The following is a 116,701-nucleotide window of genomic DNA, read 5'->3' as shown; positions in this document are numbered from 1 at the left end:
GTTGGAGGCGAACCGGGTGGGACGCGCCAACACTCGTTTTGGTTCTCAGAGAGGGTCTCATCTGCGCTAAAGAAGAAAAACAAGAACTTTTGGAGACTGACCCGAGGTTCACCTGGTTAGAAATGCATGTTCTGCTGAAAACAGGCCGGGATTTGTCGGTTTGCTCGCAGATTCTATCCATCCCTCCGTCGATAGCCACGCTAAATTCTCTGCCGTTTTCCTGCCCAAGCTCTCCAGCTCCCGGAATCCTCCAGTGATGCAAAAGCCGAGGAGGAAACACACCTCCTTTAGGAAGGAGACGCGTCTTTGGGAAGCTGACGAGGCACACCTATCAAGCTAGAAATAAAAATCTAAATCTACGGCCTCTGTTGCTGTATAGTCTGTTCTTCAGTTTTGATTGATACTGATAAGCCCAAACCAAAACACTTGTCACATTCACGCGTTGGAAATAAATTCCATCTGCCTCATGAACGGCAGCCTGTAGCAAACTGAACCAAAGGAGGAAAATCCCAACAGAAAAGTTGCTGACCGCTCTTAACCGATGGCCAGGGCAATCGGGGACAGAAGCGTCAAATGAAACAAACGGATGTGCTGGAACTAAGTCGTTCTGTTACTGCTTGAAGCCCCACGAAGCAAAAGACAAATTGATGCTGCAGCCATAAAGGAGCAGCCCAGTTGGGGTCGAAAATAAATGAGACAAATGGAATCGTAGCCTAGGCGTAGGCACAAGGTCCAAGTTTTCACTGCAATCCAGATATCAGAGTCCATCTGGGAATAGCTCTCCAGAACAGCTAGCCTAGCACTCACACTAGACTGTGCTGCAGAGAGGAATAAATCTTCAGGCATGACAAACCTTGGAGGATGGGAGTGCTTAAATAGTTTTAAAAGCATATTCTAGCTTTATCTCTCCTTTGATATCCTTTCATTAACAAGATCATTTTGAAATTTCAGTTCTCATTAGAGGAGAATACAAAAATTACATGTATATCAAAAGAGGGTTTAATGATAAAAAAAAATTAAGGTTGACAATTGCTTTCCAGGATAGTTCCACATATGTCCAGTTGTGAACTGACAACCTTAAAGTTGTTACAAACTCCAAAGTTTGTTTTTATTTTTGTTTGGGGGAGTTGTTTTTGTTTATTTTGCTTGCCTAAGACCTCTTATCCATGGGCAGGTTTTCCTGGCCAGACCAGCTCCTCCACCACTAGATGGACACTTCTCTTCCCAGCAAGCATGTGGGAATCCCAGTTAGCAGGTCCAGCATGCTGAGAGCTTTGCCAGTCTCTCCCCTGTGGGGCAAGGGCAGTATGTTCACCAGGAGTTCAGCAGGAAGCCAGAACTGGATGTATTCCGGTTTCCCAGTCTATCATCAAGAAACCTCTGCCCATTTCAGTCATCACCTTTGGGATCAACTGTTTTTCTCTTTGCAGTATCACTTCAAAAACCATATAGATAGAGTCTAAAATCTACAAATCTGGTAGCCTGTGAATACATGCAATGTCTTGGGAATAATTCCCCTATTACCATGTTGGAGCGCTGCGTTAAGAAAGCCTCAAAGTCCTGAATCACAGACCCTTCATTAAACTGTGAACTGTTCAAGTGGTTTGTGCCTTTCTTCTAATAGTTTGAAGAACTTTACAAATATCATCATCACACAATACTCAGAACAACCTCATAATAATTAGGAAGTGCTACTTTTGTTTTTAAATATGTAAATGCAAACACAGGTGAGCACATCTAATGTCAGTTAATAGAGCTAAACTGGGCGAGGCAGGGAGCGGGGAGATCCTCAATTTTCTCTTCTGTGCATTTTCGCTCTTCCCAAAGCCACAATAAAATGACACCTGAATGTGATTAAGGCCAACAATTTTAATGGAGAAACACAGAGCCTAATGTTCATTGCTCTTTTTACATTGATTAATGCAGCTACATAAAGATCCCTTAAAGTATTAGCAAAAAAATATATACTCAAGCATATTTCTCTAACTCCGAAGTTTTCATAAGTCTACGAGGTACAAAGTCCTTGAACATTACTTCAACCTGCTTGAATCATTAATAACATTCACCTTTGCACATATTATCTCTTATGGGTTTGGAAAGAATAATAATTTTTTAAACCCACGAATTCCTGGTACAAACGGTAGTAAAGTATGACCATCTTCTCCATAGTTAAACATGTTAACCTTTGCTCTAGAAGTAGAATTACTCTGTAATTATGAATTTGTTTATGATCAATTTTCTGTGTAACCCAATTCAGCAAACATTTAAATGAGCATATTTTCAACACATATCGAGGCAGTAAATTGTATGGGGTACAGGCTTTGGATCTGAACTGCTGGGTTCACGTACTATTTTCTGCTGTGTGGTCATAGCAACTTACTTCACCTCTCTGTGCCTGTTCTTGTAAACTGGAGTAACAAAACCTACATCCCAGGTGTGTTATAAGAATTAAATGAGTGAATGCATAGGAAGAGCTTAGAGTAGTGCCTGGTTCCAGCACTGTTACCTTATCAACGTTAAATGTTGCTACTGCCGTGCCCGGCGTGTGGTAGGTGATATGGCGATGAGCTAATAATAGATGTGGTCTCTGCCCTTACAGGCTTACACTCAAGCAGGAGAGACAGATGTGAAATAGCCCCTTTGCAGCTAGGATTCTGTTCTTGAAATAAATTCAATCTGTGAGTTACACTCAAGTGATACTGAAAGCGAGCAGTGACACAGGGCCGGCTTTCTGCCCCTCCATCTGTTTTCTGCCAAGGCAGCAGGGAGCCTGGAAGCTTTCTGCAGCAGCACTCCGGCGCCCTTCCACCAGTTCCCTGGGATCCAGAGGCAGTATGTTTTTGCAGGGTCAGCAGAAGTATCGGCTCCTGCTTCAGTGCGGGCCCCTGGGTCAGAGGCAGGAGGTGCAGCGTCAGAGGTGGCGGCTGCCCTGTGGGGAAGCTCAGTCCTGCCCTGGGAGTCATTCCTGGAGAGCTGAGTCTGGAGTCTGCTCCTCTGTAACCTCCTCCACTAGATTGTATAAGCATCTGATTCCCCTGGTTGTGCTGCTTCCTGCCTGTGCTATTAGAGTGCTGCAGCGAGCAAGGCATCGGGGAAGCCCAGAGTGGACCCGGAAGGAGGTCAGTGGTGTTAGAAATCTGCTGATAGGTCCTCTAAAGAAAGTACTGGAGACGATTCATCTGATGGAATAATGGGGGCTCTGGGGGAAAATGTCCATGAACACAGTCATTGCACCCGAAGCACCCTGACAGACACGGATGGTGGAGGGTGGCAACCTACGGAAACAGGCACGAGGTCAGGAAACATCACAGGGATGCGATGCTGACGGAAGTGCAGGTATGCAGAGGGTGCTTACTGGAGATTCGTCAGACTTCGGTAAGAAATCAAGATTCCAAGAGAAGGCAAATGGACGCTTCACCACATAAAATCAAGGCTGGAAGAAGACTCAGGAAAAAGACTTACTGAGCTGCTTTTTCAGAAGGAGGATTTTCTTTGGAATTAAAGGGCTCTGAGAAATTTAATTTATCCTAGCCTCACTGGCTCAGAAGGTTTTCCTTCCCTGCAGATGTGATAAAAAAGACACTGGAACCCTTGAAAACACTCACACATGGCCCATTTTTTTCCAGATGCTCTTCATTGCTTCCTAGCTCCCTTTAAATGACTGAAACCCAGCGCTGGAGCTGACTGGCAATAGGAGCAAGCGACACGGACATCTGGGCCCCGGCTTCAGAACTGCAACACTGATCCCTTCTCTGGCCGGGTTCCCCTCCCGGGGTTGCACTGCACTGCATCCCACGGCCAGGGACCAGGGCCAGCGTGCAGGCTGACCCGCCCAGCTGCTCCGTGCCCTTTGCCCTCGCCCGGGGACAGTGATGCTCAGACAAGTAAGCTGAGCCCATAGCAACCAGTATATAATCATTCCTATTTTTAATCTGGCCAAAGATCAATAGAATCATGAATTTTGAAGAACTGTAAAGCGAAAGAATGTGAATTAAGTCACAGTGCAGATGTAAGCCATGGATTTTAATGTGAACAAATGGTCTTTGAAGTGTCTACAGTTAGATATAAAGTACAGCCCAGATTATGTGTGGTTGAATCACTCATCAATCTTACCTGGATGGTTCAGCATCAGAAGAAATACTTTAAGCTGAAATTAGAGTGCGTCAACCAGGTAAATGAAGAAGCCGACCAGGTTCCTCATCGGGGTGGAGAATCCATGCCCTGTGTAATGGAGGGCGTGGCCCCTCGGCCCTAAGGGTAGAGTGACTTCTTGAGGTCATGTACGCCTGGATTGCTAGAGTTTTACAATTTTTCCATAAAAGCTAGAATTCAAGATTTTAAAGGGAATCCTGGTTTTTGAAATGTTGACAAATAGTTCAAATTCTTTAAAACATTCTGGACCAGCAGAAGATAAAATGGCGGCTAACAGGAAATGGGGGGGTAGTTGTTCAACGGGTCTGAACTTAGCTACACGAAGTGAGGAAGTTCTAGAGGTCTGCTGTGTGACACAGTGCCTGTGGATGACGACGTGGTGCCGTGCACGTGAAGATTAAGAGGGCAGATCTCATCTAAAGTGTTCTTAACACACACACACACACACACACACACACACACACACACACACACACAGAGGAAAGGGACACACAGGGAAACTTCTGGAGGTGATGGGTATGTTTATTGCCTTGATTGTGGTAAGTAGGTGTATGCCTATGTGCAAACTCATCAAATTGTATCCATTAAGTCTGTGCAGTTATGTGTGTGTATCATCCACAAAAACTCTGACCAAGCCACCATCTTTGGTCCAGAACTGGGCCTTTGGACTCCGAGGCATCTGGGAGCAGAAGCGCAGTTACCAGGGGAACAAAGCAGGAACTGTGCTACTAGGCTGCCGATGTCATAATCGCGGCAAGGATCACACCGCCTTAACCTTGAATGACAAAGCCCTTGGTCAGAGAAAACCAGATGTTTTGAGCTGCCTCAGGTTTCTTAGCATAGATTGGTAGAAAGAGGCCTGGACGTGACATCCAGAAACCTGGCCTTGGTCTCAGCTCCGACACCCACGAATCCCAGACAGATGTGCGGAACCCATGGAATTTCCCGGGGCCTCCACAGCACTTCCCACACACGAAGGAGTCAGATAGGATATGTGCATCTTTCAGATTCCTTACTTCCCTGCGTATTTTATCAGAAATCCCAGAGATTGGTGAGCATCAGGAGAGAAATTTCCATTCCTCGTTAACTCCTGTACTTCTACAGAAGAATTGTCTAAATTTCCCATGTTCACTAACTACACGGGCAGAATTTTCAAGACAGAGTGATAAAATATCAAGATTAAAAATGGTGGGGGGAGGGCATAGCTCAGTGGTAGAGTGCATGCCTATCGTGCACAATGTCCTGGGTTCAATTCCCAACACTTCCATTTAAAAAAAATATTTAAAAAACCTAATTACCCCCCCAAAATAAAAAAAGGGGGCCATTGGAGTGCCAACCTCCACCAAAGGAAATTCTAATGTCACGCTGTTCCACAGTCACGATGGGAGTTAGTGCTCTGACTGCTCTTGGGGAAGGGCAGCGCTAATGTTTCTAACGTTCAAGCAGGTGGCGTCTGGACCCGCACTGTAGTCACACCTCATCTTGTAATAAGAAATCACAAGCTGATAAACAGCTGGCTGTGTGCAGTGCTTTCGGAACACACGATCACTTTAATTCTGTGATGATGGTTTCCAGTTTTTCCTTAAGGGCGCCATGGAATTCACCCACCTTTTCTTCTCTTTTATAAAACTGAAAGGTTGGGATGCAAATGACCTTGCAATCTCTCACCAGCTCCTCGCACTCGCCGGCGTCCACTTCCAGGAACACCACGTCCTCATGCTTTGCAGACAGGGAATGGAAAAAGGGCTTGATGGCCCTGCAAGACCCACACCACGCGGCAGAGAAGTCCACGGCCACCAGCCTCTCCCCGGCTTCCTTCAGCGCCAACTCAAAGTCCTCCCTGCTCAAGATCACTTGTACCAGGTCCGCCTCCAGGAGCTCCACGCTTTCTTCCGCTGGCTTCAGGATGTCTCTCACTACGGGCCGGACGGTTCCTCCTAAGGACCTGGGGTTGTCCTGCTCCTTGGGCTGCGTGGCTTCCTCTGAGGACGTGAGGGTGTCATCCTCCTTGGCCTGGGTGGTTTCTGCTGAAAACTTTGGGATGTTGCCCTGCTTGGGCGAGATGGTTTTGGCTGAGAGCTTTGGGGTGCTGCCCTGCTTGGGCAGAATGAATTTTGCTGGGAAATTGGGGCTATTGCCCTGCCTGGGCGAGATGGTTTTTTCGGAGGAATTGTGGGTGTCAGCCTGCTTGGGCAGGATGGTTTTGAGTGGGAAGTTGAGAGTGTTACTCTGCTTTGGTGAAATGGTTTTGGCTGGGGAATTGGGGGTGTCAGCCTGCTTGGATGGGATGATTTTGGCTGTGAGTTTGGGGGTGTCCGCCTGCTTCGGTGGGATGATTTGGGCTGTGAAACTGGGGGTGTCTGCCTGCTTGGGTGGGATGATTTGGGCTGTGAATTTGGGGGTGTCTGCCTGCTTGGGTGGGATGATTTGGGCTGTGAATTTGGGGGTGTCCGCCTGCTTGGGTGGGATGATTTGGGCTGTGAATTTGGGGGTGTCCGCCTGCTTGGGTGGGATGATTTGGGCTGAGAAATTGGGGGTGTCAGCCTGCTTGGATGGGATGATTTTGGATGGGAAATTAGGGGTGTCAGCCTGCTTGGGTGTGATGATTTTGGATGGGAAATTGGGGGTGTCAATCTGCTTGGGTGGGATGATTTGGGCTGAGAAATTGGGGGTGTCCATCTGCTTGGGTGGGATGATTTGGGCTGAGAAATTGGGGGTGTCAGCCTGCTTGGGTGGGATGATTTGGGCTGAGAAACTGGGGGTGTCAGCCTGCTTGGGTGGGATGATTTGGGCTGAGAAATTGGGGGTGTCAGCCTGCTTGGATGGGATGATTTTGGATGGGAAATTGGGGGTGTCAATCTGCTTGGGTGGGATGATTTGGGCTGAGAAATTGGGGGTGTCAGCCTGCTTGGATGGGATGATTTTGGATGGGAAATTGAGGGTGTTAATCTGCTTGGGTGGGATGATTTGGGCTGAGAAATTGAGGGTGTCAGCCTGCTTGGGTAGGATGATTTGGGCTGAGAAATTGGGGGTGTCAGTCTGCTTGGGTGGGATGATCTTGGCTGGGGAATTGAGAATCTCACCCTCTTCTGGTGAGATGGTTTTTTCTGGGGATTTGGGGGTATCAGCCTGCTTGGATAGGATGATTTTGGATGGGAAATTGGGGGTGTTAATCTGCTTGGGTGGGATGATTTGGGCTGAGAAATTGGGGGTGTCCATCTGCTTGGGTGGGATGATTTGGGCTGAGAAATTGGGGCTGTCAGCCTGCTTGGGTGGGATGGTTTGGACTGGAGAATTGGTGGGGGCAGCCTGGTTAAGGGGGGTGGTTTCTTCTGAGAACTTTGAAGTGTCGCCCTGCTTGGGCAAAATGAATTTTGCTGGGAAATTGGGGCTACTGTCCCGCTTGGGTGAGATGGTTCTTTCCGAAGAACTGAGGATGTCAGCCTGCTTGGGCAGGATGGTTTTGGATGGGGGGCTGGGGATGTCAGCCTCTTCTGGTAGGACGTTTTTTTCTGGGGAATTGAGAATGTCACCTTCTTTTGGTGGGATGTTTTTTTCTGGGGGATTGGGGCTGTCAGCCTGTTCAGGCGAGATGTTTTTTGCTGAGGAGGTAAGTATGTCACTCTGTGTGGGCAGGGTGGCTTGGGTTGGGGAACTGGGGGTGTCACCGGCTTGCTCAGGCGGGAGCGTGTCCATGGCCCATGGGGCTTCAGACCCCTCTGCAGGTATGTGTTGAATGTTGCCAACTTCATGGACAAAGGCCGCCGGGGTGTGTGCTGGGACCAGGAGAGTCACATGGCTGGACAGAACCTGTAATAATGGGCTTCCTGAAGAAAAAAGTCAAAAAAAAAAAAAAAAGGCAAAGAAGAAACAAACAAAAAAATTCTGATCATATACTCCAAGGAAGACAGGTGTCCTTCTTAGAGCTGGAGAACCTTGTCTTGTAACAATGTATTAGTTTGAATGATCACATTCAACAGAAGGCCAAGCAGCATGTGACTCCATGGAAGTGTTTCGTAGGGTTTTGCTTAACTACAGCTTTTCTGCTTATTTTAACTCTGCAGCCAACTCCCTGAGCGCACCGGTCCGCAAAGTGCCCTCCTCCCACCCCAGCCTCACCGTCATCCGTCTCTGCTGGTCTGTGCAGCTCTGTTCCCAGCTCTCCCGGGGCTCCAGCTGTGTCACTCTCCATTTCCGGCTCCTTGTCTGTTCCTACTCCTGTTTCACAGACACCTCATAGTGCAGGCAAGGCCGTCCCCTCCAAGCTTTCCCAGCCGAACATCATACGGTAACGACCTGTGTCCAGGTGGAGCTCACAGCGGCCTTCCCTGTCCACGCTCACAGGGCACTGCCTGGGAGTCTCATGACAGCCTGGGTTCGGGCTGCACTGCGGGCCAGGCCCTGCCCAGTGCCTAAAATGCATTCACAGGCATCATTCCCACAACACAACAAACCCCTGAGGTAAGCCCCATTGTGATCCCCGCCCCACAAGTGAGGAACAGCCTTAGGGAAGGCATGTAACCCTCAGGGTCACAAAGCTCGCACGTGGGCGGGCTCCAAGCCCACCCTCAGAACCCCCAGCTCTGCGGTGCTGCGCTGCCACACAACCCCGACCGGGCAGGTACCTGAGGCCACCTTTCCCTCCCTCCCTCTGGGACTCCCAGGCTCCAGCTTACTCTTTCCAACCACCAGAACCATCTACTAAGTGCCTCCTCTTACCCGTGTGACCCCCCCCCGCAAAGTCCTGTCCACTCATCAGAGTCCTGTTTGGACATTTGAAAGGGAGGTTACGACACAGAGGAATTCCCTGAGAAGAAAAAGACGTGAAAACATCTCCCATGTAGACGGGGAGCCCAGAGAACAGGTACCTGTGTGCTGGCCTCCCCTCTCCAGGCTGAACCTCGGCATGGACGCAGGCTGGACGCGCTCAGGGACAGGCTGGACGCAGAGGAGGTTTGCCTCTGCTCCATCTAGAAGACCAGGAAGCACCCGCATCCACGGGGACTCCGCATCCATGTGGCGGCAGGGGCCTCCGGCACAGGGTGTGGCCAGGTTCTTGGGCCAGGGCTGGGGAAGTGCTCACACCCTGGAGCAGGGCTGTGAGTCTTCTGAGACCAGAGAGCTACAGAAGCTCAGCAAGAACAAAGAAGCCCAGGGTAGGGGGGCTGCGACCGCAGGCTTGGACCTGACGGGTACAGGCTGGGCCAGAGGGGGGCAGCACAGGCCCCGGCCCTAGGCGGGATTCGCCGGCCTCAGCCAGTGCCCAGTTCAGGGACCGGACCAGCCCAGCCCGTTCCCCGGGGGAACAGCAAGAGGCAGAGGGCCCACACACAGCGAGTCCACACGGCCTGTGCACCCAGACACCATCGAGAAAGGGCACGAACCGGGAGGTCGATTGCCCCCGGAAAGAAACCGTGTTCTCTCATCATACCCGAGGCAGGACAACCACCCAGCAGCTGGGAACCAGGGTCTGGTCTCTGGAGAGATGTCAGGCCAGACCTCCACATGGAAGTCGAACACCCAGAGGCAAGAGTTGAAAACATGGGACTTCATGGGGACTGGGAACTGGATGGGATCACAAGGAAGGGGGTGTCCGTGAGTGGGGCCATGATTTGCAGGAAGCACCTGCATCTAAGTGGCTCAGACGTCTGTGGCACAGGAGAAGAGCCGGAAGGACCGTGGGGCTCGGACCCAGAGCCAGAGGAGGGTCGGGGGGGGGGGAGGGTGACACCGCAGGTGCCCTGGGGGACGTGGGGAGAGTGAGGAAGAGGTCAGTCAGGGCAGGACTGAATCAAGGTTCTCCTTTACGATGTGACTTGGTGTGAAGGAGACACCGTAGTTTGGTGGGGACAAGGATGTGGGCTGGAGTCTGTCAGAACCAGAGACGATTTATGCACACGTGTAAGGTGACAGGAGGGGAAAACGGTCTGGGGGAATTTTAAGATCGAAGCAAAATCATAAAAATAAAAAAGGTAGGGATGTGCTTTAGAAGTGAGTTGGGACCCTTTTCCAAAGAAGCAGAAAAGGAGAGGATAGGTACAAATCCAGAGAAGAGTCGAGGCCGAGGACTGCAGAGGACGCTGGCCCCCTGGGCCCTGCAGGCCCCCCTGGGGACCAGTTTCAGGGCTGGGTTCTCAGCAGGATGGCAGCGCTGCAGGCCCTGTGACGTCAAACTTGTCAGACCCTGATCCGGAAGTCATTTCAAAAAGGCAGTTAGGAACTCAGTCAGGGCCGAGCAACAGTGTCAACATTGAGGTCAGGGATGCAGAAAAGTTAAACGAAGCTGCCTGAGCGGTGAGGGGAGGAGGGTCACCCCGCCAGCAGTTTGGGATCAGACAAGAGTGAGTGCAATCTTGTTAATGGAGCAATTCAGCTCTTCCGGCCAGAGCTGCTGAAACCCTAGCTCCCCGGCCAACACTTCCTCCTGAGATGCAAGAATTGAGATGCAAGAATCATAGCCTGGCTTCAATATGGGGCAGGGGGTGGGGGGTCTGCTTCCCATGTGCAGTTAAGCCCTCTGCACTCCTCCGGCACAAATGAGAACAATCGTGCATCCTTCTCAGATGTGCTTTGTGGATAAAATGCGATGCCATTTGAAAGTACTTGGCTCTTGGGAAGTATTCAGTGAACATGGATTTCCTTTCCCCTACTCCCCTTTTTTTTACAGTCCTGATAATGAGAGTAAAGAAAGGAGAAAACAGAAAGTGGTCGAAGGTACAAACTTCCAGTTGTCAGAGAAATGTGTCCTGCGGAGGGAACACACACCCTGGTGACTATAATCAATAATACCATGTTGCATATTTGAAAGTTGCTAAGAGAGCAGCTCTTAAAAGTTCTTGTTGCAAGAAAGAAAATTTGTAAACTGTGTGAGGTGACGGATGTTAACTAGATTTGTGGTGATCATTTTGCAATGTATACAAATAATGAATGATTATGTTGGATATTTGAATCTAATATGTGTCAATTATACTGCAATTTTAAAAGTTAAAAAAATTGTTAAATTAAAAAAGAATGGAGGAGGTCATAGATCAGTGGTACAGTGTGTGCTTGGCATGCATGAGGTCCTGGGTTCAATCCCCAGCACCACCATTATAAATAAATAAATAAATAAACAAACAAACAAACAAACAAACCCAATCACCTCCCTCCAACTGAAAAAAGCAAAAAATAAATGTAATGATAAAATAAGTAATTTAAATTTTTTAAAGAAAAATTTAAAAGAAAGGAGAAAATAATAGAAGCTAGTATTTGACTTCTGCCTCTCTTTACTAGACCATGGTCTTAGGCAATAGTTAACCTGTTATGCCTCAGTTTCCTCATTTGCAGAATGGAGATAATCACAGTGTCTACCTGATAACAGGGGCTGCGGAAACAGGAGGAGGTGAAACGATGCAGAGCGCCCGGGACAGCACGTGGCACACGGCAAGTCGCCGCTTTGTGTTAACTCTCGGTCACGAGCACTTGCTCTGAGCCAGGACCAGCAGTGCTTTCTGCAGACTGAAACCGCACAGCCCCACTCAGACCCAGGACGCCACGTGAGCCCTCCAGGACCTCAGTGCTTCCTTCCCACCCTCCCTCGCCCACAGGGGGAAACAAGGAGGAGCCATCCTGAGAGCAAGCTTAAACCTCAAATGAGAGAGCCCACTGAGCAGACCAGGGAAGCCAGGGCTGACGGAATTCACCTTTCCCACTAGACAGAACAGGGCTCGAGGGAGAAAGTCAGTTGTTACATAAAAAAGAAAGGGACACACTCTTGTACCTCTGAGTTTTGTGGCCAGGAACCCTTCTTTCTGATACTGCAACATTTAATGGTTACGGTATTGTTGTACGGACAGTTTTAAGTATTTAACTAATTTCCTTCCACAGGACATTTGTATTATTCCAACTTTTCCTTGTTGTAAATGATACTGGGACAAACCTTGCTATGGGCCCATCACTAATTAAACCTGTGCTGGCCAGACCCCACGTCATGCAGTCCCTCGAGCAGGACGTGCCATGAGCCGTGTGAGCGCATCAGTCACAGCTTCAGACGATGGAGCTCAGCTGATATCCTGGCTCAGCCTCTCAGGGATCCCTGAGCCAGAACCACCAGCTAAGCAGACTCCAAACTCCAGTCCACGGAAACCGTGAGGTAACAGTGTTTATTCTAAGCCACTAAGTTTTGGATGAAATGTGTTATGCAGTAGGTCATGTGTATATGTGTTATATATGATAAATACATGTATATGTGTGCACATCTAAGCCACAGATGACATACATACACACATGCACATATACTGAATTCCCAGAAATAGCAGCATGGGATGAGGGGGTCACAGACTATGATCTTTCCCAAAGTCTGAGATTCACATTTGCCAAACCACTTTCTAGAGAGACCATACCCATTTATGCTCTGACCGGCACGTCTGAGTGTCCATTTCCGGCATGCCTGACAACACTTGGTTTTGTGTGTCTGGTTTTTAATAAACAGGGACTGGAGGGGAGAAACAATTTCACACACACAGGAAGCCAGTGGAAGTGCTCGCTGTGGCAGTGTCTGGAAACAAGGGAAGACATTTTTGGAGAGGATGCTCACGAAATGAGGGGAGGTCTCCCTCCCCTTCTAGCCAGCCGGCCTTGCTCGGGGACAGTCCCTGGAAACAGGAGACATGTAGGGACCGTTTAGAGCAGCCAGAGGCAATGCGCTGGGGCCAAGCTGGCTCCTTGTCTTTGTTCTCCAGGGTGCCCACGTCAACCAGCGCTGTGCTGTAAAAACTTGCAAGCTGCCTCAGCCCCGGGTCCTGTTCCACTCGCGCCCAAGAGGGGAGAAAGAAGGACAGAGGGTCGGAGAGGAGGAATCTCCATGTACGGCGACACTGAGGGGGCTGGGCTGCACAGAATTTGCTGGCTAAATCCAATCTAAAAACATTCCCCCAAACTGCCATAAATGATGAACCACTTCTTAGAGAAGCGAAGGAAAGGCCAGTTTTCTTACAAAAATCAGAACCCTGGGTTCTGGTGATGGTGAGCTGTGTTCTTTTTTCTTTCTTGATTGATCATATTGAAAGCAGCTTCCTCACACATGCCTTGGGGAGTGACTCGAGGGCTGAGAACATTAGGCACCGCTTTCCTCTCCCTTCACATCCCTCCCCATGTTCATTTGTGCATCGGGGAAGCTCCGCGCAGACAGCAGAAGGTCCCCACGTGTGTGTGCAGGAGTGTGTGGGCCAGTGGGCAGGAGGCTTAGCAGAGACGATGCAGGGATGGTGGGTAAGCCTCAGTCAGTTCACTGGGTACGTTAAGTCAGCTCCCACACTTAGGAAACTCTTCCAGCACATTTAAGAAGTCAGCCTAATCCTTCATTCATTCATTCTTTTTTTTTTCTTTATAATCACTTACAATGTGTCAATTTCTGGTGCTGCAGCAAAATGTTTCCCCTCGTTGTTTTTGTCTCCATATCCTGTCTCTTTGAAAGAAATTAATACAGCAAAATACAGAGACTAATAAAACATACTTGAAATTACCAAAGGCTATCATTCTGCCACACTGGCCTCAGATTTTCGTATCATGAAATAAATCAAAATGACTGACAGCTAAACGCCCTTTGTTCTCCACCCTGATCCTGTTTACTTCCCTGCCTCCCCAGACATAAGCCCTGTCCTGAAGTTTATGTTTTTCCTTCTGATCCTTCTCTTATTTTTATGTGCACACATTCGTGAACAACGTATTATTTTGTGAGTTTACACGCTTCTGTACTTCTCCAGCTTGCTTTGTTCACTCAGCCAGGGCCACGGCTCTGTTGCTCAGGCTGCGCACTGCATAACTCCTGAGGACTTCATTCCCACAGGCCACTGTGAGAGTGGTTCTCCTGGGAGTGAGCAGGATGGTAGGCCTGCTCCCCACATTTTGTCTGAAGATACACTTTAATGCATGGTAGACCTTGCGTCCATTGTAATTACCCTACAGATTTCATTGTGCGGCTGTGCCCCATTTTATTAACCAACACCCTTAGGGGAAGACTACATTTTACTGTTGCAAACAGTGCCGCAGAACATCCTGACATGTGTCATCATCTGCACAGGTGTACAAGTGTCTCTGGGGAATCACCCTTCTCTATTCTGAGGTGACTGCAATGCTAAAAAACTACTCCATCAAACCTGGTAAGAAAAAGGCAAACTCGGCAAAACTGAAAATATTTATTAGTATGAATCAGTGTGTGTTAAACCAAAAATAACAGATACAACTGGGCAACATGGAGGGCAATGCTTGACTACAGAATACAAGGGGCAAAGGTGCCAACAGTCTGTAGCCGCGTCTTCCATATGCGAGAACTGGGTCCAGCCCAGACAGAAGCCCTTTGTAAAAACACCAGAGAACAGAGCGCTGACGCTGGCTTCGACAACGATGGTTAACCCGGAACCTAAGAGGCCTGAAGACGGCCCAGAGCCCTCTCGCTCGTGACCCCGCTCCCCATTCAAGTTGCAATGAGCAGTGCAGAGCAGTGAGGCGCAGGGCCCCTAAGAGGAATGGGTTCCAGCCCTCACAGGCCACACTCCTTAACCTCAGAGGACAAGCCACCCCAGCCTCCCCTGGTCCTCCATGGGCCCAGCCCTGTGGTTGCCTGAAGGCTAGTTTTAGGTCCTCGGCCTTCTGTGGTCTGCAAGGTCACATCATCTTCAGCACCCCAATGTACCACTTTCCACCATAAAATGGCAGGTCGATTAGGCACACTTGTGACATGCTGGCACGACGCCACTGCCACCCTAGGGGTTTCCGCTGGAAATTATCCCTCTGCGGGCCTGTGCCTGTGTTACGTGTGACACACAGCCACAGCCAAACTCAGCCAGCGAAAGGGATCACCTGTCGGTGTAACAAATACGAAAGCACGTGTACACACACATGCCGCACAGGAGGGAGGAAAACAGGGGAGAGCACGTTTGGGGAAATCAGGGCAAGGGTGCTGCGTCCGGGAGGCTGCTCGACATCTTGGAGCAGCAGTCATTTCCCGGCCCTTACGTTAGAGGATGTGGTTGCAGCTCAGCGATTAGAACAGCCAGTAAGGATGTGAAGGCAAAGGGAGGAAGAGCAGAGCGCCTGGTCGTGGACGTGGCTCGAGCATCTGTCTCCACGTTCACGTGGACACTGGCGCACCCACGAGCCGTGGACTCTTTCCATCAATTGCTCCAAGGAGTGATTATATACATACATTGCCGTCTGAGGGCTTGACAAGTTAAGGCCATACTGAAAGGCAAAAGTGTGGTTTCCACCCTCATGTACTTCTGAAATAAAACCCTGGGCTCGAGGGTGGGTAGCTCTCTACGGGAGGTTAAAACCAGCTGTTTCATGCAAGATGCAAGCACTGAAGCCCCAGCCCAGAGCTGCAGACTCTGCTGGGAAGCGTACCTCCTTGGCTTGGCAACCTGAGCAGCCATCCAGAGACAAGCCCAGGTCCTCGGGGACAGCTGGATGAGGAAAGGTTCCAAAATAAGCCTGTGTGTCACCTGGAAAGAGGTCACTGGCATTTACAACCCAATTTTTTTTTTTTTTTTTTTTTTTTTGGAAAGAGGTAAGCTAGTCGCTTGGCCGGCAAGCGGAATCACGTTAGCCTGTAACGTTGACAAGTGGAGCAAACCCTAAAAATCTCTGCAAGGCTCTGCCAAGACATCCCAGTGCCATTTGCTAACAGTTTTTGAGGTACCTGTCTGGGATACCTGAGAGGCACTCTTGAACCAAAAAATAAGTGTTTCCAGCCTTCGCAGCCTAAGACTGTCAAACTACTCTTGCAAACTGGGGAAGTAGTAAGAACATGAAATTGACAACACACCCTCGAGTTTAAAAAAAAAAAAAAAACACACCTAAATCTGTGATTTCTACCTGTTTTCTTGATTGCGGTCCACAGAAAGAGTGTGAACTTGGCCCCCGTCTCTCAAGGACTCTTGCTTTTTCTGCTGGCAGACTTGGTGTCCCCACCCGTCCAGAATACGGTGGGCACAGCTCACACCAGTTACTGAGCGTCTGGGTCTGTAATCAGCTCATGATCTCTGATTTTTACATCATAGGATTTCAATTAACGTCTGCTGAGCTTTGAAGGTACCAGCTGGCCCTGTCCCCGCGCTGCTGACCAACCACCTCTGAGGCCGTGTTTTTACTGTGTCTCAGCCCCACGAAAGGCGCCAACCCGAATGTCCTCTGAGAATCACTTCCCAGTATGAACCCTCATGGGAAGCCAACTGCTTCTTGACCCCAGGTTTTTTTATGAAAGTTAGAATGGAAATAGGATTGGAATTTCCAACAGGAATAGCTTTCCTCCTTTCCAGGCCTTCTTTTCTTCCACTGGATTCAGGCATCTTTAACTAACAGAGAGACGAGGAATCTGAATTAAAAGGTGTCATGGAAGCCTGTTCTCAGCTAACTGGCCTTCCAGGAATGGACCTCGGGTTGGCCTTAATACCCACCTCCTCATACTGGGCGTCTTCTAAAAGGCTTTCTCTGAGTTTGCAGTTTTGGGGGTCTAGAATCTTAAGGAGCTGGTACCTCCTCTGGCTGGCTTTCCTGTAATCTATTCAAGAAGTTTGCCCTATGGTTTAGATTCAAACCTCCTCCAGCTGGTTTGTGCCCCTAGACATGACACCAGGCGCACTCTCAGTGAAACAATACACCCTCCACGTGTGCAGGAAGGCATCGCTGTGGAGCTGAGGCGTACCAGGAGGTCTCTGGAACCACATGTATGTCCTACGTCTGTCACTGCTTACCCGTACCCATGTCAATGACTTCCAAACGAGGCCTCCAAACCCCAGAATCACATGAGATAGTTTACAGTCAGATTGGTTTCTTTGCTTTTAAGACCAAAACTTAGAAAAATGTTCATCAAATCAAAGTCCGAGATGTAGACAATGGTTTCTAGTACCTCCTTCTCCACTTTCTTAACAGCTCGAGCCTACAGCTTGAGTGATGGTCCAATCACACTCCACTGAAAGGTGAGCCACCTTAGATTAACCTTTCAGTGAAGGCTGTGTACACAACTAAGGCAACGGCACTGAAAAAGTTCCTGAAATTTGGTTAGAAAACACGGGAAATCAGAGTGGACCACCACTTTGGAATCACACATGTAGTAAGCCAGGAAGACTTTTGCACAAATTTAGGAGTGTTTCAAGGTTTTTAACAAAAAACTCAACTATACTTAATACCTAATATCCGTCTCCTCTGAGTGCATTTCATGCACTAAAAGCCCTTTTGTGGCGATGTTCTGGGTTTTCCCAGTTTTTGGAAATCCTTCTCCAGGGCCACTCCCTGCCCCGCTCCCTGCAGGTCTTCCAGGATGCCCAGCTGGCGAGCTCGCGGCTCTCTGAGTGAGGTGCCGGCCCCCGAGAGCGGGACGCCCTCCAGCAGAGCGCGGGCAGGTGGGCTCTGGCTTCCTCAAGCACAGCGGAGCCCGGCCCAGGTCAGCAGCACCGCCGGCCGGCCTGCGATGGTGGCTTCCCAATTTTGATTGTTCCATTGTTTCCATTTTCATGGGGGTCCAAGGGTGGGATCTGGCGACCTGCAACGGAAGGAGGCCAAGGCTGAGTACCTTTTCCCAGCCGAACCCTCATGCAGACTATGGCTGGGCTGCTCACAAGGTAGCAGGGCCACGGGGGGAGGTCTTACCCTGCCTTCCCTCGGCTGTATCAGGTCAAACTCGTGTTTAGAAAGTTCAGGAAAGGCAGAAGCAGCTTTCTGACAACACAGAACTCCCTGGATTCGGAACCCCTGCTCCTGAGCAAACAGCTACCTTCTCTGCACTGACATCAGCCCACCGGCCGCTCCCAGTCTCCCCACGGGCCCATCCACCAGAACAAGCTGCTTCCGGGCTGGGCCCAGGGCTCCAGCTGCAACAGTGAGGGCTCCTCTCTGCGCTTCTCAAAACAGAACTGGCGTGGGAGTCGTGCTCTTCCCAGTACCACCATTCATTAACACTTAGCTCCCATCCCAAGTCCTTGGAGCGTGACCGGAAAGCCCTCAGAGACATTCTTCGCAGGGAACAGTCGGCCACAAGTAATCTTATGTTAATTTTAAAGATTATCCTAGAGCCTCTGCTAATGCACTCAAGCTAAAAGTAAGCAGGAGGTGGAGGGGTGGGGAGATAGCAGCCCCGGAGTACGTGCTTTGTGTTTGTTGGTTGGGTTTTGTTTTCCTTTGTGACAATAAAGATATTCTAAACCTGCGCTGATGGTGCCCATAAAAAACACTCAACTGTACATTTTAAATTGGTGAAATGTAGAGTATGTGAGTTTTATCTCACATAAAGCTGTTTTTTAAAAGGCAGTGGAATCTGGAAATAACAAATATTTGTTTAAAAGCTCACAGTTTTAGGAGATTTTTTCAGAGGCACATCTTCAATGGGTCCTGTGAGGCTGGTGGAATGGCTGTTAATGATCACTGTTTTATGACTAACCCAAGAACGTAGGTCACACACAGAAGGTCATGTCATTACCAGGTGGCATCTCGATTTTCCGAGGGGTCCCAAAGTCTGTGTCCTCCCCTCAGCCACGCCAGCGCTCTATCCCCCATGAAAAAGGCATGAAAAATGAGCTTGAAACAGGGATTTTAAAACATCAGCTAACTAGGATATCACATTACCAGGTAAGCAGTAATTAGAAATGGAGGGGAAGTTAGTTCCAAAGACAAAGCCCTTCCCGCAAGTGGGTGCTGCACAAGGTCCAGAGAGAGTCACACAGCCCTGGGAGAGGTGCGTTCTCGCAAGGGCGGACATCATCAGCTTCCAAGGGATTAATGCATCTTGTAGTTTGGGTGGTACGGCCATTCCTCAAAGCTCACCAAACAGATGAGGTCACTGACAAGCACCCCAATTCCTCACCCACTTACAGAGCAGACAGGAAGGTTGTAGTGATGGCCATGGCCATGCTCTGCCATCTGTACCCCTGACAAAGCTTCGCAGGCCATTCTCAAAACAGCTCTGTCCTCATCCAGAAGCAAGTGAGCACGTACTTTCCTTCTGGACACGCTGTGCTTGTCTTCTTAGTCATCACCGAAGGAAGCAAGCAGCGTGCTCCTGCTCCCCCAGCCCCACGTGGTGAGCAGGGCGGAGGGCCCCGCGACCACCGGCGCCCTGGCTTCCTGAGCTCAGAGCTTCCCAGCCCCGCGTCCCAGACTCCTCCAGAGAAAGGTGTGTGTGTTGGAGGGCTGGTCGTCCTCAGTTACAGCATTCCTTAAACTGTTTAAATGAACAACATTTCCGGGCGTGAGGATATAGCTCAGTGGTGGAGTGTGTGCCTAGCATGCACGAGGTCCTGGGTTCCATCCCCAGTGCCTCCACTAAAATACATAAACCTAACTCCACCCCCGCAAAAAAAATCCACGTGCCTCTTGAGGGTGTTAGGAGCTGCAATAGGGACTTTTGGGTCATAAATATTTTTGGACAAAATGATAATTGTGATCGGTGCACACTGTTGCCCTAGTTAACAGGCAAGTACTGTTCACTGATCAGCATTTTTGATGATATGAAAATCCATGTCCTGTACTAACAGCAACTTCATGGTGTTCTTAAAATGTCAGCCCTAAAGTGAGCAAAAGAGCGTTAGACCTCCAGCCTTCCTGTACACGACTTCGTCTGCAATGCCTCGTGCCATACATTTTCATAAGTTTTTTCCTACGAAAAGTACTGCAAATAGTTAAGAAGCTCATCCATAAGACATTCATTAAAGTCACAAAAAATGGTCCCCTCTTATTTGCTTTAAACTGCGAGCAACATTTTTGAATCAGTGACCTGACTTCTGAGAGATGCCAGAGTCTATTCATCTTCAAAATATCCCAGATCTCACTTAACAGGACCAAATACTTCTCCAAGACGGAATTACTGCAGTTTCCTTAGACTTGGACCTTCTTATCGGGCAGAAAGAGTTTAGAGATCTGAGAATGAGCGTCCCAGCTGAGTGAATCTGGACACGTTCTCTGATGTCTCTGTGACTGCCTTTCCCCACCTAGAAAAAAGACACGGGAAGTCGTGTGGGGACGACACACCACGGCCGCGTGCGGTTGCTGTCATGGCAGGACCTGACAACAGTGGACGGGTCCTCAGCCGTCCCAGGCTCCAGCCGCAGCTCGGGTGAGGTCTGAGCAGGGAGACACCCCGTGTTCCCGGCTCACCGCAGTGGAAACCTGGGGTTTGGTGACCAGGATAGGGGCCAACCTGTTCTTTAACAGAACACTCGACCTGGGAGGGGTCCACACAGTCCAACTTCAAACAGCAAGGAGAAAGGAAGTGCTTCCAATGAGGCAAGCACCTCAAAAGGAGGAGGAAGCCAGCAGCGCTGTGAAAGCACACCAAGACCTGACATCTTGTGATCTGAGTTATCTGGAGCCTGCTGAAAGGTTACACGCGCTTACACAATGGAGCAGTTCTGGAAAATGACCGTGGCGTTTGGTACCAAGGTGATCACCTTGGAACACTGCTGACTCAGTGTTAAGTACACGGGCACAGACTAGGACAAAACTATATACACAAACATCGGGAAAGGCTCTCAGCATGACTGTGTGTTCCTGCTCTTACAAAATGTCCTCTGAGTACACATTCTCCAAACAAGTCATCCTGATGTATAAATCTCAGGGCAGGGTGTTTATTTTAATAAGGTTTGGATTGTGTAAGACTCTGCTTGGAAAAACTTAAGACTTTTTTTTTTGAGTTCCGTTTTCCTGAAAGTTGACACCCTAGAGAAAAAGCAGGTTCTATAAATGATTCCTCAAGAACACAAGATGGGCGAGACCCAATTCCAAGCAATAAACTACATCGTCACGGCTCTGGCCTGGGGCTGCAAAGCTCTTACACACGACAGAAATAAAACAGTGGGCTCACTCCAGCTGCCCCTCCCCGTGTGGTGGGCCGGCCACTTCCTGCGCAGGCCTGGGGCCCCCCGCCTCTCATTCCAGTCCCAGGGTTCATGAGCTCCATTTTGTTTCGCTGGGTGTTAGAGGCGTTGGTGTTGCCCTGTCACTTCCATTTCTTGATCCTGGTTTTCTAAATCATGCAGCTTAGTGCACTGACAAACTTTACTAGGACTTGGCAGCGGTCACGGTTGGCGATGAGCTCCAAGCCTCTTCTTTTATTTAGAAGGGAGGGGGTCTCTAGGGAACAGTGCCGTGGCTGACAGTCACGGAATGTCCCCCTGGGGAAACACACGCAGGACACCTGAGGGCATCCTCTGAACCGTCCTTTTGCTGCCGTAAAGAAGACAAGACGACCCGGAACATTAAAGAGTCTAGACCTAGGACCAGAGCCCCTTAGGGTCAGGGAGTGAGTCGAGCCAGGGCCGGGCACAAGTCCAGGTCGGGGTGACGAGAGGCTTAATTTGGGGGCAGTGGGGGAAGCAGAAAACAAAGATGAAAAGAGAAGTGGAGCAGGTGCCAACTGGTGGGAAGTGGGTGGGTGAGGAGGGGCGCAGAGACCGGAAGTCAAAGCCTAGGAGCTGAAGGAAGGGTGACGCCCAGCAGAGGAGGGTAGGGAGTGGCCACCCCGCCAAGAGTCCAAAGTGCCAAACGTCTTCAACATGGAGGGGCTGGAGTTCCTCTGAGATCATTAGGCCTCCCTACCATTCAAAGGCATCATTTCCTTACAGTTTATTTTTTAATTAATAGACTATTATTTGGGGGGGGAGCAGTTTTAGGTTTATAGAGAAAATTGAGCATAAAGTACAGAGAGTTCGCACACACGCCTCCCCCTCCTCCTCAGCTTCCTCTATTCCAACATCTTGCATGAGTCGGGAACAGTTATCAAAATTAGCCACCGCTAATCAGCAAGCGAGTGGCGTCCATGGTGCACAGCAGGGCTCTCCGTGCTGCACATGCTGTGGGTGCTGATAAGCGTGCACTGACCACCATCACAGCGTCACAGAGAATAGTTCACAGCCCTAAAAATCTGCTGCTCCACCCCGTCGCCCCCCCAGCCCCCCGCAACCGCTGATCTTCGCACTGTCTCCGTGGTTTTGCCTTTTCCAGAATGCCACACAGCTGGAATCATACAGCAGGCAGCCTTTCCACTTGGTAAATATGCATTTAAGGGTCTCTCGTGCATTTCCATGGCCTGTTAGCTCATTTCTCCTTATGGATGGATAATATTCTATTGCATGGATCTACACTTTTACTTTTCATTTTACCACTTAAAACTTACGAGACGTGCACAAAAAAAAAAAAAAACACAAGCCACACAGAACAAATCTAACAAGCTAGACTTCATCAAAGTGAAAAACTCCTGCTCCTCCAAAGACACTGTGAAGAAAATGAAAAGACACAGGGAAGTATATTCAATTTCTTGTAATAACATATAATGGAAGAGAATCTGAAGAAAGAAAATATACCTGTGTGCATATGTATAACTGAATCGCTTTGCTGTACACCTGAAACTAACATTGTAAATCAGCTACATTTCAATTAAAAACTTTTTTCAAATGTATGAAAAGACAAGCCACAGCCTGGGCAAAAATATTTAAAAAACAAACATCTGATAAAGAGCATGTATCCAAAATCTATAAATCATCTTTAGGACCCAACCATAAGCAAACAACTCAATACAAAATGGGCAAAGCTGGAACAGAGGCTTCACGGAAGCAGACACAAGCAAGGACTGCGAGTGGGCGCAGGAAAAGGCACTCCGTGTTACTGTAACTAGGAAGGCGGGCTTAAGACCACAGGGCGAGGGGGAGGGTGCAGCTCAGTGGTAGCGCACGTGCTTAGCATGCACGAGGCCCCAGATTCAATCCCCCATACCTCCACTAAAAAAAAAATTAAAATAGATAAACCTAATTACCTCCCCCTACCAAAAAAACCCAAAAAACAAAATACACAGGAGAGACCACCATACTCCCGTTTGAACGACTGAAATCTATCAGCTGGTCGTTCCCGTGCTGGTGAGGATGCGGGGCTACCGGAGCTTCATCCACTGGTGCTGAGGACGCAAGGTGCTAAGGCCACCTCAGGGAGCGGTTCGACTGCCCCTTGGACAGCGAACCACTGCCTCCTAGGTAAGCCAGCCACGCGCCCCTGGGTATTCACCCACAAAGACTTGTGCATGGGTGCTCACGGCAGCCTTGCCCATAATTGCCGAAACCTGATAACAACCCAAAGGTTTCTGGGAACGGAGTCACAGATTTTTACGCGGTGGGACACCACTCAGTAATTAAATGGAACTCAGGAACATCCACATTGTGTTAAAACTCTGTAGGACAATGACAAAACTGCTTGAATGAAGAAACTGCATGGAGGGAAAAGGAAGAAAGATGGAGAGGGAACTGACTCCTTATGAGGCGAAAAGACACGCCAGCTAATTCTATCCCTGTGTGGGGCTTATCTGTATCCAGATCCAAACAAACTGTAAAACGCAAACACAGAAACCATGTTTGACAATAATGAGCTATCTGAAAATCTGACACTAGATATTTGATGATGTTAATATGTAATAGCATTGTGATTATTAATGTGATCATGTATTGTCATTATGCTAAAGAAGATTACAGACTGAAAATATTTACAGACGATATGGTATCTGGGGTTCTCTTCAAAATAATACAGGTGGAAAGTAGTGGCTGGGGGCGGGGGGGAATGTGGGCCAGAGATGGAACCAGGTGGCCATGAGGACAGTCTGCCCTCCATCTCCCCAGGTTCTGTATCTGAGGATTCAATGCACTGCAGACTGAGAACAGTCAGGGAAAAAACATTCCAGAAAGTTCCAAAGAGCAAAACTAGAATTTGCCACACTGGTAACTATCTGAATAGCATTTAGAACTATAGCATTTACGTAGTCTTAGGTATCACATGTAAACTGGAGATGATGTGAAGATGATGTGAAGTATATGGGAGGACGTGTGTGGCTATATGCAAGTATTACAGCCTTTTATACACGGAACTTGAGCATCCTGGGATGTTGGTACCCGTGGGGTCCCGGAAGCAGTCCTCCAAGGACGCTGAGGGACAACTGCACATGATGGTTCACTACGTTATTCAGTTTACTGGTGTATATGTTTAAATATCGCCATAATAAAGTCTTCTTTTTTTAAGTTCCCTGCAATCTCATCACTGCTAACATTTTAATGTGTGTGCCTCCTTCCAGTCTTTACCCAGAAAAATATGTCTGCTGTTACATACTATGTGCTTCACATTTTATAAAATCAGGATATTACACAACTGCTCTGCAACGTTTGTTTCACACTCCACAATTTAACGTCAGCAAAGAAGGATTTACATCCTCATTTTTAATCACTGGTTTATACTGGTGTACTATGACTTCTTAAGAATTATTTCCCCAGGTTTGGATGGGGAAGTCGTTTCCTGTTTTTCACCATCATGAATAATGCTACCATAAACTGCCAGTGAGGAGTGACACAGACCAGCGGCTAAGAGCGTGGGCTCGGCGGCCCCGCTGCCGGCCTTATTTAATCCTGGTCTCTCGCTCAGCGGTGACCCAGAGCAGCGTGCAAAACTCTCCAGGCCTCAACCTCCTCTGACATAAAACAGGGCCGACAACGGGGCCCATTTCGTGAGATGAAGCTTGCAGTAACGAGTTAACATAACCCAAGCAACTGCAACAATGGCCCAGAGTGAGAACTCACTGTAAGGTAAACATAAGATGACCACACTTTGCACACTTGATCAGTTTCTGCCTTAGACTCCCTGGGACAAAAGACAGGAGAGTTTGGGGCTTCTGATACCCAACGCGCCCATATCTGAAACTGCGTGATTTCGCTGGGGCCAGCTCTCCTACACGCACTTGCTAAAGTGAGTTCTAGGGGGATAAGGACGTGACCGGCTTTACCTCCGTCTTTTCCTTGGGCCTTGGTGGCTCAACTGACCCTCGTTTGACAGCTTGCTGTACTGTGCTATAAAATGTGCAAACGTTTTGTTTCGTTTTCAAACTTTTTTAACCTGTTCCAAACCAAAAATGACTACCGAGGAAACTCCAAAACTCCAGTGGACTTAAAATAGCCAACACTCTTCGCAACGACGGATGGCAACAGACAGACATGATTGCCGCCCACAAGGCTTAACTTCCTGTCTTTCACATTAACACTCTATTCTAATTTCTCCAAACACATATGCCTGTACCTCTAATTACATTCCCTTTTAAAAAACAAACACTTCTCACCTTGTTCTCAGACCCACAGCACACAAACAAAACCCCTAGCTAGTGCAGTGTCTCCAGATGTGGCTTTCAGGACCCCGCTCCTTCTGCACGGTCGGCGCGCACGGGAGCGGAGCAGAAGCGCAGCCCAGATCCAGACATTTTTCCTGGTGAGCCTGCAGCCCCACCTCTTTTTGCCCTCAGGGAGAGACTTGTTTTTTAAAGGGGCAGGGAGTTTGAGGACTGCAGCCAGAGCACCCCGAAGAGGCAGCACCTACGTCCTTCACGGGGTAGCTTCAGCCTGGAAACAGACAGGATTCTGCTAAACAATCCTGTTAGGAAAGACACGGACTCATGTTCCAAAATCACAGTCGTCTCATTTCTGGCTTCTGAACACTCTGGAAAGGCGACGAGAAAATGTGTCTCTTGGTCCGAGCCGACATGAATTCCTTTTGCTCAAGCACAGCTCTTCAAAGCTGTGCTTTTCGTCCCCGTCCCTGTGCTTGGCTGTCGGTGGCCTCTTCTCTCCCAGCGCGTGGTCTCAGCAGCCCTGCCCCGCGGGGGCGCGGAGCTCAGCGACAGCTCGTCCTGCTCTGAGCTCAGGGAGGAGCAGGCGTAACTCAAGCTGGGGAGGGGACGGAAAAGCAAACGAGGGGGCCTGCTGCGACGTAGCCAGAAGTGCTCGGTCCTGCAAGCAGGCACCCACAGCCCGCTCTGAAGACGTCCACCTGAAGGAACAGGAGGCCCACGGAGGCACTGGGGCGGGTAGGGGGAGGCTGACTGCCAGCTGGGTCTGCAGCCTTAGGCTTGTTTTCTTCTTTGAGGTCCTTCTGTCATTTTTTTTACTGAAAGAATGACTTTGCATAAACCTCAGGCAATCCCCTAGCTTGTGCAGAAATGCCAAGCTGAATCTCAGGTACGCGGAGCCGCACGAGGGCTGGGAAGAGGGCCCGGGAAACTGTCAGGAGCCGGACGTGGGACAGGAGCGAAGGTCGCACTATCAGGAGCTGCCCTGCTTCACGAAGTCAAACCGGTAACGGAAACGAGACGTTTACTAAAACTAGCCCGAGGGACCAGAAAAGCTGAGCGTCCCCAGAAAGGACCGAGTTTGGCCTAAGGACACGTGAGGTGAATGGCATGAGCTCAGGCCAAACCCAGTGAGCTGTCACCCAGACACACAGCAGAGCCTGGCGCCCACGTTGCAACCACGGGAAGGAGCCGGAGTCTGGGGGTGTGCGGTCTCCAGCATTCAGGCCCACGAGCCTGGAGAACACTATCCTGTTGAGAGTGTGAAATACTAGCAGGAAAATGCATTCTTCTGAAGGAGGAAGGGGGAGGGTGGCAAGGACCCCAGCAGACAAGCGGGGCCAGGGCTGCAGACACTTGGCTGCCTCCTGCACCTCTCTGGGTCTGGTGAGGAGCCCAGGGCAGAGTGCCCCATCTCCAGCTGACACTCCTTCCAGCCGAGACTCAGGCGAAATACTCCCTGCTGAGGGTTCTCAGTGTCTGAAGTAATAAACCAAGCCAGCTCAAAGGAAACTGAATCTGTTGTGGGAAGCCATAGCCCCTCTGGCCTGGAAAGCATTGCCGACAATGACTTCAGGCCAGAGGGAGATCCAGCCACCCATTTCCCTCTGAATTCCCTTGTGGAATCGTACGCAGACAAGATACTTGACACAACTGCCAACTGTTCTGGGGTTTGACTTTTCCTGAGATGGGGAGCCCAGGACTTTGAGTCCCGGCACCTCACTAAGCATGTGCTCTGTGGGCATCTAAAGACACGGTGTCCCAAGACGGCTGCTGGCAGGTTGCTCTCTGAGGGGACCCAGGACACAGCGCCATTACCAGAGAGGCTGTGAAGGTGCACTATGGCCGTCGGCTGGGAAACAGCCCAAGATAAGGGTTCTTCGTGGGACCAACATAAAGAAAAGGAAGCAAACAGGACCCAGGACTGGAGACGAGGAGGGAAGCCTGCACCTCCTGTTAATAACCGACCAGAAACGAGGAAAACCTTTGCACGCCGACTCTCCATGCAGTTCCCAGTTTCAGGGCATGTGGGACACAGACACTACCGCTTGCTGACGTCACCAGGTGGAAGAAATTACTCAAAGCTTCTCTTGTTTTGTTTGCCTAGAGTCATTCGGTTTAAGGGGTGACTGGTTTTCCACACCTTATCACTCTATTTTATGTCTCCTCCCCTCTACATACTAACGTAAAATGCTACAGGGAACATCATTCTTTGATTAAAATAAAATTTTTTTTTCCAGTGGGGTTACTTCCTCTTGATTCACAGAACACAGACCCAGCACGTTAAAGCACAGGATGGCGGGGACAGAGCTGCGAGGCATCCAGCAAGTTCACACTGGAAAAGCTCTCCTCTCCCCTGACTCCCCGAGGCGAGAACACGCAAGCTGGGCGGAAAGCACAGATCGGGTACTCACTGATCCCCTGGAAGAGCTCCTCGACATTGATCGCGTTTTTGGCGCTTGTTTCAACCACGACGGCTCCGATGGACTCTGCGTACTCCCTCGCGTCTTTCAGGGGAACCTCCCTGGAAAACAGGTCAGACCCAGACAGAGATGAGTGCTTGTCTGGAAAGAATAAATAACCCAACAGGCCGAAGAAGAGGCTCATGTAGAATCAGGTCCCTCGTGTTCCTGCAGAACAACGACTCGGCTGCTCAGCCACGTATTAATAGCCTCGGGTGGCTGAGCCTTTATAAAGTTTAAAACCTGGTCTCTGGCCCCACGGAGACAAGACATGCACGCATGGAACACAGCCCACGGTCCTGCTGAAGGAAGGAATTCCAGAACAGCAGGAAGAGGCATCCTGAGTGAGCAAGGAGGGACCCAGCCCCACTTCTGGTGTTAGGGCTGACTGCAAAATTTTTCCCCATGATAATGACAATGCTTTTTAAAAATCACGCGTGTGTGTGCACACACGTGCAAATGTGCTTCTGTGAGACTCTCACAAATCAGAGGAAACACGTGACCTATCTGGAAGTTAGGAAATGACACGCTTACGGCTGCAGCGGCTTATCTGGACTTTCACCTCCAGTAGGCTTTTAGGACACGAACTCTATTCAGATGAATAATCTAAACAGACATTTACCGATCTACTTTTAATCTGAAGATACTGTGGTGGATCCAAAGATTAAAAAAAGACACAGTGCCTATCCTCTGGCAGCTCGTTCATTTATTTAACAACTGTTCAGACAGCGCTGCAGTCTGCCAGCCCTTCTCGTAGCTACAGAGAAACCCCTAGTCCTTGCCTTCTGGAACCTGCCCTTGAGAGCGAAGACACGCACGTCCACGGTCACGAGAAGCCACAGCACTGTAGCATGTACGTTACGTGGACAACAAAGTGCTTCAGGAGCTGAGGGGCAGAGAGTGATGCTCTACCAACGGAACCCAGGTGGGCGCCATGGAGGTCACTGAAGTGTGGCCTCGAGAAGCAGCAAAAATGGGATGAGGGCCTGTGATGCAAAGGCCTGACAAAGGCCCCCATCCTCCCATCTCCCCACCCCAGGTACTGCTGAAAGTCCACTCCACACCCAGCACTGCCCAGGTCCACTCCGCACCCAGCATAGCCTAAGTCCACTCCTCACCCAGCACTACCTTGGGTGGATTGACAACAGAGGACTGACAATGAAGGATGTGGTATCTCAGTGGGGGACTAGGAGGGCACCTCGTGGCCATGGAGGGACAGTGACAGGCTCAGCTCCACATTCTAGGGGAAAATGGTGCACAAAGGGGCCTAAAGAGGAGAGTGAGGAGAAGGGTTGGGGGGTCCTCCGGTGCTGCGGGTGAGAGAGGAGGGCAGATGGGGGGAAACCAGCACTGGGAGGCAGAGAAGACCCCCACCCCAGGCCCTTCCTTCACCCCCCAACATGCCTCATCAGTGGTTTCAACCAGTTATAAAGTTACTGGGAAAATTCTACCTGACTTTTAAATTCTTTCCAGCCCCCAAACACAAGAGAGGAGGAATTTTCAGGCACTGGGGGGAAGGGACCCCCCCACCGCACTGGAGATATGGGCCCAGCACCTCCACCAGAGAAGCAGCCTCCTGAGTGCAGTCCGTACAGAATCTGCATGCGTGTTGTCTTTCTCACCAGAGACACACTGGGAAGAAATCACCCCAGAATTTACCCTCCTTCTTGTTTCTAACAGACCAGCCCCAGGCCTCTCGGTTATTTAAAAAAGTCTTCAGTTTTTTTGTGGGATGAATTGTACACTGAAATATTCCAGGAAAGGGCTCTTCTGGGCTCAGTCTGGCACGTTACCTTATCTCTTTATTTCTTCCCTGAAGTCTTTATCAAACCCCAAATCAAAGGGTGGGGCTTCCCTCTGCCCAAAGGTGGGGCAGATAAGAAGGCCATGTCTGCTAATCTCTGAGAGAGGAGGGCACACTTGTCAACCAAGGAAGCTGCAGAGACCCCAAGGCTGGGAGGGTGGAGTCCCGGGAGGGGGCAGGGGAGCAGCACGCAACCCACCCCTGGGCCTCGTCCTATGTGCCCTTCCATTGGCCAGCTCCTGTATCCTTTGCAGGGAAACCAGTCGTAAGTCTAGTGTGTTCTTGAGTTCTGTGAGTCTGCTCCAGTGAGTTACTGACCCTGGTGGGGGTGGGCCATGGGACCATCCCCCCGAGATCTGCAGTCTGTTGGGCAGGAGTGTGGGTAACCTGGGGACACCCCAGACCTGAGCTGGCGTCTGGAGTCGGGGCAGTCTTGTGGGACTGAGTTCTCCACTTGGAGGGGTCTGCGCTCACTCTGGATAGTGACAGTCAGAAACAGGAACTGCAGGACACCCAGCTGGTGTCAGAAAATTGTTGGAACAAACGGTACAGCTACGATCTGAAAGGAGGCCCCCAGAAAGGGGGGCATGGGCTTCCTTGGAGCATCCGGCAGACATGTGACCATCGGGTGACCTTGGGAACCCCTCCAGCTGCGTCTCAGAAGAGGCCATGCACAGCCACCGTCGCTGACTGGCCTTCTGTCATCGTGACCACAGGACACCCTGGCATCAGTGACTTCTGTCCATTTCTTCCCATAAATATTTACCAAGTGTCTGCCCTGGGCTGGGCACTGTGTGAGGCCTTAACACAGGTAAACTGAAACGAGTTCACCCAAGCTGAGGTACAAACACACAGCCAGTCAATTTTGATGGGAAAGACTATTTTCAGACTTTGTAGATCAAGCTCCCGACAGAAAGTCAGGACTCCCAGAAATCTCCCTGGAGACCACGGGAGAAGACACTGACTTCAAGGGGCCACAGCAGGAGACCGGGGCAGCACCAGGCTGCAGAGCCGGGCGGCGGGGAGCAGCACGCGCCAGGACCGGGACGGGTGGCGACCTCCAGCAGGGTTACCTCCAGCAGGTTACCTCCGCGGGGTGTGGCGCCAGCCGCAGAGGCTCGTTGCTACGTGAACAGCCGTGGGCTTTGAAAATACAACCGCTCTGTTTATACTGACTGCCCCTCTGCTCTTCCTGTAAACCTGCTGCTTCCCAGGCCAGGAACCACAGAGGCATCGTAGAAGGCCCCCCTTCTCCTCTCAGTGCTAAGTGATGAAGTCCGCTCACTCTCCCTGGTCAGGCCCTTGTCACCTGTCGCACAGACTTCTGCAACGGCCACTACCTGGCCCTCCAGGCTCCAACCATCACCCGTGTGCTCACTGTGGGGATCTTTCAAAACTGCAAATCCATCAGGTGTCCCGTGAACAGACTTCACTGATGTCGGGCCACAGCCTCAGATGGGCTGAAGCCCAGCGCCTTGGCAGGACCAGACTCCCTGGCCGCTTCCTCTGGCCCCGGGCCCCAAGACACAGCTGTTCCCAGTGGGCAGCCGTCCTGGGGACTCGCTGTGCTTGTGTCTGCTTCTGGGCCCTGCACCTGCTCCTGTCCGGCCCTCCCCGGCACTTGGCAGGGGTCCACATGTGGCCTCCGGGAGAGCGGGGTCCAGCACCGCTCCTCCCAGAGCGGGCCCCCGCCCGCCCCCGCAGCCTGCGTGCACCCTCTTTGTGCCCTCATCCCAGGGGATGCCTGTCCCCCTGATGTGCAGTGGATCTCTGACCCTCAGGGGGGGCTGTGTGTCAGGGGGCCGGCACCTGGGGGTGATCGCTAAGTACCTGCTGAACGACTGAGTGACAAGATTCCCGTCAGGGTGCAGGACGACTCAGGCAGGGGGCTGTGCGGACTTCAGAGGAAGTGCAACGGGAAAAGTCCCGGGGATGAGGGTGGAGACTCACCCAGCCTTCCACAAGGGCCAAGAGGGGGGCTGAGGGCTGAAAACACACAGAAGGGGGGCGTCTCCTCCCAGACCCAGACTCTGATGGGAATCAGATGTTGCATTTCAGCCTGTCTTGTCTCGGACACAGGCGGAAGCCTGGGCTGGCCCAGCGCCGCAGCGCTGGGAGGTGCTCCACGGGGAGGGCAGGAAACAACATTCTTGCGGTTCCAGCTAGTCCCCAGGCTGCGCTGCCCAGCAAGGGTCCTTGTTTTGTTGTTGGTGTAACCAGGCAACAGGGCAGCTGGGCTATTTAATTCCTGGTGATCCTCCTCCGAGGTCAGCAAGGGGAGAGGGGGTCAGCACCCCAAGAAGGAGCTCCTGCCCCCCCCCCGCCCCGAGGAGGGCAGAATAATGCTCCGTCCCCAGGGGTTCACGGGCAAGTGCCTCGTGTGTGGTGGAGCTAGAGGACTTGCCCTGGGCTGCCTGTGCAGAGGAGCCCGAGTTCAGAACTTTTCACAGGTGGCCTCGTGGGTACCTAAGGTGAGGAAGGCAGCTCAAGCGTGCTGCTCACAGAAGTAAAATTACGTCCTCCTTCAGGAAACGACCCCTTCAGGTCGCCCTCCCTCGGGTCTTAGCTCCCGTCTCTTCCAGATCAGGTGAACGCTTCAACGTTTTAAATGGAGCATAACTTTATATCATAAGGTGCTCAAAACTATAGCCGGCACGTAGAAAGTGATGTATCACCAGTGTTTACTTAATAAATCTTTACAAAGACGGCACTGTTTTCTAACAGAATGCCAGAAAGACTGAGGAAACCAAGCAAATGGAGGAAACAAGTAAGTGGGAGGCTTGAAAGACCCTGAGTTTATCTGGCTCAAGCCCCCCGTCTCGCGGCGCAGGGGGCTGCCAGTGCAGTCATCACCACTCCACAGAAGGAGGAGGGAACACGGGCTATGTCAGCCAACTCATAAACACATTCACTTCCATAAATCACTCCAGGAGTAAGATTACATCTCAGTGTAAAGTCCTTTCTCCATGAGAAAAGTCTGACATTAATTCTGAGTAACTTTTATTCAGAGATGGAGCACAGTTTTTCACCGGCTATGGGAATTTCTTGTTCTGCGACATTCTTGTGCGTGTTCTCTGCACATTTTGGTTTGGACTGTTTAGATTTTCTCCTTATTTACTTGTAAGTGCTCTTTGCATATAAAGGAACCTAGCCCTTCAGAATATATTTTCCACATGTTTTTCAGCTTATCATTTGTATTCAGATGTTGTTTGTGGCATTTCTGCCACACAGTAGTTTCTATGTAGGCAGACTTACTGGTGATTTTCTTCTATGGCTTCTGGGGTTTGTATCATGATTGAACAGTTTGTTCCAATTCCAAAATTATTTTTAAAATTCAACTGTGTTCTCCAATTTTTATGGCTTTATTACTTTACACTTAAATCCTCGATCCATTTTGAATTTTCTCTTATTTTTCCTGACCAGCTAATTATCCCCAAACGATAAACTATCCCTTTTTTGCACTTTTTAAAATGTCACCTTTATCACATACTAAACATTGCTACGTATTTCACTCTGCTTCTTGACGCTGCAGTATGTTCACTGATTTTCTGTCTAGGTCTGTGACAACACTGTGTTGATTTATTACTGAATCATTAAAATGTTTTTCAGCATCTGCTGGGGTTAGTCCCTCCAATACTACTTCTGCCTGTTTGTTTTTCTAGGTGAGTTTTAGGATCATTTTGTAAAACCTCTTTTAAAATGTGATTTTAAATGATTCCAATTAACCTGCCTGGCGTCTCAGTGAATTTGTGACTTAATTTAGAGCCAACTGACATCTTTACAATTCTGCTCAGTTTCCCTATCCAAGGAGTAGGTAGGCACCTGTTCTCACTTGTTAGAGTCTTCTTTTCTGTCTTACCTTAGAGCTGCCACGTTTATCGACACAGGCCTCTGCTCGTTTCTTGCTGAATTCATTTCTAGGAATTACAATATTTCAAATTTTAACAATGACATGCACACATCAAAAAAGCCTATTCCTCAGATTTATACTGCTATTATAAAGAGAGTTCTACCTTCCACCTGATTTTCTAATTGATTATTATTTGTATACAGGTGAAGAATAGCTTTTTAGTAGATAGTCGTGCTCACACTTAAAGGAACGCACATGAAAATGAGGGTCATGTGACTCATGCATCAGATTCATGCCTCTGCAGTGTTAGCGTGCACAGAGAGAGGCAGGCTGAAACACTGCTGGCAGGACCACCATGTGATTCCAAAGAGTTTGTGGTTAACTGCAGAACCACTACATCTTCTAAGGAGTTTTCTAGTATCTTAGAGCAGGTGCACAAAAGTCCTCACTTTCCCAGAAAATTAAACATATAAGTTAAAAAGCAAATCTCTCAGTTTCTAGAAACAGAGGAAATGAGAACAAACATCCAAGAGTTCTCATTCCTCTCTGTCACCCAGCAGTCATCACTCAGCCTTCCGTGGATGCCCCCAGAGGGCCCCTCAAATCTTTTGGGGAATCAGTCTCAGGTGTGTTCTACAGACCACCCAGCCCGTGATTATTTGGGGCTTGTCAGAAATGAGGACCCCTGTCCCCAGACCTACTGAACCAGGTCTTGTCTACTGGGCAAGTGCCAGACATAGGCATTTTAGCCACTTCCCGACAGCTTCTTACGTTTCCTATAGCTTGAGAATAACTCCTCTAGAAGGTAGGCTGTAAAACACTGACTTTGATATTTCTGCAGCCTGTCCAATTCATCATCTGACACTGCAAAGTCCAGAGTGTGGAGATCTGTATCGAGATGCCTACACCTAGGATATAATAAGATACATTTATCAGGCACCATGTTACAAGGGGTAAAATAAAGGGACAGTGGCCGCACGAGCTCTCCCCCAAAGACACGTTCTGGTGCTCCTGGTGTGTTCTGGCGTGCATATTACATTTCTAAAATACCACACCGGCCATAACCAAGCGTTTTACATTCTGCCAGACTCCAGGGATACAACAGTTACCATGTCATTAAAAAATGCCTGCCCTGTTTTTTCACTCTCTCCCCGACCTTCCAAGGTCAAAGCCTGAACAACCAACCCAGAGGGCCATGAGCGCACAGCAAGGCAGCCGTGAGCAGGAGACGGCGGTTGAATGTCTGCTGGAATTATTCCCACATGTTTAAGGCATCCTAGCCGAAAGCCATGGAAATCGTTCACCATGTTTCACCAAAGCCCAGCGGACGACGGTTGCAGGCTGTCTGCAGAGGCTGCCACGCGCCGCCAGTGCTCTCGGTCTCCCCCACTCCCTCCAGCAGCCGCTGAAGTGGCTACTCGGGGATGCTGTGCCCCCATCACCTCCCGTCACCTCTCAACATCCAAGATATTTGGGTAACACCCGGAGGAGGCAATCATTTTAGCAACAATTAAAGCAGCAAAATCTCTGTTCAAAACGCCAGTTCTTTTCGACACTCCCTACCTGTGAGGTGGAACTAAAACTTAAATGAACTTTACAAAAAGAAGAATTACTACCTTCGCCATAAGTACCTCATTGGACGATCACACTTTACAACGACCCAAGCACTCACAGTTAAAGCAGCTGACGTGTGTCCCCTGGGAAGGATTTCTGTCCCAGGGGGCCATGCCTGCTGTCCATAAAGGCTGTTCACCTGCGGCCACATTCCTGGTGTCAGGTTCCTGCCGCAGACTCAGGGATTGCTTCTCATGGAAAAGGTCAGAATTTGAATCGAATGAGGGCTGAGCAGAAAACACGGGTTCCCAAGGAGGGGCTGGCCATTCATTCCCTCTTAACACCTCTTCTCCAGACAGAAATTTTGGCTAGTGCCTTGAGGTCAGAGAGAACCACTGGAAAAAACTGTTAGCGCAAATTCTCTGAGCAGAATCAAATCAGCTGCCTGGTGGTTCAGAAATGATTTTCCCTCATGGATCCTGCTTGCACTTCTTACGAGACGAACTTAAATGTCAGCTCTGGGACGGACTCCCCGGGTCTGAAGCTGGGCCCACGCCTCTGAGCCACAGGACTCGGGCCAGCTCCCCAGCTCCGTGCCTCCGCGTCCTTACAGTAAGATGGGAGAATGCGTGTAACTCTTACAGGGCTGGGATGAACACAGACTACGCAGTGTGTAGTAAGCACTCAATTCAGGTGGACCAGGATGAGGATGACGATGGTTAACTGGTTTTCAGTTCACTGCCTAAGTGAATAGTAAATAAAGATAAACAAATACTGTGCCCCTGGCATAGCTGAAATGCTTCACAGAAGTTACATTTTGAGCTCTGAAAGCTCTGGGCAATGCGGAAAGTGAAAGGGAAAAGAGTATTGTATCTTCTAAGAAAATCCCCAGGAACAAAAGCTTACCCCTCTGCCTAATCACACATCAGTGGTTGACTTTTTCGAACATCCCTCCCTGACCCCCTAAAGAAATTTAGCGTGAGCCCTGCGGTTCTGGATTCGAGTCAGAGGCATCAACACAAGCGTGTGTTTCTCTTAACGCAGATGCAGATGGATACCTACAGAAATAATTACAGATAAGTGTACAAACTCAAGTTAGCTAGCATGCATACATATGCTTCCTAGCTCTGCTCACTAAGACGGCCTAGACTCAAGGACACCCTAGCAGCAATGAGCACACCCAGCCCAGATCTTGGTTTCTAAATATCCTTCGTCAATGAAAGGAATGAGGGCTGCTTGGAGAAATCGCTGAGTCATGGGCTGTACCTAAAACATACAAGACAAGCCTGGAACACCTTATTTTGGCAAAAAGTAGGGAAGTGCCCCAAAACAAAAACAATGGGCCTATGTTAAAGGGACACAGGAGACAACAAAAAGGGCTCCTGTGGCCAAAGTTGGAGCAATTTGAGCAAAAATTAAATGATATAATATTGCATTATAACTTAAAGTACAAAATAAATATCCATGAGTCCACACTGATAAAAATAAATGACTGAATAAATCAATGGGGGGGGGGACAAATTTCAGCTGCAGAAGATTAATTATTACAAATAATTGATGCAGGTGCTCCTCCCCGGAAGCAGTGGCGCTGAGTGAGGGCTGTGCACAGGGACGAAGTGCACAGGAAGGAGGCGGGGGGCTGCACAGCGGAGAAACCTGACGGCCACTCCCTCGGCCGGGGGTCAAGGTCAGCACCATCAGGGATGACGAGTCACACTGATAACGTGAACCCTGTGATGTTTAATTAATAATCAGGCGGTGAAAGTAGCACGTCCCCACTGTGGTCTCTCTCTCCAAACCACATACCCTGCGTCTAATCGTTAGGAATGGATCCCACAAACCCCAGCTGAGACGAAGTCTCCAAACTGTCTGACTAGGACTGAACACTGTCAAGGTCACGGAGAACAAAGGAGTCTGAGGAACTGTCACAGCCCAAAGGGTCCTGACAAGATATGAGAGGGGAAGGCACAGCTCAGTGGGAAAGCACGTGCTCAGCATGCACAAGGTCCGGGGTCCAATCCCCAGTCCCTCCTCTAAAAATAAGTAAATAACCCTAATTACCTCCGCACAAAATTAAAAAAAAAAAAAAAAGCTATGACGACTGAATGCACTACGCTGTTCTGGATGGGGTCCCAGAACAAAGAGGGACGTTGAGGGGAAAAGTAACAAGACTGCGTAAAGCGTGGGCTGCAGTTAATAATAAAGTATCAATGTTGCTTGTTAGTTGTGATAAATGTGCCACAGTCGTTAACGTGAGATGTTAGCAACAGGGAAAACCGGATGTGGGGCATGTGGGAATTCTACACCATCTTTGCAACTTTACTGTAAATAGCAAACTATTCTAAAATAAAGTTTATTTAAATATTTTCAAAATTGGCCATAAAAATAAACATTCCTCAACACGCACACCTTCCCCACATGTAGACTTGGGCCCCACACTCTCCTAATCTCCACTGGACCACAGCACACACATCCACCCCATGCACTCTCCCGAAACCTTCTCTGGGCCCAACCGATATTGGCTAGAGGGATCCCAGATCGAAAGTCCAAAACCGTCTATCCAGACGACAAAGCTGTGGTGGTGCAGTCCATGCAGCACAGGCCTGAGGCGGGCAAGGCGGCCGGGGGGCAGAGCAGAGCGCCCTGGAAACGGCCGTGCGTGCCGGGCACCCGCGCGGGGACCGCACCTCATCGGGGGGAGAGAGCGGGCCTCACCACCACCACCGCCGACTCCGCTGGACGCCTCCCCAGGAGAAACGAAGCAGCGGATACACAAACCAATGCCGTGTGACTTGCAGTCAGACAGAAAACAGAACCGTAACGGTTTTAAAAGGTAGTCAACATAAGGGAACATCTTTATGCTCTTGGAAAGATTTCTTAAATAAGACTCACCCTTCCTCCCTCCACCCTCCCCCCAAAAAAGCATAGAGGAGAAAATGGATAAATCCTCTTACATAGGAACTACGGGCTTCTGATGGTGCAAAGGCAATGTAAAGAGAGTGGAAAGACAGGCATAAATTTGAAGAAGCTATTTCGACACATACCATCAAATATATATGCATTTACACATATGCAAATTCTGTGAGTAATTATATACATATGTGTACACATTGAATAAACAAGATTAAGGCAAATAACCCAATAGAAAAAGTGGCAAAGACCTGAACAGGCTCTTCATACAAGGGGAAACTTAAATGGCCAATAAGCACATAGAAACACCCAGCGTCGCTGGTAACCGGGGACATGCAAACTGAAATTCTCATCAGGTCCCCGCAGCCTGAGTCTCAGGGCACCCGGCCGTGGCGAGGGCGGGGAGCAGCAGGCAGTCTCCACGCCACCGTGCCCACGGCGGAAAGCCCCGGCATCACCGAGTAAACCCGAGCAGGCACCCACCGCGAGACTCGGCAGTGAGACTCAGACACGCGCACCGAGAGGAACGCTTGCACCTGGCGCTACGCGGCATGCAAGAATGCTGGGGAGCAGTGTTCACGACAAGAAGCCGGAAACAACTCCAACACCATCGGCTGCAGGATGGACAGCTAAGCCGTGTGGTCCTCGTCAGCGCACCTGTGTCAGGATGAGTCCCCCAACCTTCATGTGACACCCGCGGGGTTAGTCCATTTATGCAAAGTCCCCAAACCTGCAAGCCAAGATCTACGCTTTAGAAGTGCAAACACGGGCGGCGAAGAAAGAGAAAGAAAGAAGAAAGAAAGAAAGAAAGAAAGAAAGAAAGAAAGAAAGAAAGAAAGAAAGAAAGAAAGAAAGAAAGAAAGAAAGAAAGAAAGAAAGAGAAGGAAGGAAGGAAGGAAGGAAGGAAGGAAGGAAGGAAGGAAGGAAGGAAGGAAGGAAGGAAGGAAGGAAGGAAGAGGTGATTATCATGGAAGTCAGGCAGCAGCTGCTTCTGGATGGAGAGATGGGACTGGGGAGGGAGGTCACTCGTAGGTACACAGCTGTTCATTTTATTCTTTAAAATTCATATTGTTCTTGAAAACACACAAGTGTTTCAGGTGTACTTTAAAGACTGCTTTCCATTCTTTATAAATTTATATGTACACTACTCTTGGCTCCCCCAAGTCAGAGTCAATAGCTCCCCCAAGTCAGAGTCAATAGCTCTAAGGATATATTTTCTTCTCTTTTCTTGTATTTCCCATAGTAATCTGCACCACACAAAAGAACCACCAAACCTCATTGGCTGATGGAATAACTGGGAGGATAAATTATCCTACTCCTACCCCAGCCTGGGTTCACTCCTACCCCCAGCTGCTCCCCTCCTGGAGTACAACCTCTAATCCGGGAAAAAATTCTTGACTCACAGGCAGCCTCCCGACCACTCTCTCTCCATGTTTCTCTTAGAGATACGAGAAGTGTTGGTCTGAGGTCGCAGAGTCAGGGTTCCGTTCCTGATTATCTCCGGGGCTGTATGTAAGGAGGTGGGCGGAACCCTGGGCAAAGAGGATCCGGGATAGAGGAGCCATCCCCGGGCCATCACCCCCGCCGCTCCCACCCCCAGTCGCCACCACCACTTGGGGTGGGTAACTTCCCACTGCTACCATTTGCAAAATAAAATAAATTAGGGCCAAGGAGCCTTCTCCTATCAGCACCTCTGCACAATCACTCCTTCAGCCTCTCCAACTCACTCGCAGCCCTAAACATGCCAGTGATGGGTGGGATTCCAAGGAAGGGCCAACAGGAGACCCCTGAGCTTGAAGAGCAGGTCAAATTAGAATCACTGTGGGGTGGGACAGCGCAGTGGTAGAGCGCCTGCTTAGCATGTGCGAGGTCCTGGGTTCAATCCCCAATACTTCCATTGAAAAAAAAAACGAAAATAAATTTTAAAAATAAAAACAAAAAGAATCCTTTCGGGGCAGGCCAATGTCTAAGTGGTCAAGAAAGGCAGGAAGGGCTCCTCATCTGGAGAGGTCAAAGGAGGTTTGTGCAGAGTCGAGGTTGCACAGCCAGGAAGAGCAGACGAGGCAAAGCAGACGGAACGGAGCCTGCTCCAAGGGAGGGTGTGGTGCGAGGAGTTTCTCCAGTAAATCACTTATTACGGTGGCTGCAGACCACGGCGTGCTTGCAGGGCTGATGGGGAACGCCAAGGGGGTAATTCTGGTTGAATGGTTGGGGTAGGACAGGATATCCTCTTCTTCCTCTAATCTGGACACCTGCTGGACCCTTCCCCGATCACCGAATAAAGCAGATGGTCCCGAAGATACCTGCCGCCTCTCTCATGAAGGCACCACGGCCAGGTGATCCTAACCCCTGGCGCAAGCCAAAGCAACCAAGCATAGGCTGGGCCTGAGGGGCCCCACCATCTGGGGGCGGCTGGCCACGGGGCGCTGGTCCAGGGGCAGTCTGATGTTACTAGATGGAGGCAAATCAGCCCATCACATCTTTCCTCTGGACAACCACCAACGTGAAACGCGATAGAAGGAGCAGAGGACTGGAGCTGCCTTGGAAGGGACGAGACTGGGTCCGCGGTGCTCCTTCCGGGCCCGGAGTGACAACTGGCCACTGTTTCCATTCTCCGTGAGGTCCGAGGGGCGGCAGGGAGGCCCAGGCAGGTGCGGCCTGCAGTCAGATGCCCAGCCGGGTCCCGGGGCCTCCTCCTTCCCTCCCACCACTCCTATCACCTAAAGCCATGCTTTCCCGAGGCCTCGGGCCACTTATGTCTGAAAGAATCGCTTACCAAGGAGGGGGGAGGGAGGGATAAACCGCAGACACAAAGCACTACATACAAAGCAGAGAAACAACAAGGACTACTGCACAGCACAGGGAACTGTATCCGATGTCTTGTAAGAACCTATAATGAGAGAGAATCTGAAAATACATGTACGTACGTATGTTTATGTATAACTGAATAACTCTGCTGTACACCTAAAACTAACACTGTAAATCAACTACACTTCAATAAAAAAAAATTAATTAAAAAATGCATCTGTCCCCAGCCTGCTCTTGCTAATCGAATGAGAATCTGGGGAACTGGGTCCTGGAATCTGAACTCTGACACGTGCCCCACGCGTCTTATGTTCAAACTCCCGAAGCGAGGTGACCTATTTTTTTTTCTTTTCCAGGTTTCTTTGCCCTAATTTTTCCAGCAGGCCCAGGACAAGGCCATGCAGTCTCCTGTAGGCTCCCCAGACTTTCTGAGAAGGTTTCTTTTCTGTCTAGACCCCAGGACAAGTGTGCCGTCCAGAGTCGCCTGGAATTATCCCAAGGCCTCTGGTGACTTGTGCAGAAGCTCAGCATGCGTGTCCACCCCTCCTACACCGTCCGGCTCTCTGCTCCGCCTGTCCCTGCTCCTCCTGCCCCGCGGGGCCCGCACAGTCAGCTCAGCCCAGGTTCTCTGACCTTCTTCAACCCTGTGTGTCCCTAAAATGTCCCCCACGAGCAGATGGCAGGGAGAAGGGGGCGGCCCGTCCCACAGGCCCCATCAGGAGCCACACACGCTCCTCTGGGAGCTGTTACCAGCGCTTCTCTCTGAGGCCACCCTCTCTGGGGAGGGAGACATGGGGGGAGGGCAGAAGAGGAGGGAAGTGATGCCCCCGGAGCACCTGCTGTGCGCCAGCTGGGACAGTCTTCTCACGGACAGTGTCGCCAATTCTGCTTTGCTTCCTGTCTTCTGACTCAGAGACTACACATCACTCCAATTTCACAATAATCTGAGCACCAGGAGGTTCTGTCTAGCATTATTCAAGGCACTCAGGGAAACCTCGTATAGAGATCAGGAGTATAAACACAAATTCCAACTGGAAACCGAGTTCTCTGGACCAGACGCCCCGGAACGCCTTTCCCCCTGGGGTTTGGCCAGACTGCTCTACTTTCTGGGACATGTGTGGATATGAACCCCACTGACCCCATGATCGGCACCCCCACCCCGAGAGGCACTCCTGCACACAAACGCCTCCAGTGGGCTCAGTCAAGTTTGGGGAGTGAGTCGCGTTTAAATTCCAGCGCACGCTCAGAATACGCCAGGCATAGCTCCACTCAAGGATTTACAAGCTTACACAACGTAGTCTGTTAGGTGAGCCTGGTTCCACCTACACACGCGCGCACGCGCCAAATCTACAGATTCCTCTTCAATCCCCAGTGAAAAATAACGCAGTCTTCTGGCAATTACAGAAGAGCACAGAGTTTTAGCTGAGAGTAAAAGAAGGCCAGGTTCTAAATAAGGTCCAGGGTGCAGAGGCTTGGCTAGCACCCCAGAAAAATCGGACCAGCAGGCAGAATCTGGAGCAGCGGGACTGGCTGCCCAAGAACAGGATTCCACCGCCAGGGGCGGGCGTCAGCAGCAGGTGCCGGAGAGACCCGCAGCCCCGTCGTTTACCAAACTATTTTTGTCTAGCGGGAGACAGTGCACCCTCTGGGAAAGGCCAACCCGTCAGGCTTCCCCTGCCCCGCCCTCCTGAGTAGGGTTTTAATATAGCCACCCTGATTTTCTCCTGTACAGTGAGTGTGTGTGTTGGGGTGAGGGCAGTTAAATTCATCATTTGGCCACATATGTTTACAAAACTTCAGTTAATCACATATAATATATATAATATTCATGTCTATCCACACACACCACTGTCCTAATAATATTTCCTTATTATTCTGATCTAAATCCAACTTCTGTTAATTGAAATTTTTCCAGCATCTTTCCCTGGAGGTTCGTCCAGGCTGCTAGTTTAAGTGTCTGGTTCCTTTTCACTGCTGAGTAGTATTCCATGGTGTGGCTGCACACACGGTGCTTACTGAAGGACATCTGGGCTGATTCAGCTTTGAAGCTGTTACAAATAAGCCTTCTATGAATATTCATGTGCAAGTTTTTTGACGTATCAACAAAACTGACAAACTATCCGCTAGACCAAATGAGAAAAGAGAGCAGACTAAAATTCTAAAATCAGTTCTAAAAGCATAGACATCACTACTAACCTTACAAAAATGGAAACAGTGATGGGAGATTGCCATGAAATAAGAAAACAAATTTGATAGCTTAGATAAGTGGACAACTTCCTAAAAACACACAGACTAGTCAAACTAACTCAAGAAATACTAGAAAACTTGAGCATGCCTATAGCAAGTGAAGAAATTGGATTCATAATTAATAATCTTTCCAGAGAAAAGCCTAGGTCCACTGGCTTCACTGGTGATTTCATCAAATACCTGAAGAAGAATGAGCACCAATCCTTCATAAACTCTTCTAGAAAACAGAGAAGGAGGGAACACTTCTAAGCCCATTCTACAAGGTCTACTGCCCTGATACCAACGCCCAACAGACAAGACCAAAAACAAACTACAGACCAACACCCCTCATGCCTATAGACCTAAACCCCCAACAAAGTGCCAGCAAAGCCAATCCAGAAACGCATGAAGGGCTTGTTCACCCCAGATATGTGGGATTCATTCCAAGGACGCACGGTAGTCCAATAATTGGTTAATAAATTAACAGAATAAAGGAAAAAAGAAAAACACACGACTGTCTCAAAAGATACAGAAACAGCATGTAACAAAGCCCAACATTCATGATGAGAAAAAAAACAGCCTCAACAAACTAGGAATAGAAAGGTACGCCCTCAAGCTGATGAAGATCCACACAAAACCTACAGCTAACATCATACTTAACAGACGACTAACTCCTTTGCCCCTAAGATCAGGAAGAAGACAAGAATGTCCACTTTTCGTCACTGTTATTCAGCATTGTATTAGAGTGTCTACACAGGGTAATGAGACAAAAAAAAAAAAAAAAGAAATAAAAGGCACCCAGACTGGAAAGGAGGAAGTAAAACTGTCTCTATTCACAGACACCATAACCCTGCATCACTAGCGAGGAATGTGCCATTAATGAAATTAACAACCCCCCCCATTCATAATAGCAGCCAAAACATAAAATACTTAGGAATAAATATAACAAAAGAAACGCACAACTTATACACTGAAAACCACAGAACATTGCTAAAAGAAATTACAGAAAACCTAAATAAAATGGAAAGACATCTCCTATTCACAGATTGGAAGAATATATTAAGATGGTAATACCCCTAAATTGTTCTTGAGATTCAACACACTGAATCTCTAGATTCAATTTAATTCCTATTCAAATTCCAGCTGCCCTTTTTGCAGAAGTTGAGGAGTGGATCCTCAAATTCTTATGGAAATGCAATTCGTTTTTTTCTGGGTCCTCCAGAATAGTCAAACAATCTTGAAAAAGAAGGATAAAATTGGAGGACTTACCATTCCTAATTTCAAACTTCCTAAAAAACGACAGCAATTTAAATAATATTGTAATGCATAAGAGGAGACGTATACATCAACTGAATGGAATCAAGGCCCCTAAATAAGACTTTACATTTATGGTCAACAAATTTTTGACAAAAATGCCAAGAAAATTCAATGGGAAAAAAATTATCTATTCAACCAATGGTCCTGGGACAATTAAATATCCACATGGAAAAAGATTAATGTGGACCCCTAACTCACGCCACTCAGTACTTACAATGGAGGACAGATCTCAACCCAGGCACTAACACCATAAAACACTTGGAAGAAAACATAAGGGTTAACCTTTGTGGTCTTCAATTAGACAATCACTTGAGCACAAGACACAAAAAGGAAAAATATCATAAATTGGATGTTAAGCTTTTGCACTTTGAGAGGCAAAATAAAGATTAAAAAGAGACAAGTCACAGAATGAGAGAAAACATTTACAAATCATATGTGTTCAGAATATATAAAGAACCCTCACAACTCAGTAACAAAAAGACAATTAACCCAACTAAAAATTGGAGGAAAAGTCTGAAGAGACGTTTCTCCAAAGAAGATATACAAATGTCAATAAACATATGAAAAGATGTTTAACACCATTAGTCGTACAAAAATATAAACCCAAACCACAGTGAAACAACTTCCCAACCATTGGGATGGCTGTAACCAAAACACAGGTAATCACAAGTGCTGGTGAGAACGTGGAGAAACTGGAACCTCATATGTTGCTGGTAGGGATGTAAAAATGGTGTAGCCACTTTGGAAAAGTTTGGCAGTGCCTCAAATTGTTAAACACATTGCTATCAAATGACTCCAAAATTCTACTCCTCATATAGACCTGAAAGAAATGAAAACATATATCCATACAAAATTTGTACATGATTATTCTAAGAGGCACTTTTTATAATAGCCAGAAAGTGGAGACGACTTGAATGTCAGCTGTCAGTGAAAAAATAAAAGTGGTATATCCATACAAAGGAATATTACCCAGCCATGAAAAACGAATGAAGTATTGGTACATGCTACATACAACATGGATGGATCTTGAAAACATTACACTAAGTGAAAGAAGCCAGTCACTGAAGACCACATATTGTATGATTCCATTTACATAAAACGTCCAGAAAAGGCAAATTTATAAAGACAGAAAGGTAGACTAGCAGTTGCCAGAGGCTGGAAGGAGGCAGACATCGGGAATGACTGTAAGTGGGTGTGATGTTTCTTTGCAGAGTGGAAATGTTCTAAAATTAGATGTGATGATGACTACACAACTCTATAAATAGATTAAAATTCACTCAACTGTATACTTTAAAAAGATGGATTTTATGATTTGTAAACAATTGCAGTAAAATACAGTAAATGTTTAAAAAGTTTTAATTTACTAGCATCAAACCGGCCTTCCTTGTTGACTTAGTCAGAGGTTTGAAGGAGACCCAAAGGGAATTAATTCCTTGATTCAGTAACAGGAAGTAACTAAGATAATTTTGCTTATTCGACCCTTCAAACCACAATGATAGAGGCTGGAGAAGCAAAATTCAGACCTCAATGAGGCCAAGCCAGAGGGCAGATGGTTATCACCCAGGGAATGTGGACTCATGCGACAGGGGCCCCATGAAGTCACACTGGATGTTGGAGCTGGAAGTGGTTTCGGACTGTCTCCTGGTTGGGGTGGAGCAGCTGTGAGTGACTCTGCAGTTGGAAGTGAGATGGAAGGGTTATGTGAGTGGGACATGTTGAAAGCTGTGTATGGAGAAACTCAAGGAGAACGCTATATCAGGGCACAAACAGTGACCTCCACCCTGAGAAATAGCGTGACTTTAGGTGCCGGTTGCACTTTTCTAGGAACTGGCCCGCTTCAAAACCACCTGCTCTCCCATTCTCATGGTTATGGTGGGAAAAATCATCTGGACCACTCACATCCCCTCCTTTGGCCACAAATGCTTTGTCATGATGCAGGGCAATCCACCCACAGCAATTTAAAAACAAGAGAGCGCCAGGCTTTCTAGAGACCGAAGACGGAACATACCAAATACCAGAGCTAATAAAGCACCCGTTTTTCACCATGTGGACACCAGTACCTTCCAATAAATTCCCATTTTTCCTGAAATTAATTTCAATTGAGTTTCAGTTCCATATAACCAAGAGTCCTAACTAATTCCATTAACACTTAAACTGTTTTCTGCTTAAATTCTCACCCATCAGTTCTCCCAGAACACACAAGGCTTCATTCCACTTAAAGTCACACCTTCTCCGCAGTTCGATGGTGTGGGGTGACAGCAATGACTCTCTCGGCAGAGGCCGTCTCCACACCCTGCCTCTTTCCCACGACACGTTACAGGGATTCGGCGGGGAATTCAAGACGCACAGGCTGTCTCAGGAGCACAGTAAAGCAGGCAGACTTCTGAACTAAGTCTGGGCGTTTAAAGATTTGTCCAGCCCCCAGAGAAACGAACAGTTTAGCGGTGTTTATAGCTGTTACTATAAACCAGCTTGATGCAACATGATACAAAGCCTCTGAAACCCCAAAGAAGTGGAGCCGTTTGTCAAAGGCCATGTGAAGAGCTTTGCAAGCTCTATTTTGATTGTTCACTGAACTCCGATGTCATCATCTTTGGATCAGCAAGCACGATGTCACTGTCTTTAGGAAAGTCAACCACTCAAATGGCTGGGAATCAAATTAACCAGGGGATGGAGACAACGCAAATTCAGTTTCCTTTTCTATTTAGTAAAAATAGTTAGCTTATCAGGCTAGATAAAACTCCTGTCAAAGGCCTAGTCTATGCGGACCAGGTCCCTACAAACCTCTCTTCAAGTACAGGAAGTTCAACATCCCGTGTCTCCCGCTGTTCACACACACACACAAAGGTGTTCACATGTGCTGCATCGTATTCAGATCTTAGAACAAAACAGTGAGATTGCATAGACTTGACTACATCCTTAAGTTAAAGTCTAGAACTCAGACAAACGGGGAAAATGTCAAGAATTCAAAGTCTCCTGACCACGTGAACATGCTGCCTACCAAAATGGCCATGGGAGTGATGATGACAAGAGTCACGGAAAAGGTAGCACTAAAAATAACAAACCACTCAGCCCAAAGACCTCTAGCGTCAGGGATGACTGTGCTGGGTGGAGATCTGACTTAAATATCCATTCCTACCTCGGCGCTCCATCAAAGCTGCCTTTCCCTAGAATTGTCCCTTAATTCTACTCGGGTTGAACCAACACCACCTCGACCCCCACAAGTGAATGACACCAATTAAATGATGACGCCGACAACAGACGTAACCACACAGACATTCGAGGGTGGAGGGCACTTACCACATAGCAAGTTTTTTCGATGATTCTTACCTGATGTCTGAGAGGTCACACTTGTTTCCAGCAATAGCCATGACGATGTTTTCCGGACCATGCTCTTTTAATTCTTTCACCCATTTCTTCAAGGTATGAAATGAATCCTAAATCAAAAGTGTAAATCAATCTTAGAAAAGACTCATTCACAGAGTATTTCAACCATGTAGAAACACACACCCAGCATAAATGAACGACGAAAAACATTTTCAGGAGGCACATGAAGATTAATGTACTAGCCTTCTCGCAGGGCAAAATTTAGTGTTAGTGAAGGTATCCATACATCGGCTGTAAAAGGTTCCTTTTCTAACACTGAAACTTGAGGTTAAGATAATCATATGCATAATTTTCTTCTATAAATAGCATTACTTGTAACTTACAGCCTTGGTTCGGCATGAACAAGGGTGCAGTCGTAGGACTCAAACAACGTTCACACTTAATCAGAAAAGAAAAAGAAAATAAACACATGCGCACGCGCATGCACACACACACATTTTAGAGTCCTGTTTTCCTCTCTGTCCGTCACGCATAACCGACCTCCAGGAAACAGTCCAGGGAGCCACTCCATGGAGGTGAGCGGTCGGGAGCTCCCGATGGGCTCAGCGATGAGTCACTGAAGCAGCAGCCCTGAACGCTGAGTCAGCACTCCCGGGGGCCGGGGCGGGAGCAGGGTGGGGAAGATGCCAGCAGACCACTGACGTTATTGGTTGGTTGACGGACATCCTGGAGCCTCAATGTGAAAACTAAAAATACACCCATCTCATGCGCACGCAAACCCACCACGCTGACATGGACGTTATCCTGGGCGTTTTAAGTTGTATGATTGAAACACCAAGAGAAAATAAGGATCTTTAATTCTAAAACATGCAAAACCTAAAAAAAATTTTCCTCTTCCTAAAACACTGACATTCTGGAGAATGGGATTAGCAGGCACGACCTTGCCTCTGCAAACAGACAATTTAGAAAATGTTCATCGTTTATTTCACTGAGCAGGTAGATCTGAACTGCCTGGCCACCAGACACTAAAACTCAGTATCCAGTGATCATCATCTCCCACCACCATTTTATGGACTCTCATTCCAGGCAAGACTCAGGCAGTGAGGTCTCTGCTGTGGTCGTTTTAGACAGAGAGTCACCAAAAACGTCACCTAAATTCTAGAGGGGACATTCTTACCTGCTTGGTGATGTCGTACACGATGACGGCGGCAGCGGACCCGCGGTAGTACATGGGAGCCAGCGAGTGGAACTGTAGAGGAAGGAACAGCGAGTGGTTTCAGGCCACAGTGAGCACATGTTACGCAGCCTCACAGCAAACAGAGAGCCAGAATCCTGCATCATTCCTGTAGGGTCCCGGGTCCCCCCAGAAGCTCCCCAGGATTCACATCAGATCATTTTCCCTCCCCGACTGCACAGACGCCTGTGGTTTACAGACCATGAATTCATGCCGGGGCAAAGCCGAAAACAAGTGTTTTTTTAAAATGTTGCTGTCCTCTGAATTTTCTTTTCTCTACCGCTCATCACTTATCTAAAATGATGGCCCCGGGGCACCGTCATTAGTGTGGTATGGTGGCAAGATGAAGATGTTTGCCAGGCGGAGGAAGAGAGGAGGCTGGCCCAGATCACAAGACCCCAGCCGAGCCTCCAGGGAGGAACGCGCAGGAAGGGCAGCTCCACTCGCCCTGGGGTCTGGACGGTGGCCAACCTGCAAACACCTCGTTCCAAAGGTGAACAGAGCAAGTGTCACTTATCCCCGAGCAGGATAGAGACTTATCCTGAGGATACACACAGGTTTTAGGTGTATTCTGAAGACTGTATCTGAGTATCTTTGAACATATTTTAAGACTAGATCACAGAGGGGCTGTGAAAGATATTAAGAAAGAGATAACTCAGCTCAATAGGAAAATGAACAAATGCTCTCTAGAGAGAGATAAATCACAGGAGAAGAGTTATAAATTGCCAATAAATATCTTAAAACATGTTCAACCGTAATAAGAGAAATGAATACAGAAGCAATGATGGGGTAGGTATTAATTTATTAAATATTAAAAAGATTTATCACATCCAGTGTTGGTGTGGGTTTGGGGAGAGAGACACTCTCACACGCTCCACAGGGATGCATTTTAAGAGCTACTTATGGGAAGATGCTCAACATCGTTAATCAGCAGGGAAAAGCAAATCAAAACCACGAGATACCACCTCACACCTGTGGGAATGGCCAGCATCAAAAAGTCTGCGAATAGTAAATGCTGGAGGGGGTGTGGAGAAAAGGGAGCCCTGTGCACTGCTGCTGGGAATGTGAACTGGTGCATCCACCATAAAAAACAGTACGGAGGGTCCTCAAGAAAGTAAAAATAGAGCTGCCATACTATCCAGCAACTCCCCTCTTCTGGATGTTTACCTGAAAAATACTAACTTGAAAAGATATATTCACTCTCATGTACACTCTCATGTACAGCACTGTTTACAATACCCAAGACAAGGAAACAGCCTAAGTGTTCATCAACAGATAAATGGATCAGTAAGATACTACACACACACACACACATATATACACAGAGGAATACTATTCAGCCATTAAAAAGAATGAAATCTCGCCATTTGTGACATCTTGGGTGGAACTTGAGGGCATCATGCTAAGCGAAATAAGTCAGACAGAGAAAGACAAATATCATAAGGTCTCATTTATATATGGACTCTAAAAGCAAAAACTGAACTCACAGATACAGAGAACAGAGTGGAGGCTGCCAGAGGCAGGGGTGGGAGTGGGGGAAATGAACGCAGGGGGTCAAAGTTATAAAAATAAGTAAGTCCTGGGGATGGAGCATGCAGCCGAGGCACCACAGTTAACAATAACGTTATGTATGTTTGAAAGTGGCTAAGAGGGTAGATGGACAGCTTGCTGACTGTGGTCAATAATACGTGAGCCTGGAAATCTGCCAAGAGAATAGATTTCACATGTTCTCATCATTTAAAAAAAGGTCAGAGAAAATACGCTAATTAGCTTGACTAATAGCTAATTAGCATATTAGAGAAAATTTGCTCGTTAATGGTCATTTTGCTGTGTCTACATACATGAAACCATGCTGCACACTTGAAACATACATAATCTTTATTTTAGAAAAGAGGCCTTCTTTCAAAGCTGCTGTCGGTTAATATATTAAAAGTTGGAATGTGCACATCGTTTGACCTGGAGATTCCACCTCTGTGACCCGCCCCCCCCCACCTCACACAAGGGCTCTCACCCCTGCCTGGTAAGTAAGAGGAGACATTCAAAGCAACCTAAAGGCTCAGCACAGAGAATTCATTAACGGTGTATGTTCATAGTGGAATATTTACAAGCATTAGGATGACGATGAGGATTTTTATTTACAGGAAGAGATCCTTGACATACTGTTAAGTGAAAAAAAAGTCTCAGAGCAGCGTACGCAGCACACAGACCTGCAGTAAAACGCGTGTGGGTGTGCCCGTGCGCGCAGGCACGACATGGTGCTTCTCTAGACATTGCCAGCGGGATTTCTTGTGATGTGTACGTTTTCCTTACAAGGGTCTGCTGTGTACAGATTTGTACAGTGATTTTTAAACTGAAAAAAAAGCAGCTGTGTTTACTGGGGAGTGGGCTGGGGGAACTGTGGGGAAAGAAGGATGGGTTCTGAAGCTTCTCTCTGGCAAACAACAAAGCCATCATTTGCGCTGACCTCCTGTGCAGTACACTTCGCTGAATAAGCCCTGGCCAGACTGGGGTCCCGTCTGAACCTCGGAAGCACATCGGTCCCCGAGGTTTCCCTCTTCCTGCAGAAGGCTAGCGCGGCCTCACCAGAGGGTGCGAGGTCCCCAGCCCCACAGCCCTCGAGCAAGTCTCCACCCCAATGAGAAAATGCCCTGGTGCCTGGGGGTTTTCGGAAAAGGGACCAGACTGGATGGGGCTCAGGATGGACCCCGGAGTTCTCAGCTGGAGAGCCTGGCCCCTCCCTCACCAGGACTCACTGAGGACAGGGCCGTTCACAATTGCTCACGGCCCAGCTCTGTGTGTCTGCTGTCCTCGTAAGCATCAATAAATCCATTCTCAGTCCTTCCTTTGGCAACCCACTCCAGAGGCAGAACACAAAATCAGAACCCCTGCCATAAAGGAGGAAAAAGCCGCGTATTTTTTAAACATCCCTGCTTTGCTAATCGAAGAGAATGCATATCAAGTGTCCTTTCAGCCCAGTTATATAAAACGCTCATTTTTCCCACACCGCTTCCATGTAAGAACGACCCACTTGCACACTCGAGGTAGGAGAGCTGGTACAAAATCTGTCTCTCAAAAATAAAGACACTTGTGGACTCGAGCACAAAGAGAAGTGAGCTGTGCACATTTTCTCAGACACAGTCCATTTCAAGCTATAAAACCAAGAACTGGATCTGAAACGGTCCCTGGGGTGCAGGCTCATGAATTACTGACTAGATCGTTGCATACGACGCATTGCTTGTTCCTTCCTTCCTCCAAATGGAATCATTTTGAAATAAATCTGTTGGTGAAACCACTTAAATGACTTCATTACAGAGGACGGGGGGGTTTAATGAGTTAAAAGTTCATGTCTCAGGTCCAAAACCCAGCAATGCATTGACCAAAGGGTAATATTGGTGGAGGACAAAAAGATAAATCACCTCTAGCTACAATGTGAGACTTTTCTTCTAACAAAATATAAAACAAAAGCACCGCCGCCAGCCTCAGCACTCAGCATGACATCACTGCACTCCCATGGGGTCGGAATGAAGACCGAGGAGACCCTCTCATAAAAGACTCTTCTAGACGCAAAGTTCACCATCACCCAAGGTTGACAGAACTATCTCGTTTAATCTCACCTTGAAAGGTTATTGGAAAATGAGCACAGTAGACGCCAGTTCAAAATCCCTTCTTCCCTAAGTACCCAACAAAATGTCTAGAAAACCAGATTAAAGTGTTCAGATAGCTCTCCAGTGACATTTGTTTAGAAGAAGCATAAGAATTGTGAAAAGCCAATCTGTCCCCTCAAAAGAAATGGCTGTTTCTGTCCGGGTGTGTGTGTGGCTGCTGGTGTTTAATTGCTGGATGTCTGCAGGACGAGGGCCAGGGCAAGGCCTTCTCTGAGTTTCTAAGACCCTCAGCTGTCACAGATGGAAACTGCTTCCAGCAACCGGCAGGATGAGGGGGCCTGACCCTTCTGGGAAACATCTGGACAATGTATTTAGAGAGTCTTGAAACGTTCATGCACTTTGCCTCAACAATTCCACTTCTAGGGGGAATGATCAGAGGTGTGGCCTCGAGGAAAGCAGAATTCATTCTAGATTCATCAGTAACCCTGACAAACTGGAACCAACCTCCCTGTCTAACCATCGGGGACTGGAAACGTGACTTTGGCTTAGCTGTCACATGGAATCCTGAGCAGTGATTAAACTCGTTTCTGAACAGGATGAAACGGCATGTGAGGCCAGATGGCTGGGTATTTCCCAAGGTCTTCTGCAGAACCCTGTGCCCTTGAAGTGTTTTTCAGAAAAAAGGTTTCTTGGCTAATTAAGTTTGAGAAATGCTACATATTTTAACAATCCCCTGGAGGTTTACAGAGTAATTTTTAAAGGCTCCGAAATTTTCCAGAGTAAAGAAAACTATTGGTTTTGGTTTTACTCAGAATTCTTCATTTATTTTTTAACCTTTTTTCTCGTAATATTTATTAACATCTAGGGACCTAGATGGGGCACTGAGAACCCATCTTAGGGGTACAGCGTGAAGACTTCTAGACTCAAGACAGTCTGTTGCCCTGTGACTGGCTCTTTACTGGTTTTCGTGTTTTGTAAAGTGCAGGCAGCCATGGGGGGGGGTTGGTGGTGACAGCTAAGGTTTTCCCAGCTCTGCGACGACACTCATGGCTGAGGTAAGTCGGCTCTGGATGGAACCTCTTGCTTCTTCCGAGTGCCTTCCTGCATCACAAACCTCCCATCCTACACACACACACCCAACTCAGCACACAGTGAAGGGTGTTATTCCAGTAAACCGTCTAATCCTCTAGGCCACCCAGTCGGCTTCAGGCAAAATTCCTTAAACTTAGGTTTTTGGCATCATAAATTCCACAGCAGCAAAATTCTGCATGTCAAGAATGAGCAGTGGTGGAAAATACATGAAGTTTCCAAACAAGGACAGGCCTCAGCTGGGCTCTGCCTCCCCCAGGAGACAGCCCAGCAGAGGGCTCTGGCGTGGGGGCCTGGAACTTCAGGGGTTGGATGTGACTTTCAGAGACACCGTTCCTGGGGAGACGCTCCGAGGCAGCCTGGGGGCCAGCGCCGGCCTGCTTCCGGGCCAGCGCCCTGTCAGAAATTCTCGTAACACCAGGGCCCGGACAGTCCAAGGCAGGAGCCAAAACACCTCCAAGGCCCAGAAGGATTCAAACAAAGAGGGAAGCCTGAGGAAAATTCCTGACATTCCCACATTCTCAGCTGGCGAAGCTGAGTGGAAAAACCATCCCTGCCTGCTCTTTGGGCGTCATTCAGAAGAACGTTTCTAAGTTTTACACAGACTTCTCTCTCCACAGAAAAGCAGAGACCTACTTAATAAGCCTACTCAGATGTCCTAAAACCTAGCAGTGTGTAAAGCTGCACAGAGCCCCTGTTAACAAGGGTTACTTCTCAATGCCGTGACGGGCAGCCCACCACGTGTTTGCACTATTTCCTCATTATGAAACCACCTTTAACAGGATACATTACTTTTGCAATGAGAGGGGATTTTTCCCCCTCTGCTTGCTTTCTTTTTCACTGTGCTGACATCCAAGGGCTTCCTCAGCGTTCAGGGTCCAAAGGGTTAAAGCAGAAGCCCCACGAGGAAGCCCCTGAATCCCTGATGAGGTGCGTGCACACCTTCTACAGCAGAAAATGACAGGGCCAAACCCAAACGTCTTTCCACAAAAAGACGGTGTCAGCGTGTGGGGTGTGGGTCGGTGCCTTTACGTATACATATATCATTTGGGGTTTACTGACTTGGTTATTTTTTAAGACAGAGGTACTGGGGATGGAACCCAGGACCTGTGCGCGCGAGGCATGCACTCTGTCACTGAGCTACACCCTCCCCCATCAGTGTCTTTGGAAAGACAAGGTAACCACCTGGCGTAGTCTGATCTCTAGGATAACGGAGAAGACAGAAGTCAACGTTTGGAGATGCTACAGAAATTCATGTTTTTCCCATCTGTGAAAAACCCAACCACAGTGGACCTCAGCTCTCAGTCCTGCTTGCTAGCACCAGTGGGGGGTGGGGTTCCTGAAAGTCCAGACTGATGTGTGCCCCGCCTGCCCCTAAGTCAGGGCCTTTTGTCACCTGGAGCTCCTGTTTCCTGCTCCCAGAGGAGACGCCAGGAAGGAGCCACGTCTCTCCACGCTTTCCTCCCGTCTCGACATCCTTGGCCCTCTGTTCACCAACGTCCCATCATCCGGGACGGTGCCCGAGCTCCCAGATGCTCTGCCACCCCCGCCTGGGTACCCACAAAGCCTGCCCTCGCTGCAGCCACGCGGACGCCCTACCTGTGACCGCACCAACCACAGAAAACACACCCCACCCACCAGGCGCCCAGGTCTCTGCACCGTCTCCAGGGCCAGCCGCCTGCAGACCTGGCCCAGGGACCCTGCCTCGGCCCCCCTCCCTCCTGAGCCCAGGTCATCCTCCCTTGACTGGCAGTCCGGAAGCTTCCATCAGCGCATCTAGATGTTGGAGTGGCCTCCACGCTGGCCCCACAGCAGCCAGGAGGACCCGAGGTTTAACGGCTGGATTAGGCTATTTATTTACATTACCGTCCAGTCTCATTTTAACTTTTTCTTGTGGAAATTTTCACACGTGCACACAAGGAGGGAGCATCGTGTAATGCACCCGAGTGCTCGCCCCCGAGCCTCAACGTCCCTCAGACACCAGCCCTGCATCCTGACCCCTCCTCACCGCCCGCCCCGTCCACCCTCTGCAGCAGACACCTGACGTCACACTATGTTAACTGCAAAGCAGAGCGACTTTTCCTTCAAATATAAGTCAGACTGTGTCACTTTCCTGTTCAAAATCTGTCTAACCTACCCATCCCGTGTGCTGTGGGGTCTTCATGCACCACTCTGAGCGAAAGGTGACTCCTGGGGCTTCTTCTAAAAGATCCAGGTGGTCCCCTCCATCGACTGCAGTTTATCTCATTTTAATAGCACACATCCCGTCCGCAAGCCTCTGAGCTGTCCCCCAGCAACAAGTCTGCATCCAGTTGTCCTTGCTGAGAGCATCCTTGGGGTGGGGGTGATGGGGGGGCACTTCCCTTATTAGGACCTCAAGTTGCACTGTGAAAGCACTGTTCTCCGAGACAGGAGGGAAGTGTATTTACTCTACCTCCTCCCGCTGAAGGGAGAACCCTCCCCGGAAACACTTCCCTAGCGGCTTTGTGAGGAGGTGCCCGGGGTGACCCCCAGCAGCTCGGGGGAGCCGACGCAGGGTACGCGCTGCGAGCTGGGTGCTGGGAGCTGGGAGCTAGGTAACCTCCGCCCCCCGGGGCTGCAGGGCGAGTGGAAGACAGAACAAAGAGCAGCTCATTCGGAGCCTGTAAGAGGCCCCTTTCTTCAAGGACTCCCGAAGGTCAAAATGCGCTCTGACTTCAGCTGCAGCCTATGAATAGGGAATGACTTTCCTGACCACAGACTCCAGGCTCCGGAGAGAGACGGGAGGAGAGAAGTTCCTTTTGACGTCTGTAAGGAGCCTGAACTTGCCCTCAGATAGCGGCCCTCTTCATGTCTCTCTTCCTTCTCAATGACCCGTTCAGACCCAGACCCGAGGCCCCGGCTTTCTCAGCCACATCCCCGAGCCTGCCCTCCGGTCACCCAAGCTTCGCAAGGACGGCAGACGGGCAGGCACCGGCAGAATGCAGGCCAAGGAGGTCAGCAGGCAGGACGGCCCACCAGCCTGGCACCCAGGGTTCCTGACCGCGTCCCTGAAACCCTCAGTTCCTGGGCGCGTCGGTGACTTTTCCTTCTCAGGCACCCAGGGCTCAAGGAAAACTTCTGACAGCAGGAACAAGTTAAGATTACACACAGCTGTATGGTGCAAATGGAGATATTTATTATATTATTTTCTGGAGTATGTGAAATCTCTCACTATTGGGAAAAAAGTCTGCGCACTCACTACCAAAGTGACTGTAATTGTTTTGAATCAGTGGGTTTCAGAATATGATCACCTCTAGCAGTATGGCTTAAGTAAACGTCTGGCCTTGGGTTAGAGAATATTGCTGAAATAAAACTCAATCAGCTGCAAATAATACTATTTTGAAGATAGATTCCTTCTCTTAACAAAACAATGCAGTCAAATATTACACATTTCAAGTCTAATAATGGTCTGGAACATCGCAACTGACAATTTCACAAACGTAACCTTGCCTGTGGTTCTGTATGAATTTACTACAAGGACCACACTTCAACACTGAGAAGATTTAATACTTTATTCAACATTTTTAATTTAGGTACAACTCTGAGGTCAAGGCTGCGTTTCCAAATCACAAGGAATCTCCAAAGAGATGAAAGCCAGTGTGACACTTGCCTATCACTTACAAAGGTTTAGGAGTAGGCAACCCCAAATTCATCTCCAGGTTCATCCTTACCAAAATCCTAGCTGGGCTTTTTGATAAGCATGTATAAAGTGATTCCAAAATTCATGGAAATGCAGGGGACTGAAAATAGTCAAGAACTATCTTGAAAAAGAAAAACAAAGTTGAAGGACTCACGTTTCCCTATTTCAGAGCTTATGACAGAGCTCCAGGAATCACAGCACCATGGTATTGGTGTGAGGATAAAACTTTATTTAGATCAAAGGAACAGGACAGAGAGTCTGGAATTAAACTCTCACATGTGTGGCCAACTGACGTTTAACATAGGTGCCAAGACAAAGAATAGTCTTTTCCACCGTGTCAGGACAACTGATTTTGTATGATACTGACATACGAAGAATGAGGTTGAATTCCTCTCTTACCAAGATGCACAAAGAGTAACAACAAACGGATCCCAGATCTAAACGTAGGAACTGAAACGACAAAACTCTTAGAAGAACGTACAGGGGTAAATCTGTGGGAACTTGAGTTGGGCAAAGACAAGTGTTGGTCACGATGTGGAGAAGCTGGAACCCCACACATTGCTGGTAGGGATGTAAAATAGTGCAACCCCTTTGAAAATGGCTTGGCAGGTCCTCAAAGTACTAAACTTAGAGTCACCATATGACCCACCTATTTCATTCCTAGATACTTACTCGAGATTTTTTTTAAAAAAAGCATCTGCACAAAACTCTGCACGTGAATGTTCACAGCATCATTATTCATAAGAGCCAAGAAGTGGAAACCACCCAAACGTCCATCGGCTGGTCAGTGGATAAACACCATGTAGTAATCCATACAACGGAATAAAAATCACCCGCTGAAACCTGCTACAAGGTGGTGAACCCTGAAAACACTGTGCTAAGTAAAGGGAGCCGATCACAAGAGCCACAGATTGCGTGGCTCCATTTAATTGCAATGTCCGCATTAGGAAAATCTAGAGACTGAAATTAGCCTAGCATTGGGGGATTTAGAGGGAGGCTGTTTTTCGGTCTCTGTGAGCACTCTTCAGTTTTATCTTCAAAAAGCACAGAACAATGAGCTTGATTTCAGAAGCCAATCTTCCCAACTTCAGATGTGTTTGCAGGGGAACGGAGAGTTTTTATACTAATAATGGAACCATCAGTTCGCCTTTGTGGGATTTGCGACTGTGGTTCATTTGAAACCAAAATCCTATAAATACGACTCAGGCAGTCCAATAGGAAAGACAGACAGCTATAACACGGGCTTTAACCAAACGAAACTAAAGAATACGATGATGTCAGTATTTTTTCACATTAGATTCTGAAAATAAGGCTTCTCGGAAGGATCAGACCAAGAGAATGAAGCCTGAAAGTTTTCCAAGATACTGACATTTCTAGTGGAGTTATTCTATGGACTGTGACTGTGTTTACCGCAGGCGCAGAATGATCTGGAAGCACACATCTAGGACGGGCAGGTTGCAGCTCACACTGTGATATTTAATAGCAGTGAGGATGTTCTGGTCCCCAGTTTAAGGAGAAAAACAAAGAAGGAAATCAAAGAAACTCAGTGGGAAGGAATGACATGTTGACACCTTGGGAACGAAGTCTCATCTTCCCTTATAAATCCTGACAGAGGGAGACGGGAGAACGGAGCTGGGCAGGTAAGTCCTTTCTCTCCTGGGGGCCGTCTCTGAGCTGCGGGCTGTGTACATCCTTCCAGAGGCCCTGGTGACCCCGACACGAAGCAGAAACCAGCACGACAACCCATCAAAGAGGGCAGGATGGAAATCCCAAAAGCCCATCCCGTGCCCCAACACGGACATCTTCCCTCCCCACACCCCTCTGGGGGAGGGGTGGCAAACTAAATGCGCAAATCCTGAAAATGGTCAGCTTTTAACAAATTGCATTCAACAAGCAACTAGAAACCTTCTTAAACCATTTTTTTAAGAGTCACCCTCTGATGTGACAATGAATATATGTATGTTCATGTATAACTGAAAAGTTGTGCTCTACACTGGAATTTGACACAACATTATAAAATGACTATAACTCAACAAAAAAAAGTGGGAAAAAAAGAGTCACCCTCTGGACTGTGTTGAAAGGATCACAGGATGCCGGTCACATTCGGCTGAACTAAAAGCAGAATTAAGGCAAGCTGTCAAAGAACGGATGCTCTCCCACACAGAGATGGAGGAGGACCAGGATCCTCTGACATGTTCAGTGCTCAGAGGAGAGAAGATGAATTTCTCCCACACATATAACATGGGATTAGCACAGGGCGGTAAGCAGGGCAGTGACCGCAGGGCTGGGCATGCCAGGCAGAACTTGGTCCGATGGTTCCACAAACGAACTAATATGGAGGAAGTAACACTGAGCTGAGCACCCTGCCTCCTTGAGGACACAGAAGTTGGCATCTTTATGTTGTCAAATCATAAACCCAAAGCGGTCTTGTTCGTTGATCATGGTGAAAACAAAGGAGAACAGCAGCCGATTTCCGCAGGGATGAGGCGGGGAGGATGGGGGCGCGGACTCCAGCAACTGACGGGACGGAACGCATGGCAGCCCGCACCGGCAGCAGCAGGGGGTTTATTTTTAGCTCAAACCCTGGGCAACGTCATTATAAGCACGATTAAGCCCAGCAACAAGCTGCCAGACGACTGAGAAATTGCCGTCACTGGAGAGACTCGGGACCGCAGGGAGGGAGGGCAGACAAGGTCACCCCAGGAGTAACACCCCGGGCCTCTGAGGGTCAGCGGGACTGGACAACCGCGTGCACACTGCTCGCTCCGTCCCCACAAACCTGGATGCGCCTGAAATGACCACCCCAAAGCCAGCCCCTCCTCCCTGACACACAAAGGGGATCACTGCTACCGCGTCGTGACTTGTATGGTGACATTCATGCATTTCAAATTAGACACAGCAGTGCAGTTGCAGGGACCTATGACCTCTAAGGGTCACATTTTAGAAAAGCAATTAGAATAATTAGAAATACCGCCATATGCTATTTTGCTCTGAGATGCTAAGTGGTCCAAACTCCAAACTCCAACAGTCACTTCAGAGCCAGATTTTATCCAAAGTAGTCGATCCCTGGACTATTACATTAGAATAGGAGTGTAAACGTCAAACGCTCTGTTTAGACCACACAGAAATCTCCCCTTCAGAACCCTACTAGCAAGTGAAAACAGCAGGTTATGAAGAATCATGATCCCACTGATGTGAAATTACCAACTCACATCGTGAGCTCTCTGAAGAATGGCCACCTAATCCTAGGAGTGGAAATACGTGGGCAGTGGGATTTCGGACAATTTTCCTTTCAACTGCATGGTTTTGGGGTGATTTTTCTATCATCACAAAGCTATAAAGCACAGGAACCAGAGAGCTGGATTTAAATTTCAGTTTTATACCATCTTAGCTGTGTGATCTTGGGAAAGTTACTTAACCTCTCTGTGCCTGAGTGACCTCACCTGTAAACGGGGATAAGACAGTACTTCCAAGTGCTGTGAGCTGGCTAAACGTGTTAGGGCACAGAAGGCGCTCAGACCAGTGCTGGGGCAGGGCAAGCCACCTCCGTGTGAAACTGACCTTACTGCGCTCAGCAAAACCAGCTGAAAAAGCAACCCTTTCAGGGCCAAAAAGTAAAAAGCGGAGCAAGAAAACCTCATTGTTTAGGTTTAAATAACAATCCCCCCAAACACCAAGACAAAGAACCTAGCAGACTGACAGCAGAGAAACACCGGTGCACAGAGAAGAGGTCCCGGGCAGGCAGGTCCCCTCGGATCTGGGCCCAGTTGCGGGAGTCAGCGTGCACAGGAGGGGAAGAGGTGGCAGCCCCACGCGTGCAAATCTTTGCTCCCGATTTAGCAGCAAAACAGAAGACATTCTAACGGGGTCAGCATTTGTGGGCCAGAAGGATCGTCCTGATTAAAGAGAAAGAAATCTTGAAGACACCTTAATTGACAGACGCTGGGATATTCACTTTGAGGGGATTTACAGAAAGCGAAAATCACATTTACACACTCACTTTGTTAGGAGGTGACAATGAAAACGATGCAGGACCCTGAACCCTGGAGTCTCTCTGAGAGGGAGGTGATCAACAGAATCAATAAGTGAATTAGGAGGTACATTAGAAGTTGGTAAGAGTTACGGAGAAAAATGCAGTGGGTGAAGCTGGGGGGTGGGGGGGGCAGAGAAGGTGGCACCTGAGCTGGGATCAGACAAGCGGAAGTTCAGCCTACGTCTCTCCACGACGATCAGCTCTGATGAGCACTGTGATCTGGCTGAAAGCACTCAGCTGAGAGGAGGTGACGGTTACCCATGTTCTGCCTGTATCCTGGTCACCCCTCAGCTCGGACAATACACACTCTGGTTATTACACAAATCCCCTGCTGCACACAGTCTGTTGGTGTTCGTTATTCCACTTTCTAAAATCTAAAGACAGGGGCTCTTTGCATCACCTTCTCCATAAATATTTCCAGCAAATAAGAAGAATGAGGAGTAAGAGAGCACTCATCAGCTGTTTCCTGGGAACCCGACGCCCACTCCCCCATTTCCTAGGAAGAGAGCCCAGACTTCCGTCGAGGAGCAAAGCCTGCCAGACGCCCAGTGGTTCGGGGGAGCTGAGAGCAGCCGCCGCCCAAGGGGGAAGCCTGGCCCCACGAGCAGGAGGGCCAGCCCCCTCCCCCAAACTCAGTACAGCGCCAAGGAGTGAGCACAGGACCCAGACCAGGTGGATGAGGGTCCTCGGGGCCGGGCGCGGGGCGCGGGTCTGAGCAGAGGTGCCCTGCTTCCTGGGGTTGCCAAGGTGGCAGAATGATGGCCTGGAGCTGCTGCTGAGGCTATCCTGGCCACCCCGGGGCAGGAACGCCAGTGGGTGGGCCTAAAAATGAAGTCAGTTTAAAGGTAAGCAAGCAAAGGAAATGGAATAGACACAGTGGCTGGGGACAGCCCTTGGGGAGGGCTGGGCTCAGCCCCGCCCTGAGACAGGCACCCCGAGCTAACCCAACCCTGTACACCGACCCTACTTCAATTTTAAAAAATTTACTAAAATAAAAAAAGACAGGCACCCCCTTATTTTTCTCATAGCCGAAGAAAAGAACATTTCCTTTTTCTGCTTCAGTCATTTCAAGCTGGGTTTCCACCATCTGCAACCAATAGTCTTGCCAAATACAGAGACTGTCGGTATTTGGTGAGGTTTTTTCCCGCTAGAAAAGCCAGTACTTTCTCGGGAAAGCCAACAACAGCATGTCCTTACCCGTTCCTGGCCAGCCGTGTCCCAGATCAGGAACTTGTGAAGTTCATTTCCACAAGGCACAGTTTTGGTCATAAAAGATGCCCTGAAAGAGAGAATCTCCGCGTTACCAATTATCCCTAGAACCTTCACTAAGACTCCAGCTTCAAACAGGCGAAGGTGGCGTCTCCGCAGGACCCAGAAGCTGCCCCCTCAGGGCTGCTGAGAGGAAAGGAGACACCCCTCACCCAAGAGAAAACACTGCATTTTCAGTGAGTCCAACTGGAGGTCTCAGGGGGAAAAGGCAAAGTCTGCCTTCAAAAGCTCTGTTTCTAAAACATTTATCTTCAGTTGTTCTAAGACATTATGCCTGAAATCAAAAAAGAAAATAAAACCTTAGATTTGGGGGGCTGGGGGGAGGGTACAGCTCAGTGGTAGAGTGCACGCTTAGCATGCATGAGGTCCTGGGTTCCATCCCCAGGGCCTTCTCTTAAAAAAAACCTAATTATCTCCTCCCCCCCACCAAAATAAAATAAATAATACAATAGTAAGTAACTAAAACATTTTTAAAAACAAAGAAAAAATAAAAATAAAAAACCAAACAAACTTAGATTTTAAAAACATACCACCACCACAGTTAAGAGGGCAAAGGGCTGCTGGTGCCCGGGTGAGTCCCCGTGTGGGCCTTGCAGCCCATGAACAGAGGCTCACGCCCGCTGCTCTGAACCCAGCAGCGGGAGCGCCGCATCTAAGCCCCGTCCGCCCTCCATCAGCGCAGGGACACAGATCAGTAGCTTCACAGTATTTGTTTTCTCTGCGAAAAAGGAAGGATTTGAAATTCTCAGTAGAAAACGGAACATTTGATGCTTTCTCTCTTGCATAGTTCTTCTTAATAAGCCTTTTCTTTGTGCTCATGAAAGATGAAAAAAAATCTAATACAACGGAAGTTTAATACCCTCGACTATTTTTCCCCCATGAGACAAAGCTTCCCATTCACTAAAATACAGCAAGCGTGGGGGGGGGTGCAGCTCAGGGGTAGAGCACATGCTTGGCATGCACAAGGTCCTGGGTTCCACCCCCAGCACCTCCATCAGAATAAGTAAACAAACAAACAACCCTAATTACCTCCTCCCCACCACAAAAAAAAAGAAAAAAATAGCAATCATCGCTGGCTGTGGGATAAGCAGACAGAGCGAGCCTCCTGAGGTGACGGGGTCAGAACACGGGTCACCCACACAGCATTCCGGCCACGACCATCTAATCTGATTTTGAGCACAAGGAAGCAATCGGGCAAATCTGGAATGGGGCACATTCTGCAAGGCAACGGGCATGAATGCCTGAAATAAATCAACGTCATGAAAAGCAAACGAAACAGAAGGCAGGCGGATTGTTCTAGGATCTCGATTAAGAGAGAGGAAAGACATAAAACAATCTTGGACCTTGGCTGGACCTGGGATTAAGAGGGAAAGAGCTTTAAAAGACATTCTAAGGACAACTGGAGAAACTTAAATTTAGACGCTACGTCAGATATTATCACTGAGTCCTATCAGCTGTGTCGGTACGATGATGGTGCCCTCAGTACCTTCCTCTTACGACATGCATGAACTACAGTCTTTAGGGACAAAGTGTCAGGACGTCTTCCCCTCTTTCATGGTTCTCGCCGCCCTCCAAGTTCAGCACAGAGTCCAGCCCTGCGCTCACGCTGCACACAGCCCAGGACTATTCCCTCAATTTCTGCTACTTTCCCCCAGACTAAGAGGTAAAGCACAGAGTCCCAAGGAGACAGCAAGCCCCGCGGCTCCCCCACCATCCCCGCAACACACACACACACCAGGGTCACCAGTTAGAGCTCTACCTGCCAACGTGCCAGTGCACAAACGGAAACTCTAAGCATTTTTCTAAGCAACATGACCCAATAGTCTCAAAACCACACCTGGCCCATGACACTTCATTTCTTTAAGAGTGCTTAAACCACACATCACAGACTACAGTAAAAGAGCAAATACATTCCAAAAATGAAAACGTCTTTATTACTTTTCTCATTATAAAAGCAATATATGTACTTCACAAAAAAAAAGAAAGAAGGAAATTAAAATCAACTGTAACTCCAGCACTGCGCTGCCATCACTGCCAGTGCGCTGGTACACGTCCTTCCGAATGATTATTATGCAACTTTTATCCCCCAGATTGATGACACTGCACATGAACTTTGCTCCTCCTGCACTTCAGAGAGAGATGACGGGTAATGTTTGCACTTCTCCTCATGACTTTCTTCATTTTCAATTTTTTATGATGAGTATATAAAAGTTACAGTCAGAAAAATACTTTGATCATGTTTTTGGAGATTACATGATATAAGAAAATATTCAAAGTAGGGATGAAGAAGGAAACAGGATAAAAAACAGGACTCCTGATAAATTCTGTGCTTCTTAGGGTTTTTTAGAGTGGACTTGAACTTGTATAACCAGAAAAATTAGACTTTAATCTTGGACTCTGTCAAGGAAATGCACAGATAGCACTTAAAATACTCCGTTCATGGCATGTTTTGAGAAATCTGTATTCATGGCAAAGAGTCAGGAAAACCTACCAAGACGGTGAAGGGGTCCTGCGGCACGTCAGGCAGAGCACGAAGCTGTTTCTGTTTTTGAAAGTTATGTGTTTGTTTGCTTGCTTTATACACAGAAAACACTTAAAATACATGAAACATGCACTTTGGACTCTAAATACTGGCAAAAGAAACTGAAGAAACGGGACTGGAGAGCTAATAATCCTCTGACCTCACTTTTTATTTTATATATTTATGTATGGTCTGAACTTTTCACAATGAGCATTATAATTTAAAGAAAAAATACATAATTTTTAAACCCAATAGACTGTTTTTTAGAGTAGGTTTACAGAAAAACTGAGCCAAAACTATAGGCAGTTTCCATATAATACATTATTTTTAAGAATCCCCAAACCACCACGATGCATTTCCACACCATGAAGTAGGGCTTACTTCCCCTCCCTTGCATTTGGGCTGGCATCTTGACTTGTTTTGACAAGAGACTGGGACCAAAATGACAAACCTGTTCTAGGCATAATGATGCTAATACCTATGAGCAACGAACACTCTTATGTACTTACCATAATTTATGGCAGAAGCACGCATTACGTTTTGATTTTTTTTTAATCATTACAAAAGGAATACAGAGTTGTTACTAAAACTTTTTTTGAAGTTCAAAAAGTAGACAAAGTTTCCCTTCCAACTTCCAGAATGACATTTCTGAGTCGATCACTCTTATGGGTTCTTATCAAGAATCACAAAGTGGCAAATTAAGGAGGGAAAAGTCCATTACAGAGAAGAGTGAAAAGAATTTCCTCTGTGAATTTGTCCCCAACCTACAGAAGTGCCTGTGCTGGGAGGTGATGCACATCTTGCAGGCAGAGGCCCATCTTCTTCCCAGACAGTATTTTCAAGGATGTTTGTTTAGCCAATAATATAGCGAAGAGAAGGTCTTCTGAGCAAAGCACAGGCACACTTACTGCCCGTTGTAAAAGATTTGTATGTGGGGTGCCATAGGACCCTCCTCACATCACCTTCAGGAAACTGGGGCTCAGGAACCAGCGCAAAGTGATAGTCGTCTGGCTACTGTGATTCCCCCTGCCTCAGACCCAGGACTCAAGTTATCTTCTGCAAGCATCTGTAGACTTGTTAGGCTGCAGACCCCGCTCAATTCTTGAGCATATTTCTGTGAAAATGTTTCAAGTCATTATTTTAGCTACAAACGTATTGGATTTTCTCACATCCACAGCTTCAACCACTGGCCTATCCAGCTGAGCAGCCACCAATGCCTCCCCGTGAATTTTCTCCACTTACTGCTGATGGACACCATCGCCCTGTCCTCATCAATCCTACCCGGTTCCCCACATTTATACACACATTGCTTCCCTGCTGAGGAAACCCAAACCTTGCTCTCTGCAGACAGCATGCTGTCTTCAGGGAGAGAAATCAGTGAGGCCAGGTTCTAGGACAGCAAAAACTCAAGCACCTGCAAAACAACACAGCAAAAGCCCATCTGGAGAAGGTATCTGTAGGAAAGGGGGAAATGGAACAGGAAAGTGCTCCTGCGGTCCAAGGTCAGGGTCTGGGGTCTGGAGTCTGGAGTGAGCAACCCTCCCCTCCCCTCCCACGCATTAGAATGGAGATGCTGACGTTCGATTAATGCAGGAAGGGAAAATCAATCCGCCCACAGGCTGCATACACAGCTCTGCCGTGAGCGGAGGCGCTTCCAGGTTTCCTGGTGGGCGTCTTAAAGCACAGCCTTCAGGGATTTGTCCCAAGGCTCGTCTTCCGTCTGGAAATAAAGCCGGCATGATGCGCAGAATGATGCCATGGAGATGCAGGAAGCAACCTTGCGCTGAGGCAGGGGGATGGTTGGTGGTGGCGGCGGTGGGGGGCGGGGGGTGACAGGGACATTCTGCCTAGAAGTTCCTGAATTTCTGCCAGTCTTTGCAGCTGGGATGAGAACTGCTTGCAGGCTCAGGCACAACCTGGCCTCTCCGAGTGCTCTGAAAGGAAGAACCCGCGAGGACTTACCCAATGGTCGGGCTGATGTTGTGGTCAAAGTGATCCTGGACAAACCGACACACGATGCTTGACTTCCCGACGCCGGTGTCCTGGAAGAGGAGGACACAGCCGTGAGGACCAGGGGAGCCACTTCTAGCAAGTACAAACCGAACCCAGGACGGGAGAGCTCATTTCCGATGGGGGGAAGGGGGTACGTTCTTTTATTTCGTATCAGCGTTTTCGACAATGTAATCATGCTGCTTTCACAGAAAACGCAGTATGGTAAAAATCAGTTTTAGAAACATGTCCCATCTGTATACAATAATTAAGCTGGAAATGGCATGTTCCCACTACATATATTTCCAGAAACTTGGAAAATTTTTGGAGGGGTCTACGAAGCAGGGTTACACACTGCACTGTTTTGGTAGAAACAGAACTGACTGTTCAAAACCTCAGCACTCTGAACACATGTAATCCATTTTTCTAGGTATCACGCTGTTAAGACCAATGAATTCTAATTATTGCATTTCTAACATTTTCCCTCTGGAATCTGATGGCTGCGGAATAAACTCCAGTTTCTCTCAGTTACATAAAGGTCTCAGCGCCTTCTCTGTTAAGTAACTATTTAAAGCTGCCGAGGATGGGCGTCCAGTTACATGCTGGACACAGGGCACCTGCGTTTTTTCCTCCACTCCCTTCAAGACCCCTGTCAAATGGTTCAAGGAATAAAAAACACAAGCTCCCAAGGTCAAAGAGTTAGGAGCAGAGACAGCAGCAGACGAGTGATGACAAGGGGAAGCAGGGGCCGGGGGTGGGAGGCGGGGGTGGGGTTGTCTAGAGGGAAGCTGGAGCCCAGGCCCTGCAGGGAGGAGCACTAGAGGAGCACTGAGCTCAGGCCCGACTCCCAGGGCGCCCGAGAGCTGGAGGGCAGCCCCGGAACCAGAATCCTATCCTGGGTCCCAGGCACATGACCAGAGGGATGTTCCGGGAGGACACAGGAGGCTGAGGCTCTAAGAAATCTGTTTCAAACAGGGCTGGCTCGGGACTCCAGACAGAGCTCAGGAGCCCGTTGGTACTCCCACCGCAACCTCTGCCCTGCGCGAAAGAGGGAAGGACGCCCCTATAGGGATGAGGGAAAGCAACCCTGCAGGATACGCGAAGGTCCCCAACCACAGCCGCGTCTGCACCACCGACGAGCCCCCAGTGCAAACAGAGCTTTAAGGATGCATTTTTAAATTTTTAACAAATTATTATTATTTTTAGAGGAGGGACTGGGGATTGAACCCGGGACCTCATGCACGATAGGCACCTGCCCTACTACTGAGCTATATACCCTCCCTACTTCCCAGGGATGCATTTTAATCTTTTAAAAAGACATGCTTAGCTAAGAAGTAACCATTTACACACACAGAAAAAGAGCAGGATGCGGCTTTGAACGATTATTCAGAAAGCAAGGCTGACCCCTCAGAAATTAAAAACACAATAGTGGAAACGGACACGTCAAAAGGAGGAGGGACAAGGTGAAGTCGCAGCCGCTGCCCTTCTGAGAGCCACGGCAAGGCAAGGAGGTGCAGGGCTCAGGGAAGTCCTCGTCGTCTCCACCGAGGGACCACTGAGCCCTGGGATCGATACGTGAAAGGGAAATGAGACACATTCTGCCCAAGAAGGAAAGAGCAGCGACACGCGTGCTTCTCTTGCGGTAACGGTGTAGCTTTAAAAGCCTAAAGAGCAAGGAAAAAAAGCTGAAACTCAGACAAAGGTGACGCTGAAATACGAAGTGAGATTTGAAACACTACTGACAACCCAAGTTACGTGCGCCCGTCGCTCCCAGGTTGAGGGGACAGTTCCAGCAAATCCGGGGCAGGAGGCCACTGGCTTGTGACACTCATCAGAACAGCACTGTGCAAGGCTCACATCCCGGGGCCAGCAGCACACCCTGGGCCCGAGCCACCATTGTTCCTCTGCAGCATGCAGAGCTCAGGACCTGAACCCTCCTTTCCAGGTGCTGTTCCCCTGTGGCCTCCCTTGGGGTCCGTTCGGTTCACACCCAGGCCCCCCTCTTCCCAGCTGAGACAACCGCCCTCTGACAGCCTCCCCACCAGGGCGCTCGCGTCCAGGGTTCCAGCCAGACCGTGTGTCCTCGCAGTCAGGACTCGGCTGCAGGGCACACGTTCAGGAGTCTGTCCATTTGCTGTACCCAAGGGCTCTGCTCCAAACTTGGCTCCAATTCCTCAAAAGAGCCCAAGGGTCCTGCAAGGCCGCCCCTTAAAATACCCTTGAGGATGAAAAACTCAAAAGCCATCTTGAAAATGATTCATTTCTGCTCACTGCCTTCCACAGGTATCTCAGGCTAGAACATGCCTTTTCTGAGGCGTTAGGTGGCAAGCCTGCTCGAACTTAGATTTAACAGTTAATTCTTCTGCCAAATATGCTTGGTGTCTCTTTTCTTTTTACAATTTAACTCCCAACATCTTTCTTTTCTGCATTGGACAGGAAGGAAATAACAGAACAAAAAAAACAGGCAAAGTTTCCCTTTTGTTTGTCTCCACAAAGACAATGTTCTTACAAAGCACGACCTAAATCATGCCCTGCGGCCAGTGGCTTCGTGCTGAGCGGGGCCGCCTCCTCCCAGGCTGCTGTTCCCCCGCCAGCCGCGGGGGGAAGGCCCTGCTCACGGCCGCACAGGAGAGCAAGCAGGATGCCGGGCACTCTCGTGAATCACTCAGCACGGGGACTTCCTCTTCGCGCAGGACCTCGTTCAGACCGTGACACACACCCACACACAGCAGTCATGACCATCCCACAGGAAAACACAAAGGTTTGATGCAGGAAATCCTGGGTGGAAACAGGAGTCAGTGGAGGAGGAGAAAGGATGGGTGGACCGGGCTGCTGGCTGCTCTCCGGGGCCCCTTTCCTCCCGGTGGACCTGACACCGTGGAAGGAAGCTCCTTCCCTTTCCTCAGATGGTGAGACCGTCGCAGCCCCTCCTGTCCAGTCTCCTGGTCCTGCAAAAGGAGGAAGCTGCGAGGCTTCCTTGAGGTCACACAGCTGGCTGGAGCGTCAGACCATGAAATACTGTCCCTTTCTACTGTTGTTCAATTTAGTTGCTGCTCATTATCCCAGAGGGGGCAGACCTGGTGGGCTCTGAAGCTCAGCAGCCTCTCAGCCCAGCCCCCGGTGCTCTGGCCCCAGAGTGGGGGTGGCTTCTCCTTCCTGCTGGTGGCCACAGCATGTCCTAGGAGTTCCAGGGGACTCCAGGCCCTCGGGGCCCAGCCCTCCCCACCCAAGCTAGGAAAGGAGTCCTCAAGGTCACCATGTCTCCTCCAGCCTCATTCCTCAGAAAAGTTGAAGAAGAAGAAGGAGGAGGAGGAAGACACTTCCCAAATGGGGACGGATGGGTTCCATCACCCCCCCACTTCCGTTATTCTTACAGCAGCCCCCAACCCCCACCCCACCACTGCTCAGCTTTTCCAGAGAGCAGTTTGTCCCCATGTACAAACTCTGCGCAGCTAAGCAGAAATTTCAGTTTATCTAGAGCGTCTTGGAAGGTGTGACCTTAACTGTTTAAAAAGTTTTTTAAAACCAGTGTTTTACTTAAATCGCACTTCCTGCCAAAGGAACCAACCGTTCTTTTGCCACCTTCCTTCCCTCACAAGCAAAGCACACACGTGGGCTGGTGATTGGGCAAGACGGATTACTGGACAAACGGCAGAGACACGGCCCCCTCTTCCTAGCGGGGGGCCCACTGGTTCCACGGAATCTGTGCCCTGCATAGGCTGCAGGCACCAACGCTGGATTTTATTGTCGTATTCTGTAACGCTTTTACAAAACACTCAGTATTCACTGTGCTTCAGTTGCAGACCTAGCAAATAAGGATAAAGAATGGTCATCTTTGCAGCAGGCAGCTTCTCAAGTGGCTCCCGGCGATCCCTGCCTCCTGTGCACGGCCTGGACCCAACGATTTGCTCCTCAAAAACAGAAAAAAGGCGGCAAAAGCGATGGCCGTCACGCCCGAAGTTAGGTTAGAAAATGCTGAGACGTGTCCTCCCACCTGTAGGCTCTGCTGAAGGAGCCGCCATGGGTGGGGGACCATGCGGTGAGGACCAAGGGGCTCCGGCCAGGAGCCACAAAGGCCTCCGAGCACGTCTGGGCAGAATCCCAGCAACGGCCTCCTGCCAGCAGCCACAAGGGAGCCTGGAAGCAGACCCTGCCCCAGACCCACTGTGCAGCGACACCTGATTCTAGAGGCCCCCTAAGCTGCGCCCAGATTCCTGACACACAAAACCCAGAGATACTCCATGTAGGCTGCTTTTAACCATTAAATTTTTTAAACTGAGATATAACTGACATACAACATCCTCAGTTGCAGGTGTACAGCATAATGATTCTAAGTCATTAAATGTGGGGGCAACTTGTTACACAGCCATGGATAACCAATACAGAGGTAGTGGGCAACGTTTATTAAGTACTGGCTCTGAATCAATTTTATTTAATCCATGCAGCAACCCTGGTGAGGTAGGGTTAGCCCCATTTTGCAGAGGAGGAAGTTAAAGTTGAGGGCGTGGCAGGAGCGTGAGAGGTTGGCCCCTGATGGAGGATGAGGGCAAAGCCATAAAGGGCTACTGCCATTTGCAGCCGAATGGATGGACCTGGAGATCATCATACTAAGTGAAGTCAGCCAGACAGAGAAGGACAGATACCATATGCGACCACTTATGTGTGGGATCTAAAATATGACACAAATGAACTTACTTACACAACAGAAACAGACTCACAGACATAGAAACAAACTTACGGTTACCAGGGAGGCGAGAGAGGGGAGGGACAAGTTAGGAGTTTGGGATTAGCAGACACAAATCGCTATATACAAAATACAGAAACAACAAGGACCTGTGGTAGCACAGGGAACTACATTCAACACCTTGTAACAGCCTACAGTGAAAAAGTATATGAAAAAGAATACATATATATGTAACTGAATCACAATGCTGTATATCAGAAATGAATACAACACTGTAAATCAACTAAACCTCAATTAAAAAAAAAGGTTGTACAGGACTTACAAGGCTCTGCTCTGAGAGCAGCAATTCTTAATACTCCTCCCGGGGCCGCGGGAAAGGAAAGATCCTACCTGACTTTAAATGACAAAACCAAGTCAGAAAGATGTCAGCATCGAGGACAGACCTGAAGTCAGCAGGCGAAGCGACTGCGGGTGCAGGAACTCATCTCAGGCGTGAAGCTCGGGGGAGACGCCACAGCTTCCACAAGCAGAAAGGAGAGGACTGGGGAGTTCAGAACGGGCTTTTTTTTCCCCTTAATTTTTCCTTTCTTTAGAATACTTTTTTATTTTTATACAATTTGTTTGAAGTATACTCAAACACTCAGTTACAATACCACAGGGAACTATATTCAATATCTTGTAGTAACTGATAATGAAAAAGAGTATGAAAACAAATATATGTATGTGTATGACTGGAACACGATGCTGCACACCAGAAACTGACCCATGGTGTAGAATGTGCTCTTAAGATCTCCATTACAGACACTGCAGAGCTCCCCAGCTCCCTGTGCCCTTGTATTAAGCACTTTCTCCTCTCGCTGGAAACATCCTCCCTCGTTTGGTGTCATTTTCCCACACAGGGGGTCTCAGGGACTCCAGCGCCAGGGGTCCTCCTACCGCACCTCCTACCCCCACACACTCGGAGTGCCTGGCGCCTGTGACCCGCGGATGAGCCCCGGCCAGGATGCTCGGCTGCAAGATGCCGGGAGAAAGGAAGTGTGGAGGACACAGCCCAGGCTTGTTTCCCCGTCTCTCAGCTTCAGATAATCCTATGAACCCACCTCTGAAGACCATTCTAAAGAACCGCTCATTAAGATCCCGAATCTCTGTGGAGGAGATGTGTAGAAGCAAAGCCTCAGATGAAAGACCCGTCCCCCAGTTTTCTGCCCTAACACCCCTGGAATGTCTGTCCGGGACCACCGTGCTGATGCTCCCCTTTCTCACCAAGCCCCGAGCCCTCCGGTCCTGAAGACAACACAGTCCTAGTGACAGACACATCAGAGCCACGCATCCGAAGATCACTCACGGTGCCTTCCCCTCCTTGGTGCCTGACGGCACAGCCACGTCATAAACCCGCCATTCAAGGGAAAGGCAGGGTGTGGACTCACCGAGCTCTGGACTCGGATGGGGGACACTGCCCTCTGATCTCTCTTCTTACCAGCTTTTGGAGTCTGGACTTCGTCCAGAGGGCAACAGGAACGAAGGAGATCCCCCGGGTATGGAACTTGAAAGGACAGCAGGGAAACTGAAACAGGAAACGGGCACTTCGGAGGCTGCTGTCTCATCGGCTGCATTTCTACTGAGCACCTACAATGTGCCAGGCGTTTTCACAGATGGTGGCGGCCAGAGACTCCTGGGTCAGAGCTGAGACTCTGCATCGAGAGCTTGGTTGGTGATTGTGCTCAGCTCTGCCCGGTGGACAAAAGGAACTGTCTGTACATCCTGACTCCGACAAGCATGAAAGTCGGTGTCCTCAGCCCACTCGCTCAGATGAATGAACGCTCAATGCTTTGCTGACCCTCAGCCGAGATCCTGTGTGATGCAGACAGCTGACTGCTGTGATCCTCAGTCAAGACACTAGGTTATATGGATGTGCCTGCACCCCTGTCAACTGTAAACCCGAGCAAATAATCACACCCCTTCACGTCATTTACAAGCCGGGGATACCAGGCTGCTCACAACTTCCCCACCTTCCTGACTCTGTGACTGTCCCCAGTAGGTCAGGAGCTTCTGACCCAAGACCCGCCAGGACCGTCCTGGTGTATGACAGTCAGCGGTACCCAGCCCTAGACTTGATTCCCACACTGGTGTCAGGAAAGGGGCTTGCAGGACAGGGGGAAGGGTGTCGGCGGGAAAGGCTGGGCCCAACGGGCGTGAGAGCAACCGTCCCCGAAACAATCATGCTGGTGTGACTTTCTCACAGTTTAGTTCCCACGGCCAGCCAGCACTTCTGCAAGTGTTTCAGACACTTTACAAAACCCAAATAAAAGTCAGCAGTGAGTTTCCAACTCGAGGGAAATTACTGCTGCCCTCCCTTTGGAAGTAAATGCTAAAGCATCACACGTCGTTTAAGAGACCTGAGCAGGACACACAGGCTGCCAGCATCACAGCTGTCAGAAGCCCCCATGCCGCAGCCCTGAGCAGAGCTCAGCAGAAGCCCTGCTGGCTCCCATCACCCAACCTTGGGGTCAAAGGTGAGGCACACTCATTCCTTCATCGTCCAAAGGAGAGAAAATAGATGTGGCTTCTGGAATGAGGCGAAGACAGACTCATGTGGACGCATTCCCCAGGGACGGCGTGAAGGGGGCATTGACGACTATCAGCAGAAGCACCAGGGAAATACGCTCTGACCCCCGGGACAGTGTCCTCAACTGCCCCCCAGCCAGAGGCCAGCGGAAGGACACCGAGGAAGCAAGCAAGCGCCAGCAGGTCCGCTCTCCAACGCTGGCTGGATGCTGGGCCGACCTCACGTCATTAATGCCAAGGCGCAGCTCTGGTCTGAAAAGCACCTGCCTCCCCTCCAGCATGGAAAGTTCTGAAACCTCACCCTAGAGGAGGCAGCGCCTGCCGACAGGGGTGAGGGCAAGGGCACGGAAGTGAACTTGGACTAAAACGTAACTGCAGGTGCCCAGTTGAGTCGAAATGGCTACAAAAGCAGTGACCCGGGGAGAAGCGAAGAGCAGGGAGGACCTCAGGGCCAACAGGGCTTCTGGGCGTCCAAGCTCTGAATCTCGATGGTCAGCGAGCTAGTAGCACCACCATTCGTGTACTCGCAGGACGGTGACGGTGGGGGCTGACGCCTCGTTGAGTCAGACTCCACGTTAACTTGTGTCATCTTATTTAACCTTCCACACAGGCCTCTGAAAGACGAGCTATGAGTACCCCTCACAGCAGGAAAATGGCCCCAGGGGGCCAGCAGGTGACCCTGGTCTGTGCCTCAGATGCTCCAGCTCTTGACCTCATCCTGTACCTACCCCCTCCCAACAAGCACCAGCTGGGCTCCCCATCCTGCGACGAGCCCGGGGATGCACACGGGTACCACGCACCTCCCTTCCACTCACTAACACTTCCTTGTGCCCGAGACACCACCAGCGCTGTGTTCAGGACTGGAGATTCAATGAGATGCATCCTCTCCTGTAATCACACAGACACACACAGGAACAAGATACAGGGCCAGGCCTCAAGGTCCCAACGGCCCGGGGAGCTGGGGTTTCCTCCTCGTGACCCCGAGGCGCAGTGGTGCCCAGGGGCAGCAGGCCCCCATCCTGGGGTGCAACGGCTCAGGCCCCCCGCGGGATTCCCCTGGCATCACAATCCCCTGATGGTGATGTGCTAGGAAGAACACGGCCTTCATCAGAAGTCCGTGAGGAACGAAAGCAACGGCCTTTCTTTACCTCAACCCGGGGTCTAAAGGCTCTACGGCTCACAGGACACGCTCACGGTCATTACTGCCTCCGGTCTTCACGGTGACCCTGGGGGGCTGCTGTTCCCATTGTAAAGACGGAGAGCTTGAGGCCCAGTACAATTCCCAGTACAGCTCGCAGAAAGGGGGTCAGGACAACTCCAGGCCTCCATCTCCCGATACGTTCTCTCCCCAACACTGAACGATTCTCAGTCCTACGAAGTCGACAGAACCTCACAGAACCTCAGCATGCGGGACCAGAAGGACCCTCAAAAGCAAAATGGTGGAGGGGGTCAAAAGGTACAAATTCCAGTTAGAAGATAAAGAAGTCCTGGGGACGGAATGTACAGCATGTGACCACAGTTAACAAGACTCATTGTACATTTACCAGTTTTAAGAGAGCAGACCTTAAAAGATCCTGTCACAAGAAAAAAATCTGTAACTGTGTGCAGTGACGGACGTTAACTAGACTTACCGTGGTGCTCATGTCATGACATATACAAATACAAAATCATTATGCTGTGCTCCTGAAACTATACAATGTCATACGTCAAGTATATCTCAAAAAAGAAAAAGATCGAAGCAAAGAAAAGAACTTGGTAAGGGTTTCATAGTCATAAAAATGCTTGTATTATGTAAATGTATGCTGCATTAACCTAATAATTTACAATTTTTAAAAAGCTTGAACAAAATGTAAGATTTATTTCACTTTAGTACAGATAATTTAACTTAACTAGAATACACACAAAATAAAAATAGAATTCTTTCCAAAAAAAAAAAAAAGCTAGGGAGGAAAAAAATTCAGAGTTAAGAAATCTAAAAGTGAAATAACAGGCAGTTGTTTCCTATAAATGAACAACTTTGGTTAATTTTTATACCAGAACTTAATTTTATGCAAACAGATGCAGATAGGTTGATAAAAAGTACACCGTCCTGGCCACCCTCCTCTCCACGCTGACTCCGCGGTATCAGTACCCGTTTGAACTTCGTGTACAAACACCGTGAAATTCTGTCTGTGGGTATTTCAAGATCTGTGGGTGTACATCCCTTTAAGAAGTTTATTTTAGGATCAGGAAAGAAAATGCGTAGTGTATGCTTCTCAAGACAGGAAGTGTCCCTTACATGAATCACTGAACATTCCGGAGCTGTGGGTAGACATCCTATACGGATGTGGACACTCCGTGAAGCACGAGCCTCCCGCACGTGCCTGACGGCAGAAGAGTGTGTGTGCCCTCTGGTCGGAGCGTATGTATCGACAATCGCACAGGTGCCACACGGTACTGAGATATCCTACGTGTCAGACATAATCAGAAACAGGAAGTTTAGAAGAGTGATCTGTCAGTCAAGATCTGCTCAACCCTGTGCCACCAAGTACAGAAACCCCTGGATGCGGAGCTGCCCTGGCCCCCACGCCCCGGACTCCATGCGCCTGCTCAGACAAGGAGCCCCACACTGTCAGACAGGCTTAGAGTCACTCCACTCGGAGGTGGGGAAACAGAGACGAAGCCCCCTGAGGCGAGGACCACCCCGTGTGAAGCAGAGGCTGGAGGCAGCCAACGCCCCGCAAGCAGGAAAGGGTGGCAGTTGCGCAAGAAGAACGTAAGTCTAGGAGCCCGAGACTAGTGTTCCTTGGAACCTCCCCACCTCCCGAGGCCCAGCTGTATTCCTGCTCTGGGTTCTGTGGGACATTACAGTCTTTTTTATTTTCAGACTGGGTCTCAGGGCGTGCTAGAACCACCTGATGTCCACCAGCAGCACAGCGGGGGCTGCGTGTCCAAGCCCGGTCCCAGGAGGAAGGTTTCATAAGGTTTCGACGGCTGACCCCCATCAGACCACACCATCCCATGGCCCCTTTCCTTCCTCCCTGGACTCTGCCATCACATCATCACATTCACTATTCTTTTTCAGGCAGTTTGACATCCAAACTGTAACTAAATACCATGCTGCACTACCACTGTGTTTGGAGAAGGAAACATCCAAACAGCCTGGAAAGATCGCCACTGCCTGGCATCTGCGCCTGGCCGAAGCCATCAGGATCACCTCCTGGGCCACTGGCTATCCCGGGGCATGCTTCACAGTCACAGTTTACAGGCATCACAAGGAGGGGGGGTGCAGAGCTCACCTGTAGAGTGCATACTTAGCACGGCCAAGGTCCTGGGTTCAATCCCCAGTACCTCCACTTAAAACATAATAAAAAATAAAGGCATTGTTACCCATGCACTCAGAGTCTCAGTCATAGAAAGCCACGTGCAGCCTCTAACTTGTCAGAGGACGTCCATTTCTATATTCTAGCTTTACAAAAACACAACCAATTGACTTAGAAAACTAACAAACAAAAAATGACAGACAACCACCACCAGACACGCTAGGACAGACGATTACTTCTTCCAGGAGTGAAATCATCCTTCTGGTTTCCACGCGGACCCCTCCGTAGGCTCATGTTCTGACTCCGGGGAGTAATGATACGCTGCCCCTGCACCCCCCGGGAGTGGAAGTGTACGGAAGACTGCAGCAGACGGAGGCCAGCGGGCCAGAAGTGTACGGACAATAATTTTCTCAGAAGAACCAAAGGAAACATGCTTCTTCGCTGCGTGGTCTGGACGCCGTCACGGTCAGAAGTGCTACTGCAGGCCTCCTCAGACCTCAGAGCACGAACTCCCTCTCCACAGGGATCTGACCATGGGACCTGGGCACCTCATTTCAGACTCTGGCTCCTACCCATGAAAATCTGGCGTCTGACCCAAACTGGCACCAAAGAGATTTTCCCAAGTGTCTGACTCATCTGAAAACATGCCGGTAAACCTGCCCGCACAGTCCCCCGTTTTCTGTGACTGCCTCTCTCCCAGAAGACGACTGGGATATTTAAGAATGAACTCCCAGAGTCCCAGCGAGTGCCAAGCCTGCGGTTATGCAAGATGGGAGCGTCTTCTGCTAAGTGGATCTGAACGGCAGACTATCTGTGGCGGCCAGGAGCCCGGGGTCAGCACATCCTGCCGTTCTGCTGACCCAAGGAGAACAATCTGGGGCTTGAGTTTTCTATTACGTTCCATCTTGACTCTAGATCCAAACCAGCTAGCGACTTATGCTTCCTCAGAACAGCAGCCACAAGGCTGGCAGCCTTCACGGTGCTCTGTTCCCTCCCTCCCCTGCCAAAGCCAAAACACCAATCCCCGGCACAAAGCGTTCTCGCCCACACCCGTCTCTGCGATCTCCCCCCACCCGAGAACCCCCACGTGAGGACGCCACCGATTCACAAAGCATCCCAGCACCCGCCCTCTGACTGCGGGCTGGGATACCCGACACATTTCAATCTGGAGCTCAGCTGGGGAAACACAGAGACCTGGTGCGAAAAGAGGAAGCAATAACAGCACGGACCAAGGCTTAGGGGCTTCCACAGCCCCACCTTCAATCCTGGGACCACGTGCTGCGTGGCAGGGCACACCTCACCAAGTGTCAGCGTGTTCCTCAGCCATGTGGCATCCCAGAGGGACCACCAGGACCTGCCTCCCGTAAGGAGAGAAGACGACTCTGAGATGGCTTTTTGCACGCACGCCAAGCTACAGAAATCACGCACGGGTAGGGATAACCCAGATACTAACGACTACATATAAAACAGATGAACAACAAGGTCCTGCTGCAGAGCACAGGGAACTACATTCTATACCTTAAAATAGCCTACAATGAAAAAGAATAGGAAAGGGAACATATATACATGTATGTATATATAGCTGAGTCACTATGCTGAACACCAGAAACTAACACAACACTGCAAATCGACTATACTTCAATTAAAAAAATAAATAAAGATAAATAATGCACACTCTCTTTTCTGGACTAAGGGATGTGATAGCCATTCTTGGGAATAATTCTGTAAACTTTGATCATAACTGTTTTACTCTTTGAGTCATTCCCTGTCTCTTCTAACTGGACGACACCACGAAGGGAACTCCACTAAAACAAAGGCCCCTGGAGGCCACAGCCTGGAGTGTGAGACACACGGGCACACACCGGAGGGAACACGGTGACGAGGGAGGAACAGGAAGCATTGGTCACGGAGCGGAATGCAGAGAACCTGTAAGCCATAACCCCCAGCTCTCCCACAGACTAAGTGCGGACGGGAGCAGGACTCCGTGGGGCTTAGTGTGGGTTTGGGATCAGACTATGAAAGTTACCTTTCTTACTAGTCGTCTGTGTGCTTCCGCCCGTCCTCTGTAAGACACGCGCGAGAGCAGGGCCGGCCTGCTGGGATTACTGTGAGGGCTGGACGAGCCCACGTGCCCGCAGCGCGGAGGACAGTGCCGGCGGACCGCAGACGTCCGTAACTGCCGGCTGTCATCACGGCGACTGGGAGGCCGTTCAAAACAATCCAGCCCATCCGCAGGTGCCGGTATTCATGGGACGCATCCTACGACACGCTGATCGAAAAAATCCATTTACAAATCTGCAACGACTCCTTCATTAAAAAAAAAAAAATCCACGTGCGTGAGCACAAGCTCACAAGCCTGAAACACTGCCTTTAAAAAAATGGCAAGGACACTGGAACAGGGGTCACCAAGGTGGGGAGCCCTGGCTTTTTATTCTGTGCCTTCCTGTAGCATCTGAGGTTTGTAATCCTGTATCTTAGGATGAACAGACGTTATCCAGGTAGATGGGGCAGGGTACAAATTGTCCTTCCTTCAGCTTCTCTGTGTAAATGTAACTTTTCACGCTGTTTTCCCCCCACATTCCTTCATATTAGCCACATTTCAAATGATCGTCACCCAAATCACAGACACCTACTGATCTGGGCTGTAAGATGGCAAAAGATGGTGCTGAGGTGGCCGGCGCCCAGGTCTGTCACCGCGGCTCCAGGAGCGTGAGGACGTGGGGAGCGTCGGGGGAGACAAACAGAGCTGGGTTTGCTTGTGGGCGGAGCAGGAGGCTCTCTGAGCCTGGCAGCAGGGGGCACATGCAAGCAGGAGAGACCCAGGGGTCCTCCCAGACCCACCCTGGCATCCGCCCGGGGGCCTGATGGGGCCTCAGCTCGGGAAAGTCCTCGTGAGAACCAGCCCTTCTGGAACCTAGACCATCGCAGACTGGCGTTACACGAACCTCCAGGCAGGTTTTATCACCTGACTTTACGCCAAGACTTCTTTTCTAAGTGATTGAGATACACACATGGCTCAGATATTACACCCACCGTGTTTATTTTTGGTAACGAATGTATGGTTTGATAGCTTCAAGCACGTGAAAATTATTTGCGCATCTGTTAGTCATTCTTCCTCATGTGCTGGTGATGCCTGTACAGGGAACGTTGCCACACAGAACTGAAAAAGTCGCAGAATTCAAGGAAAATATATTATTTTTAAGCAAAACCACTTCCATCAAAAGCAGGTCTCGGGGCTGACTTATTAAAGCATCATCACTGGCCTTGGGAGCCTGTTTACACGCCTCTTTAAATGGGCACCTTCCCATCTACTTGTATGAGTCAAACCAGAACCTGACAGAGAGCAGGGGCAGGGGACAGCTCGGTGGGAGAGCACGTGCCAGCGTGCACGAGGTCCTGGGTTCCATCCCCAGGACCTCCTTCAAGAATAAATCAACCTAATTACCCCTCCCCCAAAAAAAGCAAAGGGGGAGAGGGAGGAGGAGAAGGAGAGGAAGAGGAAGAGGAAGAAGACGACGAAGACAATGACAGAGGGCCGTGAGGAAAACACTGAGAACGTCCCCGCGTGTGGGCTCCAACGCAAAGGCCCACACCCCCTCCCTGCCACTCAGCAGGACTTGGCTGCTCCTCTGCTGTATTTGCATTTCTTTACTCTCCCTGCCTGACAAATGGGGTGGACAAACAGGGTGACTGTTTGCGACGGGGACTCCCCGGAAGCGTGCGGCAGTTGGCGTCCCAGGAGTCTCGGAGACCCTCCAAACCTTGCCTTGCCATTTCCACCCATCCTGCATTGGGATGTGATTCTTACCGAAGGCCAACCACCCTCCTGCTGGAAAGGCCTCCTTCAGTCACACTTAACTCTCACTGACTGTCTCCTTCCACGGATGCTGCCAACGCAGCTCTGCCACGTGGTCAGCAAGGTGCCTGAGGGTCTTAGCGACAGGCCGCTGGTGAGGTCCAGGGACAGCGTCACCGACTCCCCCTGCCCGACTGCAGGGCCCTGGCAGTGGCAGGAGCCGTGGGCACAGCACCAGTTCATCCACGGGGAAGGCAAGGGGAGAATTTCCCAATGCAGTACCCCCACCCTGCCACAAACAGCAATCACGGTTCCCGTGCAAAGTAACCATGTCCGGGGGAGGGGGGCTTCCCAAGGTTGGGCCAGCAGGAGGGGCTGCCACAGGGCAGGGAGGCAGACAGAGACTTCAAGAAACCACGCAGCACTGTGGCGGGAAACCCAGGCCGGGAGGCACGGCGCCCGTGTCCTCCTGCAACCCCTAGAACGCCAGGATTGCCGCCTGGGCACCTGCCCGTGGGAGCCCAGTGGGGAGGCAGTGATGGGAAAGAACACAGCTTCCCAAACAGCTGGTGGCTCCCGGCGAAGACTCATGAATCCCGGCCCCGTCACACCAGTCCCTGGGATGCATCTTTGTCACTTAGCGCTGCCACCAGTTCCAGAGCCGTCTATCCAAGGACCTCATCTGCCACATTCCAGGGGAGCCATCGGCCACGTCACACTTCACAGCACACGATGTCCCCGCAGGAGTTTCACTGGCCTCAAAGCAGCACCAGGGTCTTGCCCTGGGTCCTGAGCTTGCCCGACTGGATCTGGGTTAGAGCCCCAGGGACAGCAGGCGACAGACCAGGAGGAGCACATCTGTGTTGCTGTGAGGACTGGCGCTCACCAACGCTCAAAGCCTCCTTCGAGGCCACGGCAAACGCCTGGGAGGCAGCGTGCATACGTCATTTCCCAGGAAACCTCCCTTATTGTTATCCCTTCATTCTAGCGCTGGTGCAGTGGGGCCAGGAGATGCGTCATGAGGCTGCAAGGTGCCTCTGGGCTCATCACAGAACTTCAGAAGGTGCATTTGGAGAAGTAAAAATACTTTTACTGTGAAGTGGGGTAATCCTGGCGCAATCTTGTAAATGAAATTAACTTCTGAGCACCTCACCTTGTTTCTCGAGAAGCGATGAGGAAGCAGATGAGTGCTGCCAGCCTTCTTAGAGGAAGAACAGCCTCACCCCTACTGAGAAGTCACCACATGACAGGCAGGGCCTGGGCATTCCCACGTCGCTTGTGTGTGTAACTGTTACAGCTCCCTGAGACAGACGGACACTCATCCACGCTTTACACGTGGGGGGGTCCGAGTCTGGGGACTCAGCAAGCAGACTTCAGCCTTGCTCCTCTCTCCTTAGAGCCCAGCGTCTAGGAGATGAATCGATTTAAAGCTCCAGTCCAGCCACAAACTCACAGTCTTCAAATTCATATTCCGGCCATGACCTTGTTGGAACATAAAAGGTGCTTGTGGGAGAAACTATCGTTGCTCCAAGATCCCCACCCACCCGTTCATCTGTTAGAAAAAGAGCCCTGAGATTTGGCCGGGCACTCCATCACCCGTGCTGGTAGAAGTGGTCAGGGGACGGGGTTCCGGCAAACAGGATGGAAGCAGAGGCAATGTCCTGACCCCACAGACCCCTGGTGGCCCTGACCCAGCTACCAGGACTGATCAAGAGGAAAGAGACGATTTCTGTCCCACGTAAGTCACGGTCCTGTGGGACCTTCTGTTTCAGCAGCTTGGCCTGCACCCGAATCAATGCAGCACATCGAAGAAACGTCAAGCTCTGTCCATGCCTCTGAACAGGCCGAGAATTACCCTTATAGCTCGTTGACCCTGATCATCTGCTTTTTCCTCATTTGTTTACAATCATCCCAGCTTGAAGTCTCCCAATTTCCAAATTCTAATTTATGATAGTCACTCGTACAGGAGGACACAATCCCATTTCTTCAAGCCCCTATTCTTCCCAGTGTCCTTCTTTGGAAAATGCCACTCACCCACATTTAGCCATTGGGCAGGGGGTCTGGCCGCCGCCCGTGTTTGCCGGTGGTCCAGGCTGGCACGATGTCACCTGAACCAGGCCGTGTGCTCTGCCCTGCCCGGTGGCTCTTGGTCTTCAGCAGCTGCACCTACTTTCGCACACCTCAGGCCCAGTGGGGTTGCCACGGCAGCAAGCATCCTTTAAACGCTGGCAGGCTGGCTGCCTGCCAGGACCAAGTTGTTGGTAATCCTGTCTTGCTGGTTAGCGAGAGGGCAGACAAAACTCTTCTTATAACCATTCAGTAAGAAGAGCCCTTACAAGAAGCAGAAGGGGGTGGGGTGTCTGTTGGAACCCTCTGATCTATTTAGAGACCCCCGGCTTGGGTGCCTCCAGCTACATATGTCAGCTGCACTGCGCATAACCAACCGTCATTACCTGAGATGAAATGACAGGCATGGGTCAGTTTGTTCCAGCCTGCCACCTTCTGCCTTCTCAACAACCTATTACCAATCTGAGATTGATCTGCCGTGACTCCTGCTGGATCCCGTGGCCAGAATAACAGAAGCAATCCACCTTGGCCACTACATTTCTGGTGGAGAGCTGCAGCAGACCCAGCACCACGCAGTACAGAGACGACAGGCTGCCGCCAAGAGAAGCCAGCATCACCGTCTCCATCCTGAACTCTGGAAGTTACACTCTGCCACCCCCTGCAACTCCACTGCAACCGAATATAGTGCAGATTTAAATTACAGACAATACACATTTGTGTTATAGGTGCTACTTACTTTTAGCATGCTACCTGTGTTGGGAATCTGCGTGTGTGCTACACAGGCAAGACTGGGAAGCATCTTAAATTGAAACAGATGGAATTACCAGCTATACTGACAAAAAGACTGCTACAGAATTAGACTGACATATGGACCTGTGCTTTTTATGGCGTTTGGCTGGCATTTTTAATGTGTTTGACTTTGTCACAGGAGCTGAATTCATCATCTACGAAGAGCCATAGTACCGACAGTGTCACCTTGGCGCACTGTTCAAAGCCAATTAGCCGATCTCTGCTGGACACATAAAACCACTGACCTATTCTTACAATTGTCATATAAAACCTTTATGAGTGTAAACAGGTAATAAGTTTTAATAGACATTTGAAAAAGCAAACCAGAGATAACACAGATTTAAAAACAAAAATAACAAGCCCTTGTTCCTCTCATCCAACATCCCCAAACACTGCCTTTTAGTCTTCGGGGAAGACTTGGAAATTCACATAAAAGAGTGAAGTGCTTTTAAAATAGACCTGTGTGTTCCAGCACACGTCACGCACCATTTTCAAGCAAATTTATCACCACAGTCTGAAGGCTTTTCAGAAAAGGAACGCCTAACCCACGAGGACTTCTCGAGCCTTCGGCAAATCTAATTACTAGGAAACATCCACCAAACTGGCTTTGGGTGCCTAATCACACCAACACAGCCGGCAAACGTGTACCAGCAATTCCCGGGACGGTGCCGCGATTCTCATGGCCCGCGCTGCCAAGGAGTTTCTAAATGAACAAACAAGCTCACAGACAGTGGGAAGTTCCAACAGCCAACAAGCGAACAGGAGGGAAGCCCGCGTCCTCGCAGTGCCTCCTCGCATCACCTCCGCGGAGGCCCCGGGCCAGCGGGAGAAAGGGTGGTCACAACAGTGAGCAGTGGGCGGCGAGGTCCTAGAGATTCAGGTCCAGGCTTTAAAGTAAAATGTTTCAGTAACAGCCAAGAAGATACTATTTACTTTCTACGTCAAGAAGGTAACGACTGAGAAAAAGCGCCCTTTTAAAAAGGAGAATAGAATCACACACAAGCCGGGCATGTGATGTGGAGGTCCAGGAGACAGGCCCTCCGTCACATGGCAGGTCCATCCCTGCACAGTGCCTGGGTCCCAGAGCCGAACAACGCAGAGCAGCCGCCCCTCAGGGATCTTCCCAGGCCCCTGCTGTCATCCCACGGCTGTGTGCACTGCCTCTCTGTGTTGGCCACGGAGGCCAGGTCTGCTCTCTGGCCTCCAGGCCCTGAGCCGTCCCTGTGGTCACCTGGGTGCCCTCTCACCCCTCATCCCTATGGGGCCTGGTTGGGCGCACAGAACCACTGGGGGCAAGGCCAGGGAGGTGCCGTGCAGTCAGGACTTCTGCAAACGTCTCCTCCGTAGGGACGGCTCTCTGGGCCCTCTTTGTACACCTTCCCTGGAGGCCCTTCCCCATCACTGCCTCTCTTTCCCCTGCTCGTGACCTGCACTTGAGGGATTCCCTCCTCCACACCTGCAGGCTGCCTGCCCCGCTCCCAGCCCGACCACCTCACCGCGCCTGCAGGCATGGCTGGAGGTCCCTGTGGGGCGTTCAAGCAAAAAGAGATCTACTGAAAAGATATCGCCACAGAGATAAAAAGGCTCCACAGACAAAACTGAACGATCGGAGACGGGTTGAAGGCCAGAGAAAACGAACTGATTAGAGCTAAAAAGCAGGAGGGAAGGTGGACACAGGCCTGGGACGAGACCGGCACTGAGGGAGGAGGCGGATCCACGGAGCCCTCAGCGCCCAGAGAACACACATGGGGTTGGGGGGGCCGTGAGGCACACTGGGCAACGTGCAGGATTGTCAGGGAACTGGAGAGTCGTGGTCACAGCTGAGACCACGCCACGACCCCAGGCTGGCCAGGTCAGGCCACCGGGCACAGCCCCCCTCGGTCATTGCGCAACCTGGCCCCCAGGTGACGGCCTCGGGCTGGTCGAACTGGGTCACGTGCCTGTCCCTGAGCTGCCAGAGGGGTATCTGGCCTTTTTCACTCTCATTCAGAAGGCAGGATCTGCCTCCCTCCGAAATCATCGCTCGAAGGAATTTCCTAGAATGAAGGACAACAGCTACCACATCCCTTTCGTCTAATGTCGTGGCTTAGACAGCTCAGACCGGTCGCCGCTCCCAACTGCAGACCGAGCTCAGCCTAGTTCACAGTTCGTGTTCCCTAGAGGGGACACGGCTCTCTCCTCCTTCCCAGGTGCTGTGAGAGGCGTTCCCTACATCAGATCTGGAAACTAAGCCAAGGGCGTCTTCCATGCCGTGATGTTCGAGGAGGACAGAGCACAAAGCCATAATGTTCCAGCCAAAGTGGCTTGTCCGTCAGACCGATGAGCCCACTTCCCGTACATGCAGTTTCACCGGTCGTGTTCGTGTGCGCGGATCCCCGTGTGTGGATCCACATGCGGGAGGGTGAGTCTGAAGACGGGAGGGGAGGCCAACTGCAGGAGGGCACGTGGACCCGCCCCACGGAGCAGGGACAGAGGCTGGGAGCCAGGGGGCAGGCAGCAGCCTGAGGCCCCAGGAGTTCTTTCCAATCCCACCTTGGGAGACTCCTGGAAGTGATGAGGGCCCAAGAAAATAGGATGGGGCTTGGGTGGGGCTGGGACTCCAGGCTGACGTGCCCGCCGTCGTCTGGCGTGTATCAGAGAGCTTGAAGCTGTCTCGAAGGAGGATTCTAGCCCTGCTCGCTCTTCAGCACACATGAAGAACTTAGGCTCCAGGATCATTTCAAATGGACTGTGTTACACGCTAAGTTCAATTTAGCCCTAACTTTTAGATTCCCAAGTCCCACTGACGTAGCAATTTCTGGACTAACTCCAATGGAAGTGATCCCATTCACACTGAAGGGGGAAAAATATAAAGATTTACAGCACGGAAAACACCCAAGTGCTGCAGGTGGTGGGGCTGTAACTCATCACTCCGCTCGCTTACTTTTCCAAAATTGGTCCAAACACACAAACCATAGCACTTCCAAGCCAGGTACCACCCAGCTAGGGCTCAGTTCACATCACCACTCTTTCCTTTCAACTACCCTCAAATTTCTCATTCACTGAATGAATTCAATACATGCAACGTTCCAGATTATTATTCTCGTAAGATGAACACTGTCACAGAAGACCAAAACTCAAAACACACTCAGCACTTACAAAACTCGTGCGTGCTAACAGGGGCTCCATAAATGTGTGTTCCCTGAGCAAACCACTTACCCAGCTTCACCTCGCAGCCCCGGGTGCTCAGGCCCCCTGCACCATCTGGCCCCCAAAAGCCAACTTCTCTGTAATTTCTAAATCTGCCCGAATCTGACTGACTCAGAAATCAATGGATTTTTTAAGAGAACAATATACAACCCAGCAACAGACGCACATACACACAGGGATTCCATTATGATAAAAATACCGTACCAGATCAGCAAATAATGATAAATTAATGGACAAACAGCATTAAAACAACTACCTAGAGATTTCGAGTAAAAAAAAAAAAACCAGAATCACAACCTGGCTCTCTTTGTACTGAAATAAATCCCACATGAAAGTACTAGAGTAAAATAAAAACACAGGTAAACATTTTTTTTAATATTAGAATGTGGAAGGACTTCCAAAAGCAAGACATAAAACACTAAAACCACAAAGGGAAAGACTGATATATTTGACTAACAAAGATTTTTAAATACTGGTATGATTTTCTAAGTGCAGGAAACAAAGGAAACTTTCTAGAAAACAACAAACTAAAGAAAAGTACATGCAATATGAATGACAAAAACTTTGGTTCCTTAATATACAAAGAGTTCTCACAAATCAGTAACAAAAACAACCCAATGAAAAACAGGTAAATGCCATGAATGTGTAGGTAAGAAAAATTGTAGTTAGTCAAAAACATATGAAAAGATGCTCAGTCATTCACTGATGCAAGAAATCAAATCAGGTTATCATTTTTAATCTACAATGTTAGCGAAGATAAAAAGTTTTGATGATATTCAGTGTTAGTAAAGGTGCAGAAAATCATATCGTAGATACTTACTGGGAATGTAAATTGTACAATATTTTGGAGGATAATTCTGCATTATCTTTTTAAGGATATAAATTTCCATGTATCTCTGACCCAGCATTCTGTTCTAGAAAGTATCCTACAGAGACTCTGCACACACATGTTCAGGCACAAGGATTTTTAGTGCAGAATTGTTTGTAATGGCCAGAAACAAAAACCATCTAAAAATTTATCATGAAGGCACCAATTAAGTAAATCGTGATACATCGCTGTGATTGAACATTATGTGACTTTTAAAATAAATGAGGTAGATCAATACATACTGACACGGAAAGATACTCAAGGTTTACCTTCAGGTAAAAAGGCAAGAAAATAACACTCTCGCGTATGGACCATATCCAGAAAAAACACAAGAAACATGAGAGACTAAGGAGGAGGACGGCCTTTTGCTTTTCATTTTGGACCTTCCTGCACCACTTCACTCTTTACAAGTATGTACTGTCTAGTCATTAAGAAGGACTTCAAGAAAGACTGATCTTGGCAAGGTTTTCTTCATTAAAAATGGAAACAATATTTTGAATATTGGGGAGAATAGTTTTCAAACACCCTTGAGCACTCTAAAAAGGCTTAATATTCATCTACAATTAAAATGCATCTCATTTCGGTTAACTGATTATAACAGACTTCCTAAGACACTGCTTTCCAACCTTCTCCACCTCCCAGCAGTCGCAGAAAAGGACGTGATTTGTATGGCACTGGGCAAGTGACCACAGACGGCTGATGCCTTCCAGCCCCATGTGCCAAGGCCAACATCCGATGTCTGGGCTCCATGACCCAATGGTGGCTCTCGGTCCACTAGTCGGGTGGCTTCTGTCCTTGGAACTTCTATTAAACAAGACCTCTTCAGTATAAGGACTTCAAAATAGTGAAGATCCTACAGGAAGTATATGCACTACAATTTGAAAACAAGAAAAATAATTTTCTAATATTTGAAGTCAAGAAAGTGGATTGCTTTCTTCCTTTCTTTTTGAAGGATAATGTAATGCCTAGAAGGAGGAACAGGGTGGGCTTCCGGGAGGCTGGTAATATTCTGTTTCCTGATCTGGGCATTTACGCAGGTCTGTTCCATTTGTAAAAATCCACTGCGGACTATGTTAAGATTTGTGCACTTTTTTGTATGAATATTATATTTTAATATAAAAATTTGAAGAATATGTTACACCACTGTGAGCTAGCATCTTACAGCTGTTAGAACGGCCATCACCAAGAACACAAGAGACAACAGGTGCTGGTGAGATGGCAGCGAAAAGGGAACTTTCGTGCTCTGGGCTGGAAATGTAAATTGGCACGACATACTGGAAAATAATATCGAGGTTCGGCAAAAAAAATAAAAATAGATCTACCATATGACCTAGCAATTCCATTTCTGGGTATATACCCAAAGGAAATGAAAACAGGATCTGAGTGAGATATCTGCAACACCCACGTTCACCACAGCATGATTCACAACAGCCCGACATGGAAACAAACCAAACACTCATGGACAAAGGAATGGATAAGAAAGATGCGGCACATACACACAATGGAGCAGTATTCAGCCACGAGAAAGGCAGGCAGCCTCCCACCTGTGACATGGATGGACCTTGAGCACAGGATGGCGAGTGAGGTAAGTCCGACAGAGGAAGGTGAGTACTGTATGACACCACTTACATGTGGAGTCCAAAAAAGCTAAACCTGTGAAAACCAGACGAGAGAATGGGGGTGGATGAAACTGACATCACTAAGGGTACAAACCTGAAACGGCAGTAAGTAAGCTACAGAGATCTAAGGCACAGTATAACCAATACAGGCAGAACCATACTGATCGTGTGATGTGACAAACAATGGCTACACTGAATCCTACACGTGTATCAAAGTAACACGCCCACACCTTAAACTTACACAATGTCAATGTCAAATTTATAAAAACTTTTGGAAGAGTATGTTATAAACGTGGTCAAAGTCGTGAAAAGGATGGTCTACAGCATCACACAGTAAATCAGAAGCTTTTACTTAGCACCTTGCCAGACCCCACAGCAAAGCAGATTAAAGGAAACTTTTGAATTGGACAGCATTCTTGTGGAATGCATCTATTTAAACTCTCCTAAGCCTGGAGATTATCAGGGTGTAAAACAGTTTGAGGGGGAGGAGGTAAGGGAGATAAGAGAAATTTCCAACATGACATGCCGGGAAGGGTTAACAGGGTTGCCCGTGCAACTTGGCAGCATTTTACCAAGGAGACACCGGGCCCAGAAGTTACACGTTTGGCCAGGGGAATTGAGCCAGTAAGCGATCAAGCCAGCACCCACATCTGCGGCCCGAGGCTGAACCATGGTCCCCTGTGCTCCGCTGGCAGGAGGCCTGTCCAGCCACAGTGATAGGCCAACTGCAGACGGAGACACTCCATCCAGCAGGTGGGCCATCCCAACTAACTGATCACAGTTTGCAAACTGATATTTCCTGAACCCAGTTACGGTGCTCAACACGTATCCCCTGAGGGAGCAAAGGAAGCAAAGGGCTTCCTGGTCACCAGCTGGACAATGGGCAACAGCTCAAGCCGGGTTCACAGCCACTCCCCTCGCGTGGCCTTGTGACGTTGAGGGACGCGCTGGACCTGCCAGGCCTGGTGTCACACCACAAACCAGGGGCGGGGGCCCGCTGCACAGGGCTGTCCAAAGACCAAATGACACAACGCACAGATTGCACGCTGCCCCCATGATGTGCTAAGCAGACGCAGGGTGTGACTGATGTCACTGTCACTGTGCGTGGTGGTGTCGCGGCTGCATCCAGCCTCCCTGCTGACAAGGCACTTTGCCCCTTCACGGGTAACGCCGGCCCACATCCAGCCAGGACCCCGACACTGTGGGTATTAGCTTTCTTCTTCCAGGGGAGTACTCCAAACCTGGTTTGAATTGTTGAATTATCATTTTTCAAACACAGACCTTTTATCTTTCTATTGACCCCATTCCACTGATCCCGCGGTGCTCCCCCTGCTACATGCTGGTCTGAACAAGAAATGTGTGGCTGACAAAGTACGCTGCCCAGCAAAGGGGCTCTGTGTACCAGCTCCGGAGCCGCACAGCCCTGGCTGTAAACGTCCTTTATTCGCAGGGAGTCTCTGTGCTGCGAGCTGACCCTCTGAGCGTTGGCTCCCCCACCGCGGGTGGAGGCTAACAGAGATCACCCTGAAGCGCCCTCTGACGCCGGGCTGTGTGCGGCGCACTTGTCAGTCGGGCTGAAGACACCACGGACTCCCGCTGTTCCTCCCACAAAGAGGGGAACCCCACTCCCCTCCCTCTGCTTCTGGGCTGGCCTCAGGGACTCGCTTGATCTGCACAATGTGTCAGAAATGACATTCTGTGACCTGTGAGGCACAAAGGCAAGAAGCCTGTCAGCTTCCACCAAGAGCTCATGGAACTGAAACTGAGCAGGACCCTGTGGGGCCCTCCCGGGTACAAAACCCTTTCTATTCCCCATTTCTTGTTTGCAGGAGAAAAAACTTCAGTCTCCTAGACCTACCCTGAGTTCCAAGGGGCAGATTCAAAGTTGCTAATTAGGGAGATGAGGGAACACAGAAACAAGGCAAGGCAGTCAGGAAACCACAGTGCAGTGATGGGGCAGGTCCCGGCTCCCCCTCAAGGAAAGTACAGAACAATCTCTCCAAGCTCTTCTGCAGGAACTGAGCCCCTACCCAGGGGAAGGGTGGCGACTTCAGGCTGAGCACAGCATTCCGGGGCCTGCCCAGGCCCTCCCCACCAGCCAGTCAGAAGCAAGCCACACCCTGCAGCCCTCACCCCAAATTCTATAAAAGCTCTTCCCTGAAAACTACCGGGGTGTTCGGGGGTTTTTTGAGCACGACCCGCCCATCCGCCCCATCTAAGGCGTGAGGTCCACAGGGTCACAGCCCTTGGTTTCGTTCAGACACACCACTGCCCGGCGCTGGTAGAAGCTAGGAGTGTTTTTTGAATGAGGGCCATAGAAGTAAGTGGAAAGACTATTCCCATATTATACGTGAGCACATAAAAAAATCAGACCATTCAGCATCACCTATGTTGTCTTCCCACCACTCAACCTGGGAGAAGCAATGAGGAAATAGACAGACAAACTGAGATCCTGGGACTTCTCACAAGACAACTAGCCTGGATTCTTCAAAACACCAAAGTTGTGGTGGGGAGAAAAAGAGAAAGAGAGGAACTGTTTTAGATGAGAGACGGAGCAGCAAATATGACACGTGACCTCTGCCTGCATCCTGGGTGTGAACCCCATGCTCGATTCCCTGGCTGTGTTCAACACTGGGGGTGAGATGATGGCTTTACAGGTGCGCAGGAGAACGTCCTTTTCCCTCAAAGATACAACTGCAGTCTGCAGGGGTGGAGTGTCATAGGGTCTGCAGTTGACTTTCAGAATGGTTCAGGAAAAAAATTCTGCACTGTTTGTAGGCAGGAGGGGGGGGGCGAGAGAGGCAAGGAGTTATCCCTGCGGCTCCGCGGACATTCGTTGCACTGCTCTTTCAACTGTTTTGTAAGCTTGATATTTTCCCAAATGAAACAGGAAAGGGAGTTAAAATAAAAGACCCCTGCTAGAGACAACGGGGTCAACGGGATGGCCATCAGCCGGGGGGGGGGGGGGCGATGTTCTTTACCCTCCTGCATCCTCCAACCACCTCAACCTTCCAGAAAATAACCATGAGATTCAGGACACGCCGGGGGTCCACGCCCACCTTTCCTTTCCCATCAAAGCTCTCCCAGACCTCCAAGGCCCTGTGCAAATCCCTCCCACTCTGAGAGACCTTCCGGGCGGCTCGGCTCCCAGCTCTCCCTGCCCTGAGCGTAACTTCCGGGCCTCCCCTGCGCCATGTGACCCCTGCAGCATCCCCCCCATCGCCGTGGCCACTTACGCTGGCACCTGTGCGCCAGCCCAACCAGGAGCCGCAAACAGGGACCAGATCTCGCCCTGCCTACTTTCCACCTCCTGCAGAGCTAACGCAGCTCCTCATCCACAGCAGGTCCGCAAAACAGACCCTGAGCAAAAACAGAGCCTCTGCCCCTCACCTGTCCTCACGTCTAAAACAGACGGACGACAGCCCATATTTATCATCATTCTGTCTCCTCTGCTGTGCATGGCTCCGTGGTGAGTGCTGGCACCGGAATACAGGTGACGTCATTTAGGTCATCGTGTCATCGTGTCCTCTTCCGGGAAAGGCAGAGTGCTTTGAAGGCAGGGATGGTGGCCGTCCTTTCCACCCGCAGCCGCCTACAGCTCCCAGCATGGAAGAAGCACTCGGTAATTGGTGAATGACAGTGTGAAGGAAGCCTGTCCCATTTTCAAACACACATTACAAATTATAAAAACCAAAGCAAATGAAAGGGTAACGTGTGCAGGCACACAAGCACTGAAATTAGTCCAACCTGCTGGACGCAACTGGACCTAGACCTCTTCTAACGCGTGAGCTCGGAACCTTTTCACGTTCTGGCACCTTAAGATGCAGTTTTCTATTTTCCAACGGCTACGGTCTTGGAGTGGATCTGAGGGGTAAAACACTCACCGAAACAGGGACACTGCGCCGGGGCAGAGGTGAGGCCAAGGGCGGGAGAGCTGCAGACGAGGGGTGGGGAGGGACCATGAGGAGTCTGAAAATGCCCCACGAGTGGTCCTGATGCCACGCAAGAGACTGCATGCTGCGGCCACGCTGAGGCCCACGAGGGCCTGGTGGGTCCCAGCAGCATGGCCCAGGTGCTCGGTGCCACTCCACGCTGGCACGGCCGGGGACACCCCACTGCACCCTGCTATCCACTCACACCCCAGAATCCCCGACGCTGACCCACACCATCCACAGGGCTTCAATTTAATAGAGGAACCATGTAAGAAACAAACAGATTCAGGAACCCACGCTCACCCTTGCTAAAGACAGGGCCCACAGCCTGGACAGAGCTGCGTGGCTGTGAGCGGTCCCGGGGGTCACACAGCCCTGGCTTTGAAGGCCCTGTCCACATCTGACGTCCCCACTGCCCAGATGTCACAGCGAATTCCAGGTGTTCAGCTGCTGTGAGACTAACCCCCATCCAGACTCTAGCAAAGGCCACGAACAGCGATTTCACCGAGCCGCGTACTGCTATCTTTCACCCGAGCCGCTCCGCTGCCGAGGAAGCGGCAGAAATCGCTCGACTGTGGTCAAGACAACCGAAGTTCAAATATAAATCTCTCTGGGATCCCATCCGGAAGCAGTTTTTAAGTGTACACACCCAGAGGAAATAATAAAATAAAAGAAAGATCCTCTCCTGTCCCCCCTCTCTCCCCCTCACCCCCCGCCTTTGCCACGTGGTGATGTGTGTTAAAAATGCACACTGGGAAGCTTTCCACCTCTGGGGCTGGAACAGCTGCTGCCTCAATATTGTTTTTGTTAGCTTTTTTTAAAACATACTTTGCTGTTTTTAACAGAGTTGTTTTTTAAGCTACATGTTTCATAATATAAGCGGGGCTTTACAAAAAGCAGGGCAATTGGCACTTCACTGGCAAGAATGAGACTCGTGGATCCTAAGTGTCCAGTGTGGACCCCTGTCAACACCCTCCTGCGCGGCGTACTTCCACAACAGCCCAGCTCAGCCCAGGAAAGGGCGCTGACAAAGGCTTGAGACAAACACGACAAAGGCCACCCCTGAAAACAAGGAGAGCCGAGCATCTCTAATAGGTGACCTGAATGAACCCAAAGCTCTCGCGTCCATGGTGTTTCCAAGCACACAAAGCATTCAGGGAGTGTTCCACAGGCTGGGGGCGCTCCCCCAACAAAAGAGGCTGAGACATGCCTAACATCAGGGTGCGGAAAGGCACCGGTACAGGTAGAGGACACGTCACCTGGCCTGCTGGAACTGCCACCTGCTGTGAACGACCCTCCTGTCGAGCACCTCCATCCACACAGGGAGCCAGACGCTGCAGCTCAGAGGGACAGAAGGCTGTTCTGCCCACGCCAGAGACAATCATGCCCCTTACATGGGAAACACGTCCCCAGGTAATCACTGAGCAACAGGGACAATCGACCAGGCACAAAAGGGCCTGCCCCTCAGCCTCTCTAGGGAGTGAGCAAGACTTCAGCTAAGTGGTCTGCATTCCCATCTCCTTCTCAAGGGGCCCAACAGGAAGTGGCTCTTTCCGGGGTGTGGCTGCTAGGGTCAGGGTCATACCGAGATTTCAGGAAGGCGTGGCAGGGGCCAAAAAAATAGGAAGTTGAGTGATAGCTGCATGCAAGACTTAACCCAGAAGGGATGGGCCTCTCAAACCACAAACAAACACAAACAAAGGAGACAGCCAGGGCTCCTGTCAAAACCCTGAGAGGATTCTGGACTTGGCACTGACTGCCTCCTCCAGCCACAGACCCACAGGGCTCTCTCTCTCCACTCAAGAGAGTAAACCCAGCAGTTACAGTGGCTTTGGCCTCACCCAAACGCCCTCTCACCCAGAGAATCGCCGTGCTTGGATGAGCAGCTAAGAACAGAGCATGTCACACACATCTCGCCCAGGAGAGGACCAGCCAGACTGGGGGGACCTAAATATGACTCAGTGTGATATTAAGGTCACCGGCTCTTTCAATCTTTCGAATAAGATGTTTTCTGACCTAAACAAGACTGAAACCTAGAACCACTCTCAAAACAAGGCCACAGATACGGTGTGAAATGACTGAAGCTTCAAGGTGTCCGCATGCCCAGAAACACCTTCCTGCACTGGTTCGGTGCTGTGCTTCCCTTCCAAGCTCAACTCCACCAGCCGAGCCACTGTAGGGGGCCAGCAAATGAGGGGAGGTGCTGTCTCCAGGAAGCCACTAAAACGGGACAGGAGTGGGTTCCATTTTTAGAGATAAGGGAAAGAAGTAAAGGAATTCCTTTCAGCTTTCTCATCTCCCAGGCTTGCTAACTGGAATCACAGGATAGCAGAAAGTATCTTAGGAGATTATCTGCTATAGTCCTCTGCCTTAAAAGGAAAAAACATTACGAGGTCCATTTTATATAAGAGGCGACTAAGGTACTTGTCCAAAATGGCACAACCAGTGAATGGGGAAGAACAAGAACCTGGGTTTGCCACCTCCCCGCGCAAGACTCTTTCCACCTGATCTGGTCCTTGCAGAAGGAAACAGACTCATCCCTGAGCAGCGAAATGGAAACCAGCTCATGCGATGGGGCAGGACACCTGAGTAAAGGACAAAGGAGAAAACATTGGGGGCTGGGGGTGGGAATCACTACCAACTTCATTCATTCCCCAGGCCAACCCAGACACACAACACACGTCAAAGGTGCCCCTGGATTCCTTGGGATCTGACCTTCCTTCTGAGTCTTTGAAGGGCTTCTTTGAGGCTGAAATGACTCTTCACAGGGAAAACGTGGGATTCCTGGAATTTAAGTCTGGACTACGTTAGAGAGCCTGGCAGACACCGAAACCCCTGCGACACTGGTAAAGGTCCACAGAGGAAGACCAGAACAGCACCCTATCCAGACCCCAGCCCTGGCTGAGCGAGGAGGCAGCAGGAACGCTGGAGGGCTTGTGCCAGGATCACAGGGAAGGGAGGGCCTTTGCCCGATTCCCCGAATTCTAGATGAACCCAACTACCTAGTGCAAATGGGGTTACAGCAAAGGACAGTGAGAGGAGACAGTCAAGAACATGAACCGGCCCCGGGTTCCAGAAGAGCTTAGAGGGAGTCCAGACAGCCCCTGGGTCCAGAACAATCCAATCCTAACCTAGAACCACTTCTCTGTCCGCTTCTGTACCTCAGCCTTGACAGACCAGTTCGCACTGCTTTGAGACAAACTGAATAGGTCCAGCGTTTCCCTGCTTTTTTCGGAAACTGTTTTCTTGGGAGACCAGCTCTGCCAAGGACTAAACACTAGGGACCGATGCCAAGCGCTTCTGAAAATACGGCTTAAAACCAGCTCTTTCCAAAGAAGTGATTCTGGAATGTGATGTGGGCACCCAAAGGGAAGTGACCCCGGGCGGTCCCAGAGCGGCTGCCCGGCGGCGCCGGACAGGTCCGCACCACTCGGGTGTTTGTTTCTGGCTTTGTTGCTGGCTTCTTCCACGTTTCTTCAGGCTCAGAAGGACCCGGCTTGGGAGGGGAAGGGGGGACGGGGGAGGATTTTCTCAACCTGCCTTTACCCGAAGCTCTGAAGTTTTCTAGGCGCAGTTTTCCACCGCACGTCCTTTCTTCACCTTCGCGCCCGCTCAGCCCCCGGCGTTTTTTCGCCCTGACTTGGGCTTTTAAAAAAGTAAATAAACCAACTGCCCCCGGGAGGCAAAAGGACTCGGCGCCTCGGCTGAGTTACTTAAAGTTTCCGGCGGAAGGAAATTATTAAAGGCGAAGGAGAAAGCGCTCGGAGGCGGGGGCAGGGACTCCCGGCCCTGCGGAGGGTCCCGGGCGCCCGGCCCGGGCACGGCGAGGCCCGAGCGGCTCTGGGACGCGGGCCGGCGGCGGCGGCGAAACGAGTGGGAAAGCTCCCGCGGAGGCTGGGACCCGGGCCCGGCGGGGCGCGGGCCCGGGGGCGGGGGGCGCAAGGGCGGGGAGGACTGCGGGGACCCCGGGGCCGGGAGGACGCGGGGGGGGGAGGGGGACGAGGGGGCGCAGGGAAGAGCGGTACTAAAAGGGCGCACGGACGGGGGCGCGCAGGGAAGAAGGGGGCGCACGGACCGGGGGCCCGGCGGACGGCGGCGCAGGACTCACCCCGAGGAGACAGACTTTCAGCTCCCGGATGGCCATCATGAGCTCGGGGCCGGGCCGGGCAGGGACTCAGCATCCTCCGGGGCCGCGCCGCGCCCCGCCAGCCGGCGTCCGCGGGTCCCCGCCTTCCCCTCGCGCCGCCTGCGGGCGGATCCGCCGCCGCTGCTATTTCTGGGCCGCCGGCCGCGCCGCCCGTGGGTCACGTGGCCGCTGCCGGCTCCTCCCGGGGCTGCCGGACTAACCCCGCCGGCCTGCTCCCAGGAACGCCCCCGACGGCGTCAGCCACCGCAGGCCTGCGGCGTCCTGGCACGCGGCTCCTCCCTCGGGCCCGCACGGCCACGGACCCCGCTCTGCAGAATCCCTCCGGCCCGCCGGCTGCAAGGCCCGTGGGGTGCAAGGAGAACAGGTCCCCACGACTGGCAGCGTCACAGATTACACCCTCCTCGGAAAAGTGATGCTCTCAGGCCAGGTCACCTACAGGGACTGCTCTGAAGTCCAACGACAGTCCCACCATTCAGTGGCACTTAACAGAGAGCTGTGAGGACCGGGAGCAGGGTCTGACTGTGCAGCCCACCCTCCACCGCAGTTCCTAACACCACGGGGGCGGGAGTGGGGGGCTGCTTCGGTTCATCCCCACGTAGCCGGTCACTCTCCGCTCCTACCTCGTTTTTCTATACGTAACTGACAATGGTTCTAGAAGCTACGGTCTATCCCTCCCTCCAAAACAGGAGTATACCCGCCTCAAAAGGGAACCACGTTCTAGAGAGGAAGCTGCCTTGCTCAGCACAGAAAATGCTACAACTTGCCTGGGCAGACACCCAGCCCCGAGAAGGGCAGCCAGAAATACGGAGCTGGAGGCCGAGCGTCTGCTTCCTTCTTTACCCGGGAGACAGAGAGGCTCCGGCTTGAGACAGTCAAGGGAGGCTTGGGGACTGCCCTCCCTTCTCCACAGTGGCCCACAGATCTCATCCTCTCAGGTCCCCTCATTTGTTACTTCCAGAGAAATGTCAGCCTTTTGAACACCTGTACCTGAGTTATTTCTGGCATTTCAGATGGAAAGAGTGTTTTTCTTTAAACTTAAGCCCTTATCCCAAACTCTCAGGCCTCTGTCCTAACTTGCCAATTTTGATCAATTACATTTCTGGTCCCTCAGTGGATCACCCACCAGCACCCAAGTCGCCCCCTACAATGGGGACTTTGGAATCAAGGCCTACAGAGAGAAAAATCCTAAAAGGCTGGAATCAAAATAACTGTGCCCCCCGCCCCCCCCAAAAACCCCTGACAATTGTCAATTAATTCCCCAGGGCAGTGGGGCTTCCTCTGGCTTGGGCAGGCTGTGGAAGATTGCCCACAAATCTGGACTAAATTGTTCAAAATGTAGCCCCGGACAAAATACAGGTCCTGTTCAGCATGGAGATTATTATATCGGTACCTGTCCTTGGTTTAGTATCTAAAGCGAGGACAGTCCTTTGTGTGGGCAGGATGAAAAGAGGCTGGCCCAGGGTCACCCAGCCTTGGTCCCAGGACCTCACTGTCCTCAGACTTGCTGAGCAGGGAGCAACTGCAGCACAGCTGCAGAGACACACAGTGGTCAAGCAGCTCTTGGCCCGACCTCCTCTGACGGACTTCCAGAGCACTGCACGGTCCTGGACAGACAACTTGAATCTCCACGTAGGAGTGCTTCTCCTCCCCTTTCTTCTCACTTCCCCAAAGTCGGCCAAACCAGAGTGGGAGCCTTGCCCTTTAAACTTGCATTGGGTCATGAGGGGAGGGCCATCCCCAGACAAGAGTGGGCTGTGAGACTTCCTCCCCTGTTCCTTGACTCTCTTCATGATTCTTCCTCTTCCACTCTGCTCTCCACCCTCCTAGGTGTCCGCCAAGCTTGTGTGGTTCCCCAGCTCTCCTGAAATAGTCATGTATCCAGGCTGTCCCCCCTGAGAATCTCCCATCTGTTCATTCTCCCCGCACCTACCGCATTACAATCACATCACTTGTGTCTCATTCTGACCAGGCCACGTGCGTCACAAACTGCCAATGCTATTCAGTCACCTGGACCACCTTCGTGGGTTTACACCCGTCCTCAGCCAGGTCACCCTTGGTGGCTTAAAAACTGGCCTGACAATAAGTCCAGTCCCTGTGATCACCCCAACGTGTTGCACAAGGTTCACCAGGGAAGGAGGGAGATGGCTGCTCTGAAATGTACTTGGGGAGTCATATCCTGGGTGGACCTCAGCTTGTTACAGGTATAATGCTCCCTAGGAGTGCAGTCATTATACTCTGTGACTACTGTACCAAGGGCCCATCCCACCTCCTCTGGAATGTTCTGCAAGTAGGAAGAGATTCTAGTATAACTTAAGCAAGGATAAAAATCCTATGGCACATAACTGAGAATTTATCATTTTTTAACTGGAACATGTAAGTTTTTCTCATGAGAATTCTGTAAAGCAAAAGGTCATTGTACTAATTCAGACTTACGCTTTTCTGCAACTTTAAGTCCTCAATAGCAGCATACAAGATGAAACCGGAGTCTTCAGCACACCTTGCAATATCTGCCCAAGCCAGCCTCTTCTCTGCCCACCTGTTTAAACCCCATCATCCTTCACAGACCTGCTCCAGTTCCACCTCCGCAGTAAGCACTCCCCTGAGCTTGCACGTGCTCTTCTCACACTTCCCTTAGGACCGACTCAGCAAGTCACCGACCGTCTGGTCCCCCCAAAAGGGCCCTGTCCTCTTGCTTTTTGTCGTTTAAGCCTATAAAATGAAAGCGAGTTGGGTTGAGAAGCCAAGGAAGCTTCATTCTCTGATCAGAGGATGGGAAGTTAGGGGCTCAGCTCCAGAGAACAAGCTCCCAGGCAAGCCGGGCGGGGCAGCTTTGTCCGGACCGGGCAGCAGGAGGGGGCGGGGCTGGGCACAGGGTATTCGCCGCGCATGCTCCAGGTCGCATTGCCCGGCGCAGCGTCTCTGTACATGACCCCCTCCGCCATCTTGAATTGGGTGTCAAGGGTGGCGCTTCTGCTCACGACCTGCCGCCATCTTGAACTGCGGCGCTGTGGAGGGGGCTTCTGCACACAGCCCCCCTCCGCCATCTTGAACTGGGGGGTCGTGGGCGGGGCTTCTACACACGGCCCAGACGAGGAGTGCGCATGCGCGGGCGTCCAGCGCGGAACTCTGGTCTGAGGCGCCGGGTGCAAGACCGCTGAACGCGGAGCCCCGGGAGCGACGGGAGCCTGGTGCGGCGCAGAGGAGGAGAGGTCAGACTTTATTTTATCGCCCAGGTTCTATTTATGTCCTGGGCACTGTTCATGGGCTTTGCTGGTGACAGGCATAATCAGCCACTTAGTCGCTTTCAGGGCGGGTCGGGGCCGGAGCTGACACCCGTAGTTTCCTGTGTGTGTGAGAGGTGCCCAGAGATGGAGTGAGGATCGTCTCTGAGTCACCAGAGTTTTCAAACGACTAGAAATTTCTTTTAAAAAGAAAAAAGAAAGAATGGCTAGCACTGGATCATTTTACCTCAGTCCACCTCGGACGTTTCCCTCTCAGGCTGTTGGGCCCAGATTCGCGCCCCGGGCCGGTCGGCCTGGGGCCCGCGGTCGGTGGTCCTCCCGACGGGCCGGGCAGTGACCGGGAGGCGCACCCCGGCCTTGGTCTCGGAAGGCTCCGCGCGGGGTTCCTTCTACAAGGAGCAGCTCACTGTGTTTAGTGACAGCCTACCGCGTGACCGGAGAAGCCACCCCTTCTGTCTTTAAATCCAGCAGAAGCCAGTAACAGCCATAAAACTGACCATGTTTTTTAATCCAGCAGATCCTCTCTTGGTCAGTAGCGTAGAAGCAGACACACAAAAGTGAGCAACTATAAACCTGCCTGTTCTTGCACAAACACACATAGAAATAAAGCGTTATCTTAGACACACAAAAAGTCGGCTCTGCTGAGACGGAGGCGTGCGGCCGCGTTGATCGCGGCATGAAAGGGGGGAGACGACTGAAGTCTGCGCATCCGGGGGTGACAAGCAAACTGACTGGTGTCTTTGCGAGGCTGTATTTAGTGGTGCACAGTGGTCATTGTCACTTAGGTATTGTGTGAAATGTGTACATGAGGCTGATCTAGAGAGAAGTTGGTAGTAGGTGAGTTTCTGTGAGTATAATATGACACAAACTTGGGTCTGCATGTTACCTGTTAAGCCATACCAATTTCCTACAACTCCTCAGACCCGTGGTGAGTCATCTGGTCAACTCAAGGGCCAGTCAAGGAAAAACCTTCTTTTTAGTTATTATAGTATTTTAGCATATGCAGTATTAGTTAAACAGCCTTTTAGTATTTCTCGTTTTCTGAATACCTGCTTCCTCCCTCTCTCCCTTCCCTCTTTCTTCCTTAAATTTCAGACACCCTCTAACTAGCATCTGTTGCCTTCTCTTATTTGTAGTGCAGACCCTTTAACAAGTTTTGAGGAACTACGTCCTATACATAACAGGTTAAGAGAGGAACTTGAGGGGTTTAGGAAGACAGAGGTGAATGGACCCCACAACTCACCCACAGACCTGGAGAAAGAGATAGCAGCATATAAGGGATTCCAGGTTGCTGGGGACGCCTGAGAACAGGGGAAGACGTCATGTGAGGAGAGTAGGGCAGCCTGGTGGAGGGTGGGTAAGTGGACCCAGTCCCTTTGTGAATGACCATGCTCTTGGCCACTCTGGTTGCCTTCATCTTTGTGTAGAAAGGACAGTGACATCTCTCCGAAGCTCAGGAGCAGCAGCCAGAGAAGGCAGTGAGCTGTCAGGACAGAAACAGAGGAGAGCGAGGACTGCCATCTTCATTTTCTCCATCACCATCTGAATGCAAGTACTCAGAAGTGTTTGAGAACAATCAGGGCGCCCTCACTTAAAACGAGAGGCTTCTGTTGGGCTCTCACAAAGGATTGGTGTCAGGTGATAATTTTTAGATTTTCCAGACACACCTTCCTGAGTCTCAGCACTGGGCACCAAGCCAGCCTCCTCATCTAACTGACCTCTTCCTGGACACTCCTGCCCATAAACCTCTGCAGTCTTTCCAATCCCTGGTTGAGCTGAAAGGGTTGAGTTAAAGGAAGGTACAAGATTCGTATTAACACCTCCCACAAAACGTAAGTGGATGGATTCAGCTGGGAGACCACTTCGCCAAACCCAGACACCATATGTTCCCCAGTCAGTCTTGTTCATGTACCTGGCTTACTTGTAAGACTGGGAAATGAAATTGCAGTGATACAAACCAGAGTCATCCCAACCCGGCCTCATTTCATAGCTTATCAATAGGTTGTTCTCTCTGCTAGGCATGGGCGTGTCACTGCAACTGCTTAGAGTAACACTATGGAGTTTAAGACAGTATATTTTTTTCTCTAGAAAAGTTTAACATTTTTTTTCTGCTTTAATATTATTTATTACCAAACTAGAAAACTGAGTATAGATGTTGGAAACAATTCTCATACCTTCAGGAATTTCTGTTTTTAATCATTTACAAGCCCATTCAGCAAACAGTAGATGCTGACTGTGTGCTAGACACTGGGCATGAGACCAAACGGGATAGAGTATACTGCTGGCATGGTGGAAACAGGCAGACAGACAAGCAGGCAGCTACAACGTGCTGGTGAATATCTGAGCCGTACTGTATTGGGTTCCTGTTTCTTACTCTTCCAATTTAAAAAATGAGCATGACTTCCAGAGTCAATGCAGTACACAGCAGCCCCCAAGTAAGGGAGAGGATGATCAAGATGGTTAGAGACTGAACCTAGTCAGCCATGAGATGTGTGTGTTTGTGTGTTTGTGTGAATGAGAGAGAAACAGAGAGACATAGGCAAACAGACAGAGACACAGATATCTTTGTTCTGTCTGAATTCCCAGTACTGCTGTAGACTAGCAATAGCCCAGTGCTAACTATCCTCCAATTCCAATGCTATTCCAAAGATCCAAATACCTAGTTTAAGATTTAACCGAGTTGCCTTAAGGTTCCAGTTACATCGGAACTCTTTCGAATTTTGTTTCAGAGAGAGGGCATAGTTCAAGTGGTAGGATGCATGAGGTCCTGGATTCAATCCCCAATACTTCCTCTAAGAATAAATAAGTAAACCTAATCATCTCCCCCAGTGAAAAACACACACACAAAAAAAAGACAAAGAAAACAATCAAATTTTGCTTCTATCGTTGTGGTTATTTTACTGAACTATTACTTTCTTTGCCACTCGTTGACTTGTTTGATCTACCTGTGTGACAGAGCCCACTGTAAGTCATCTGCAGCCCCGTCCTTAGCACAGCACGCATATGGCATCTGAACATGTCGGTGAGTGGATGAGACAGTGAGGGTGTGAGCATAAAAGGTTGTCTCAAGTTGGTAGAAAGAGTACTTTGACATCAGAGCAAAGTTTAAATCTAGGCTCATTCATCCTGGTTTGCATGAGTTAAGGAAGTTTCTGAATGCCCTTTAATTTCATACTCTGTCAAAGATGGACATAAAAAGGCTGTTGCATTATTTGTGGGGAGAATTACATTTGGTGTGTATGTGAGTGACTAGCAAACCTAGATGACTAACTCTCCCAGTTTGCATGGGACTGTCCAGGTTTTAATACTGAAGTCCTGCATCCTGGAAACCTGTCTGACCTGGATAAGCCGCATTAGTGGGCTATTCCCTTCCTTAAGCCTGTTTCTAGGTTGCTACTGTCCCTTAAAAAGGAAATGTCAACTTCCAAACATCCTTACTTACTTTCTCAGTTTTTCAGCTCTGAACATAGAAAAGACTCTAGACTTAAAAAAAAAAAACAGCACCACTACCTTACACAGAGCTGTAAACACATAAATTACCTATGTTCTCTCTCCATCTTACACTCAGTCCACATGAAAGGCTTTAAATATGCAGATTATAACTTCAGCTAAATAACAACTATTTCACTGAATGACATGCCAGGTTTTAAAAAAGAAACAGGAAAAAAGGAAAGATTGCTTAGTTTCCCAGGCTTCTGGTGAGGCCCCTTCCCCTTTTTGGTGGCTCACAATTCACTCTAACCTTCATTCTCATTTTCATTCCTGATCCCCACCTGACCCCTTCCCCACACATGTCCCATGTTATATTCTCCTACTGAACTGAAACCTTCAGAACCAACACATTGTACCTCTGGTAGAGGGGATTTTAAGGCAGAATCTTTTCTTGCCTGAATATTCTGGGAAGTTGAGCTTTCTCCATACAATCATTCCCTTAGCCCACATGTGGCTCCTTGAGTTTCAGACTTTGAGATCTCTCTTGGTTCTACTGTCAATAGTTGTTCTAAAGTGGTATGCCAGTATTATCCAGTGGTGTGCTGTGGAGGGGCTGAGGATGAAGGGGCTCTGGCTCTGTTTCTCCTAAATGGAGAAAGGACAATGCAGACTTACTTTCACAAATCACAAGGAGAAAGACTGATCAATGCAAACAGTTAACACCTACTTTATTATAAATATTATAAAAATATTATGAACACCTTTAATTTCAATCTAGAATATTTGGAATAAATATGATTCAGTTGGTTATCTTAATATAGAAAGGATTTATTAATCATTATTTATTTAAAAAGGACAGACACTAAGACCTCATTAGGTAAAATGAGAAGACAATCCCACTAAGATCAGGTATGAGGTAAGAATGTCCCCTCTCACTGCTGCTTTTCAACATCAAACCGGAAGTCTTTGTTGACACAATAAAACAGGAAAAGGAAGTAAAAGGGTATACAGATTGGGAAAGAAGACATAAAACTGGCTTTGTTGGCAGATGACACAATTGTCTACGTGGAAAATCTGAAAGAATTGCCGAAAAAAAAAAAAACAACTCTGAAACTAATAAGCAATTATAGCAAGGTTGCAGGATAAAACTTAATATACAAAAGTCAATCACTTTCCTATATACCAACAATGAAGAGATGGAATTTGAAATTCAAAACACAACACCATTTACTTTAGCACCCCACCCAAAATGAAGTATTTGGGTATAAATCTAAAACAAAAACTATAAGAACTATTTGAGAAAAACTACAGAAGTCTGATGAACAAAATCAAAGAACTAAATAAATGGAGGGCTATTTCATGTTCATGGATAGGAGATATCAATATTGTCAAGATGTCAGTTCTTTTTAACTTGATCTATGTATTGATTCAACACAATTCCAGTGAAAATCCCAGCAAGTTATTTTGTGGATGATAACAAACTAATTCTAAAGTTTTTATGGAGAGGCACAAGACCCAGAATAGCCAATACAATATTGAAGGAAAAGAACAAAGCCGGAGGACTAACATTATTCGACTTCAAGGCTACTATAAAGCTGTAGTAATCAAGACATTATGGTATTATTTCACCAATAGGCAAATAGATCAGTGAAACAAATAGCCTGGAAATAAGCCCCATAAATGTAATAAACTGATTTTGATGAAGGAGCAAAGGCAGTACAATGGAGCAAAGACAGTCTTTTCAAGAAATGGTGCTGAAACAACTGGAAATCCACATGCACAAAAGAGAATCTAAACACAGACCTTGCACCCGTCACAGAATTAATTCAGAGTGGATCACAGACCTAAATGTAAAATGCAAAACTATAAAACTCCTGAAGATAACAGGAGGAAATCTAGATGACCTGGGATATGGTGATGACTTCAGACACAACCTAAAGGCATGATCCATGAAGAAATAACTGATAAGCTGGACTTCATTAAAATTTAAAACTTGTGCTCTGTGAAAGACAATGTCAAGAGAATTAGAAGACAAGCCACAGACTGGGAGAAAATATTTGCAAAAGACTTCTGATGAAGGACAACTATGCAAAATATACAAAGAACTCTTAAAACTCAACGATAAGAACACAGTCATAAAAAAAATGAGCCAAAGACCTTAACAAGACACCTCACCAAAGAAGATATACAGATGGAAAATAAGCATATGAAAAGGTGCTTAACGTCATATGTCAATAGGGAATTGCAAATTAGAACAATGAGAGCTCATGTTAGCTCATTTCTTTTCAGTGTTAAATAATATTTCATTCTCTGGATGAACCACAGTTGATGTATCTAATGGTCTACTGAAGGATGCCTCGGTTGCTTCCAAGTTGTGGCAGTTATGAATAAAGCTGCTGTAAACATCTGTGTGCAGGTTTTTGTGTGGATGTAAGTTTTCAACTACTTTGGGTGAATACCAAGGAATGTGACTGCTAGATTATATGGTACTGCTACAAAAATGATGAGCAGAATGCACATAGAGAGTCAGGAGTTAGTTGCAAAGACCAGAGACTGGATACCAGCTGGCGTCCTTGTGCACACTGCCTGTTGACTGGAAGCCCCGAGGGGACCGGGACGGCATCTGGAGCATCTTGGTACTCTCTGCAGGGCTGAGCAGTCTCTCCCAAAGAGTGAAAATAATAAAAGTGTTTGTTGAATACATGAGATCATGTCTGTGAAACCCAATATTTCCCACTTAGCATCTTATTCTTCCTGCCCTGGAGCTCTTAACCTAAAGAGCAGACAATAAACTCAACAATAATATTCAGGATGGTTAAATTTTATGTGTCAGGTTGGCTGGGCCATGATACCCAGATGTTTGTCAAACATTATTCTAGTGGTGAGCATGTTGTATGCAGAAGTAGAACTATAATGTTGTAGATGTGAAACTTATATAATGTTATAAACCAGTTACCTTAAAAATAAATTTTAAGAAATTATTATCAATTCTTCTGTGAAGGTATTTTTAAATGAGAAGAACCCTTAAATCAGTAGACTTTGAGTAAAGCAAATCACCCGCCATAATTTGGGTGGGATTCATCCAGTCAGTTGGAGACCTTAACAGAGAGAGACTGATCTTGAGGAAGAGCAAATTCTGCCAGTAGACAGCCTTCAGACTTGTGTGTAACTCTGCCCTGAGTCTCCAGCCTGCTGGCTCACCGTATAGATTCCTTAAAATAAATCTCTACATTTACACATTTTGTTGATTCTGTTTCTCTAGAGAATCCTAACTAATACAAAACTCAACTGATTTCTTTTCTTTGCCCTGAATCTGCCACCCAGTGTGCAAACATACTGGTCCTGACTCAGTTTCCCCAAATATTAATCGGGCACCCACCATGTGCCAGACATGAGCCCAGGAGCTAGAGATGCAGAAGGTCAGCCAGGAAGCCCTGGCACCAGGAAGCTACAGTCTGAACTCATTTCTGACCCTTTGAAAAAACAGACTTTCCCAAACCTCTACGGCTGTGGCCAGAGTGTGAGAGTTCATGAATGTACATACAGGTTGGGCCACATTGATGTTGTGAGGAGAGGGCAACAATGACATAAAAATAAAAATTGGAGATAACAGATCCAGGTCCAAAGCAGAAAAGACGTGGTCTGTAAGGTTGAAGCCAGTGACCAAGACGTGTCAGAACTGGAAAGAAGGGGCTGGTGGAGAAGTGGAGACAAGTCAGAGCTGAAATCAGTTGTTCAGAGTGAAACAGCCAGGCTGCCGTGTGGATGTGGACCCCGGGAGGAGAGGGCACCACCAGGCTGTCCAGAACGTGTCTGGGCCGTGGTGTCCAGCCCGACCCAAAGGCACCATCTAGAGAAGTGAAACAAACAAGGCATTACTTCCTCACCATCCAGGGGAATTGAGAGAGAGGGCTGCAGCTGAGACCAGGAATAGAAAATACTTGTGTTTAGAAAATGAAAGAGAGAGACAATATAAAACCCTGCCGTGTCAAACCAGCCCCAGCTGGCCAGGCTAGCAGGACTGGGTGCTTGCAGCCTGGCTCCGTGAATAAAGCACTGGGGGGCACAAGGTAGACGCTCGGTAAATATTTGCTGAGAAAGTGAGTGGATGAACCAGCGACATCCCTGGGACACGCCAACAGCTCAAGTGAGGAAACCCCAAGGGGAGTACTAGAGGGAGGGCTGGGTACCAAGGAGGAGGGCTCTGGAGGACACCACGGTGCTTCTGGTGGGTGGTGGACAGTCACCACTTCTGTTCGGGCCGGCTCATTTCCTCCTGCCAGTGCCCTCCTGAGTCCCATGTCCATGTGACTTCTCCAGTCCCAGTCTGAGACCCCCTTTTCTCCTCCTTTAAAGTATGTTTTAATTAGGTAAGTAATATCTAGACAGTTATTGAAAATTTAAAAAAAACTCTAGCCAGAGAAACATCACATTATTTTCATCATCCAAAACACATGTACATACTCCCAAAGTAAATTATTTCTGATCTTTTTTCTGTATATAGAGTTGTCCCCTGAAATGGTTACAGCCATTCTTTGTGTATAAAATGGCATATTTTATCTGTTAGAATTGTATCCAGGGTATTTGATTGTGATGTAACCTAATTTTGTAGGAAATATGCTGGGTGGCTTTTTAACATTTTGGTAAAAATACACGTAGCATAAAATTTATCATTGGTGACATTTAGTACATTCACAGTGTTGTGACTGTCACCACTGTCTGGTTCCAGAACATTTTCATCACCTCAAAAGGAAACCTCGAGCCCACTCAACAGTCATTCCCCACCCCTCCTGTCCCCAGCCCCTGGCACCCACTAATCTGCTTTCTGTCTCTCTGAATTTGCTGACTCCGGATACTTCCTGTAAGTGGAATCATGAGATATGTGGTCTTTTGTGACTGACTTCTTTCTTGTGACGTAGCATAATGTTTTCAAGGTCCGTCCGTGTTGTAGCATGCGTCAGCACTTCATTCCTTTTTATGTGATACTGTTTTAAATTCTACTCCTTGGCTCAAATCTTGGAAGGCTCCCCAGTGCTATTGGGATAAAGTCCGAGCTCTCTCACATGCATTCACTGACCCACAACATCCTGCCTGCCCTTCTTACCTGCGCCACCCAACTCTGCTTTCTTACCTCCGCACTTTTGCCTAAGCCCCAATTTCTGCATCTTTATACACCTGGTCCCCAGACCAGCAGCATCAGCATCACCTGGGGAATTTCCTAAATGCAAGTTCTCAGGCCCCTCCCCGGACTACTCAGTCAGAGTCTGGATGCTGTGTTTCCACAAGCCTTCTGGGTGATGCATATGTGCACTAACGTGAGAACCATGGTCTAAGTCGCATTACTCCTAGCGTGTGCTGCACCCTTGAACCTTGCTGCTTTCTCTCCTCTTGCCTCCCATGAGACGTGATCCTACTTCCTTGAGAGAACCTCTCACTTTTTACAGTGTCATGGTCGTATCTCCATTATTAGACGTCAGCTGTGTAATTTATTTCATCTGAGAAGGAAGTTGGACAGGATGACACTGAAGATTGTCTCTGGCTGATTCTGGGCACGAGCACCCAGGGCGATCTGGTGCTTTCTTGTGTCTTCCCTCCTGTGTCACGGCTGAAAGCCTGGCTCCCCAGTTATCCTGAGATTGTGACTTCGCTACTTCATGGGTATTAAGGTATTCTTTCTTTTATGAATGGTGGTAGTAATGGGGGGATGCTTGGATTTTCTAGTTTGTTTTTCTTTTTTTAAAAGCCTTACCAGATAGAAGATACTCTCATTTTACCGCTCTTTCTGGGAACCACTGGCCCATAAAGATAGTGGGCTCAGGAGAAGCTCAGCCAGAGGGGGTTTGGCAGCGTCACTCTGGAACCTGACGTCTGCACAGTTCAGGAGCCATAGCTGGGCTGCAGTCAACTTCAGAGCTGCTCTCTCCTGCCAGATGTCAGAGCCTGTTGGAAGTATTTCAGAGCCACCGGTGGCTCAGAGGTCAAAATGCTTAGCTGACAAAGAGAAAGAGAGATGTAAAATGTGGAAGGCCCAGTGCTGAGCAGATGAGGGTCTCCAGCAGGCATGACATAGAGCATTTTCAGGGAAAGCAAACCTGCTTTCCAGCCGTGGGATTTGACTAGCACACACATGCGCAGGCACACACACTAAGTGGAGCTGTGGGCACAACTGCTGGGTGCTCTTGAAGTCTGAACTTTATACATAATAAACAATGTTATGGTTACTGGGGAAAGGGGGTGGGAAGGGATAAATTTGGGAGTTAGGGATTTACAAATGTTAGCCATTATGTATAAAAATAGATTTAAAAATAGTTTCTGCTGTATAGCACAAGGAACTATGTTCAATATCTTGTAATAACCTTTAATGGAAAAGAATGTGAAAATGAATATATGTATGTATATGCATGACTGGGACATTGTGCTGTACACCTGAAACTGAAACACTGTACCTGACTGTACATTAATTAATTAATTAATTAATTAATTAATTAAATTTTTAAAGTAAATAAAGTCTGAACTTTGAGAAATTACGTATGGAGTGATTATCTTTTTAGTGCTATATAAAGAAAGCTTGAACGTGGGGGTAAAAAATCAAGTAACCAACCCAGAGCTTGAGAAGGTTATTTGAAAGACTGATGTGTTAGACCAGAGACGATTAAGGAAAACATGACAGCAGCCTTCAGGCATATTCATAAGAAAGAGAGAGAAAGATGGGTTCCCAGTTTGTCTCTTCTGGATTCATATCTTACCTATACAAGGGGAAAAACTGAACTGGCTAAATTCCGAGGTGCTTCAGATGGCACAGTAACAGAGTTGGGGGACAGCGGTCCGTTTCAGCTCACCTGGAGGGAACACTCTTACATAGCACTGTCCAGGGGCACGGGGTTCTGCAGGGAGGATTTCACTCCTCCTCTCTCTTCTGGAGTCTGGAAGCAGGGCCACGCAGGAGGACCGTTAGACCCTGTAGTGGTCCCCAGTGCCTGTCCAGTGACTCACACCAGCTGCCACCATTCTGACCGGTCCACAGTGAACGAGAACAGTGTGTGTTCACACAGATGAATGCAGCTGGTTGAAACAACTCTCGCCCTGAGATAATAGATTGCCTTTTTCTTTGAGATCATTATTTCATTAAAATGACATTTTTAATGACATCAGTTTGATAACAGATGAAATAATAGATGAGTTTTTTTATTGAAGTATAGCCATTTTACAATGTTGTGTCAGTTTCTGGTGTACAGCATAATGTTTCAGTCATGCACATACATACATATATTCCCTTTCATGAATTCTTTTTCATCATAAATACAAGATATTGAATATAGTTCCCTGTGCTATACAGTAGAAACTTGTTGTTTATCTATTTTATGTATAGTAGTTGGTATCTGCAAATCTCGAATCCCAATTTTATCCCTTCCTACCCCTTTATCCCCGTCCCGTTACCATAAATTTATTTCCTATGTCTGTGAGTCTGTTTCTGTTTTGTAAATAAGTTTGTCTTTTTTTTTTTAGATTCTATATATAAGCGATATATCATATTTCTTTCTCTTTCTGTATTTATGTTTTGTTTTTTTTTTTAGATTCCATATATGAGCGATCTCATGAGGTATTTTTCTTTCTCTTTCTGGCTTACTTCACTTAGAATGACAACATCCTGGTCCATCCATATTGCTGCAAATGGCATTAATTTATTATTTTTTTGCTGAGTAGTATTCCATTGTATAAACATACCACATCTTCTTTATCCAGTCATCTGTCGATGGACATTTAGGTTGTTGAAATTCCATGGCTTGGCTATTGTAAATAGTGCTGCTATGAACATTGGGGTGCATTTATCTTTTTGAATTAAGGTTCCCTTCAGAGATATGCCCAGGACTGGAATTGCTGGATCATGTGGTAAGTTTATTTTTAGTTTTTTGAAGAATCTCCATACTGTTATCCATAATGGCTGCACCAAACTACATTCCCACCAGCAGTTTTGGAGGGTTCCCTTTTCTCCACACCCTCTCCAGCATTTATTGTTTGTGGACTTTTTAATGATGGACATTCTGACTGGTGTGAGGTGATACATCATTGTAGTTTTGATTTGCATTTCTCTGATAATTAGTGATACTGAGCATTTTTTCATGTGCCTATTGGTCATTTGTATGTCTTCATTGCAAAACTGTTTGTTTAGATTTTCTGCCCATTTTTGGATTGGGTTGTTTGTTTTCTGTTATTAAATTGTATGAACTGTTTATATATTATGGAAATTAAACCCTTGTCAGTTGTATCATTTGCAAATATTTTCTCCTATTCCGAAGGTTGTCTTTTTGTCTTGCTTGTGGTTTCCTTTGCTGTGCAAGAGCTTATAAGTTTAATTAGGTCCCATTTGTGTATTTTTGCTTTTATTTCTGTTGCCTGGGACTGCCCTAGGAGAACACTGCTAAGATTTATGTTAGAAAATGTTTTATCTGTGTTTTCTTCTTTATTATCAGTCTTTATTAGACAGAGCTAGCAACTTTACATCAGTTCCCTCATTTTTTTGTTTTGTTCTGTATGTGTGTGTATGTTTTTACTTTTTAATTTATTTTGGCCCATGAAATCCAAGAGTCTGGAAGTACTTGCCCATATATATGTATATATGTAGGTATGTGTATAAAACACTTACCGTATTTTTTTTGCTGAACCATTTGAAAGTAAATTAGAGTAATCATCACATTTCACCCCTAAGTACTTCAGCCTGTATCTCCCAAGAGCAGAGACATTCTTACATAAAACTGCACTAACGTTATCATCCCTGAGGTGTTTAACATGGATGAACAATTATTAATAATACTGATTATCACATTAGTAATCATAATTAATTTTATGTTAATTAATCTCTATTATACAGTCCACATTTTCCTGTCCCCTTCTGTCTTTCGAGATTTTTGATATTTTTGAAGAACCAGTGGTCCTGTAGAATATCTTCCACAATATGGATATGAATGATTCTTTCCTCCTAAGTAGATTCAGGTTAAACATTTTGGGAAGAAAACTACAAAGATGATGTTGCATGCTTCCCATTGCGTCATAGCAGAGGGCACAGATGTAAATTTATCCATTACTGGTGATGCTAACTCCGTACAGGTGGTGTCCACCAGATTGTCTTCATTGTAAAGGCATCTCTTCCCTTTGTATTTTAATAACTCGTCTGACCCAATAAAGATTTCAGATTCACCTTTTGCTTCCTGCCCTAGACCTGCAGTCAGCTATTTCTCTAAGGAGCCCTGATTCCTTTTAATAGGGAATAGTATTTAGACACCAAGATTTTGGTGCTGGGTGTTTAAGTGATATCAGAAAGGGCATGTAGATCCTTTCAATGGGCTGGATTAAACAAATAAACGTGATTTCATGCTAAGAGAACTACAGCTCTCCTTTCTCACCTCCCCTGCCACCCTCTTCGTGACTTATTTGCATTTCCCTTTCCCCTGGTTCCCAACAACACATGACATATCTATCCCTCAATATACATAAAATAGTTCCAATATCACTAAATCAATACCACTTCTAACAACAAAACTAAGGAAATTCATGATTTCTCTGCAGTTCTTTTTTCTCCTCCTGTCTGCTGAGGGTATGCAATTAGAATACTTGGTTCAAAAGTTAATTTGAATTATTTTTATTTTCTTTGTGTGGTTATGTAATTACTTGGTGTACAGTTAGTTTTCTTTCTTTTTGTTTATATTCAATTTTAGGCCATTTTGTTTTGTTTTGTGCTATGGACTGAATTGTGCTCCCTCTGCAAAATTCATATGTTGAAGCCCTAACCCCAATGTAACTGTATTTGGAAATGGGAACTGTATTTGAGACATCCACTTCTGGAAGGTCAGGGTCCTGGCTAGAATGAACATACAAATAAATAACAAAAACAATAGGCAAGCATATGTGCATCAGATGTCTCTGCATAAATTGTGGTTATTAACACCTCAAAGGACTGTTGATGCAAATCAGACCATATAGGAGATTATTTGGTAGGAAAACCAAGCCTAAGAGAGAGGTTAGCCTGAAATATGAGCTGGTCAGGATGAAACCAAGATTGAAAGTCACATTTTTCCTAGATCAAAGCACGTGCTTTTAAATACTGTGATATACTTCAAGGAATAATAACAGTTAATAAGGATTAATCAGAGTTTCAGGGATTTTAATGAGTCTGTAGAAAAACTATGCACTATACATTTATAAATAATGTAAAATAAATATATAAAATGTAAATATATATTTCTCATTTGCATAAAGAAAAGTGAACAAGTTGATTTGGATTTATCCTTATAAGAGAGAGAGCATGACTAAATGCATTGGGGTTGAAGGCCAGTCTCCCAATACCAAGACCTCCAAAAGGTACCCATTATCTTAATCTCCCAGCAGTGTATCTGTTGGAAAGAATTGATGTGTCCAAGTCAGTCCAAGAAAGCTCAAGGTTGCTTCAGTTTCCCCCATTTCAGACAGGTGGGAAAGAGCTGTGAGGACCCCGCCAATGTCTGCAGTAGAAGAAAGGTAAATGGCACAGGGTCTCAAACTCTAACTTGGGGAGCAAACTTAAACTTGACCATGCAAACTCCCAAAGGAGACAGCGTTTATAATAACAATTTTAAGCCTGGAGAACCTAGCTTGGGCCCCTTTCTTGGTATCTGTTTTAGAAGAACAGATCCAAGAGACAGGGATCCAAGAGACAGATGGACCTAAAGTGTCTGGATGCCAGGTAGCAGCCATCCCCAAGACCAGATTTCCTCTGCCCGTGCCTAAATTTGGCAGCAAGAGCCAATACATCCCCTCTTATGAGTTAGACTAGGTGAGATTGAGTTTCACTTGCAAACAAAGAGCCATGACTAGCATATGCATTACTCTTAACCCTCAAATAGCCTGTGGAAAAACTAGTAACATTTTGCTGTTTTGTGATGAAAAAAAAAAAACCCAAAACTAAATTTCAGATACCTTAAATAACTTATTTAAGGTCAAAAATTTAGCAAATGACAGGCAGGATTTGAACCAAGGTCCCCTGAGGCTGAAGCACTTTTCACTAGATGACACCATTGGATAAGCTATATATTCAACAACTCTACAAAAATAGAGTTGTTTATGTTTTCTGAAAAAACATTGACTATAACACGTGTTTTTTTCTCATTTCTCAGTTATGAAAGGAACAAGGAGAATGTTTATTGAGCGCCTACCACCTGCTAAATGCTTTCAAATATGTGAGGTCATTGTCCCACCCAGCAAGCCAGTGAATCTTCCCCATGTTGTAGATGAGGGCACAGAGGCACAGAGAGTACCTTAGTCATTACCCAGAGTCACACAGTAAGGGGCAGGACTAGGGTACATGCAATTTCTTCTGACTAGAATTCTGGTGCTCTTTTGTTCTCCTGAATCCCTTTTTCCTGTATAGAATTTGATTGTTTTACCCCAATTCCACAATTCGAGGCACTAACAATCACCTAGTGACCTCTGTCCAGGAAGTGGAAGAGAGAGCTTATGAGAATCCACCCAACTTTACAGACAACTTTCCATATTCAACCCTGTTTTAGGGATGGAAACTAACCCAGCATTTCGCAGCAATTACCTAAAGCTCAGCTGAGAGCAGCTCATGGCTCTAATGCTCATCAACAACAATGGATTTACAAAGACCAGAGCAAGCACCCGGGCAAACAGATCATTTCATTTATATGTTATAATTGTCTTAGCTAAACAAATTCATGTTGATAAGAACCAATAGCAGAACACAATTTGGAGGCCCAAATGTTTTCTCTCATGACCCATTAAGTATTCTAGACTGTTTGTGAAATATTTTTATCAACCATCACCATCAAGTAAGTCTCTTCTTGACATAGTATTAGGTTGCAAGTTAAAGCACCAACATTTAAAATGTGTGATAAATTTTTGTAAACAGGTTCCTTTGCTCTTATACTCACAGACTTTTGGGTACTGAAGGGATGAGAAAAAACCTTTACTACTTTCTTTTGGAGGACTCCAAACAGATTTATCTTGTTCTCTTTAAATTTGTAATTAATGTATAAACAAGTATGCAGTAAGGCTCACAAATCATAAAGAGAATAGCTTAATGAGTCATCACAAGTTGGACACACTCATATAACCAAGACCCAGATCAGGAAATACCAGAACCTTAGACTCATCTT

General features: G+C 48.6%; 2 protein-coding genes across 8 annotated transcripts; both read right to left on the bottom strand.

Moving 5' to 3' along the window:
* Nucleotides 1-1,865: 1,865 nt before the first annotated feature.
* Nucleotides 1,866-14,193, bottom strand: TXNDC2 (thioredoxin domain containing 2). The gene is made up of 2 exons (XM_031439190.2): nucleotides 8,272-14,193; nucleotides 1,866-7,979 (listed from the first exon to the last, which is right to left on the bottom strand). The coding sequence occupies exons 1-2, from the start codon at nucleotides 8,342-8,344 to the stop codon at nucleotides 5,698-5,700; spliced, it is 2,355 nt and encodes a 784-aa protein (XP_031295050.2). The 5' UTR covers nucleotides 8,345-14,193; the 3' UTR covers nucleotides 1,866-5,697.
* A 120-nt stretch (nucleotides 14,194-14,313) lies between these two features.
* Nucleotides 14,314-98,017, bottom strand: RAB31 (RAB31, member RAS oncogene family). Of its 7 annotated transcripts, none has more exons than XM_064481616.1 (9): nucleotides 97,840-98,017; nucleotides 66,894-66,973; nucleotides 62,339-62,420; nucleotides 48,697-48,768; nucleotides 47,523-47,629; nucleotides 34,152-34,288; nucleotides 33,390-33,447; nucleotides 27,679-27,788; nucleotides 14,314-17,671 (listed from the first exon to the last, which is right to left on the bottom strand). In XM_064481616.1, exons 1-9 carry the CDS (start codon nucleotides 97,876-97,878, stop codon nucleotides 17,574-17,576), a joined length of 783 nt encoding a protein of 260 aa, XP_064337686.1. In that variant the 5' UTR covers nucleotides 97,879-98,017; the 3' UTR covers nucleotides 14,314-17,573. The 7 variants fall into 7 exon arrangements, 6 of the variants coding, with proteins under 6 accessions (XP_064337686.1, XP_064337688.1, XP_064337689.1 ...); XM_064481618.1 differs by lacking the exon at nucleotides 97,840-98,017 and adding an exon at nucleotides 97,278-97,405; XM_064481619.1 differs by lacking the exon at nucleotides 97,840-98,017 and adding an exon at nucleotides 97,272-97,401.
* Nucleotides 98,018-116,701: the final 18,684 nt, after the last annotated feature.

The sequence above is a fragment of the Camelus dromedarius genome, chromosome 32 (genome assembly GCF_036321535.1).
Source record: "Camelus dromedarius isolate mCamDro1 chromosome 32, mCamDro1.pat, whole genome shotgun sequence".
NCBI lineage: Eukaryota > Metazoa > Chordata > Mammalia > Artiodactyla > Camelidae > Camelus > Camelus dromedarius.
Note: the sequence above shows the minus strand (reverse complement) of the source record. Positions and strands in the feature narration are given on the sequence as shown.

Excerpts from the sequence above, each read along its gene's own strand:
- TXNDC2 (XM_031439190.2), bottom strand. The coding sequence starts at position 8,344 with ATGGAGAGTGACACAGCTGGAGCCCCGGGAGAGCTGGGAACAGAGCTG. Across the intron at positions 7,980-8,271 it reads ACCAGCAGAGACGGATGACG|GAAGCCCATTATTACAGGTT; the intron begins GTGAGGCTGGGG and ends TTTTTTCTTCAG.
- RAB31 (XM_064481614.1), bottom strand. The coding sequence starts at position 95,116 with ATGATTGTCTCTGGCGTGGGCAGAACAGCCTTCTGTCCCTCTGAGCTG. Across the intron at positions 47,630-48,696 it reads TGTACGACATCACCAAGCAG|GATTCATTTCATACCTTGAA; the intron begins GTAAGAATGTCC and ends CTTTTGATTTAG. Across the intron at positions 17,672-27,678 it reads GGAGCTCTTCCAGGGGATCA|GTCGCCAGATCCCACCCTTG; the intron begins GTGAGTACCCGA and ends CTTCCGTTGCAG.